This window comes from Culex quinquefasciatus, chromosome 1, assembly GCF_015732765.1.
Source record: "Culex quinquefasciatus strain JHB chromosome 1, VPISU_Cqui_1.0_pri_paternal, whole genome shotgun sequence".
NCBI classification, from domain to species: Eukaryota; Metazoa; Arthropoda; class Insecta; order Diptera; family Culicidae; genus Culex; species Culex quinquefasciatus.
Window position 1 is genome coordinate 123,100,283 of NC_051861.1, and position 129,859 is coordinate 123,230,141.

At 35.6% G+C, this 129,859-nt stretch overlaps 5 protein-coding genes across 10 annotated transcripts; 3 read left to right on the forward strand and 2 right to left on the reverse strand.

The window, feature by feature from the left end:
* The first annotated feature begins 5,943 nt into the window (after positions 1 to 5,943).
* LOC6054031 (angiopoietin-2) lies at positions 5,944 to 6,953 on the forward strand. Its single transcript, XM_001869977.2, has 3 exons — positions 5,944 to 6,178; positions 6,235 to 6,759; positions 6,824 to 6,953. The coding sequence occupies exons 1-3, from the start codon at positions 5,964 to 5,966 to the stop codon at positions 6,930 to 6,932; spliced, it is 849 nt and encodes a 282-aa protein (XP_001870012.1). The 5' UTR covers positions 5,944 to 5,963; the 3' UTR covers positions 6,933 to 6,953.
* A 4,271-nt stretch (positions 6,954 to 11,224) lies between these two features.
* LOC6038321 (plexin-A2) lies at positions 11,225 to 94,223 on the reverse strand. Of its 4 annotated transcripts, XM_038250924.1 has the most exons (12): positions 94,103 to 94,223; positions 93,782 to 93,928; positions 57,448 to 57,689; positions 30,855 to 32,529; positions 25,644 to 26,183; positions 21,046 to 21,646; positions 20,801 to 20,979; positions 16,659 to 18,622; positions 16,408 to 16,589; positions 16,202 to 16,332; positions 12,359 to 12,510; positions 11,225 to 12,105 (listed from the first exon to the last, which is right to left on the reverse strand). In XM_038250924.1, the coding sequence occupies exons 3-12, from the start codon at positions 57,676 to 57,678 to the stop codon at positions 11,938 to 11,940; spliced, it is 5,823 nt and encodes a 1,940-aa protein (XP_038106852.1). In that variant the 5' UTR covers positions 57,679 to 57,689; positions 93,782 to 93,928; positions 94,103 to 94,223; the 3' UTR covers positions 11,225 to 11,937. The 4 variants fall into 4 exon arrangements, with proteins under 4 accessions (XP_038106852.1, XP_038106949.1, XP_038106795.1 ...); XM_038251021.1 differs by having other exon boundaries at positions 12,365 to 12,510; positions 93,782 to 94,222; XM_038250867.1 differs by having other exon boundaries at positions 93,782 to 94,222.
* A 1,451-nt stretch (positions 94,224 to 95,674) lies between these two features.
* LOC6038320 (paired box protein Pax-6) lies at positions 95,675 to 114,496 on the forward strand. Of its 2 annotated transcripts, XM_038267013.1 has the most exons (7): positions 95,675 to 95,757; positions 103,564 to 103,583; positions 103,715 to 103,880; positions 103,969 to 104,149; positions 104,218 to 104,392; positions 112,698 to 113,050; positions 113,106 to 114,496. In XM_038267013.1, exons 1-7 carry the CDS (start codon positions 95,738 to 95,740, stop codon positions 113,835 to 113,837), a joined length of 1,647 nt encoding a protein of 548 aa, XP_038122941.1. In that variant the 5' UTR covers positions 95,675 to 95,737; the 3' UTR covers positions 113,838 to 114,496. The 2 variants fall into 2 exon arrangements, with proteins under 2 accessions (XP_038122941.1, XP_038122940.1); XM_038267012.1 differs by lacking the exon at positions 95,675 to 95,757 and having other exon boundaries at positions 102,820 to 103,583.
* Positions 114,497 to 119,543: 5,047 nt separating this feature from the next.
* Positions 119,544 to 120,949, forward strand: LOC119771128. The gene is made up of 3 exons (XM_038266536.1): positions 119,544 to 119,679; positions 119,728 to 120,808; positions 120,945 to 120,949. The coding sequence occupies exons 1-3, from the start codon at positions 119,557 to 119,559 to the stop codon at positions 120,947 to 120,949; spliced, it is 1,209 nt and encodes a 402-aa protein (XP_038122464.1). The 5' UTR covers positions 119,544 to 119,556.
* A 1,886-nt stretch (positions 120,950 to 122,835) lies between these two features.
* On the reverse strand, positions 122,836 to 126,501 carry LOC6038319 (abl interactor 2). Of its 2 annotated transcripts, none has more exons than XM_038248678.1 (5): positions 126,164 to 126,501; positions 124,376 to 125,157; positions 123,386 to 123,863; positions 123,284 to 123,327; positions 122,836 to 123,088 (listed from the first exon to the last, which is right to left on the reverse strand). In XM_038248678.1, the coding sequence occupies exons 1-3, from the start codon at positions 126,277 to 126,279 to the stop codon at positions 123,391 to 123,393; spliced, it is 1,371 nt and encodes a 456-aa protein (XP_038104606.1). In that variant the 5' UTR covers positions 126,280 to 126,501; the 3' UTR covers positions 122,836 to 123,088; positions 123,284 to 123,327; positions 123,386 to 123,390. The 2 variants fall into 2 exon arrangements, with proteins under 2 accessions (XP_038104606.1, XP_038104607.1); XM_038248679.1 differs by having other exon boundaries at positions 123,386 to 123,800; positions 126,164 to 126,500.
* Positions 126,502 to 129,859: the final 3,358 nt, after the last annotated feature.

The following is a 129,859-nucleotide window of genomic DNA, read 5'->3' on the forward strand; positions in this document are numbered from 1 at the left end:
AAAATATTAAAGCAGTTCAAAAAACTATCAAAATTTCTATGAAAATAGACACACAAACACTAGCGTGCCCAGCTCTTAATATATGGACGCAATAATATGGACGCTTTGAAAAATACGTCATTTGTGGACACCCCCTGACCAAATTAAGAACAAATTTCTGTGGATGGTGGGGCAGTTGCCCCATGTTGCCCCACCCTGTGCAGTGTGCACGCTAGTGATTGCAAAACAACTGTACCGGTGTACAGTGCATTTAACACTGCTTTTTTTTTGTTTTATCTTGTTAATAATTTTTTTTTTTTTTGCCCCATCACCTCAACTTTCGCCGGAGTTAAAGGGAAATAAAATTTCGAAATATTTGCGCCTTAAAAAATAAAAATGAAAAATGTAATATTTCTTAAAATTTTAAACTGACAGTGTCTAAAACTTTCTTTTGAATCATTTTGGATGTTAGTTTTCAGTGATATTTAAAATAAACGAAAGAAGTTGATAAAAATGAGCAGCAAAAATAATTTAAAATATTTTTTTAATTCTGCTCAGTGTTAAAAAATACAAAAATAGAAGACAGAAAATAGGGAAAAAAACTATTATTTCCTGTTGTAAAGTTTTACCACTATTTGAGTTTAAAAGGTAGTATACGTTTGTGTGGTGATTTTTTTTTCAATGTATGTGTAAAAAAATACCGCTAAAGATGGGATCATTGAACACATCTGAAATGAACTGAACTCATTAAATGTTCTAAATTTATCACATGGAACGTCTAACTCAACTACTGAGTAGGTTGATTTTTATTTCTGAAATTCTGATTTTTTGTTTGGTACAAATTTTGTTTAAAGTCGGCCTGAAAAATCAGGGGGCGAAAAAAATATTTTTTTCAAAAAACATCAAAATGTCAATGAAAATTTAAGTGCAATCAGCTGAAATAAATTTAAAATGCATTCCCCTGCGTTCAGAATAATTTTAGCATGTTTGGGTTCATCAAAAAATCTTTAGAATTTTTGAAAATTTTCGATGTTTTAGTATCGCAAAAAGTTTTTTTTCGCTTAAATGTTTGGCTACGTCAAATATTTCATTTTTTGTAAAACAAATAACTTTAAATTTTTCTATTTAGATCTGTAAGATTTGATCACAAAAAACAGAGAATAGAAAATAGAGTGAAAAAAATAATCTAGATGTGCACCTTAGACGTATGTTTTAGGTCGTTACAAATATTTTTTCAAGACTATGTCCCTAGACTCTGGTCAAAGTCGAGGGGGGGGGAGGAAATCAATAAAAAAAATGATACAAACTGAAATCACGAGCCATTGCTTCAACATTTTAAGGAAAAACATGTTTTAAAATTCATAATACAACCATCCAGATGTTTTACAATTATTAGTTCTAAAAATTTCAAAGTACTGACGATTTTTTTTGTAAAAACAAAAGTTTTTGCGGTGCTGTACACCGAAATTTTATAAAAATCAAAATATTATTAAACGAGCCCTAACATGCTAGATATAATTATCTATGCAGGAAAATGCATCTTAGTTTGTTTTCAGTTGATTGGACTTCTATTTTCATACACATTTTAGTTTTTTGAAAAAAAAGTGCCCCCTCATTTTTTGGAAAAATATTGAAGAGGGAGTGACACAAACTTTGAAAAATATTTGCAACGGCTTTAGCAAAATTGTACAAAAATACAAGCTATTTCATAGATATTTGTGTTCACAACACATCGCAAAGCAATTAATTAATAAATATTTCATAAGTTTTTCTCGAATTAAAAATGCATCCTAGTAAACCATAACTCTCCCCCTCACTCCACCCCTGTCTCACTCGTGCGAAATTTTCCCTCCAGAGGAAGCTTTCACTCTTTCGCTCTCTCCTTCCCTCTCACACTCACTACGCCAGAGCACAAACCAAGCTAAAATTAGACCCCGTTTGTGGTGTGTTATTTCTTTCACACTCCTTCTGCTGCTGCTGCAATTTCCATGTCAATGGACTGACCCTTGGCATTCGTTCAAAACCACTGCTGACCACGCTGACGGTGCATCCTGCTTTTTTTCTGTTCTGCACGGAGGGAAAACTCTCAACACAGGGGGCGGTGGAAATTTTGCGCTCTCAGAACTGTCAAAACAGACACACACTTTTTGTTGTTGTTGTTGTTGGCTCTCGGTTGGTCACCATCGCAGTTGGCCACGGGGGGAAAATTTCCACCATGCGAGAGGGTGGCCTGATGACCCACTAAAGCTGGATTTTTCTTTTCCCGGTTTTTCCGGATCGACTAGGATCGGTTGTTTTTCACTGTTTTTTTTTCTCAGGTGTCGACGGAGGGGTAGGGTTGTGTTGTGAGGTGTAAGGCAGGGGTGTGTATTTTGCTGGCAAAAACACAATATCGATTATTTGCAATCTTTGTCTGATCTGCCGTGGTGTGCGATCCGGAACCGTGCAAGATGTTGGCCACAGCTTAGCTCTACAACCAAAGAGTTTTCCACCAAAGCAAGCGTTGCGAACATTTAACATTCAGAACAACACACAGAAGAGCGAAAAAACACCGAAAAAAAAACAGATATTTCCTCCGGAAAGCTTCCTCCCAAAAAAGCTGTGCGAGGAAGGGGGTCTGAGTTGGAGGTGGGAGGAGAAGCCACTCCAGAGGAACCCCCGAGAAGACACGGGTTGTTTGGTAGAGCTTACGCAGCAAACTACGGCAATTACTTGGGGGAACACTTCTTCCCGGACGCACCCGGACCTAAAACACCCGCGGAAAACTGCCCGCACCACCTCGGAAAACTCCCGCAAAACGCAAAAAGAAAGACAAACACTACTCCCGCTTATCAAATCGCGGCAGGCCATGCGAACGACGGTCCGACGTCACTTGCGAGTTCCGGTGATCGACGCACTGCTGCTGCCAGACGCGGCATGACCGGACGCACGATTGTTCGCGATACTCGCGGAAGAAAAGGGTTTTTCCAGGCTTTTTTTTTTCCTGTGTGTGTGGGGGGCGAAAAAACCCAAAAGAAAAAGGTACGCAAAAAAATACCTCCGCAAAACTTCTACTCCTACGCGCGTCGCCTACTAGACTGACAGGAAAAGCGATCGAAGCAGGCCTCAATGAAATATGGGCTCTAGTTGGAAAGTGACAGTTTGGTCAGAAAGGGGGGAAATTTGGGGGAAAATTGTGACGTTCGGAACAGATGGTTGGGAAATTGGGCGTGCGCAGGTGCGAACTTCGGTAGGCTTTGAAAAAGCTGTTACGAGAAGGGAACTTTGACGGACGTTGAAAGACGGGGAGCTTTTTGAAAGTTTGGTGGAGACGCGTGGTGGTTGAACTTGTTGACATGTATTTTGACATGGGGTTTACCTCATTCTCCAAAATTCGTGCTTCCCATTTCATTACGGCACAAAACTTTTGTAAACAAGAGTGTATCCCTCTCACACCTTATGCAAACTGACGACCGCATCGAACTGTGCTAAGTCCTTGTAAACAGTGCACTCCTTTCTAACCTCCAAATCGAGTCGGCGTAAAACCTAATTACTCAGTTTGCTCAGCACTACCTTAACCGATTTAGGTCAAACCGATCGCATTAAACTCGGTTTAGGGTCCCATACGTCGCTATCGAATTGTTTGAAGTTTCGATTCGTAGTTCAAATGTTATGTATAAAAATGTGTTTTCACAAATATCCGGATCTCACTTAAATGTATGTAAACTATGTCCGGATCTATCAACCGAACCATCGTTGATTAGGTAATCGAAAGACCTTTCCAATGAGTACAAAACATTGATGATCTGGCCACCCTGTCTCGAGTTATGACCACTTAAGTGATATTTATGTAGTTGTTTGAAGCCGGATTTCACTTAAATGTATATAAACTATGTCGGATCTATCAACCGACCCATAGTTGGTTAGGTAATTGAAAGACCTTTTTAATTTGTCCAAAACATTGATGATCTGGCAACTCTGTCTCAATTTATGGCCACTTCAATGATATTTGTGTACTTTTTTATTCCAGATCTAAAAAAAATAGATGAAATTTGTGTTCAAATGTTTGTGTCCCATCATGTCACACATTGTTTGTGAGGAATGCACCAACCACATAGGTGGATTAAGTTAGTTTTATACAAGGGTAGGATGAGGTACCAAAAGGAAGGATAAATCTTTGTTTACTTTATTATTCCCTACTTTGGTAAAACAGCAACAATAAACATTTCCAAAGAATTATTAGCAAACATTCAATATTATGCCCTTTTAAAATGTTAGTCCTCGTTTAAAAATTTTAAAAATATTTTTTTCGAAAAGATCGAAAAATTTTACGACTGTTTCATATTTTAACATTGAAAATCGGACTATTAGTTGCTGAGATATCGACATTAGAAAATGGTGGGTTGTTTGGGTGAGACTTAAAAAACATCAATTTTCCTGTTTTTAAACCTTTGCATGGCAATATCTTAGCAACTAAGGGTCGTTTCAACAATGTCCGAAGAAGCCAAATATAGAGATTTTTCTCAGCTTTTCAAAAATATTTTTTCCAAAAGTGGCCAAACATATGCACTAATTTAAAAAAATAAAAAACTGCGACTATTTTCAAAAAAGTCACATAAAAATGGATTTAACTTGAAAACGGTACACTTTATCAAAATTTCAGTAAAGTACTTTTTGATTGCAAATTTGATTTTACATCGAAAAATGAAGTTGAAAATTTTTTTGTGACCAATTTTTTGATTTTTTGAAAAAATCAGTATTGATTCAAAAATTCCTAACTCGGTCAATGATTTTTTGCACAACCTGGAAATTTCTGAAAAGTTGGCATTTTATGTCCTCTAAAACATATCAAAAAATTAAAAAAAAAATAAAAATAGTGTTTTTTTTTGCAAATCAAGTTTTAGTGATAAAAAGTTAAATAAAAAATCACCAAAAAAAAATTTACCGTGTATCATTTTTTTCCAGTGTAGTCCATATCCATACCTACAATTTTGCCGAAGACACCAAATCGATCAAAAATTCCTTCAAAAGATACAGATTTTTGAATTTTCATACATCATTTTTATATGGCCAGCTGCCAAATTTGTATGGAAAATTATATAGACAAACTAATGATGCAAAATGGCTTCTTTGGGCATACCGAAGGCACCAAAAAAGTTTCAGTCGGATTAAAAAATACAAAAATTAAAATTGAAGAAAAAAGACCGATTCCGTAGAGAGCTGCTCATTGTTTTAACATCAGCTGATCTGTCAATAACGGAGTAGCAGCTCATTGGCAGTCAACCATGCTCATGCTCAATTCCTTCTACAAGTTGTTAAGAAAAGTGCCCTGCACATGCTGATTCCTTTTGGTAACGATTATCCCATTCCTTGCGAAGTTATGGAAATCGTCATTCATCAATGATTGCCAACTAGGACATCAATGGCTGTACCACAAAATTATGTAAATTTTGAAGCATAATTGATTTAAATCTTGCTTACTTTTTCAAAAGGTCCTATGTACATAGGAAACCCATGGCGCATTGGTGGTTTTGAAAAAGTAATCTAGAAATCAAAAATTCCTTCAGTGGCTTCAAGAAGGCAACAACCGGCGCATGCTGAATCATTTTGATGCAGAAATTCGTTCAATTGAATTCAATACAGAGCATTTTAGAGTGATGATCAATTAGCTTCGGAAATGGTCAACGGCTTGAAGGAGCCAAATAGTGCGAGTTTGTTTGTTTGTTTGTTTGCCGTAGTGTAATAGCTCCTTCATCTTAATTGGTAAAATAAATTTCAAATGACTCAAAAAAGCCCGAAGTCTATAATCGAATTGCGTGTTGTTCTTATACCTACTTCATGTTCTACACAGTGATCGTTACGCTTGGCAAAAACCCTTATCAAAGCGGAGAGAACACCCAAAATTTGAAATAAAAAAATAATGATAACAATTCCGGACTTTGAAGCTGCCTCTAACGGTGATTCTATTTTAGTTCGATTCTAAATTGCTTCGAGAGATCATCGCCATGTTGACGATATTAGGTTTGAGCTTCCTTTCGTTGGTCACTGCCACTGTGGACCCTGCTTCTTCACATCCCTATCAGGACCAAAGTTCGGTTGATTCCGTTGGCTTTAAGCTTTTCGAAACTCGGTTGGATCAACTGGAGCTGAAACTAAATAAGACGAATACTCTACTGGAGAAAATTGTAACCAGTTTGGATGTTATTCTGCAGCAAACCAGGTCAGTAAGTTTGAATTTAGTTTGTAGAGTGTAAGCAACAGAATCTGATTTTTCAGCCAACTGGCCGTCATCAAGACCTGCAATGAAGCTACCACCACAAAAGTCTACCAGCTGCGGCTGCCACTTCGCGCGTCTCCGATAGACGTGTTCTGCGACATGGAGCTGCTCGGCGGCGATTGCCTGGTGATTCAGCACCGCTTCGATGGCTCCGTCGACTTCAACCGGAGCTGGGCCGAGTATCGCGATGGGTTTGGCGTGGTTGGACCGGCCAGCGAGTTCTGGCTCGGACTGGAAGCGGTTTTCCAGCTCACGCGTGGTGGAGACTACGAGCTGCTGGTGCAGCTCAGGAACGAATCCGGTCACGACGGGCAGATTCGTTACGAACGGTTTCTGGTATCGGGAGAGGACCAAGAGTACAGCCTGTCTTTTGTGGGAGGATTCCCGGGGACAATGGGAGCGATGTTGCATGGGAACTTGGGTGAAGAATTTTCAACCTACGACAGCGACAACGACAAATGGAGCGACGGGAATTGTGCGCAGAAATTTGGCGGTGGGTGGTGGTTTTACGAGTGTAACCACACGTAAGTTTATAAGCTAAGAATGGAAGAGTTTGATAGCAATATTCTGAAAACATTTATTTTTAAGGAATCTCAACGGACCTTTTGAGAAAGATATCAACACTGGACGAGGAATGTACTGGAAAGGATGGACCAACGCTGCCACGTACAGCCGGATGTTGATTCGACGCAGATAAGCACAGGGACCATCCATAAACCACGTGGACACTTTTTTGTGCATCTGTCACCCCCCCCCCCCCCTTCGTGGACAATTGTCCATACAAAAAAAAACTTTTTTGTATGGATCGTGGACAATCGCCATACCCCCCCCCTAAAGTGTCCACGTGGTTTATGGATGGTCCCACACCTAAATTAAACGCTTATGTTTTGAGTCAATAAAATCAAGGTTTAAGCAAAAAAAATGATGAAAAACGAAACTATTGGCACTACGCCCCCCGGGGCATGGCCTTCCTCTAACGTGGGATTTCTGCTCCAGCGCCTCTGACGAGACAGGAGAAACCGGGACCGACGTTTTACTTCACCATCCGATAGAAGCTCAGTGGATAAGGCGGGAATCGAACCCGCGTCTCATAGCATCTTCGGGATCGGCAGCCGAAGCCGCTACCCCTGCGCCACGAGACCCACAATAAATACACAATACGATACAGTTGCGGACAGTTGCCAAATTTGTTTGGAAAATTATATGGACAAACTAATGATGCAAAATGGCTTCTTTGAGCATACCGAAGGCACCACACGGAAAGAAGGTTTATCGTGAATCTTACTAAATTTTAGTCAAAAATCCTCAAAAAAATGGTTGTTTTTTCTACCACCATTTTTTTTGTTAGAAATCCTAAAAAAAAAATCCTGGATTTGACAGCTGGAGCCAGGTCCCACAAATGGTAAATCCAGCTAAATTATTAGTAAATTTTAATAATTTGCAGGCTGGAAAATGCTGTCAGTCTGAAAAGCTGTATGTTTTCAGAGAGTCTGTTAGCTATTTTAGCTAGATTTTATGGTATTCTAGGAAGTTTCGTGGTTAGCCCAGCGAGTTTTTATACTATTTCAACTAGTTTTTTTGGAATCTTTTTCAAATTTTACCATTGATGGCTGCAAAGCCAGATGTTTTCACAAATCTTTTTAGATGGTTTAGCTAAAATTTCCACTATCCTTGATAGGTGCTTTGGTTAGAATAGCTACTTTTTCTACTATTTTTACATTTTTTTCAAAAGCCTCCATTGCTGCCTGCAAAGCTTGCTCTATTCACCCAGCCTTTCGGCTGATTTAGCTCATTTCTATTTTGTTCTTGCTACGTTTTTGGTAAGTCCAGATAATTAACGACTGTTTTAACTTGTAATTTTGAAATCATTTCCAAAAAAAATCGTTGCTTCCTGCAAAGCTGGTTTATTTCAACAAGACTTTTTGCTGGTGTAGCATGCTTTTCCTCTATTCTTGGTACGTTTTTGGGCAGTCCAGCAAGTTTTTTTAATGTTTCATCCTAATTGTACGGCTGTTGAGATATTCTATTGACAAATTTAAAAAATACAAAAATACTAAGTTACATTTTTAATTTAACTTTATTAAACTTAATTTAACTAAATTTAACTGAATTTAACATAATTTAACTTAATTTAACGGCACTTAACTTGAGATAACTTAATTCAACTTAATTTAACTTAATTTAACTTAATTTACTTAATTTAACTGAATTTAAATTAATTCAACTTATAACATAATTTATTTTAATTCAACTTAATTCAACTTAATTTAACTTAATTTAACCTAATTTAACTTAATTTTACCTAATTTTACTTAATTTTACCTAATTTAACTTAATTCAACTTAATTCAACTTAATTTAACTTAATTCAACTTAATTTAACTTAATTTAACTTAATTTAATTTAATCTAACTTAATTTAACTTAATTCAAGTTAATTGGTTTTAATTCAACTAATTTACTTAATTTTACCTATTTTAACTTTATTTTACCTAATTCAACTTAATTCAAGTAAATTTAACTTAATTTAAATTTATTTAACTTAATTTTCACCTTATTCAACTAAATTTTACTTGATTCAACATAATTTATCTAAATTCTATCAAAGAATATTAAATTGAACTAAATTCTACCGAATATAACAAAATAAAAAAATGTTTCTAAACTTAATTAACTTTAACAAAATATTTCTAGATATAATCACATTTGACTAAATTTATTTCAATTTAACTATATTCAGTTTAGGCTGGTACAAATATTTTTAAAAGTTTTTGTCACCCCCCCCCCCCCCCTTCAAAATTGGCCCGAAAAATCAGGGGGCAAAAAAAACATTTTTACAATAAACTTCAAAATTTCAATGAAAATTCAGTTGCAACCAGCTGAAATCAAATTAAAATACATTCTTCTGCGTTTAAAATTATTTTTAGCATGTTTGGGTTTATTAAGATTTTTTGAAAATTTTCGATGCCAAATCTTTTTTTTCGATACAATTTTTGTTTTTGTCAGATCTTAGATTTTTTTTATTTCATTTAATAAAACTTGATTGAACTGAATTTCACTTAATTTCAATTAAATTAACATTATTTAACCCTATTTTTTATGTGCTACAAAGGCAGAAAGTGCCCTGCTCGTTCGGATCTGTCAAACATTATCTATATATCTAGACATTCTATACCCGCAGCCTCCCCCCCCCCCCCATGTAGACAGATGTCCATACAGAAAAAAGTGGAGTGTGGACAATCGCCAGCCTCCATCTCCCCCGTCAAATGGTTCTCGACAAAGGGATGCCCCCAATTTTTACCTATACGAATCGTCCAAACAAAACTTAGAGGCTCAACTTCTAACCTCTTTCCCTCAACACAAAAAACTTCCCACCAACTGAAGATCTCGGCCCGCAGAAAGTCTTCCTGGCTTTCAATCCATTCACTCACGCACCATCTCCACCTTTTGCACTTGCACTTTCGACTTGCAAACGCAGAATCGTCACAAAACTCCGCGAACTGAGCGGCTAGAACAGGATTAAACACGATACGAGACGTTCTCTTGCTTTGTGTTGGTCTCGAACTGATGATCTGTCAAAAAATCCGTGCTGCCGGTTCCAGCTAGTTTTTCGGTAAAAAGTAGGCAAAAATGTGCTGAAAAACCATTATTTTTGGTAAAATCTCTCCTGTCATTTTGATTTGGGCTGTCAGTTTTGGATAGCAAATCAGCAATCAGGGTTAGCTGTTTCACCAATCCCAAGTTGGTAAATTTACCTGTAATTTTAGCTAATTTAACCAAAAAAATCACTGTTTCACCAATTTTAAGCCAGCTAATTTGAATTGTTAAATTTAAGATGGAAAATTAAAATTAAGAAAAATTAAACCGATTTCGTAAAGAATTGCTCACTAGTTTTAATTGAACACCAAAAAGGTGATATTCCAACTTTAGGTGCTCGATGGAATTAAATGCTGTTCCCCAAGTTTATTTCCCTGATTTAAGGGTAAAAAAAATAACTAAAACATTTTATTTTTTGTAAATTATGACCGTTGCGCATACGACCTTTTCAAACGCTACGCGCCAAAAACTTGGTTCGATCTTGGTTCGATTTTGACTTCACTCGCCTTGAATGTGGATGACAGTAATATTTAAGTAAAAACTTTTAAAAATCGTGACGATTTTTGTCCACCTTGATCGAATTCTAACGACGCTCACCGGGCGGCTCAGTTGCACTAACCAAAACGTCAATTTTCTTACCAGGTTTGCCTCGGTCTCCTGTGCTCAACTGACCACTAAATTAAAGTCGGCTTCCAGCAAAATCTTCATTAAAGTGTCCGTTGACTATTCACTACAGCAAAAAGGTTCCACAGTTGCTTCAGTTTAGCAAGGGCAGCATCTAAACTTAAAAAAAAAAAATGAATTTGACACTTTGAACGTAATCGCAGTCTGCCAAACAAAAGAATGTTGGAGAGTGAAAGAGCGGGCACCAGGGTTGCTAGGTGAATCGCGTACATTTTGCATGAAAACATAAAGAAAAGAGGACAGAATGGGAACACTGATGGCAACAAAATTGCAGCCGTGTGAGAGTTTAAACAATTGTGAGAGATTGGCGATTTGTCAAAATTAGGATTTTTTTTTGAATGTTTTTTTTTTTCAAAGTTAGGACAAGAATAAGAGGCAAAATAAAATATTTTGAAGTGCTTTTTAGACAAATTAAACACAACTTTATTATACAAATCAAAATGCACATTAATTCTAAAAGAGTTGCCGCTTACACCGATGCTGTTCGTTTTGGGCTAAAACGTAAAGTTTTTTTGCAGGACAACCCTAATCACCAACCAAGAAAATAAAGGTTCTAATTATTTGGCCAAACAACTCTCAAGGTCCCAAGCCAGATTTGTGCCAAATCGAAGTACTTTTGATCTACATCTTGCCGGCTTGACGTGGAGTCACTAATTAATAAATTTTTCTCATTACTTTCAATGCACAAAAAAATAAATAAACGACACGCATTGTTTTACTAATAAAATCATCAGCTTATATTTTAGTAATAACTTATAACACATCAATTACACAATTTTCATTTTTTATTACATTTAGACTTTTCTTGTTGTTTGTTTGAGCTATATGAGATATTTTTAATTATTATAAGAATTTTCCATGCTTTCGAGTTTGCTCTTGTGTTGTTGTTGTTGTTTTTTTGCTGTTGCTTTGTGTACGGATCTGTTGATGTTGCTGAGTTGATGTTTTTGTTTTTTTTTTCTTTTGCTGCTCATCTGCGCTGTAATCCACACAAAGTCTCTCACTCGCTCGCTCGTTTCGTTTTTCTTATTTTTTTTTTTGCTCACTTGTTGCATCCAATTGTATCGAATAGTTTTGTTTTGTTTTGCTGCTTTCTTTTTAATCCATCATTCAATAAAGCGACTGTGTTAAAAATAGATACGACAGGGTTGTATTCTTACTTGTTTTTTTTTTGTTTGTTTGTTTGCTTTGCTTTCGACAATAAATTTCACACTCTCCACTGAATAATGTTTGCTTGGTTGTTTTGTTTTTTTTTTGGTTTTGCACTTTTTATTTTGCAATTTTTTTACTTTGTTTTTTTTTCTGTATAGTGTATATTCTGTTTACACTGCGTTACACAATTTGCTTACTTGTCTTATTCTTGTTTTTCGTGTTGCTTTTCCCTCCCTCACTAAAATGTCCCCCCCCCCTCCCCACCCCCTTTCTACTCGGCCGACATAATACTGTGCACCTGCTCCAGCTTGTAGGCAAGTCGCTGCTTTTGCGAGAATTCGTCCTCCTCCAGGGTGACCGTCAGTTGCTCGTTGTATTTGACCGCGTACGAGTACAGCTCGTGCAGGGCGCAGTTCGTGTTGAACTCGGTCGTGTGGAGCTGTTGAAGTTGGCAAAAATGAATATTTTTCCGTATTTTTTAAACAAACATTTGCTTTTGAGATGAGTTGATGAGTAAAGTTAACCAAAAAATACAGTAAATTCTATTGTTAGAGATTTTAATCTGTTATGAGTCACAACTGCTACATTAAAATCCCAAAAACCCAACGACTAAGCAAACCAACGAACTACAAAAACACCACCACCACCAAACTTAACTTAATAAAAATGAAAGAAATGGCGACGAAACTTACACTTACCCTCGATTCTTCCGCGAGCATCGCGTTCATATCCTGGTCCGATATGGCCGCCATCTCCCGGATGTCGCTGTAGTACCGCTCCACCCACTCCCGGTACGACGGAATATCCTTAGCGTATAAAAGCTTAGAACTAGGTGAGTCTTTGCCTGTGGAGGTGGAGAAAAGAAAAATGTTTTTTTTTTTTGTGATTAATAAAACTTTTAGTTCTGTTCAGAATTGAATAACGTATGAGATCAAAACAAATCTTAAGTGAATTTCATTTAAAATAAAAACCCATAAATATATGAGTTTAAAAACCCATAAATATATAAGTTTAAAAAAACATAAAATTAAAAAAAAATACTCCAAATGTGCAAATGTCCCAATGTACCCTAAAAAAAATCTACCTTCCCAAAAATCTTCCAACTCTAGGCAAAACTTTTTTGGGAACACCATGGAGATTTTTCCTTATCCCCTTAAAAAAAACTGGGGCATCAACACTTCCCGTCTTCAAAACGCCTTCGAGAGAAACGGACAATAGTGAGTTTAGGATCCGATTCAGGTGGAATTAGTTTTATTCTCAATTATTAATGCCTAGGAAATCATCATTTATACATGGCGAAATCCAGTCTGCAATCCGCTAAAATCACAGTTTCCAACCAAAGATATGTGAAAATATATAAGTAGTTGACACCAATAACTGATAATGCGAATTCGACTATTTTAATAATAAAAAAAACTTCATACATTTCGAATGCAATAACATTTTTTTTTTTTTTTTGAAAATACTCAATATTTTCACAAACTACGCATTTTTGCAAAAATACTCAAAATGTCAGTTTTTCACAATATGGGTATTGAATGATCGGGATTTTTTTCATACATTTCGAATGTTGCAACAATTTTTTGGAAAAGACTCAAAATTTTCACAAAACTAGGTATTTTCGAAAAATACTTTAAATTAAAGTTTTTATAATATGGGTATCGAACGATCGGGATTTTTTCATACATTTCGAATGAAATAACATTTTTTTGAAAATATTCAAAATTTTCACAAAACTACGTTGTTTTGAAAAAATATTCAAATTTAAAATTATTTTTTTTAATTTGTTTCTAGAATGCGTAGTTTTGGGAAAATTTTAAGTATTTTCAAAAAATGTTGTCATTTCGAATGTAATGTATGAAAAAATCCCAATCATTTGATACCCATATTGTAAAAAACTAAAATTTTGAGTATTGTTTCAAAAATACGTAAATCTAAGAAAACATTAAGTATTTTCAAAAAAAAAATGTTATTGCATTCGAAAAGTATGAAAAAATCCTATCATTTGATACCCATATCATGAAAAACTAAAATTTTGATTTCTTTTTCAAAAATACGTGAAAATTTTAAGTATTTAAAAAAAATGTTGTCTTTACATTCGAAATGTATGTGAAATTTTGATCATTTGATACCCATATTGTGAAAAACTGAAATTTGGATTTTTTTTTCGAAAATCCGTAGTTTTGTGAAAATTTTGAGTATTTGAAAAAATGGTATTACATTCGAAATGTATGAAAAAATTGCGATCATTTGATAACCATATAGTAAAAAAACTGAAATTTTGAGTATTTTTTCGAAAATACGAAGATTCATGAAAAAATTTAGTATTTTCAAAAAAAAAGTTGTTATTACATTCAAAAAGTATGAAAAAATTCTTATCATTTGACACCCATATCCTGAAAAACTAAAATTTTGAGTATTTTTCGAAAATACGTTGCCTTGTGAAAATTTTGAGTATTTACAAAAAAATCCAAGAAAATAAGTATTTTCAAAAAAAAGTTATTACATTCGAAAAGTATGAAAAAATTCTTATCATTTGACACCTATATCATGAAAAACTGAAATTTTATTTTTTTCAAAAATACGTTGCCTTGTGAAAATTTTGAGTATTTAAAAAAAATGTTGTCTTTACATTCGAAATAAATGTAAAATTTTGATCATTTGATACATATATTGGGAAAAACTGAAATTAGGAGTATTTTTTCGGAAATACGTCGTTTTGTGAAAAAATGAGCATTTAAAAAAATGTTATTAGACCGTTGCAAATATTTTTCAAAGTTAATGTCACCCCCTTCCCTTCCCCCTTCAAAATTGGCCTGAATAATCAGGGGGCAAAAAAATATTTTTTCGAAAAATTTCAAAATTTTATTAAAAATTTAAGTTTAATCAACTGAAAACCAGTTAAAATGCATTTTCCCGCGTTTATAATCATATGTAGCATGTTTGAACTCCTTTGAAAACATTTGAAATTTTCATGAAATACCAATGTATAGTCCCACGAAAAGTTATTTTTTTGCGAAAAAAAAATTCCGTCAATACCTCGATATATAAACTTCAAAAAATATTTGCAACGGCCTTACATTCGAAATGTATGAAAAAATCTCGATCATTTGACACTCATATTGTGAAAAACTGAAATTTTGAGTATTTTGAAAAAAATTAGTATTTTCAACAAAAAAAAAAAGTTGTTATATCGAAAAACCTAAAATTTTGAATATTTTCCAAAAATCGTTGCTTTGTGAAAATTTTGAGTATTTTCAAAAAATGTTGTCTTTACATGCGAAATCCCGAATCAAAAAAAAATGAGTATTCTTCAAAAAATTGTTACTACATTCGAAATGTTTAAAAAAAAATCCGATCATTTGGTATCCATATCGTAAAAAAAATCAAATTTTGAGTATTTTTTTTCTAAAATACGTAGCTTTGTGAAAAAATTAAGTATTTTCAAAAAACGTTGTCTTTACATTCGAAATGTATGAACAAATCCCGATCAGTTGATACCCATAATGTGAAAGACTGAAATTTTGAGTATTTAAAAAAAACGTAGTTCTATGAAAAAATAGTCCGCTAATTGTAGATTAAGTTTATTCCGCTAATTGTTTTTAGCTCAATTTTAGGGAGAAAAAGCTTGAAATGTTGAAAAAAAAACCTCAAGAAAAATGAGATAGAGTAAGTCTCTTCTAAAAAAATCTAAAATAATTTATTTAAACTGTTTTTTTTTCTTGAAAATGTAGAAATTTTCAAAAACCGATTGCGGAAATCGATTCTCCAGCAGAAATTTACACAAAAATCTCCATATTGACCGCGTTTTCAAGACAGACTGTAGTGTGATATGCTACAGATGTGACCAGAAAGACAACAGACATTGTTTGATAAAGAAGATACAAAAAGTCCGTTTAAGCGGGTATCAGACTATGACAAACATACTTGCACTTTTGACAGTTTGGCAGTTTGGCCTGATTTTTTTGAGTTGTTTGCGATTTTGCCGCAAACAAGCTGGCGAGAGTTTGGCAAGCTGTCAAACACGAAAAGGTGCGAGTTTGTTTGGTTGTTTGGCATAGTCCAATGCCTGCTTTAAGGTAAAGCTGAATTGTGTCTGTAAAAATGTATACAATCCTGGTCGGTGTCGAAAATCATGAATTTCGATATCCATATTGCAATACAGTCCAGCTGTGATTTCAAAGGGACTAAAATTAAAGATTTAGTTCGAATTTGGATTGAAAATTCCCTTGGATGAAATGAATCGAAACATTGAAAATTGAGATGTGAGCCGGTAAACTGGAGTGCAACTTTCGCAACTCTCACTGTAACAAAAAAAAAGTTTTTTATTTAAGAAATAAATAAAAAATAATGAAAAGGTCGTACATATGAAGAGTAAACATGCTGTTTTTAAGGTCTCAAAAAATAATTTCATTGACTTAAAAAAATATTAATCTTGAAAAAAAATTGTTAAACGACGCAAAAAATCACGCTTTCTTTTCAGAAAAATTACGATAACCTCCAAATTAAAGGACAGACAGAATCGTTCGACTTACCTAGCCTATGATCGGATGTCGAGCACGAGTCCATGAAGGTTTGCGCCACAACCGATAGGCAAGAATCCACAATGTTTGACTTGTGAATGTCAAACACAAAGTTGGGATTTTTGATGAGATTCACCCAGAATCTGCAAAAATACAGCAAAAAAGAATTCAAGTTAGTTTTGAGGTTATGTCTTTCATTTAGACCGTCGAACACTTACCGCAACGGTAAGCTGTTGCTCTTCCAGGTGTGCACCACCTCCGGGTCGGTGATGCCGTGCAAGAGAGCCTGATCGTCCAGGAAGTCGAACATGTACTTGATCGCTAGTGGCAGTGCGGAGCCGCGGTGCGCGGTACTGAAGATCGTCTCGAACAGGTCGTCGACGAACTTTTGCAGCGTGCCCTAAATAAAAAAGAAATTTGAGGTTAGTTTGAGATTTTTAGAGAGAAGAGTGAGAGAAAGAGATCGCACCTTGGTGGCCAGTAACCGGGTCAGGTAGATCTCGGAGACCATCTTGTTGACCCGCTCGCCCTCCTTCGAGCCGTCGCTGTCGTGGTGTTTGACCAGGTGCCAGTACTTGATACTGTTCTCCTGCATGTCCACGTTCATGGGGCTGCCGGCCCGGCTGAACGGCGGCGACGGGGACACGTACTTCGATATGTTTAGTGTTTCGTACTTGTGGATCTTCTCCGAGTATTTCTCCCCTATCAGTGTGATGTTGTAGATGGAGCTCTCCTTGGGCACGAGGCTGAGACAGGCGCCGTCGTTGACCCGGTAGTGGTGCAGCGTGTTGAGCTTCTTCCACTCGCCGTCAGTCTTGGAGGTGGAGTCCTCGTCGTACAGGATGACCCGCCCGGAACTGCCGGTGCGCCACTCCAGGTCGAGGTCCTCCTTGCGAGGTCGCTGACCCCACGGGATCGCCTTGTAGATCGTGTCCAGACACTTCTCCTTGACCTGGCCGATGCTGTCGCAGTCCAGCACCTTGACCGGAATGTTCTCCGTGTTGGTCGGGATCATCTCGATGTTATTGCACAGAATCGGTGGCTGCGTAATGCTCGCGTACACCGTCAAAACCTTGAACTCGATCATCTGCCGGATCAGCTTCTCCTCGCTCAGAGAATAGCGCGCCTCGTGCGTGATCGCGTCCACCGGTCCCTTATCGATCTGACCCTTAACCGCCCGGAACAGCATGTACAGCGGCTCCCCAGCGCACTCCTTCAAGAACTTGTACAGCAGGAAGGTGAACCACGCCGACAGCATCTTCTCCGCCACCGACTCCGTCCTCCGCAGCAGCAACTTCGGATGGCTCTTGCCGTCGATGCACTTCTCTATCAACTCCGCCAGCAGCGTCTTCAAAATGTCCGTACAGTACTCCAGCTTGCTCTGCAGGGTCACCATGATCAGTGAAGCCACGTTGACCCGCTCGCGCATCGAAAAGTACCGATTGCTCTCCAACGTCCGGATAAACAGCAGCAAGAACGTCTTGTTCATCACCAACTGTCCAAAAAGCCTCAAACCCTTCTCCTTCCGCAGCAACTCCGGCTTCTCCCACTGCAGCACCACGTGATCGTCGTGGTTCGGGAACAGGATCTTCATCGCGTACGTCCTATAGTCCAAATACGGAATACCTCCACTCGTAATGTCCCCACCCAGATCCGTCATCTCCGTCTGCAGTTCCGCAAACGCTTCCTTGCACTCCGCCGCGACCCGCAACTCCAGAATGTCCATCTGCTCCTGCATGTTCTTCAACACCCTATTATTCTCGCTCGTCTTCTTCCTGTACGCGATCACCAACGCCACAAAGATCAAAAAGAAGATCACCGGACCTATGATCGCGATCATCGTCACCGCCTTATTATTGATACTCGGCAAAATACTCGCCGATGTATAGCTCATGTACCCAATATCATACGTCAACGAGTTCCCGATGATCACCTTCACATTCACCTTCTTGATCTCCTGATCAACCGGCGGCCTACACGTCAACTGCTGCCTCGACAAACTAGTAATATTACAAACCGCATTGTCCCCGATCTTCACCACCACATCACTCTCCTTACAAGCCCGGTCCAAATTCTTCCCATTGATCGTCAAGTACTCGCTGTTAAAGTGCTTCAACTTCTCCTCAAACGGATAGTAGACCGGATTCGGGTACAACTCAAACCGACTCCCCAGCTTCGCCGACAGATTCTTCACCGACTTAACGTCATCCATTATAAACCCGTACTCCAGCTGCAGCGGCTCGTCCGACTGCCCGAACGTGTCCTCCTCCGGGATGTCAATCTCCGGCGACACGCACGTCATGTCCTTGTTCGAGATCGACTGGCACTCGTTCAGGAAGATCCGGTCGTGGTAGTACACGTAGATCTTCGGCTTCTGGATCGAGAAAAAGTTTTGGCCCACCACGAAGATTTTGATGCCGCCGGCCGGGATGCCTGGAACGAGTATTGAAATAGCATATTTAGTCATGTTAAGTCATGTTTCGTCATGTTTCATCATGTTTTGTCATAGTTTGTCATGTTTTGACATGATTTGTCATGTTTTATCATGTTTCGTCATGTTTTGTAATGTTTTTTCATGTTTTGTCATGTATTGTCATGTTTTGTCAAGTTTGGTCATGTTTCGTCATAGTTTGTCATGTTTTGTCATGTTTTGACATGTTTTGCATGTTTTAACATGTTTTGTAATGTTTCGTCGTTTTTGTCATTTTTGTCATTTTTGACACTTTTGACAATTTTGATAATATTGACAATTTTAAAAATGTTGACAAATTATGACTATTTTGATAATTTTGACAATTTAGACAATTTAGACAATTTAGACAAGTTAGACAATTTAGACAATTTAGACAATTTAGACAATTTAGACAATTTAGACAATTTAGACAATTTTGACAATTTTGACAATTTTGACAATTTTGACAATTTAGACAATTTTGACAATTTTTAAAATTTTTGACAATTTTGACAATTTTGACAATTTTGACAATTTTGACAATTTTGACAATTTTGACAATTTTGACAATTTTGACAATTTTGACAATTTTGACAATTTTGACAATTTTGACAATTTTGACAATTTTGACAATTTTGACAATTTTGACAATTTTGACAATTTTGACAATTTTGACAATTTTGACAATTTTGACAATTTTGACAATTTTGACAATTTTGACAATTTTGACAATTTTGACAATTGAGCAGTTTTCTACGGAATCGGTCTTTTTTCTTTAATTTTAATTTTTGTATTTTTTAATCCGGCTGAAACTTTTTTGGTGCCTTCGGTATGCCCAAAGAAGCCATTTTGCATCATTAGTTTGTCCATATAATTTTCCATACAAATTTGGCAGCTGTTCATACAAAAATGATATGTGAAAATTCAAAAATCTGTATCTTTTGAAGCAATTTTCTGATCGAGTTGGTGTCTTGGGCAAAGTTGTAGGTATGGATATGGCCTACACAAATTTGCTACACGGTAAAAAAAAATTTGGTGATTTTTTATTTAACTTTTTGTCACTAAAACTTGATTGGAAAAAAACACTATTTTTATTTTTTTTTATTTTTTGATATGTTTTTGAGGACATAAAATGCCAACTTTTCAGAAATTTCCAGAATGGGCAAAAAATCTTTGACCGAGTTATGATTTTTTGAATCAATACTGATTTTTTTCAAAAAATCGAAATATCGGTCGCAAAAATTTTTCAACTTCAATTTTGACAATTTTGAATTTTGACAATTCTGACAAATTTGAAAATTTGGACAATTTTGACAATTTCGAAAATTTCGACAGTTTTGACAATTTCGAAAATTTCGACAGTTTTGACAATTTTGACAATTTTGACAATTTTGATAATTTTGACAATTTTGACAATTTTGTCAATTTTGACAATTTTGACAATTTTGTCAATTTTGACAATTTTGACAATTTTGACAATTTTGACAATTTTGACAATTTTGACAATTTTGACAATTTTGACAATTTTGACAATTTTGACAATTTTGACAATTTTGACAATTTTGACAATTTTGACAATTTTGACAATTTTGACAATTTTGACAAGTTGACAATTTGGACAATTTTGACAATTTTGATAATTTTGACAATTTTGACAATTTTGACAATTTTGACAATTTTGACAATTTTGACAATTTTGACAACTTTGACAATTTTGTCAATTTTGACAATTTTGACAATTTTGACAATTTTGACAATTTTGACAATTTTGACAATTTTGACAATTTTGACAATTTTGACAATTTTGACAATTTTGACAATTTTGACAATTTTGACAATTTTGACAATTTTGACAATTTTGACAATTTTGACAATTTTGACAATTTTGACAATTTTGACAATTTTGACAATTTTGACAAGTTGACAATTTTGACAATTTTGATAATTTTGATAATTTTGACAATTTTGACAATTTTGACAATTTTGACAATTTTGACAATTTTGACAAGTTGACAATTTTGACAATTTTGACAATTTTGATAATTTTGACAATTTTGACAATTTTGAAAATTTTGTCAATTTTGACAATTTTGACAATTTCAGCTTTTTAAGTCATTTTGGTAACTTTATCAAAAGCTGTAAATTTCGGTCAAACTCACCTTTGGCGGTCCGCGTGCCCGCATCCCCCGACGTCACGTAATCGATCGACGGGTTCGCCACGTACTCAAAGTTGTCCCCGCTGAACTCGCGCACCCCGTTGTCAAACTCCATCCGCAGCTTGCCCTGAATCTGGTTCGACACGGCCGTCGTCCGGCAGGTAGCCTCGTTTTCGTCCGTACTAAAAGTAGAGATATGTTTTGAGGTTAGGTCAAACTTCAAAATCTCATTATTGCGTGATTCTAACCTCAAAATCGCACACGTGTGCTGATCCAGGTACGCCTTCACCCTGCTGCCGGTGTTGAGATCCTTGCCGACGATCTTGATGATCGTCCCGCCCGCGATCGGTCCGAACTTCGGCCCAAAGTCCGTAATTTCCGGATCGACGAACACGAAATCATACGTTGACTCGCCTCTAAAGTCTGAAATCTGTACCACGACCCGCCCCGAACGGTGACTCTTCACCCCTGGTCCATCCACCTTACACACAATCTCCTTCGTCTGGACGTACAATTCCCGGTACGGCATGCAATCGATTCCGGCAATCTTAATCCCTCCATAAACGTCCTCGAACTTCTTGCCTAAATTGATGCCCCGGATCGTAATGTTAGTTCCGCCCTCCCACGGGCCCGTCTTCGGGTCGAACGAATGAATCTCCGGGTTGGGGCACGTCTGCTGGTTGTTCAGCCAGTCCTTCTTCTCCATGCCCTCGACCTTCCCGCTAATTCCGCACTGATCCTCCACCTCACACGTATTGGACGACGAACACCAACCACACTTATACTTTTCATCTAACGCCAAGCAAACACCACAGCTATCGGACATATCTTTACAGCGATAAATTACGACTGTGGAAGAGAAAGGGAGAAAGAAGAAAAGGGTTTAGAAATTGATTAGAAAAACTTTTTTTTTATTATCAATAAATTCACTCAAAAATATTTATTTAACAACTTGATGTCTTTTTCCGATCATTGGTCACAACATTCGAAATTTGGTAAAATCCTAAGTGTGCAAACATCGAATAAGTGTAATTAGTAATTACATTAATTGGATGTTTGTAATTACTAATTACAAATGCAAAAATAATTGTTATGTAATCTGTTCTGAAAAATTCAGCATACACTTTGTTCTGTAAGTTCGTGCCTTTACAGTCTCGGCTGCTTTGATGACTCAATTTCCAATGATTCACTTTTTAAATTATTTGAAATTTTCAATCAATCAATCTGAAATCTACAAGAAAATTGTAAAATAAATCATAGAATCATATAAAATTACAAGTTTTTCAGAGTAATTATTAGAACACTTCCTATTTCGAATCCACTGATTTTTGAGAAAATTTGTAAAGAAAACAAATTTAATCAACAAATTTAATTAATTTAAATTTAATTAAATTTAATGTTCATTGGCATTTTGATGATATCTTTCAAGTTTTTTTTTTAATTATTTTTTGTCATTTTGAATAAGATTGCACATTCTTTCTTTAAGATACATTTCGAATGTTCCAGTGGAAATAAAATTGCAATCAATGAAAAAAAAAAAAAATCATAAATAATATACATTTTCCTAATTTTAAAGGTTTTTTTGCATAAAAAAAATTTAGAAATAGGTATTAATCATTCCTTTTGCCCTTTACTTTTTGAGAAATTTAGAAAGGAATGAGTCCTTATTTTCTATAATTATTTTTCCATTTCATTAAATTTTAGTTTGTTTAGATGCAACTTTATGTTTCGAATTCTTATTTTCGAACAAGGGGTCATCCAAAAAGCACTTGGCAACCTTTTCAAAAAATCTCAATCCATTGTTTTGTTTCCAAAAATATTTTTTTAACAAGATTTTGAAAACACTCAAAGTAAGTCAAAGTTTGATTTAAAAAAAAACTAAAAAAACTACGTATTTTAAAGAAAAAACTATTATTTTGTATTTATGAAAAATCTCAAATAAAAATAAATCAACTATATTTTGAATAGTAGGCTTCACGAAATGTTTTATAGTTTTAGTTACTTAGTTATAAACGCTGGGTCGCTCTGGAGTTTTAAAGTTTTGATAATAAACTTTTTATAAATTAATAATAAATTGATTAAAATATTTGTTTAACAAAGATTTATGTTTTTTCCGATCTTTGGTAAAATTCGAAATTTGTCAAAATCCAAAGAGTGCCAATAAGTGTAATTAGTTATTACACTTCTTGGATTTTTTGTAATTACTAATTACAAATCGATGCCGGCATGCTAAGCATATATTTTTTTAATCTGGCATGTTTGAGAGCTGATAGTCAAAAAATTCCGAAAAATATAGATTTTTATAGATTTATAGATTTTCAGATTTTTGTAGTTAAGTTCAAGTTAAACAACATATATTTTCTAAAATAGTTTTTCGCTGTTTTCGAGTTAAAAGCGTAAAATTTCAGAAAATTAAATTTCAGACACTTAAATTGTCAATTTAAGAAATACCCTGTTTTTGATATTTTTTTTCTTTTAGGAGTTGTTGGGCGAGAGATGATTCAATGAGTTTCCATAATGAGTTTTTCAGTGCTATATTTTTATTATTATTTTTTTAAGGAAATTTTGAAAAAAAAAAAAACAGTTTTAATTTTTGGTTATATGGGTTTGTGTTGTTGAATTTTTACTGCATTCGGTATTTTGGAGTATTTTCTCAAAAACTCGTTTTTTATAAATATAATTGTAAATAGTCCGTACAAAATTTCACGTTGATTCTCTATTGGAAAATTAGAGGTATTTTGGGAAAATATCATTATTTTACACTAAAATAAAACATAAATTTCTTAGTTTGGGTCGTTTGCCACTTAATATTCAATATTTTATTTAAAATTTCATAAATTTTTTCTTGATGCAGAGTTTTGAAAACAACGATAATTTGCGAAAATTTTGATTATTGTTGTAGTGAAATAGCATGAAAACCTTCACAATTGAAAAAGGCGTATGAAACATTAAAATGTCTTTTTGATTGCTTCTGGACAAAAGATTCTATATGTGAAAATTATTTTCATGACGAACATTTTTGTAGACAGTTTTTCCGTAAAATTGATTTTTTCCCTAAATAATTGATTTTGAATTCGAGAGGTTAATTGTTAAATAAAAAAACAACCTTTTCAGAATAAAAAATAAATAATATTAGTTTATGCAACAAGTTGCAAAAAGAGGATTGTTTCAGCACGAGTCGTACATTTATCCAACGAGGTTCACCGAGTTAGATAAATACGAAGAGTGCTGAAAAAATCAAGTTTTGCAACGAGTTCCATACAACATTTTTTGTAATTCCAAAAAACACAAACTGAGTGAATTTTTATGTCAAATTTTGATGTATTTGTCAATAAATCGTTTAAATCAAAAAAATGTTGAAAAGTGTTACTTTTCGAAACAAGTGCTGAAAAGTTAAACTTTTCAGCACCCATTTGAGTGCTGAAAAGTAGAACTTTTCAGCATTTATTTTGAAAAGTGTTGCTATTCGATTCTGTTATTTTTGGTACAGAAAAGTAGGCTGTTTCGTCGTTCAAGAATGACAGGAAAAGTAAGTAGTTTCACGACGGAATTGCAAAAAAAAAATTATTTGATGGTCAATCCACGAATTAAAATTTTTCGAAAATTTTTTTTTCCGTGTTTTTGAGGTCATTTCGAGCATTTTTTGTTCTACTAAAAATATTATTTCTATTGTTTTATGCGTTTTTCCAGTTTAATGTTTAGTCTTTTACTTTTCGTTTATCTTGTTCCGTTATTCTTCTTCTGCCTAAGAGCAATTATTTTTTTTATTTTTTTATTTGGCTCTAACTCTTTGGGGGCCTTCCCTATCATCAAAGAAGCCATATTGTGTCATTGGTTCATCCATAAAAATCTCCATACAATGTTGGCAGCTGTTCATACAAAAATGGTACGTAAATATGCGAAAATCTGTAACTTTTCAAGGATCTTTTTGATTGATTTGGTGTCTTCAGCAAAGTTTAAGGTATTGTTGAGGACTTTTCGGGAAAAATAGGTACACGGAAAAAAAATCTGGTGATTTTTTAATTAACTTTTTTCCACAAAAAAACCTCAAAATTTTCTCAAATTAAGTATTCATAAATTTTTGATTTTTTTAAAATATTTTTTAGGGGACAAAACTCCGCATGTTTCAAGTCATGCAAATGTAAGGACCAAAATTTTGCCGACGATTTTTTTTTGAAAATAGTAATTTTTGTATAAATTGAAATCTAGTATTTAAAATTTGTTGTTCTCATTATTTATGTAAAATCGAATTTGCAATCGAAAAATACTTTTCATTTTTTTCGATTAAGTGTACCGTTTTCAAAATAAAGTCATTGAAAGTTATATTTTGTTCGATGAATTCCGTTTTTTAGCTTTTTAAAAAAGTGTCCATGCTTATCCATTCCTCAAAATATTTTTTTTTAAGTACCGAAAATTTCCTACTATTTCTAAGTCTAAGAAACATTGAAGATTAGACCACTGGTTGCTGAGAACAAATTATAAGCAAATTCATAATACACACAGAAAAAAAATTATGGTAATATTCATCAGGAAAAGGCGACAGATTTTGTGTAAAAAAAAATGTAATATTACATCAGAAAATTATAAATTTTCATCAGTTTCTGGTGAACATTCATCAGGTTCACATTTTTACACATTTTTTAGGTAATATTACAAGTCAATCATCCAAACGTAAAATTTTCATAAATTTCAAGAGATCTTTTTTTTTCAATACTTTTTGAAGATGGAAAATTGGTTGAAACATTGATTTATGGTATATTTTTAGATCGAAGCCCGCCATGAGGCGGTGTTGGTCTGTAGAGGGTTAAAATACTCAAGGGCAATTTAAAGAGAACGAACAACTCACCATGAATGTTATTAGGATTGTCGAGCGGCTTTGAGCCGCCCCATATGACGGCGAACGTGGCCGTCAGCTTCGGCGTCTTGGCCGAGTACGCAAACTCCATCGCATCACAGTAGATCGTATCGCCCAGGAGCTGCGCGTTGACGCTCGTAACGCGGCCCTCGACGTTGAATTGACACACGAACCGGGTCTGGACGATGAATTGACCGATGATATGCACCTTCACTTTGACGGATTTTTTCGACCCGGCGGGGACGAGTATTTCCGGCCCGTCGCCGGTCGCGTTGATCGTCGGACAGAAGCCCGGCCCGGACCGGTAGCTGGGGCCGATCCGGCTGATGCCCGTCACCAGGATGTCGTTGCGGCAGTTCTCCGCCGTATCGTGCGTACACCGGTGCGCTTCGACGCACCAGTCACAGGGGAACTGGGACGAAACGCACTGCGTACAGGACAGGTGCGTGCTGCAGTCGAAGAAGGTGAACTTGGTCGAGACAATGTCCGGACCCTGGCTCGTCTTGATCGAGAGCTGCGCGTTGAAGTGGTCTGAAAAGAAGGAGGAAGAGAACGTGGTCATAATCCGGCACTCAACAGTCTAATATCGGAAACGGTTTTTCCTCACCCAAAAAAAAAACATTTACTCAAACCATCGTGGTACAGGAGATTACCACCCCGATAACAACAACCCAGCCACCCACCCACCAAAATCCTAATCGAACTAATCGCCACCCCTTTTTTTCTATATTTTGCGCTTGGCTCGTTCTCACCCCCTAAAAGGATGGCCGAAACTTTTACGCCAAAGCCAAATCAGCACTAATGGACATCGATTTCCATTCTCGCACCCACAACCACCAACCAACACCCACGACTTTCAAAACTTCGTCCCTGTTACTGTAACTAGGAGTGGCGAGAGTGACCGCGGAACCGATAATGGGGTGCGGGAGAAGGAAAAAAAAAATATGTTGGACAGGTCTTTTTTTCCCCTCCACATTTATTGGGAAATATTAACGCGAGCGCGATAGCTTGCGATTAGGAGGGCTGAGAGCGTGTGTGGTGAAAAGTTTGTACTCAAATGTAATCTTGATTGGTTTGAAATTTAAAGATATGGGAAAAGAAAAGGGACATTTAGATTTGTCGATGCTTTTAAGATGAACTTTGATACACCCAATAAAAACTATTTTCATTTTTCGATTGACTTACTAACCTTGACCTTGACAATTTAAAAGTCCTTTATTTTAATAAATAATCAGCAAATCCTTTATTTTCAAACTCGATTATTTACTAGCTTTAAATGTTATTGCGTAGTAAACTGAAGAGTTAAACATTTTTACTAAATAATAAAAAAATGTGAAAATGAAATATTACCGTCATCAGGGGTCAAATTTACAAATTTTCGTATGACCCAATCTGACCCCTGATGACGGTACGGTGATGTATAAAATAAAAAAGATGTAATATTACTTCAATAAAGGATGAAAAGTCGATTTACAATGAAATCATGGTAAATTTACATGTTTTAAAAGGTAAGGTTACACACTTTTCTGACATAAAAAATACCATGTTTTAACTGTGTTGAGCAAAACGTTTAAAAACAAAATTATTCAAATCTTGGCAGGGAAGAGTTTAAATTAATATTAAATCCTTCACTAGCCAACTTTTCTCTCCGACCCAAAAAAAAGCAATAAGTAATTTTTTTTATGTTTAATAATTTGAATATTTTAAAATCTCTCTGATATTTATCAAAGTATAATCAGATCTAATTGCTCTCCAAAATTGGTCTTTCGCCTGCAGAGTGCGAGGTTGAGCTGTCTTAAAAAAATCGTAACATCATCTTTTTCGATTTTTTCTGAAGATTCATCGAGCGATGCTTTCTTGTTGCTCAGTAAAGGAGAAAATACTTCAAAGGTTCGTTCTGTGGTAAAATTAAAAATGTCATTAATTTTTCTTTTTTTTCTTCCTGTAAAGTTTCAAATCATGTACCAATTAAGTTGAAATTTTAGACAATAAGTTTTTTGCACCTAATTTTTTGAGAATTAACTGTAAAGAAAATTCCCATCGCCCTCATTATTTACTCAATGTCATGAATAATATAACTAAAAAAAACTATTTTTTCGATGATTCCCTCGTCCTTTTCTCACTTTATACCTTTTCTCTCTCTCTCTCTTGAATCTCTCACCCTCTCTTGTATCTCATTCCCTCTCTTCTCTCGTTTTCTCTTCTATCTATTTCTCTCTCTCTCTCTTCCATCTATTTCTCTCTCTCTCTCTCTCTCTCTCTCTTCCATCTATTTCTCTCTCTCTCTCTCTCTCTCTCTCTCTCTCTCTCTCTCTCTCTCTCTCTCTCTCTCTCTCTCTCTCTCTCTCTCTATCTCTATCTCTCTCTCTCTCTATCTCTATCTCTCTCTCTCTCTCGCTCACTATCTCTCTCTCTCGCTCACTATCTCTCTCTCTCGCTCACTATCTCTCTCTCTCTCTCTCTCTCTCTCTCTCTCGCTCTCGCTCACTATCTCGCTCTCTCTCTCTCTCTCTCTCTCTCTCTCTCTCTCTCTCTCTCTCTCTCTCTCTCTCTCTCTCTCTCTCTCTCTCTCTCTCTCTCTCTCTCTCTCTCTCTCTCGCTCTCGCTCACTATCTCTCTCTCTCTCTCTCTCTCTCTCTCTCTCTCTCTCTCTCTCTCTCTCTCTCTCTCTCTCTCTCTCTCTCTCTCTCTCTCTCTCTCTCGCTCACTCTCTCTCTCTCGCTCACTATCTCTCTCTCTCGCTCACTATCTCTCTCTCTCGCTCACTATCTCTCTCTCTCGCTCACTATCTCTCTCTCTCGCTCACTATCTCTCTCTCGCTCACTATCTCTCTCTCGCTCTATCTCTCTCTCGCTCACTATCTCTCTCTCTCGCTCACTATCTCTCTCTCTCGCTCACTATCTCTCTCTCTCGCTCACTATCTCTCTCTCTCGCTCACTATCTCTCTCTCTCGCTCACTATCTCTCTCTCTCGCTCACTATCTCTCTCTCTCTCTCTCTCACACACACACACTTTATCTCTCTCACACTTTATCTCTCTCTCTCACACATACACTTTATCTCTCTCTCACTTTATCTCTCTCTCTTTCACTTTATCTCTCTCTCTCCCTCTCTCACTTTATCTCTCTCTCTCTCTCTCTCTCTCACTTTATCTCTCTCTCTCTCTCTCCCTCTCTCACTTTATCTCTCTCTCTCTCTCTCTTTATCTCTCTCTCTCTCTCCCTCTCTCACTTTATCTCTCTCTCTCTCCCTCTCTCACTTTATCTCTCTCTCTCTCTCCCTCTCTCACTTTATCTCTCTCTCACACTTTCTCTCTCTCTCTCTCCCTTTCTCTCTCTCTTTCCCTTTCTCTCTCTCTCCCTTTCTCTCTCTCTCTCTCTCTCTCTCTCTCTCTCTCTCTCTCTCTCTCTCTCTCTCTCTCTCTCTCTCTCTCTCTCTCTCTCTCTCTCTCTCTCTCTCTCTCTCTCTCTCTCTCTCTCTCTCTCTCTCTCTCTCTCTCTCTCTCTCTCTCTCTCTCTCCCTTTCTCTCTCTCTCTCTCTCTCTCTCTCCTTTCTCTCTCTCTCTCTCTCTCTCTCTCTCTCTCTCTCCCTTTCTCTCTCTCTCTCTCTCTCTCCCTTTCTCTCTCTCTCTCCCATTCTCTCTCTCTCTCTCTCTAATTCTCTCTGAGACTTAAGAAATCCGACAATTCATTTCTGAGATACAGCCTCACAAAGAATTTGAATCCATTTAAACAAGTTTCGCCTAATTAGGCTGACATTTTCTACTGTCGATATCTCGAAAACTATTGTTTCGGTCTTAATGTTAAGAAAAAACTTTTGTGAAATTTTCCGATCCTTTTGAAAAAAAAAATTAAATTTATAATTTTCCTCATCCTCTTTTACTTCTCATTTTGAAGGAATTTAAAAATTTACACACACACATATTTTTAAAATTATTGAAAAATATTAGAAAAAAATCACAAAGTTCTAATTTTTATCATTGAAAGTCACATTAATAGTTTCCAAGAAAAACTCATTTTCATCGATTCGAATTTTTGTGACGCTGTCTCTCAGAAACTACCTTATTGTCCAAATTTCAAAGTCTCAGAGAGAAAATTGGAGGATTTTTTTCAGCTTTTCAAAATATTTATCTTATTTACGCATATCTTCCTTAAAAAATTAAAACAATCAAAATCGTTTGAAAAAAAAAAATTTGGCTTTAGAAACACAAGCGAAAATGACAAAACTTAAGGAAAGAGAGTTGCTCTCTTGCTCACTGTCTTGTCTCGAAGAATGCTTCATAAATGGTTTGAGTTGAAGCATTGCATTGAAACTAACAAATTTGTGTTACATTTTTGAGGGAAATCATTGATAATTTATTATAAATTTTCTAAAACTAAGAAGAATGTTGGATTTTGGTAACTTAAAAAATAAGTAATTTTAACACAAAATTTCAGAATTCGAATAAATATGTATGATTTTCTAAGGTTGACCGTTGCAAATATTTTTTGAAGTTGATGTCCCTCGACTCTGACTTAAGTCGACGGGGGGCAAAAAATTAAAAAGTTTAAAAATTGTATTTTCGAGCCATGGTGTTACCATTTGAATGAAAAAAGTGTTTAAAATGCATTATACACCTGTCCAGCTGTTTGCCATCATTAGTTTCCAAAATATCTGAGTATTGACGAAAAATGTTGGAAGTTCATAAAAATTCAAAACATGTTTAATCCGGCCCAAGCATGCTAAATATGATTATCAGTGCATAAAAATCGTTTTAGATTGTTTTCAGTTAATTGGACTTAAATTTTCTTTGAAATTTAGAAGCTTTTTGAAAAAATAAAAAAAATTTGCCCCCTGATTTTTCTGATCAATTTTGAACAAGGGGGGGGGGGGGGCACAAACTTTGAAAAATATTTGCAACGGCCTTAATATCTCTTCGGAGAACAGAAGCGCAGAGAAAGGTGATAATTAAAACGAGAGTTGCTCTCTTGCTCACTGTCTTGCCCAGATTATTTTTTTGTAAGTGGTTTGAGTTAAAGTATTCCATTGAAAAAAAAAATTATTTGTGTTAATATTTTGAGGGAATTTTAATTATTGAGAATTTATTATAAATTTACTAAAACTTACAATGATGGATTTTGGTAACTAAAAAGTAAGTTAATTGGGAAAATAGATAAATCATAAAAAAGGAAAGTGTAAATTTAACACCAATAATTCTACTCACTCTTCCCGTATCCAATCTGCGGCAGCAGATCCGTCCTCGGCGTCGTACAGTTCACCCCGTTCCGCTTCTTGGTCGCGTTCGTGATGATCGGCTTCTCCATGTTGGCGAAGGTAAACGCACACACGAGCGGCTCCTTCAAATTTGGCAAATTCTCAATCATCAGCTCGAGCGTCCGCGCCGTCGTCCGCTGCAGCTGACTCGGGCTAACGCTGGTGATGGTGGTGCACTTGCCGGACTTGTAGCTCAACCAGGAGAGGGGATCGCGGATGTTGTCCGTGCACTCGGACTTGGGGCTGCACTTGTTCTCCAGGGAGCACCACCCGCAGAAGGGATCGCGGGCTGAGAGGCAGGCCGTGCAGGTCGTGTAGACCGAGCAGTCGTACACTTTGATCTTGAAGAGTTTGTGGCGCGACATTAGGTACAGGTCGAACTTGGACGTGTCGAGGAACATGTCCGGCTGGATGCGCGAACCGACGTCGACGTTCATGAGGGCGTACTGCTGGGCGGAGGAGGATGATTCTACGACGACCTTTTTGAGCTGGCCGGTGAGGGTGCCGATGAAGACGACGGTGAAGTTTGAGGTTGTCGTGACGGCTATCGAGGTCATGCGCAGTTCCGAGAGGAGTACGGGGATTGAGGCGATGGCTTGTTCGCCGCCGAGCGGGGAGTTGACGTCGAGGCCGCAGAAATCTTCGCTGATGGTCTGGAGTTTGGTGGGCACGCACGGCATGTTGATCGAGATGTAGTCCAGCCCTCGTTGACCGACGCCGTTGAAGCAGGACTTGATGTTCTGCATGAACTTGCGCCGGATGGCCTTCAACGAGTACACGCACATCGCCGACTTGTTGGCATTCTTGGAGTCGTGACTCTCGGAGAACACCGCAAACAGGACGTCGTCCTCGGTGGTGATGCCGAGGTTCTCCGCCAGATCCGGACCGGGTTTCCCCACGTGGGCCGCGTTCACGATGTTGAACTTGGTGCTCTCGCTGATGCAGTCCACCGGAATCTCCGTGTACGAGTAGTAGTTGGAGTCGTCCTGGCAGATCCTCACCAGCTTCGTGATGAGTTCCTTCGGCGTGTTGTGCGCCGAGCTCTTGTACTGCGTCGTCAGGAAGTACGAGAACCGTTCCGAGCTGAACCCGTACACGTAATTGATCAAGAACGACTCCCGCGCGTACGAATTGACAAAGATCCTCGTCCCCGTCGTGACGGCCGCCGACGCGATCTGGAACATCTTGTCCCGCGCTAAACTTCGCGACGCCACCGCCGGAATTTCGCTCCGATACGGAGAATTCCCCGTGAACGTGACCCCGACGTACATCACGTTGTTCTCCGACGGCACCGGCGGCCCCGGCGCAATGAACGCCACCGTACTGGCGTTGGCCACGTTCGCCACGACCGCCTCCTGGACGCGGTGCTCGACGACGCTGATGTTCTGGAGCGACCGGATTTGGCACACGCCCTGGAAGAGCGACCCGCACACGATCAGGTTCGGCGCGGACGAGTCGATCAGCAGCACCTTGTTCCAGTTGTCCGTCGGCCGGCGGACCACGTCGGAGGGGCACTCCAGGATCGAGCACTCGTTCGAGTCGTTGTGCGGGCCCGTCGTGACGGCGGCCAGGATGTTCAGATCGGGCGAGATCTGGTACAGCTTGTTGACCGCGCCGACGTAGACCTGCAAGGTGAAAAAGATTGATTAGAAATGAGTCAAATTGAGGCCAAATCAGTAATAGTAAGGAATGTCAGAATGTCGAGTCATTATTTGTACCACAATAATTGTCGTTCACAAGTTTTCTGTGCTAAGTGTAAGTATAAATAATTTTGTCAATTTTGAAAATTTCGACAATTTGACAATTTTGACAATTTTGACAATTTTGTCAATTATGAAAATTTTGACAATTTTGACAATTATTTATATTTTGTAAATTTTGTAAATTTTGTAAATTTTGTAAATTTTGTAAATTTTGTAAATTTTGAAAATTTTGACAATTTTGACAATTTTGACAACTTCGACAATTTTGACAATTTTGACAATTTTGTCAATTTTGACAATTTTGACAATTTGGCAATTTTGACAATTTTGACAATGCTGTCAAATTTTGACAATTTTGACAATTTTCACAATTTTCACAATTTTGACAATTTTGACATTTTTTACAATTTTGACAATTTTGACAATATTGACAATTTTGACAATTTTGACAATTTTGACAATTTTGACAATTTTGTCAGTGTTGATATATTTGTCAATTTTTGCAAATTTTGCCAATTTTGCCAATTTTGACAATTTGGAATATTTTGAAAATTTTGACAATTTTGTCAATTTTGTCAATTTTGACAATTTTGACAATTTTGACAATTTTGACAATTTTGAGAATTTTGAGAATTTTGAGAATTTTGAGAATTTTGAGAATTTTGAAAATTTTGACAATTTGACAATTTTGTCAATTTTGACAATTTTGACAATTTTGACAATTTTGACAATTTTGACAATTTTGACAATTTTGACAATTTTGACAATTTTGACAATTTTGACAATTTTGACAATTTTGACAATTTTGACAATTTTGACAATTTTGACAATTTTGACAATTTTGACAATTTTGACAATTTTGACAATTCTGTCAATTTTGAAAATTTTGCCAATTTTGAGAATTTTGACAATTTTGCCAATTTTGAGAATTTTGACAATTTTGACAATTTTGACAACTTTGACATCTTTGACAATTTTGACAATTTTGACTATTTTGACAATTTTGACAATTTTGACAATTTGACAATTTTGACAATTTTGACAATTTTGACAATTTTGACAATTTTGATAATTTTGACAATTTTGACAATTTTGACAATTTTGACAATTTTGACAATTTTGACAATTTTGACAATTTTGACTATTTTGACAATTTTGACAATTTTGACAATTTTGACTATTTTGACTATTTTGACTATTTTGACAATTTTGACAATTTTGACCATTTTGACAATTTTGTCAATTTTGTCAATTTGGCAATTTTTACCATTTTGACAATTTTGACAATTTTGACAATTTTGACAATTTTGACAATTTTGACAATTTTGACAATTTTGACAATTTTGACAATTTCGACAATTTTGACAATTTTGACAATTTTGACAATTTCGACAATTTTGACAATTTTGACAATTTTGACAATTTTGACAATTTTGACAATTTTGACAATTTTGACAATGTTGTCAATTTTGACAATGTTGTCAATTTTGTCAATTTTGTCAATTTTGTCAATTTTGTCATTTTTATCATTTTTGTCTTTTTTGTAATTTTTGTAGTTTTTGTATTTTTTGTATTTTTTGTCATTTTTGTCATTTTTGTCATTTTTGCCATTTTTGTCATTTTTGTCATTTTTGTCATTTTTGTCATTTTTGTCATTTTTGTCATTGTTGTCATTTTTGTCATTTTTGTCATTTTTGTCATTTTTGTCATTTTTGTCATTTTTGTCATTTTTGTCATTTTTGTCATTTTTATCATTTTTGTCATTTTTTCATTTTTGTCTTTTTTGTCATTTTTGTCATTTTTAACAATTTTGACTGTTTACACACAAGATTAAGATTCTAGTCAGAAACTTCTGTACTGTACTGTTTTCGTGTAGTTTTTGCCACAGTTTATGTTGTATAGTTTTCCCACTCTACGTTACTTGTAAACACACACATATTTGTACTCACAGAACACAAACAGATGGAAAAGGGTCAGTGAACTTGTCCTGACCGCTCAGTTTCTTGATGGAAAACATCCCAAGATCAGTCCCATTCCCTGACAGACCTCAGAACAGGTCAGAACAGTTCGGTTCTGTTCAGTTACCGCGAAATACAATCTAGTTTAAACGCGAATAAAGAGTTTCTGTTAAATATAGTTTCGTTTTGTATCGTAACAAAAGTTGTTTGTAATTACCGGGAAAGAAAGTGCGACAGGATCATACAGACGCTCTTATGTGCGCAATCATTGACAATTCCGACAATTTTGACATTTTTGAAAATTTAGACAATATTGAAAATTTAGACAATATTGAAAATTTAGACGATTTTGAAAATTTAGACAATTTGGACAATTTTGAATATTTTGACAAAGTTTAGACAATTTCAGCCAGGTTTTGTAATTTTGTGTACATTTTTGTTATTATTTGCAAAATTTTGAAAATTTTTGTTAATTTTTGTAATGCATTTCCTCAATATTTCATATCCACCATCTTGGATTAAAATTTTCAAATAACTTTGAATCATTTCTGGGGTAATATTTGAGCACAACGACCCAAATTAAGACAACGTTTTGACGTATTTCGATTTCCCAAGATTTGATTTCACAAAGTGCCATTTATACAAAAACAAATATAAATATTCAAAATAAAACATTTCATATTGTCATTGGGGTTATGTCATTTTTTACGGAATTCCTTTGGCTTCCTCATGGAAGAGTTCTAATTTTATTTCAAATAATATCAGTCTTTTCCAAGTGTTAGTTTCTTGTTTATACTACTTAATAAAAAAAAACTTCTTATCGCTCGCGTTCAATGTTTGCAAAATCATCTTATGAGTAAGCAGTGTTGATCAAACTAACTTGCGTAATTCCTCAAACGATAAGCCCAATTCTTTGAAAGCTGATAACCCCTTACATTTTGCAGAAACAATTCATCACACTTGTCCTAAACCACAATTGAGTGTCGCGCCAGAGTTGATTGCGAAGATGTGATGCACCCCTCGGTCGCAGCCTGCTGCGATTTCACCGAAATTCATCAAGCGAGTGTGACATTCCCAGAAGGAAACTTCGATTTGACAAGTGTTTTCACCGCGCACGGAGAGAAAATGCAACATATTTTCGTGTAATATGATCCTGTGGGAATAGCTCTTTAAAGAGTCATTGAAATTTTGGCCCTGGAGGGGGAAAGAGAAGGAAGCGAAAAATCATTCGATTCCGTCAATGAACGAGGGGTGCGACGGGGGTTGATTTTTTCTGTCAACCGCCCATCATCAGTACGCCCAGCACGCATTTCCTCACCGACCTTCCACCCCCTTGGGTTTTCCCGATGTTACATCCACCCTCGCGCCTATACTCTCTTTCTCTTTCTCACTCTGTTGTCTCTTTTAGGTTATGTTTGTTTGCACAGCCAACTCGATGAGGTTAGGTTCCTGAAGAAGAGGAAGAGGAGGACGAGAACGGAATCGAAAAGAGCCCTTTTTCGAGAGATTTATCACGGAATGGAATTAGAGACTAAAGTGCAATTTATACGCACACAAACTCGCACAAACATAGATATAGACGAGTCATAGTAATATTGATGTAAAAGTGTGCGTCTGTGTAAGTGAATTACACACCCACACTAGCAAACTTCAGCATCCTTGCAGCGTTGAGAGAGGGAAAACGAGGAAGGAAGAAGTTTGGCAGATCGGAAAAGTCGTGAGGTGGAGGGGGGGTGGAAAACTCCTTACAACGCCCCTGCTGTGAGGGGTTTCTTCTTCCAGATCCCGGTAAGGGGACGAAGGAAAGGAAGTTTGAGGACAAAAAACAGGTGCCACTCTATTTACGGCCAAAGTTGATCGGATCTCTCGGGTTCCAGCACAGCAGCGCAGCAGCAGGCCGGGCAAACGAAGAAGAATAGCAGGCCATGGCAGTGGGGTCCTGACGGTTCTCATAAATTTGCAGAATTTAAGGGGTTACTGCGATGTGTTTCGTGCGCGACAAGGGGTGTCACACAAACACGCAAACACAAGGTTTGCGATGGGTTTCGCTTTAAAAGGTTATATTTGGGGGTGTTTGTTGTGAGGGCCCTTGTAAAATGACGTGCGTTTGTTTTTGTTTACATTTTTAATCTTTTTTAAATGATCTGTTTTGGGGAATTGAATTATCTTGGACCTATCTTAATCCTGAAACGAAATTAAAGAAGGAAAAAATGAACAGGAGGTAAAATCCATAAAAAGTATTTTTTTCACATTAAATTTTCTTGCTAGACATCTTTAAAAATGTTTGCTGGATTTGACAGATCAATCCAGCTTGGAGTACAAAAATATATATAATGACTGCAAAAATTACCACAAAAAAATGTCACAATTGTCGAAAATTGTCAAAATTGATAAAATTGTCGAACTTGTCAAAATTGTCAAACTTGTCAAAATTGTCAAAATTGTCAAAATTGTCAAAATTGACAACATTTCAAAAAAATGACAATAATGTTAAAATTGTCCAAATTGACAAATTTGACAAATTTGACAAAATTGACAAAATTGTCAAAATTGTCAAAATTGTCAAAATTGTCAAAATTGTCGAAATTGTCAAAATTGACAAAATTGACAAAATTGACAAAATTGACAAAATTGACAAAATTGACAAAATTGACAAAATTGACAAAATTGACAAAATTGACAAAATTGACAAAATTGACAAAATTGACAAAATTGACAAAATTGACAAAATTGACAAAATTGACAAAATTGACAAAATTGACAAAATTGACAAAATTGACAAAATTGACAAAATTGACAAAATTGACAAAATTGACAAAATTGACAAAATTGACAAAATTGACAAAATTTACAAAATTGACAAAATTGACAAAATTGACAAAATTGACAAAATTGACAAAATTGACAAAATTGACAAAATTGACAAAATTGACAAAATTGACAAAATTGACAAAATTGACAAAATTGACAACATTGACAACATTGACAAAATTGACAAAATTGACAAAATTGACAAAATTGACAAAATTGACAAAATTGACAAAATTGACAAAATTGACAAAATTGACAAAATTGACAAAATTGACAAAATTGACAAAATTGACAAATTGACAAAATTGTAAAAATTGTAAAAATTGTAAAAATTGTAAAAATTTTCCAAATTGTTAAAATTGTCAAAATTGTCAAAATTGTCAAAATTGTCAAAATTGTCGAAATTGTCAAAATTGTCAAAATTGTCAAAATTGTCAAAATTGTCAAAATTGTCAAAATTGTCAAAATTGTCAAAATTGTCAAAATTGTCAAAATTGTCAAAATTGTCAAAATTGTCAAAATTGTCAAAATTGTCAATATTGTCAAAATTGTCAAAATTGTTAAAATTGTCAAAAATTGTCACAATTGTCAAAATTGTCAAAAATTGTCAAAATTGTCAAAATTGTCAAAATTGACAAAATTGACAAAATTGACAAAATTGACAAAATTGACAAAATTGACAAAATTGACAAAATTCTCAAAATTGACAAAATTGACAAAATTGACAAAATTGACAAAATTGACAAAATTGACAAAATTGACAAAATTGACAAAATTGACAAAATTGACAAAATTGACAAAATTGACAAAATTGACAAAATTGACAAAATTGACAAAATTGACAAAATTGTCAAAATTGTCAAAATTGTCAAAATTGTCAAAATTGTCAAAATTGTCAAAATTGACAAAATTGTCAAAATTGTCAAAATTGTCAAAATTGTCAAAATTGTCAAAATTGTCAAAATTGTCAAAATTGTCAAAATTGTCAAAATTGTCAAAGATGTCAAAATAAACAAAATTTTCAAAATTGTCAAAGATGTCAAAATTGACAAAATTGTTAAAATTGTCAAAATTGTCAAAATTGTCAAAATTGTCAAAATTGTCAAAATTGTCAAAATTGTCAAAATTGTCAAAATTGTCAAAATTGTCAAAATTGTCAAAATTGTCAAAATTGTCAAAATTGTCAAAATTGTCAAAATTGTCAAAATTGTCAAAATTGTCAAAATTGTCAAAATTGTCAAAATTGTCAAAATTGTCAAAATTGTCAAAATTGTCGAAATTGTCAAAATTGTCAAAATTGTCAAAATTGTCAAAATTGTCAAAATTGTCAAAATTGTCAAAATTGTCAAAATTGACAAAATTGACAAAATTGACAAAATTGACAAAATTGACAAAATTGACAAAATTGACAAAATTGACAAAATTGACAAAATTGACAAAATTGACAAAATTGACAAAATTGACAAAATTGACAAAATTGACAAAATTGACAAAATTGACAAAATTGTCAAAATTGTCAAAATTGTCGAAATTGTCAAAATTGACAAAATTGACAAAATTGACAAAATTGACAAAATTGACAAAATTGACAAAATTGACAAAATTGACAAAATTGACAAAATTGACAAAATTGACAAAATTGACAAAATTGACAAAATTGACAAAATTGACAAAATTGACAAAATTGACAAAATTGACAAAATTGACAAAATTGACAAAATTGACAAAATTGACAAAATTGTCAAAACTGTCAAATTGTCAAAATTGTCAAAATTGTCAAAATTGTCAAAATTGTCAAAATTGTCAAAATTGTCAAAATTGTCAAAATTGTAACAATTGTCAAAATTGTCAAAATTGTCAAAATTGTCAAAATGGTAAAAATTGTCAAAATTGTCAAAATTGTCAAAATTGTCAAAATTGTCAAAATTGTCAAAATTGTCAAAATTGTCAAAATTGTCAAAATTGTCAAAATGGTAAAAATTGTCAAAATTGTCAAAATTGTCAAAATTGTCAAAATTGTCAAAATTGTCAAAATGGTAAAAATGGTAAAAATTGTCAAAATTGTCAAAATTGTCAAAATTGTCAAAGGTGTCAATCAAAGGTATTGTCAAAATTGTCAAAATTGTCAAAATTGTCAAAATTTTCAAAATTGTCAAAATTGTCAAAATTGTCAAAATTGTCAAAACTGTCAAAATTGTCAAAATTGTCAAAGGTGTCAATCAAAGGTGTCGAAATTGTCATAATTATCAAAATTGACAAAATTGACAAAATTGCCAAATTGACAAAATTGACAAAATTGACAAAATTAAAAAAATTGACAAATGTGACAAAAGTGACCAAATCGACAAAATTGACAAAATTAACAAAATTGACATATTGACAAAATTTACAAAATTGACAAAATTGACAAAATTGTCAATATTGACAAAACTGTCGAAATTGAAAAAAATGACAAAATTTTCAAAATTTACAAAAATACAAAAATTGAAAAAAATAACAAAAATTTACAAAAATTGATAAAAATTTACAAAAATTGACAAAAAATTACCAAAATTTACAAAAATTAACAAAAATTTACAAGAATTTACAAAAATTTACAAAAATTGTCAAAATTGTCAAAATTGTCAAAATTGTCAAAATTGTCAAAATTGTCAAAATTGTCAAAATTGTCAAAATTGTCAAAATGGTAAAAATTGTCAAAATTGTCAAAATTGTCAAAATTGTTAAAATTGTCAAAATTGTCAAAATTGTCAAAATTGTCAAAATTGTCAAAATTGTCAAAATGGTAAAAATTGTCAAAATTGTCAAAATTGTCAAAATTGTCAAAATTGTCAAAATTGTCAAAATGGTAAAAATGGTAAAAATTGTCAAAATTGTCAAAATTGTCAAAATTGTCAAAATTGTCAAAATTGTCAAAATTGTCAAAATTGTCAAAGTTGTCAAAATTGTCAAAACTGTCAAAATTGTCAAAATTGTCAAAATTGTCAAAATTGTCAAAATTGTCAAAATTGTCAAAGTTGTCAAAATTGTCAAAACTGTCAAAATTGTCAAAATTGTCAAAATTGTCAAAATTGTCAAAATTGTCAAAATTGTCAAAATTGTCAAAATTGTCAAAATTGTCAAAATTGTCAAAATTGTCAAAATTGTCAAAATTGTCAAAATTGTCAAAATTGTAACAATTGTCAAAATTGTCAAAATTGTCAAAATGGTAAAAATTGTCAAAATTGTCAAAATTGTCAAAATTGTCAAAATTGTCAAAATTGTCAAAATTGTCAAAATGGTAAAAATTGTCAAAATTGTCAAAATTGTCAAAATTGTCAAAATTGTCAAAATTGTCAAAATTGTCAAAATTGTCAAAATTGTCAAAATTGTCAAAATTATCAAAATTGTCAAAATTGTCAAAATTGTCAAAATTGTCAAAATTGTCAAAATTGTCAAAATTGTCAAAATTGTCAAAATTGTCAAAATTGTCAAAATTGTCAAAATTGTCAAAATTGTCAAAATTGTCAAAACTGTCAAAATTGTCAAAATTGTCATATTATCAAAATTGTCAAAATTGTCAAAATTGTCAAAATTGTCAAAATTGTCAAAATTGTCAAAATTGTCAAAATTGTCAAAATTGTCAAAATTGTCAAAATTGTCAAAATTGTCAAAATTGTCAAAATTGTCAAAATTGTCAAAATTGACAAAATTGACAAAATTGACAAAATTGACAAAATTGACAAAATTGACAAAATTGACAAAATTGACAAAATTGACAAAATTGACAAAATTGACAAAATTGACAAAATTGACAAAATTGACAAAATTGACAAAATTGACAAAATTGACAAAATTGACAAAAGTGACCAAATCGACAAAATTGACAAAATTGACAAAATTAACAAAATTGACATATTGACAAAATTTACAAAATTGACAAAATTGTCAATATTGACAAAACTGTCGAAATTGAAAAAAATGACAAAATTGTCAAAATTTACAAAAATACAAAAATTGAAAAAAATAACAAAAATTTACAAAAATTGATAAAAATTTACAAAAATTGACAAAAAATTACCAAAATTTACAAAAATTAACAAAAATTTACAAGAATTTACAAAAATTAACAAAAATTGTCAAAATTGTCAAAATTGTCAAAATTGACAAAATTGACAAAATTGACAAAATTGACAAAATTGACAAAATTGACAAAATTGACAAAATTAACAAAATTGTCAAAATTGACAAAATTGTCAATATTGACAAAATTGTCGAAATTGACAAAATTGACAAAATTGTCAAAATTGACAAAATTGACAAAATTGTCAAAATTGACAAAATTGAAAATGGACAAAAATTGAAAAAAAATGACAAAAATTTATAAAAATTGACAAAAAATTGACAAAAATTGTCAAAAATTGACAAAAATTGACAAAATTTGAGAAAAATTGACAAAAATTTAGAAAAATTTACAAAAATTAAGAAAAATTGACAAAAATTTAGAAAAAATGACAAAAATTAAGAAAAATTGACAAAAATTAAGAAAAATTGACAAAAATTTTAATTGACAAAATTGACAAATTGGCAAAATTGACAAAATTAATAAGTTGACAAATTGGCAAAGTTGACAAAAAATTGTAGATTTAAAAAAAATGTCAAAAATTGACAAAAATTGTCAAAAAATAACAAAAAATAACAAAAATTGACAAAAATCAATAAAAATTTACAAGAATTGTCAAAAATTGACAAAAATTGTCAAAATTTAAAAGAATTGACAAAATTAAACAAAACAATCAAGAATTTACTTAAATTGACTAAAATTTATAAAAATTTTTGAAATCAACAAAAAATGACAAAAAATTACAAAAATGACAAAAAATTATAAAATTGATAAAAATTCATCAAATTTGACAAAAATTAACGAAAAAAATTAACTAAAATTATAAAAACACACAAAAATGACAAAAAAATACAAATTGACAAAAATTAAAAATTAATCAAAAGACCAGAATGACGAAAATAACTAAAATCTAAATCTAATTTTGTTCATGTTGGTGTTGTAAGCGAAAATCACGTAGATTTCATACGGGGTATTGCATTGTAATCTCTTCAACTCTCTCGAAACTGAATCAAAGTCAAAATTGTTTGCCCTGGAAACCAAAACTACAAGCTTTCAATTACGAGATTGCATTTCAGGATTTCTCATCGAAGCGTGTAACCACCACCCCTTCAAAGTTCCCTCAATGACTGCGTCGTCGCTCACTTCAGGGCTTCCTTAGTTCCGTGCAAACGCAACTTCTTTGTTCTGATTGGTCTCAAAAGCAAATTAACCTTTTCACGCCATAATCACGGTCGAACGGTTTACTTCAGCCATTAAAGATCCTTTTGAAGGTATCCCGTTGCCTACCTTCAGGGGACTTCCACCCCCCTTGGAGAAGAAGTGGCTACCCCCTCGGGGCAACTCTCTCTCTCTTTTGAAGCTCTAATTCTGTGTCCCGTTTCACCCGACCTCCCTTCCGCTTGTCGCCAAACAACAATTTTCCAACTGCATTCCGTCCCGAGGACGACCCTCGTCGTAAAATGTTGTAACTTTTCATCTCTTGAGCTGAAACAACAACAACAACCAACAAGAGAGCTCGAAATCAGCGCCGTCAATTCAAACAACATTGCTTGCAAACCCTCGATGGCCCACTCGAGTCGGGTGGGAGGGGGGTCTAACCCTTAAATTATTGCCTGCGTTGGCGTCTGGTTTTGATCTCTCATTCTCCCCCAGCAGGGAAGTGAAATTTGAAATTTAAAGGATTCTCGTAAAGAGGTAGGGTGGTGTGGGGTTTCAAGGACCAAAAGCCAACCACTCAATTTGCCAAGGGAATCGTCGTCGCCACCACCATTCATCGGGTTTGGGCGAAATTTTGCAATGACTCTTCTAAATTTTACTAGAATCCCTCTCAACACAGCGGAGTAGTCAGTCCGGTAGTGGCGACCACCCTCCCCCTTGAGTTTGCTGATTTTTGCGATGCTGAGCGATGGTACAGAAATAAGAAGTAGCATGAAATTAATTTCGATTGATACTTTGTTAAAGGTGGAGGTTTCGCCCTCCGGGTAACCTTTTTTTGCTTCCTTTTATTTTGGGGTTTTGGTTATGTTGTTTTGGGGGGAAGAATTTGCGTCATGGTCATGGTATTTTAAAATATTTGAGTAGTTCTGTAAGAATTCGATTTTTTTTGTCATGGTCATGCAAAATGAATATGTAAATTTATGAAATTCTGTATCTTGAGAAGCGATTTTAGATCGATTTGGTGTCTTCGGCAAATTTGTAGGCTATGATTAGGACTTTTCGAAAAAAAAATAATCACGCGGAGAAAAATCAATTTTTTTAATTGAACCCAAAAAACGATTTTTGAAAAATATCGAAAGCCTGGACAGAAAAAAATAGTAATCTTTTTTTTAGGCTGATTTTGAATATGTAATCGAAAATTATTTTACAATTTTCTTCATAAAATGAACCATTTGAAAAAATAAATATTAGATTGCTTTTCATTTTGAAATTACTTCTTGAAAAAAAGCACTCCTGAAAAAAATATGTTTGGAAATTTGAGAAAATTTCCAGCAATTTTCTCTCTGAAACTTCGAAAATTGGGCAATTATTTCCTGAAATACATCCTCACAAAGAATTCGAATCGATTAAAATGAATTTCTCTAAGTGTCATCTAATAAGCCTACAATTTTCCACATACGATATCTCGGAACCCGACTTTTAATTTTAAAATTGTGAAATTTTCTGATCTCTTCAATAAGAATAATTTAAAAAAAATTAAAAATCAAGTTTAACTTTTGAAAAGGTCTCAACATTAATATTTCTCCATATTTCATATTTTAGACCAAATTATAAAGCTTTTGAAATAGAATTGATTGAAAAGATCAGAAAATTTCGCAAAAGCTTAAAGATATCGTCAGTGGAATATTTCAGGCTGATTAGATGACACTTAATAAAATTAATTTTCATCGATTCGAATTCTGTGTTAGGCTGTATCTCAGAAACTAATCTCTCTATTTTTAAAGTTCCAACAAGAAAATTGTGAATAGTTTCTCTTCTTTAAAAATCAAGAGTGGGGGCAAAAATGAGATAACAAGTCATAGTCTCAACATTTGAATGTAAATAGTAGTTTATGCAACAAGTTGCAAAAAGAGGATTTTTTCAGCACGAGTCGTACATTTATCCAACGAGGTTCACCGAGTTGGATAAATACGAAGAGTGCTGAAAAAATCAAGTTTTGCAACGAGTTCCATACAACATTTTTTGCAATTCCGAAAAACACCCATTGAGTGAAATTTTAAGTCAAATTTTCATGTATTTTGTCAATAAATCGTTTAAATCAAAAAATGTTGAAAAGTGTTACTTTTCGAAACAAGTGCTGAAAAGTTCAACTTTTCAGCACCCATTTCAGTGCTGAAAAGTAGAACTTTTCAGCATTTATTTTGAAAAGTGTTGCTATTCGATTCTGTTATTTTTGGTACAGAAAAGTAGGCTATTTCGTCGTTCAAGAATGACAGGAAAAGTAAGTAGTTTCACGACGGAATTGCAAAAAATACATTTTACACTAGTTCAGTTGTTTTGCAATCATTCGTTTCAAATTTTATCAAACAGTTTGTAATGTACTTTTCGTTCGCAAATTCCATTTTGCTTTGAAAAATGATATAAAATTATGTAAATGTAAAAAAATGATTTAAAAAAATATTGTCTCCTATTTAAGATTATGCACCGTCACGAATTATGACTCAAAAGATGTATTTTTAGTCCCCTGAAACATATTAAAAAAATTCGAAGATACAAAAAATACGTATTTTGGGAATTAAACTTTTAGTGAAAACGTTTAAGTGAAAACCGCTCATATTTTATGACAGGAGTATCGAACAACTAGATTTTGTTTTAGAAAAAAAACGGGTTTTTTAAGGTACAAAAATTATCATATTTCGAAATATGGGAACTAAATGACCCACAATTATTAAGAATGTTGATCCTATTCAAATTATTTGGTAAAAAAATAAATTTTCACAAAATATAGTATTTTTACAAATTCTAAAAATTTTATGACTTGAAATATGTGAGTATCAATCGACGCAAAATTTTGTATAGGTTTTCTTTACATTACTATTTCTAGTGTAGTTTACTGAAATTTTCGAAAATGCCGTATATTTTTTAAATAATTTGAATATAAGTATCACCCGTCGCAAAATTTTGATTAATAGCTTTGAAGAATTTGTAGTTCAGGGTGGCCACTCAAATCTAATTTTAAAATTCCAGACTTTAATGAAATCTAAAAAAATAGGCATTTAATCATACCAACTCAACATTTTTTTATAAATAAATTAACATCATTTAAAATTAAAATTAAATTTAAAGAAATACAAAAGCAATTGATTAAGTAATACTTATGATTCAGAGAAAAAACTTAAACAATCAGCCTCTCAAAAAAAAATTAAAAGCATGAAAATACTTAAAATGTTACGGTGCATTTTTAAAGGGCATTTTTCCCTCGGTTTAAATTTAACAAAGAATAGGGTTGTGCAAAATGTTTAAAATTACACAACTTAAATTTTATTCCTAATTTAATTTTTAATGAAAGTGCGCTCGAAATATCTCGGAATTCAGGTCACAATAAGTTTCAATAAAGTTTTCTTTTTAACATTGTGGATTTTCACACTCAATTTAAAAAATCAATGTTAGTGTATTTTGTATTTTTTTCAATGACAAAATCCAGTTCAAAATAATGTGTGCTTTAACTCCTTGTTAATTCAAATAAATTGGAATAACAAACATTTTTATAACAGACTAAATGAAAATTTCTAGAACAAATTTTGTCAATTTTGTCAATTTTACCATTTTTTTTTCGTACTTTCAAAAAGTTAAGATTATATTTATTAGCATTTTAAAACGAATAACATTTTGATTTTATTAAAAGTTGAGTTTTCCAATTGATGAAAAACAAGCTTTATTCACATTATTTACATTTTTTATATAAAATTTTACGGAATTCTTGCAACATTGAATATTCCAGTTAAAGAAGTTTTCAAGCACAGAAAGCCATTTTTATTGGATTTTTCCAGTTTCAGTTTTAGTTCAATAATATATAACTAATTGAAGTTTCATCTAAAAAAACACTTCTTTGCCGTAAAACACAAAGTAAAAAATCTTGTCAATATTACATAAAGGAGTTTTTTCCAGATTTTGTGTCAGGAAAAAATGCAGTATTTCCTCTAAAAATGTGTAAATTTTCTGAATTTTATGACTAACTCTAGATTGCAGTAAAATTACATGAAAAAGAAGTAATATTTCAACCTCAAAATTGACAATCTTAAAAATTAAAATATTTTTTTACGATGAACTGTTCAAATTTAAATGTTTAATCAAAGAAAGGTATATTTGCAACGCCGTTCATTTTTAATATATTTATTTTTTTATAATATTGATAAAATTGGTGTTACAGCAACATGAAAATCGAATCATGTTGAATATAAAATAACTTTATTTTCAATATTTGAATATCAATACAAGGGAGTTTGATGAAAAGTTTAATCTGCAATGATTAATTTCAATTGCAACGAGCACCAATTAAAACCCAGGAAAAACTACTCCCTCGCAACAAACCCCATTCCGACCCCCTTTCAATGAAAACTTTTCCCAGCGAAACCAAACAGGTTGCCAATTAGAGGAAAGAAGTAAGAAAAAAAAACAACAAGAAGCAAAATCACCAGCAGCTCATCTCCGATTTCGCAAAGTTTTTCCACCCGTCGCCCGTTTAATTGCCCGATTAAAGTAATCCAAGTAATCCAGCCCGGCCAGTTTTCCATCTGGCTGCTGCGCAAGGTAACGATGGTAACCATTACGGAGGGACGACTCCTTCGCAACGCTGATGGTCATCGCCTCCTCGTTCAATCTCGATTAGAAATAAAAGCTTGAAAAAAAAAACACATCACTCCAGGAATCCCAACCAATAACAAACAATTAAAAACTCTCATCAGGAGTGCCGCCGCCGCTCGTCGTCTCCGAGCGCAATTCCGGAACCGGATCCGTACCCGAAGGGCAGAAATCTGATCCACCTAGTTGATGATTCCGGTGAAGCGATTTTCCTTCATTGAAAATCTCGGAGTAGCAACAGCAAAAAAAAATTAAAAGCTGAAGCATTCCAACCATTTCTCGTGAACGCAGCATGCCATGAAACGTCAGGCGGAACGTGTCGTCGTCGGGGTCTTGACGACGACGAGAGCTCCCTTCTCGGGATGTTGTCGATGATGTCGACGGTCACAGTCTACTTTGTTGTATCCTGCGATGGTGTGGGAGTGGGACGACACAGGATGAGTTGGTAGTTGTGATTGGAGTAGGCGAGCGGAACCCGAGGAAAACAGTTGTTCGATTTTTTTCTTAGAGGGACTTCCCGATCACGGACGTCAAAGTCAAGGTACCCCCAGCTAGTCATCATCAAAGTTGATGTGTTTAGTGAACAAAGTGATGCTGAATAGGGGTCTACAAAGGTAAGTACAGAGAACTTGAAAGCTTCTCAATCACGGACTTCAAAGTCAAGGTACCCCCAACGAGTCATCAAAGAAGTTGAAGTGTTTAGTGAAAAGTGTTCAGTGAAGTGTTCAGTGAAGTGTTCCGGGATGCTGCAAGGTGATCCAAAAATCGGTAAGTACATTCTGTCAACCTGTCAAACCAACTGTCAAATCTGTCAAACTACCCCAGCACGCCTGTCAACTACATGTTGCTCGCAGCAGAACCAGTCCTACCCGGCAGGACATTTCTGCTCGGGTTCCGCTAGTAACAAGCGTCCTGGTGCACTGGTAGTTGTAACCGGCACGAACGCCACCCACCCTGTAAGTGGGTGTTTGTGGGTGGTTTCCTACCTGTCACAAACACTACTTTAAAGCGCTCGCTCTCCCTCTCACTCTCTTGGGGAACGCTTCGCGCTGTAAACTTATTTACACACAGTTGCTCCTTGGCGGAGGGACGTGGAATCCACCCCCCTCGTCGTCGACGTCGTCGAAACCAGACTAGACTGTATGGTGACTGATTTTGCTCAACTCCCTTGGTGGCAGGCAGGGAGTTTTCACTTTCTCCAAACATCTCCCACCGCCGCCGGCCGCCACCTACCGGTTACTAGAGATACTTCCTGGGGCCGGCTCGATTCCTAGAGCCTAGAGAGCTCATGGAAAAGTTGGTCCTGTTTGCCATTTCCCAAACCTCATGCATGGTGGTGGTGGCGATGGTGATTCTGCGCATTTCTGGACGGGTTTTTTTTTTGCTCGGAGTTTCGAGGCTTATTACACAAACCGGCGAAGCGAGCGGATTTTCCAGCTTTTCGTGCGTTCTCGAGCAAAACTAAAATGGTCGAGGACGAGGACGACGTCTGGTGGTGGCCAAGCCTTGGAGAAGGCCGCAGATGCCCTTTCGGCCACATCAATTGGACATGAATTATTCAATGTTTCAAATTGTTGATAGGATTAATGTTTATCTGGCTGGGGCGTGCTGGCGGGGCCGGCGAAATTTTCCCAGAATAGCAGAACTGGTGGGTGGGAGGTTGAGATAGAGGGAGAAGGGTGGAAAAGTCGATTTTTCTTGCCCTGAAGAAGACATCAGCCGGCTGGAAAATAGAGTAATTTTGAGTCATAATTGAGCTGTGAGGCTTTGAGCGTGAACGATGGTTGTAATTTTATGATTTTTTGAAAGAGCACAAAAATATTATAGTTGGCACAAATTGTGTAAAACCAATGGAAGTAAAAGTAACATCAACTGGTTTAAAAAATGTAGTGATATTGATAAAAAGTGCAAATTCACAAATTACTTGGATAGGGCACAAATCTTTCAAAGGGTAAATATAACACAGAGCAGGAACTAGAACTTTTATCTTAAGAAGAGCACAAATGAATAGAATTGGGCACATATTCCCAAAAGTACTTAAATTGAACTATGGGCTCAAATTGTTCAAAATTCATAGTTCAAACAGTGGGCACAAATTATTATTCATATTCATCTGGAACAAAAATCGCTTGTATTGGGCAAAAATCATGCAAAGGGCAAATTTGTAATACTTCAGGTAGAATTTGTTTTCGTCACAAATTAATAAAATTGGGCAAAAATTCCCAAAAGTATTCAAAATTTACGAAGTATAAATGGTTTTCATTTTCATTGAGAGCACAAATTCTTTGGAGTGGGCAAATTTATCATACTTCAGGCACAAGCTTTTTTCATCTTCAGAAAAGCACAAATCAAAAATATCACATCGCTTTGGAGTGCAGACTGGATTTCGCCATGTAATAGAGGAGCGCTAGTTAATCCAATTGGACACAAATTCCTAAAAGTATTCAAATTGACACAAATTGTGTTTTTTAAATATTTATTGGGAACACAATTATTTGGATTGGGCACAAATCATTCCGATGACACATCTATCATACAGCTGTTTTCATCTTAAGCAGAGCACAAATTAATTCGAATTGGGCACAAATTCCCAAAAAATACTCCAATTGAAAATTCTACAAAATACGTTAATTAACAAGTGGGCACAAATTTTCATATTCTCCTAGAGCACTAATTACTTAGATTGGGCACAAATCGTCCAGTGGGCAAATTTTTCATGCTTCAGGTTAATAAGGTTACAAATTATTTTGCATACTCATTGAGAGCACAAATTATTAGGAGTGGGCACAAATCATTCAGACGCCATGTATAAGAAGAGCACAAATTAATCCAATTGGGCACAACATCCCAAAAGTGCCTAAATTGAGCTGTGGGCTCAAATGCAACACAAATCTTCAATCAAACAGTGGGCACAAATTACTTGGAACGGGCACAAATCTTTCAGAGGGCTCATTTATCAAAAAAAAAAAACAATTATAAAATTAGGGCACTGATTCTACAAATTCACAAAAAATCATAAATCATGCAGTGCACACATTGTTCTATTCGTATTGAATGTCAAAATTTTTAGGTTTTGGTACAAAATGTAAAGAGGGCACTCCTTTTTACTCATAGAAAGAGCAAAAATTGGCATTTTTTGTTAAATCGTCAAATTAATTAAGTTTGTAAAAAAACTTCAAATTACCCATACTGAGAAATGGGTACAAATTTCATATAAAGTTTAATTTAAGTTACAAGTTTAAAAGGGCACAAATTCCTTTAAGTGGGGCAAACATTTTTGAAAGCTTACTCATTGATCAACATACAATTCTTGTTTAAATTTTATGAGTCTAACAAAGATCACAAATTCTCTAAGCCAAGGCACAAATTATCTATGTGATCCACTGAAAAGGCAAATCCACTAAGAGCACAAAATTGTAATTTGTCAAATCAAATCCAATAAACGAGCAAATTTATCCGACTCGCTCAAATTCCCCAGAAAATTAGGTTAATCACGGCGATAGCTTCATTCCCCGAATTAGCAAATAAACACAAATAAACAAGTCTCACTTTCCCCGCATGGTTCCCAAAAATTAACAACATCCTTATCATGACCCACGCCCTATAGCAAAAGCTCTCCCTCCAGCCCCTCTCAAAAAGTCATCATGCTGCCACCACCCACCGGTTGCCCAACCCAGCTCTAAAAAGTCCAACTTTTATGCTCACATCGTGTCCTGTGTTCACCTCTCTCTCTCTGTGTGTAGGTGTGTTTGTGTTGTGTATCGTACACCTTTGCAAAAGGCAATAAATTATGAGTCAGAAAGAACTTCCTCTTCCCGGCTGTGTTTTTTTTCCATTCTTCTTTTTCCCTCTTTTTTCATTCAACGGCACTAAGGCAGAGCATAAACAAAAACATAAAAACCTTACGCTACCAAACCGACTCAGAGAGACCGACGACTCTTATCAGCAAATCATATTCTCGCACACCCAGTCCAAAGTCAGTGTGAGGATAAAAATGGCACAGATGGCACCACTGCCAGTTTAGAAGAAGGCGCTGCTGGCCACACCGGTTCGGGCGGGGGCGAGAGTTGCCTCTCTTTTTTATGGTCGTCTATTACAATTTTATTACTGGGAAAATGCTGGGTAGCCCCTTGGCGCGACACCGGTTGGTGGCGAGAACGGTTTGTTTGTTTGATGGATTAAATTTGTTAGAAGTTGCGAGCAAAAGCATTTTTGTTTTGAGAGCTAAACAGGGAAGTGATTTGAAACTGCCTTACCAAAACCTCACACAACCACAAAGAACCTCTATTAACCTCATGCAACCTCAAATAACCTTCCACAACCTCAAAAAACCTTCCGCAACCTCACAAGTAACCTCACACAACCTCAAATTATCTTTCAAACTACCTTACACAACCCAAATAGAACTTCTAATAACCTCACACAACCTCAAATAACCTTCCACAACCTCACAAGTAACCTCAACTTACCTTTCAAACTACCTTACACAACCTCGCACAACCACATAGATCCTCACACAACCTCAAACAACCTTATACTACTTAACACAACCACATATAACCTCACACAACCTCAAATAACCTTACACAACCTCACGGGTAACCTTACTCAACCTCAAATTACCTTTCAAATTACCTTACACAACCTCACACAACCACATAGATCCTCACACAACCTCAAACAACCTTATACTACTTAACACAACCACATATAACCTCACACAACCTCAAATAACCTTACACAACCTCACGGGTAACCTCACTCAACCTCAAATTACCTTTCAAATTACCTCACACAACCTCAATTAACCTTCCACAACCTCACAAGTAACCTTACACAATATCACAACCTTTCATACTACCTTACAGAACCTCACACAACTCAAATACAACCTCAAATAACCTTCCACAACCTCACAAGTAACCTCAAATTACCTTTCAAACTATCTTACACAACCAAATAGATCCTCACACAACCTCAAATAACCTTCCAGAACCTCAAACTACCTTACACTACCTCACACAACCACATAGAACCTCACACAACCTCAAATAACCTACCACAACCTCAAATTACCTTTCAAATTACCTTACACAACCTCACACAACCACATGGAAACCTCAAATAACCTCACACAACCACATATAACCTCACACAACTTCAAATATCCTTCCACAACCTCACGGGTAACTTCACACAACCTCAAATTACCTTACACAACCGCATAGAAACTCACACAACCTCAAATAACCTTCCACAACCTCAAAAGTAACCTCACAAAACCTCAAATTACCTTTCAAACTACCTTACATAACCTCACACAACTCAAATAGAACCTCTAATAACCTCACACAACCTCAAATAACATTCCACAACCTCAAATTACCTTTCAAACAACCTTACACAACCTCACACAACCACATAGATCCTCACACAACCTCAAATACCCTTCCACAACCTCAAACTACCTTATACTACCTCACACAACCACATAGAACCTTAACACAACTTCAAATATCCTTCCACAACCTCACGGGTAACTTCACACAACCTCAAATTACCTTACACAACCGCATAGAAACTCACACAACCTCAAATAACCTTCCACAACCTCAAAAGTAACCTCACAAAACCTCAAATTACCTTTCAAACTACCTTACATAACCTCACACAACTCAAATAGAACCTCTAATAACCTCACACAACCTCAAATAACATTCCACAACCTCAAATTACCTTTCAAACAACCTTACACAACCTCACACAACCACATAGATCCTCACACAACCTCAAATACCCTTCCACAACCTCAAACTACCTTACACTACCTCACACAACCACATAGAACCTTAACAACCACATATAACCTCACACAACCTCAAATAACCTTCCACAACCTCACAAGTAACCTAACACAACCTCAAATTACCTCATACAACCTAATATAACATTTTAAACGACCTTACCCAACCTCAAGTAACCTTCCACAACCTCACAAGTGACCTCACCAGTGACCTCACCAGTGACCTCACACAACCTCACAAAACCACACAAATAACCTCACACAACCTCAACTTCACACAAATTTAAATTTCCTCAATTTTAGTAAACTTTTATCTCACACAAAGCTAAGGGATAGCCTCCCTAAGCTGTAAAGCTGGCCAACGTGCAATATGTGGGCTTGACAAATACCAATATAGACCATTAACGGCGCGTGCCTGGTGGCCCACCTTGGCTAGCAAAAAAACATGAAAAAAAAACACGAAGAAAAAGCCAATAAGAGGTGCGAATGAACCCAGCGACCATTACATCGTCCTGCACGCACGCATTAAATGCATCGGTCACCAATACTAGGAGAATCATTTTGTGCGTAACTTCCCTTTTGCTTCTATTGCTTCCCTCGCCCCAAAAGCACGCAAGTGCGTGTCGAGCGAATAAAGTTTCTTCCCGCGCCAGGAGTTATTGCGATTTTCCCCCAAGTCAAAAACAAAAAGTAATATTTGAAAAAGAAGCATGAAATAAAATAAACCAAGAAAAGTTGGCATCAAAGTTCTTTCCCCTCTCCCTGCTTAAACGGATGATGGTGCGAAGCTCCCCAGAGATTTTGTAGAAAAAAAAAATAAATTATCGGGGCCACAACAGCCCGAAACTTTCCCCTTACGGTCTAGCCGCGTCATGTGAGTGTGTGTTCGTTCGCGTTGACTGTCATTTTACGACAAGTTTTCCCTTAAGAGCAAACAGGGAGTAGCAGCAGGCTATGACCAAAGAAGGACTCTGTTGATAGGCTGGCTGGTATACATTCAGGCGCAAACCCCCGGAAGAGTGTAGTGCAAACACACACACACACAGTCAATGTCTCGTCAAGCTGGCTTTCGATAAAAGGTTTTTCCTCCCGAAGTATCTCTTGAGAGCGAACAAACGGACGGTGCGAGTGAGTGTGTGCGAGGGCAATGATGGATGTGTTCGATTATAAAGTGTAGTGTAGCGCGAGTATTACAATATGGGGAGTGTGTTGTTAAAAGGTAAGTGCGGTGTCGTCAACTGACATGTGTCAAAAGTTGCGGGAAAGTTTGCCGCGTTCGAGTCCAGAAAGTTTCATTTCTGTGAAAGATTACTTGGGAAAGTTAGCGAAATTGTTTTGGAGTGATTTATTGAATGAAGTGATTATTTATGAAGAGGGTTTCCCTAACACGGACGTCAACATCGAGGTACCTCCTAACGAGAAAGTTACTTTTGATATGCTCCAGATAACGGATTCGCAAACGGTAAGTACTGGTGAAAAGTGTAGAAAAGTGTTCAAAAACGTTTCCCAATCACGGACGTCAACATTGAGGTACCTCAAATGGAGCAATTCTTAAGTTGATTTCCAGGGGTAAGTACTAGTGTAAAGTGGTGAAAATCGAAGCTGTATCTGTTTGGGGTAAGTACTTTCTGTCAACCTTCCAAGAATCTGTCAATCCATCATCTGAAAAATGCTTCAGAATGATTGATTGTAGTTTGAGTAGGGGTTTCCCAAACACGGACGTCAACATTGAAGTACCCAAAACCCCCATTGAAGGTAAGTAAATTCTGTCAAACTGTCAACAATCTGTCAAAAGTCTGTCAATGCAAAATCTAAAAATTGATTTGGAATAATTTATTGAAGTTAGAGGAGCGTTTCCCTAACACGGACGCCAACATCGAGGTACCCCCTAAAGAAAATTTACTTCTAATATGCTCCAGATAACTGATTCAAAACGGTAAGTACTAGCCAAAGAGTGTTCAAAAACGTTTCCCTAACACGGACGTCAACATTGAGGTACTAACAACAAGATCGATATAAGAATCGATTCTCAGAGGTAAGTACTAGTGTAAAGTGGTTAAAACTGAAGCTGTATCTGTCCAAGGTAAGTACGTTCTGTCAACAGTTTATCAATTATTAATCAGGGTGACCACTCAAATCCCATTTCAAATTTCCAACTTTTTTAAGAGTTTTCCAGAAAGCTCAAATAATATAATTTCTCATCTTAAAAAATAATTAAATAAAACTCTCTATAAGAAAAGTCAATATCAACCACCCAATAAAAAAAAGTGTAAATTAATTTAAAAAAATCCAACTTTTGGCAATTTTTATAAACACAAAAACAAAAAAAACAAAATATAAAATGCTTCAAAAATGGAAAGTCATTATCTATAAATCAGAATGGAAACATAAACAATTAGTCCTCGAAAGTAAATCGAAAGTTCAAGAATACTTACAACTTTCATGTTATTTTTTAAATTGGCAAACGTATAGTTTTTGATAGTTCGTTTCAATTGGAAACGGCAAAAAGTTAAAGATAACTTAATTTAAAATTTCATTCCAATTTTATTTTCTCCACAATGTCTGAAAAGACATTAAAAAAAATTGCATCAACTTAGAATTTTTTGCAATTTCAATATTTTCTTCATGTTTTCAAAACGTAAACTTTGTTTCAATTTTGGATGTTATTCGATATTTAAGTTTTCCGAAAACTGAAAATCAAGCTTTATCTATAAAAGGTAATTTACTCACACTCACCCCTAAAACACCCACAAAGTTCAAGGGCAACATTTGGAAAAAAGTTTATTTGAAATTACTAATGAATTTAGTTAAACCATTAAAAATATTTACGGAAAAAACATTGCCGAACTCAAGTTGGAATCTGTTTACAAATATTCAGTCTATGTGACAAAATGAAATAGAATCATAACTCTAGCTGAACACATAGGATCTATTTTTATTTTAGTTTTTCATGGAATTTACCTCTTGTTGATAAGCAAAATTAAAAGAAATCATTTGATTCTTTAAAAAAAATGAAAATCTGAGTCAACTACATCCAATATTTGAATGCCTTACATAGCTTTTCCATACTCAAATATATTGCGCCAAACTTTTTTCAGTAAAATCGCTGTATCTCGCTAATAGTTCATTTTAGTTTGAGGTCTACATTGATTATTGTGTAAAATTGTCCGGGGAACACGATGGTGATAAAATAAAACAAATAAAAATATGAGGAATTGGTCAAAACTGAATTTTAATACTTAAAACATTAAAATATAATATTAGAGGGCAAACTTGGGATTTCTGTTAACTATCGCTAGATGAACGTTCCCTCCAAGTTTGGTCCAAATCGGTGAAGATCGAGTCCAAAAGTGTACTCAGTTGACCTGGAATGACCCATATATTGAAATAGTGAAAAGAACCTTAAATTTAAAGTAAAGCAGAATTGAGTGAATTTAATTTGAAAATTTTACAAAATATTATAAAATTATTCAAGTTTCAACATTAATTTTCAAACAAGAATGCTTGGAGTTCCCGAGTTTTTGACAAAAAAAAAATGATTTACAGAAGTTTGAGGTGGGTTTCCCTAACACGGACGTCAACTTCGAGGTTCGAGATTACTCATATCTGAAACGTTCCAGATAACTGATTCGCGACGGTAAGTACTAGTGAAATGTGGGAAAAAGTGATCAAAAATTATTCCCAAATACGGACGTCAAAATTGAGGTACCTTAAATTTAAATTTTCAAAAGTTGACAGGCAGGGGTAAGTACTAGTGAAACGTAGTGAAAAATTAGGCTGCATTTGATCAAGGTAAGTACTTGTGAAAAATGTAAAAAAATGTTTAAAAACGGTTCCCCAACACGGACGACAACATTGAGGTAACTCAAAGTGATCAATTGTTTAGTTGACTCTCAGGGTAAGTAAATTCTGTCAACAATCTGTCAAAAGTCTGTCAATCCAAAATCTAAAAATGGTTTTGGAATGATTTATTGATGATTTAAGAAAGCTTCCCTAACACGGACGTCAACATCAAGATACCCCCAATAGAATTTTTTCCTGAAACATTTCAGATTATAGGTTTGCAATGGTAAGTACAAAAGAATAGTGTAGAACAGTGTTTAAAATGTCTCCCAAACACGGACGTCAACATTGAAGTACCTCTAGTGGACCAATTGTTAAGTTGACTATCACAGGTAAGTATAAGTGTAAAGTGGTGAATAAGAAGCTGCGTTTGTTCCTGGTAAGTACAATCTGTCAACATGTTGCTTGTGAGAAGAGTAATTTCCCTTAAGAACTGTTCATTTTTTAAGTAAAGAGAAGTGCATACTCAGGCATTCTGTCAAAAGTCCGTCAATCTGTCAATGTATAAAATAGCTCAAACTTACCATGCCCGTCGTCCGGTCCACCGCCAGGTGGTTCAGGGTTGAATTAAAAACTATTTGACTAACTAGTCGACTGCTAAGGTTCTCTGTGCCATTTGCAGCTCCCCCGCTCCCACTCGTCCCCGCTGTTCCCCCTCCTTTCAGCGAGGGAAAGCTGCTGCTCGCCAGTGGCTGCGCGCACAGAATCTTGATGAGAATGATAAGGATGATACCGCACCACTGGATTCGCTCCATTGCTATGAGTTCTGAAAAAGGTGGAAAAGAGAACTTGGGTTAGAATCGAACTTTTCTGCGTGTAACTGTGACGACGACGACGCGTGGGGGGTGGCACATTCCGGAACGACGGTTGTAATAGTAGGTTTCGCAACCGGCTGTGACGTTTGACGTAGTTACGGTTCTTGGATGGCTTCCCGGTTACAACCTCGTGGAAGGGGTAATAAGCCAACTCAGGACTCATTCATACGCTCAACGCGCACGGTTTCCCACACACGCACGCACAGTATTTCCATAGATCAAACGCGAGGCAGACTTGGCGTAGTCATCCATCAGAGAGGGGAGTTGATGTATCGAGTTCACACGTTCGGCCGAGGAGGTTTCGAGCAGCCGCGCTCCGCGACGGAGGCAGTCAATTATGAGTAATAATTCCCGAACAAAAGAAATTCGACTCGCTCTGTGGGCCTCACCGAATCGGCGAATCAGTCATGGACCAGAGTAAGACCTGGGGAACCCGAGGGGAAGGTAACCTGAAAAGCTCCTTAAAATGCAATAATACAACGTAGTTGGCGTTGGCTGGTCGTGTGCCACATAAGCCGCAGACGCGCGAGACATATCGTAGTGTGCCATGAGTCTGCACGACACACTCGCTAGTTTGTTGTACACACGAAATCGTAGGAGGCCACGCCGTGGATGATACCTTTTCTGCGCTCTTCGCTGTAGCGCACAACACAACATATCTGGGTTGCCGGGACGGACGGATGGAGAAGGTCGTCTTTGACGACGACGATGCTGACTGGCTTGCCCGGCTATTGTGTGCGGTTCTGCGGGCCAGCCCGGCTGAGCAGCGTATGGCTTTAGATCTCCAATTAGGAGGATTATAATGGGTCGGGGTTGTTGGCTTTCAGGCTTGGAAATTGATAACTTTGAAGAGGTGCCCCCGGAAGTGGTCGTTCAATAACGTTGTTATCTGGATCGCTGGAGGGGATTTATGGCACTAACAAAGAGGGGGGATTTCCCTTACACAGACGTAAGAGTTGAGGTACCCCCTCCTTGTTATTGTTAGAACGCTCTAAATTAAGCTAAGTTTTTCAAGCTTCTCTATCACGGACGTAAGAGTTGAGGTACCCCCTCTAAAAATTGTAGTTTCAAGAACGTTCCAGATTGAGGATCCGCAACCGGTAAGTACTAGTGAAAACGGTGAAAATGTGCAGCAAAACAAAGGGTAAGTACCATCTGTCAAACTGTCAACTGTCAAAAACCTACCAGTTTCGATAGAATCGCAAACGTTCCTGTTCGAACACTCGCAATTCTATCAAAACCAGCTTACAGAGCTAATCCGTTGCACAAAGGTGGGCTAACCTCACGCCAGTTATGCAACCAAGCACGGATTAGCGCCTGTCGGATTACCAGGAAGCTTCTTGGAAACCGTGTTCCGTTTCTTTTCAAAACAACCCCCCTCCCCCTGCTTAACGCCAGCCAATTGCGTCACACCGTCGCTTTTATTAGAATAAATGAAGGCATTCGTGCAAATTAAGGCGCGCGAGCAAATGATTTGTCATCTGTCAGAAATCGCTGTCATTTGGGTGCGAGACAAGCGAAGGGTCTTCTCCCTTTGCCGCAACATCCCACAATTTAAAAAGAAGAGTGAGGTGAGAGCGAGGGGGTACACAAAAGCAATAAATTTGATTGCTCCTCACCCCGGAAGGAGGAGGAGGATGAGCAGAACCGGGTGCGGTAAAAAACACCCAAAACAAGTGATCATTTTAACATAATCAACCAACGTGAGCGCGCACAAAACGTAAACTCAATAATGGCGGGGCGTTAGGGTGATAAGAATTGTGTTTTTAGCATTTAAGGTTGAACTTCCCAATTACGGATGTCAAAGTCGAGGTACCTCCTGGTAATCACGGAAAAAATGACGAGTAAACTATTTATAACTGTCAAATTTGAGTTGTTCGGAGCTGGAAGTAATCAAAATCGGTAAGTACTCTTTAAGGTTAGCTGTCAATCTGTCAACTGTCAATATTCTGTCAAACACTAGAATGGCGTAGTTTTGATGCCACAAAACCTGGTCATCCTACCGTTTCTACTAGTGAAAAACTCCAGCGTCGGAGTAAAATGCAAAAAAGCCCCCGCCGCCGTCAACGTCACCGTGGTCGTCGTCATTATTCACTTCGTCCTACGAAACCCTGCTGCCAGCCGACGAACAAGTTTCCAACCGAGAAGCAAAAAGGTAAAATTCAATCTAAATCAGTTTCGTTGTCTCATTTCACTCCTTATCTCTCTCTCGCCCTGCCTCGATTTTCCCTTTCTTCCGGCCCTGGCAACCGATCCGTCACCGGATAGGGCAGGGCTGCCAGCGCAGCGCGGTGAGGAAGGAAAGTAAAATCTGATGAAAATTGCATTCACTTGTGTGTGATCCCACTCCACCGACGACGACGACGACGTACGGGGTTTCAGCGACCTGTGATAGGGTTGGCAGCGTAAAAGAAAGAAGTTAAAAATAGTGACGCAATCTTGAATTTAGAATCGAGGGACGTCAATTTTCATCATTTCTTGGGTTGGACCTTTCTCAGAAGAAAGGAGAAACCCTATCTGGGCTGGACACATCGGAACCCTGATACAGTGAGCTATTCAGCGCGCAGCGTGTGTGTGTGTGTTCCTGATGAACGGACCCTCCCGCAAGGGTCGTCATAGTCCGGGGCCTTGTAAGCTGATAACAACGTGGCGACGGGAATAAGGCAGAGTTAAGGGAAAGGGAAAAAATAGTTGACATGGTAAATGTGCTGTACTGGGCGAGCTGGGGTTCTTAAGCGGGTTAGAATCGATTCGAGGGTTGGCTGTTGTCGAGGACTTCTCTATTACGGACGTCAGAATCGAGGTACCTGTGGTATGTTGAGAGAAACTCCAAAGTAAAGTTGGAGGAATCGAAACAAGGGTAAGTACAAGTGAAAGTGGTAAGCAGCGAAAGCAACAGTGGAAGTCTAGTAAGTAGTTCTGTCAAACTGTCAAAATAAAAAAGAGTAGAACTCAAGTATCTAAGGGTTATACAGCAGGTTAGAACCATTTTAGGCTTAATTCTATCGAAGACTTTTTTTTGGGTAAGTCGTTTTGTCAATCAATAAGCTAGTAACAGGACTTAAGAACCATAGTGTTCTACAGCAGGTCAGAATCATTTTAAGCTAAAGCTTTTCTTTATTACGGACGTCAGGATGCAAGTGCGAGTTAGAAACAAAAAAGTTGTCTTCTCTATTACGGACGTCAGAATCCAGGTACCTATGTTAAGTTGAGAGTATCTCCAAAGTGAGATTGCAGGAATCGCAAAGGGGTAAGTACAAGTGAAAGTGGTAAGCAGCGAAAGTGGTGTAAACAGCGGAAATCTAGTGAGTCGTTCTGTCAAATTGTCAATCTGTCAAAATAAACAAGAAATAGGAATCAGGTTTATTAGGGTTGTACAGCAGGTTAGAATCATTTTAGGCTAGATTCTATCGAAGACTTGTCTATTGAGGACGTCAGAATCTAGGTATGAGTTAAACTCAAAAAAATGACTTCTCTATTACGGACGTCAGAATCGAGGTACCTATGTTAAGTTTAGGATATCTCGAAGGTGAAATTTTAGGTTGCGAAGGGTGAAAAGCAGCGAATGCGGTGTAAACAGTGTGAATCTGGTAAGAAGTTCTGTCAAACTGTCAAAATAAGCTGAGCAGTTCTCTAGGATTTCGGTCATTCATTTTTTTTGTATTTTTTAATCCGACTGAAACTTTTTTGGTGCCTTCGGTATGCCCAAAGAAGCCATTTTGCATCATTAGTTCGTTCATATAATTTTCCATACAAATTTGGCAGCTGTCCATACAAAAATGATGTATGAAAATTCAAAAATCTATATCTTTTGAAGGAATTTTTGATCGATTTGGTGTCTTCGGCAAAGTTGTAGGTATGGATATGGACTAAACTGGAAAAAATAATACACAGTCAAAAAAATTTGGTGATTTTTTTTATTTAACTTTTTATCACTAAAATTTGATTTACAAAAAAAAATAAGTGCACATGTTTGCCCAGCTTTGAAAAAAATATTTTTGAAAAGCTGAGAAAACTTTCTATATTTTGCTTCTTCGGACTTTGTTGATACGACCTTTTGTTGCTGAGATATTGCCATGGAAACGTTTAAAAACAGGAAAATTGATGTTTTCTAAGTCTCATCCAAACAACCCACCATTTTCTATCGACAATATCTCAGCAACTAATGGTCCGATTTTCAATGTCAAAATATGAAACATTTGTGTAATTTTCCGATCTTTTCGAAAAAAAATTTCAAATCAAGACTAACATTTTAAAAGGGCGTAATATTGAATTTTTGGCCTTTTTGAAATGTTAGTCTTGATTAGAAAATTTTTAACATATTTTTTTCGGAAAGATCAGAAAATTTCACAAATGTTTTATATATTAACATTGAAAATCGGACCATTAGTTGCTGAGATATTGACGATAGAAAATGGTGGGTTGTTTGGGTGAGACTTAGAAAACATCAATTTTCCTGTTTTTCAACCTTTGCATTGCAATATCTCAGCAACTAAAGGTCGTATCAACAAAGTCCGAAAAAGCAAAATATAGAGAATTTTTTCAGCATTTCAAAAATATTTTTTTCAAAACTGGGCAAACATGTGCACTAATTTAAAAAAATGAAAAACTGCGACTATTTTCAAAAAAGTCACTTAAATATGGCTATAACTTGAAAACGGTGCACTTTATCAAAATTTCACTAAAGTACTTTTTGATTGCAAATTTGATTTTACATCGAAAAATGAAGTTGAAAAATTTTGGGATTGCCACAAAAGGCGATAACTCAATAGGCGAGATCTCGAAAGGCGAAAATTCAAAAGGCGAAAAAGTAGACCCACCACGCTGGGCGAAATAGCACAAAAGGCGAAATGGCTCAAATGGCGAAAAAGTATTATTTGATTAGGATTCCTCCTTTCTTTCAGACAATGAAGTACGAAGTGTAAACAAACAATTCATCCTGCTCGTTCGAGGATGGATTGTTTGTTTACACATCTACACTGAAATAAAAAAAGTACGACATTGCTATTAGGGCCTTTGGTCCCATTTTAACGCGTGTAATGAAATGCCGTAAGAGCAATGTCGTACCGCCCCTTTCTAATGTGTTCCAGTTATTAAGTAATAAAAAAAACCCAATTACTAAATGAGGAAAGGAGCCAAAATTCCTAGAATTTAGGAATTTGGTACTTTTTTTTTTATTTCAGTGTAGAGTATTTTTAAAAGGTTCTATAAGCTATTGGCTTTCATAGGTTTATTATGTTTATAATCGGATTGATAATTGGATGTAGACATTTAAAAATGCTCTAGACTTCGTATTTGAACTTTTACTTGGTTTGGTTGATCTATAGTTTTATTGTGTAAAGTTTATGCATTTTTAATTCTGAATCTTTATCATTCGGGTATGGGCAACGAACACACGACCTCTGGAAGTCCAGTACGCTGCTAGTTGAAACCCCTACGGTCAGGATTTCGAGTGAGCACTTTGCTCTTTAAGGGAATCTGACTTTGGCGTGTCAAATAGTAATCTAGAGGCTTTGTTTTGATCTAAAAAATTGTTGACAAATCTGTAATAGCTAATTTGAAAAAAGAACGGGAATATTTGAGGAAATGCTTTATAAAAAATACATGTGGTTTTCGCCTTTTGAAACATTTCGCCTAATGAATTTTCGCCTTTTGTGATTTCGCCTTTCGAGTCTTCGCCAAACGTAGGAGACTAAAAATTTTTACGACCAAAATTTCGATTTTTTGAAAAAAATCAGTATTGATTAAAAAATTCATAACTCGGTCAATGACTTTTTGCACAACCTGGAAATTTCTTAAAAGTTGGCATTTTATGTCCTCTAAAACATATCAAAAAATAAAAAAAAATAAAAATAGTGTTTGTTTGTAAATCAAGTTTTAGTGATAAAAAGTTGAATAAAAAAATCACCATATTTTTTTACCGTGTGTTAGTTTATTCCAGTGTAGTCCATATCCATACCTACAACTTTGCCCAAGACACCAAATCGATCAAAAATTCCTTCAAAAGATACAGATTTTTGAATTTTCATACATCATTTTTTATGGACAGCTGCCAAATTTGTATGGAAAATGATATGGACAAACTAATGATGCAAAATGGCTTCTTTGGGCATACCGAAGGCACCAAAAAAGTTTCAGTCGGATTAAAAAATACAAAAATTAAAATTGAAGAAAAAAGACCGATTTCGTAGAGAATTGCTCAGCTAGTAACAGGACTTAAGAACCACAGGGTTCTACAACAGGTTAGAATCAGTGTAGGCTAAATTCTAAAGAGGACTCCTCTATTACGGACTTCAGTATGAAGGTGCGAGTTTGAAACAAAAAAGTTGACTTCTCTATTACGGACGTCAGAATCAAGGTACCTGTGGTATGTTGAGATGTCTTCAAAGAGAAATTGTAGGAATCGCAAAAGGGGTAAGTACAAGTGGTGCGCAGCAATCCAGTTAGAGGAATCGCATAAGGGTAAGTACAGGTGATAGTGGTAAGCAGCTTTCCTGGTATCAACAAGGTAATTCGAGTAAGTAATTCTGTCAACCTGTCAAAACAACCTAGCAACCCAGGGGGCTTCCGAACCCCTGGCCTAGTTAGACAAACAAAGTTACTGACGCCTACTAGGACCTGCACGCCGTTCGAGCTCTTCCAAAACGGCTAGATTGAATGATAGCTCCGTACTCGCAGCAAGAAAAAAAGCAGTACGAGTACTTGGACGACGACGACGGCGCTGCGTCCGCGCTTATCTGGAAGTTTTAATCAAATGAAGTCATGAAGGTTGTGTGTCAGCGCGCGCTGCACACATTATCCAGTGTCACCACGTGAATGCTTTGCTCAATCAGCGGAATTAGGTCTGATTCTTAGTATAAATACACACTGACACAACGCGTGCATTCGCGAAAGCAGGTTGGACCTTTTTTTCTCTTGCTGACTGTCTCTGTTTTGTGTTGTTTGAGTCAGCATTCCTGAAGAGATAACGCGCAAAGCCAAATATTTTGCTTTCCGGTTAATTTTGTTTGCAGCCTGATGCAATGCTAGGCTAAACCAATCGCCCCGAAAGTGCAGTTCAATTAAAATTCCCAAGCGCTTCGAGAGCTCCGCTTTGTTCGACTCTTTCGTCAAATACAAAAGAGCAACGTGGTGTGCGGACATCGCCATCATTCGGCGCTGAGAAATTGGCTTTTCCGCCATTTTTCCCACTCAACCGAGGGATGACAGCGAGTTGTCGTATATCGATGAGGTGAACGGTGGGTTTTGACAGGTACTTTTTTCTCTCTAAGCACTTGTAAGTTGGGTTCTTAAAGCTAAGGATTAAAAAATCAAAGGATACCGAAGGCAAATCCAATTATCCTTAAGTTGTACCTATTATCACCTCAAAAGGCCCACCGTGCAACCAATTCTCGTCATTCTCTCCAGTAAAGTCCTTTCCCCGTTCACACAATCACACACGCCACAGACCACAGAGTGCAAAAGACCCGATCCTCTCTCCCCTTTCCTTCTCTTTCCTTTTCTCCCAAAACCTCCTCGTGTTGTTGAACACATTTCGGTATATCGGTCTTTTGTTGCCCTATTATGCTTCTCCGGTCGTCGTCACTCATTGTCGTCGTCGTCGCCGCTAACTTTGTTTGGCCTTTTTTCCGTCTCGTCATCCTCGCTCTCGTCTCTCTTTTGCTTCTCTCTCCTCGTTGCGCCACCACTCTCTCTCTCTCTTCTCACCGCTTGCTGTGCTAATAATGTATGCATGCATTCATTCAATCATTTCACTTGACTGCTGCGCTTGCTGCCTTCCTCTCTTTTCTTTCTTTCCCTTTATGTGTTGCACTTTTTGCACAGCTTTCTTCTTCTTCCCACTTCTCTCTCTTTTGTCAAGCCATTGTTGCAGCAGGCCATGCCACAGGGTGTGCGCGATGAATGGGTAAGCGCGATTGTGATAAATTTCTTTCTGCTCGGGGTTGTGTGTGTGTGTGCGACTCTGGAGTGCACACGACAACAACAAAAACAAAGTCGAAAAAAGCTCTCTGATCGGGCTGTACACCGAGTTATCTGATACAGTTACTTTACATATATTGAAAGTGAATAAATTTAGCCGCTTGTTTCGCCTACTCGAGGAATTTGCCGGGCCTGATAGCATGTCGTCGTCGTCGTGTTGTTCTTGTTTATGTCTGTGTCTTAAAGCTTTTTTTGTTAGCTCCGAAAGGTAGGCTCTTAACGCTGGTGGGGGCACATTATGCAAACGGAACCCACCTCCATTCACTTTTTACTGTTGGGGTGCGCGAGAAAACGGGCAAAGGTTATCGGTGCGCGATTAACCTTTGTGGAAAAGGTGTTAAGAATAATGATGTTAGTTTGATGCAGCCCCCCTGAAGAAGAACGTGGAACAATGGGCGAAACGTCAGTTGAAAAAAATCTGAAGTAAACCATGCTAGCGAAGAAAAAATCGCTGAACATGGTTGAAGTCAGCTTCAACCGACTTTCAATTGACAAATTTATATTTTGACAGATTGACAGATAAACACTTTGACAGTTTGAAATTTACTTACCGATTACGATATCTCTGCACAATGCACTACACAAACTGTGTACTTACCGATTTTTAAGTTCTCACTTCACATTGCTCCACGCTTGACACTGAGTAGGTACCTTGATTCCGACGTCCGTGATTGGGGAACCTTAAGCAACGGTTGTGAAAATCATCAAAATTGTTGCTAAAGGTTTCCCAAACACGGACGTCGGAATCAAGGTCCCTGCTCCCAGTCGAATTCATGTAATGAAAATTGTGAATCCTAAAATACCTTGATATCGACGTCTGTGATTGGGAAACCCTAAGCAACGGTTGAAAAATCAACATGTTTCACACATAAAAATCAAGAATACATGTTTAAGAATTTTAGATTTAAGTATTTTTAAATATCCAATTTTTTATATTTTAGAATCTAAAATTTTTGAATAATTACAATTTTCAAATTTTATTTTTTTTTAATTTTCAACTTTTTGAATTTTTAAGTTTTTTTTTCGATTTTTTGAATTTTAAAATTATCAAATTTTTGAACTTCCAAATTTTCGAATTTAAAAATTTTCAAATCTTTAAATTTTTGAATTTTTGAATTGTTGAATGTTCGAATTTTTGAATTTTCGAATTTTTGAAATATCGAATTTTCGAAATATCGAATAATCGAATTTTCGAAATTAGGAACTTTAGAATATTAGAATTTTAGAATTTTACAATTTTAGAGTTTTAAAATTTTAAAGTTTTAGAATATTAGAATTTTAGAATTTTAGAATTTTAGAATTTTAGAATTTTAGAATTTTAGAATTTTAGAATTTTAGAATTTTAGAATTTTAGAATTTTAGAATTTTAGAATTTTAGAATTTTAGAATTTTAGAATTTTAGAATTTTAGAATTTTAGAATTTTAGAATTTTAGAATTTTAGAATTTTAGAATTTTAGAATTTTAGAATTTTAGAATTTTAGAATTTTAGAATTTTAGAATTTTAGAATTTTAGAATTTTGGAATTTTGGAATTTTGGAATTTTGGAATTTTGAATTTTGAATTTTGAATTTTTGAATTTTTGAATTTTTGAATTTTGAATTTTTGAATTTTGAATTTTTTGAATTTTGAATTTTGAATTGAATTTTTGAATTTTGAATTTTGAATTTTTGAATTTTGAATTTTGAATTTTGAATTTTGAATTTTTGAATTTTGAATTTTTGAATTTTGAATTTTGAATTTTTGAATTTTGAATTTTGAATTTTTGAATTTTGAATTTTGAATTTTGAATTTTTGAATTTTTGAATTTTGAATTTTTGAATTTTTGAATTTTAATTTTGAATTTTGAATTTTGAATTTTGAATTTTTTGAATTTTGAAATTTTGAATTTTTGAATTTTTTTTTGAATTTTGAATTTTGAATTTTTGAATTTTTGAATTTTTGAATTTTGAATTTTGAATTTAGAATTTTAGAATTTTAGAATTTTAGAATTTTAGAATTTTAGAATTTTAGAATTTTAGAATTTTAGAATTTTAGAATTTTAAATTTTAGAATTTTAGAATTTTAAATTTTAGAATTTTAGAATTTTAGAATTTTAGAATTTTATTTTAGAATTTTAGAATTTTAGAGTTTTAGAATTTTAGAATTTTAGAATTTTAGAATTTTAGAATTTTAGAATTTTAGAATTTTAGAATTTTAGAATTTTAGAATTTTAGAATTTTAGAATTTTAGAATTTTAGAATTTTAGAATTTTAGAATTTTAGAATTTTAGAATTTTAGAATTTTAGAATTTAGAATTTTAGAATTTTAGAATTTTAGAATTTTAGAATTTTAGAATTTTAGAATTTTAGAATTTTAGAATTTTAGAATTTTAATTTTAGAATTTTAGAATTTTAGAATTTTAGAATTTTAAATTTTAGAATTTTAGAATTTTAAATTTTAGAATTTTAGAATTTTAGAATTTTAGAATTTTAGAATTTTAGAATTTTAGAATTTTAGAATTTTTTAAATTTTAGAATTTTGAATTTTAGAATTTTAGAATTTTAGAATTTTAGAATTTTAAATTTTAGAATTTTAAATTTTAGAATTTTAGAATTTTAAATTTTAGAATTTTAGAATTTTAGAATTTTAAATTTTAGAATTTTAAATTTTAGAATTTTAGAATTTTAGAATTTTAGAATTTTAGAATTTTAGAATTTTAGAATTTTAGAATTTTAGAATTTTAGAATTTTAGAATTTTAGAATTTTAGAATTTTAGAATTTTAGAATTTTAGAATTTTAGAATTTTAGAATTTTAGAATTTTAGAATTTTAGAATTTTAGAATTTTAGAATTTTAGAATTTTAGAATTTTAGAATTTTAGAATTTTAGAAATTTAGAATTTTAAATTTTAGAATTTTAGAATTTTAGAATTTTAGAATTTTAGAATTTTAGAATTTTTTTTAAATTTTAGAATTTTAGAATTTTAGAATTTTAGAATTTTAGAATTTTAAATTTTAGAATTTTAGAATTTTAGAATTTTAGAATTTTAGAATTTTAGAATTTTAGAATTTTAGAATTTTAGAATTTTAGAATTTTAGAATTTTAAATTTTAGAATTTTAGAATTTTAAATTTTAGAATTTTAGAATTTTAGAATTTTAGAATTTTAGAATTTTAGAATTTTAGAATTTTAGAATTTTAGAATTTTAGAATTTTAGAATTTTAGAATTTTAGAATTTTAGAATTTTAGAATTTTAGAATTTTAGAATTTTAGAATTTTTTAATTTTTGAATTTTAGAATTTTAGAATTTTAAATTAGAATTTTAGAATTTTAAATTTTAGAATTTTAGAATTTTAGAATTTTAGAATTTTAGAATTTTAGAATTTTAAATTTTAGAATTTTAGAATTTTAGAATTTTAGAATTTTAGAATTTTAAATTTTAAATTTTAGAATTTTAAATTTTAGAATTTTAGAATTTTAGAATTTTAGAATTTTAGAATTTTAGAATTTTAGAATTTTAGAATTTTAGAATTTTAGAATTTTAGAATTTTAGAATTTTAAATTTTTTTTAGAATTTTAGAATTTTATTTTAGAATTTTAGAATTTTAGAATTTTAGAATTTTAAATTTTAAATTTTAGAATTTTAATTTTAGAATTTTAAATTAGAATTTTAGAATTTTAGAATTTTAGAATTTTAGAATTTTAAATTTTAGAATTTTAGAATTTTAGAATTTTAGAATTTTAGAATTTTAAATTTTAGAATTTTAGAATTTTAGAATTTTAGAATTTTAAATTTTAAATTTTAGAATTTTAGAATTTTAGAATTTTAGAATTTTAGAATTTTAGAATTTTAGAATTTTAGAATTTTAGAATTTTAAATTTTAGAATTTTAAATTTTAGAATTTTAAATTTTAAATTTTAGAATTTTAGAATTTTAGAATTTTAGAATTTTAGAATTTTAAATTTTAGAATTTTAGAATTTTAAATTTTAGAATTTTAGAATTTTAAATTTTAGAATTTTAAATTTTAGAATTTTAGAATTTTAGAATTTTAAATTTTAGAATTTTAGAATTTTAGAATTTTAAATTTTAGAATTTTAGAATTTTAGAATTTTAGAATTTTAGAATTTTAGAATTTTAGAATTTTAAATTTTAGAATTTTAGAATTTTAGAATTTTAGAATTTTAGAATTTTAGAATTTTTTTAATTTTAAATTTTAAATTTTAGAATTTTAGAATTTTAGAATTTTAGAATTTTAAATTTTAGAATTTTAGAATTTTAGAATTTTAGAATTTTAGAATTTTAAATTTTAAATTTTAGAATTTTAGAATTTTAGAATTTTAGAATTTTAGAATTTTAGAATTTTAGAATTTTAAATTTTAGAATTTTAGAATTTTAGAATTTTAGAATTTTAGAATTTTAGAATTTTAGAATTTTAAATTTTAGAATTTTAGAATTTTAGAATTTTAGAATTTAGAATTTTAGAATTTTAGAATTTTAAATTTAGAATTTTAGAATTTTAGAATTTTAAATTTTAGAATTTTAGAATTTTAGAATTTTAGAATTTTAGAATTTTAGAATTTTAAAGAATTTTAGAATTTTAGAATTTTAAATTTTAGAATTTTAGAATTTTAAATTTTTTTTAGAATTTTAGAATTTTAGAATTTTAGAATTTTAGAATTTTAAATTTTAGAATTTTAAATTTTAGAATTTTAGAATTTTAGAATTTTAGAATTTTAGAATTTTAAATTTTAGAATTTTAAATTTTAGAATTTTAGAATTTTAGAATTTTAGAATTTTAGAATTTTAAATTTTAAATTTTAAATTTTAGAATTTTAGAATTTTAGAATTTTAGAATTTTAGAATTTTAGAATTTTAGAATTTTAGAATTTTAGAATTTTAGAATTTTAAATTTTAGAATTTTAGAATTTTAGAATTTTAGAATTTCAGAATTTTAGAATTTGAGAATTTTAGAATTTTAGAATTTTAGAATTTTAGAATTTTAGAATTTTAGAATTTTAGAATTTTAGAATTTTAGAATTTTAGAATTTTTAAATTTTTAAATTTTTAAATTATTTAATTTTTTATTTTTTTAATTTTTTAATTTTTTAATTTTAGAGTTATAGAATTTTAGAGTTTTTGAGTTGAAGAGTTTTAGAATTAGAAATTTCCAGAATTTTGAAAATTCAGAATTTTTGAAATTAGTTTTTTTTTTTATGTTCTTATTTGTGATTTTTTGAATCTTTTAAATATGAGATTTTAATACTTTAAGAATTAAAAAAAAACTTGAGAATTTAATATTTTTTTGAAATTTTGTATACTTTGAAAAATGAAATTCTGATTATAATTTTTTTAAATTTTTGGACCTCCGAACTTTCATTTTTTTTATTTTTGAATTTGTAAATTCTTGATTTTTTATTTTTTGAAAGTTAGGGTTTTTTAAGTTATAAATTTTTAAATTTTCGATATTCTGTATTTTTGAATCGAAGTTTTGAAGCTTTGAAATTTTTGATATATTTTTATTTTTATAAATCATTATCGTGCTTAGTTTAAGTAGTGAAAACCAACCACCAATACCGTTGCAGAGGGTTTCCCAATCACGGACGTCGGAATCAAGGTAACTATTCAAAGTTTAGAATATTCAATGTGATGTGTGAACGATAACGGGGTAAGTACTAAGTATGTGTGGTGTAGTCGGTGAAGTTGGCAACAACAGGTAAGTAGAAGCTATCAATCTGTCGAACTGTCTTCTGTCAAAAGATCGCTTAGAATTTAAATTGCATTAGGGAGCATTTCGAGGCAAATTTAATCAATTCCTTCAAATCTTCCCCTCTTCCAAAGCAAACCTCTTCGTTAAACGACTCCACCAACCTCTAAATAGGGTCATCTACCTCATCATCCCCCTCTATCTCGCTGCAAAACTCCATGATGACACGCATCATCTGAAACCGAGAACGAACCCAAAAAATGCTAAAATCTGCTCTCGAAATGCGTTCCCTTCCCCGGACCCCTTCTCGGAAAAAGAAGGTAAAAACACTACCGAGAGAGCTAATAAAACCGAATCCCTCAATCGATCTCAATCTGGAAAGAAAATGTGGAAGCACCCTCTCGAGAGAACGTCATCCGTGTGACGCCGGGAGTTCTGCAATCGAGCGCGACTTTTCTGAGAAGAAGAAGCCCACGAAGAATTCTTCTCGAAAGGGGGCACAGCACCTTAAAAAGATTTACCTACTCGATTTACATTTTTCGCACGGGTCGATGAACCTTTGCGCCTCTCGAGAGTTGAGGGCGTCCTTTGACGACGTAACGGGAAATTCCCCAACCCCCCACCGGGACTTTTTGTTCTTCTTCTTTTCGAGGAAAAAGGAATTCTTAAGGCGAAAGCCCTTCCGTCTCGAACGGAACGGCAAAGTTTTATTGCTTCCGGAAGGAAGAAGGTGCGAAAGAATGTGTTTTTCCTTGAAGAATCTTTAACGAAGCACGAGCACACTTTGGAGGAAGAGGAGGAAGTTTGAGAAGATCAGAAGAGGGTGGAGCAGCGGCCTCCTTTGATTGTTTTCTCCAGAGCGGGGTTCAAGGTTGGTAGATTGCGGGAAGGCTGGGAGATGAATTAAGGTGGATTGTTGTAATTTGTTTTTCTTAAGCATTAAAAGTGAGGCGCCTTGATTGACGTTGAGCAATGGTGGCTACTTGAAGGTGGAACGTTCTCACGGTAATTGAAATGGCATGATTTTTTGAAGAGAAATTTGAGAGATATTGACTGGTGGCTTGAACTTTGGTTAAAAACGATAAGTTTTACTTAACCTTCAAAAACAATCAGATTTTGAGCTTTAGGTAACACCCTGTTCTCCAGAACGTAAGGACGCACTCGACAGGTTCTTGAGTTGTTTACAAAATTCTTTCCCAAACTATTCTCTCAGCGTTACAGCAAAAAAACGCGAAACGATAAAAACGATAACACCTCAAACAATCTCATCCGATCCACGTTGAGCCCGGCTTTTCAAAAAATCCAATCTCTTCCCATCAAAAGCACTAACACACACACAATCGCTAAACAAATTTACACGAACGCGAACATTTCACAAATCAGCGAACGCAAAAGAAAAAAAAAAGTTCAAACAGCTCAAAACAGCAAACGTGAAGCATTTTTTCCGTAAAGCTGCCAAACACCCGCCCACGAAAGCCACCTTAAGCCCTGCTGCCGCTGGAACTCCGTGCATAAATAATGATGAGTAAATGGTGTTTCGTGATTTGCGTGGAGCCTCCACACAAAAAAAATCACTCTCACTTTAAGAATACATAAATTTAGGCGAACCAGCACCATGGGAAGCAAAAAATTGCAGCAAAAGCTAGGCCTCGTGAAGACGCGATTTGAAAAATGGGATGATTGATTAGCACGGCGTGCGATTGGGAAGGTTGAAGAGCACTGCACTGAAAAAAACTCACGAAAAGCTGTCGAAGGTTGGAATAATTTTAGAGTCGATTTCGGGAAGGTCGACCATCGGAAGCTACGCTTCGTAATTGAAGTCGATTTGATTATATCGAGGGAAACAATTTATAAGGGATTGTGTGAGTCTTTTGCGTGAGCCTTTTCAAAATTTAACTTAAATAACAAGTTGACAGGTTGACAATTGACAGTTACTTACCAGCTGTTGACGACGACTCCGGAAAACTGCTTCACACTTGTTGGTACAAACCCTTTTAATTCACACTACACCTCAAATTTCACTGAAATTAGCATGGGTACCTCGATGTCGACGTCCGCAATCGGGAAGCTCTGTTCCAAAACTTCACAAGCTATCAGAAGCTGTTCTAGGTACATAACCAAGTACCTTGAACTGAAATAGATCACATTGAATGTGACAACTGTCAATATCGAGCAGGAAGCTTCCCAATCACGGACGTCGACATCGAGGTACCCATGCAAAATTTCAGTGAAATTTGAGGTGAAGTGTAAACAAAAGGGGTAAGTACCGAAAAATGTGATGCAGTTTTTGGATTCATCAGCAGCTGGTAAGTACGCAGCTGTCAATCTGTCAATAAGCTAGTCTGTCATACTTGTAACTGAGCAATTTTCTACGAAATCTGTCTTTTTTCTTCAATTTTAATTTTTGTATTTTATAATCCGGCCGAAACTAAGGACTACACTGAAAAAAATGATACACGGTACAAAAAAAATTGGTGATTTTTAAGTTCCCTATTTTTATTCATTTTCATTTTCTGATATGTTTTAGGGGACATCAAATGCCAACTTTTCAGAAATTTCGAGAACGGGCAAAAAATCTTTGACTGAGTCATGAATTTTTGCATCAATACCGTTTTTTTTTTTTGCAAAAATCGAAATACCGGTCGCAAAAATTTTTGAACATCATTTTTCGATGTAAAATTAAATTTGCAATCAAAAAGTACTCTAGCGAAATTTTGATAAAGTGTACCGTTTTCAAGTTAAAGCCATTTTTAGGGAACTTTTAAGAAAATAGTCGCAGTTTTTCATTTTTTTTTAAATTAGTGCACATGTTTGACCACAACTGAAAAAATATTTTTGAAAAGCTGAGAAACTTCTCTATAGTTTGCGTTTTGAACTTTGTTGATACGACCCTTAGTTGCTGAAATATTGCCATGCAATGATTTAAAAACAGAAAAAATGTGTTTTTTCTAAGTCTCGCCCAAACAACCCACCATTTTATAATGTCGATATCTCAGTAATTAATGGTCCGATTTTCAAGGTTAAAATATGAAAGCGTCGTGAAATTTCCTTTTCGAAAAAAATATTTTCATTATTTTTATTTCAAGACTTACATTCCAAAAGGGCGTAATATTGAATATTTGGCCCTTTTAAAATGTTAGTCTGATTAAAAAAAAAATATTTTTTGAAAGAATGTCACATCTTTATGTGATTTGTTATTTTTTCTACCATTCTAATTAATCAGACATTGTGACAACTCGCAGTTAGTAAATTTTAAAGTAGAAGTACTTCGATGTTGACGTCCGGAGTTGGGAAGCACCTTGTCAAAACATTGCAATTATTTAAAAAAAAGCTTAACTATGTTACATAATGCTTTTCACTGAATCATGAGCTCAAAAAATTATATTGGCTTGTAATTTATTTATTTTTTCAGTGGAGAGCTTCCCAATCACGGACGTCGACTTCAAGGTACCCAAGCGGATTTCAGTGAAATTCGACCGTGAAGTGTGAACAAAAGGGGTAAGTACCGATCAGTGTGATGCAGTTTTTTGGATTCATAAGCAGCTGGTAAGTACGCAACTGTCAATCTGTCAATTAGTTAATCTGTCAAACTAGTGTCAAGCTGTCAATTTTTCTCTAACCTGTCAAATTTTTCCCGACTGTTCAGTGCAACAACGTCAAGTTACATTCTCAGCAGTGGGAAAAAATCTCACTTTTTTTTAAATCCGCTACGTCAATTTTCATTAAAACCACTGCAGCGCGGCAACCTTTTCATCCAGCATAAATTAACAAACCGCCAAATGAAGGTCACCAGCGGTGATTTTCCGACCGAAGGTCGGCGAAATTCTAATTGGAATTTAACAACCGCAAGCTCACATTGACGACAGTACCCGCAGAGACAGTGAGAATGACTGACAGGCAGACAGAACTAGAGAGAGAGGGCGAAAATTTACAAACAATCGCAAAACGTTAAATGACATGACCAAGCGAGAGAGAGAGACTAGGTTGGTGGCGGAAGGGTGTTTATTTGTTGTCGTTTGTTGGTAATAAATATAACCGACGACGACGACGGAGTCGTCCCCCAGAAGTTGAAAACAAAAGACAGAGCGAGGTAGAAAGACACAACTTGCACGTTTTGCAGGCAGAATTCCAGGTACGTACTAGCGAGGCGAGTGTAGAGGTTAAGTCGGAGGGGGCGAGAACGATGACGGCGAAGAAAAATAAAAGTAAAAGTAACTAATTAATGAAACAAACAGAACCTCCATTAATATGAATGAGTCAAATTTGGATGGATGGGTTTGGCGGGCGTGCGGTGAAGGGAAGAAGGAAAGTGGAACCAACTAACGTAATTAGTTTCAGCTCCCAGAGCAAAACGACACAAAACAAAAACACATGCACCCTCTCTCTGAGGAGCAGTCGAGGCCGGGGGAAAGAACCGTAAACGGGTGTCTTTTGGCCGGATCGACGCTTGAGGGCGCACATGTGGGACGGACGACGACACACGCAAAGATCTGCCAACTTCCGGCGAAGAAGGTTTTGCGGATTGCGTGTCGAACAGACGTTTAATCATTGGAGTTTTTTGGAGGAAAAAACAGGTTTCTTGGAAAACGACTGTGTCAACTAAAACTAATTGTTTTTTTTTTGTTTTCTTGAAGTGCTGATTCTTGGATGCTTCTCAACTACGAACTTCAGAAACAAGGTTTCAAGCCATTTTTAGTGAAATTAAAGGTGAAGTGTGAACAAAAAGGGTAAGTACCGAGTAGTTTGATGAAGTTTTCGGAGACTTCAGCAGCTGGTAAGTACGCAACTGTCACACCAGAGAGAAGGTCAGTCTGTCCTTCTTGTATACCGTCGTCAAGTTCATTCCATAGGCAAGCCTGATAATTGTTTAACTTTAAGTAGTGGTATCCAATATTGACATCCGGAGTTGGGAAACCCGTTGTCAAAACTTCAAACATCAACACAAAAGGCATTTTAATGTTAAAAATAGCGTGGCTTGAAATATCGTCGTTTCAGTGGAGAGCTTCCCTATTACGGACGTCGACATCAAGGTACCCACTCTAATATCAGCGAAATTTAAGATGAAGTTTAGTGGGATCAGTTGGGGTAAGTACCAAGAAGTGTGATGCAGTTTTCGGAGTTGTAAGCAGCTGGTAAGTACGTAACCATGAATCTGTCAAACTTCATGTTTTTTTTTTGTTTTTTGAAGTGTTGATTTTGGGAAGCATTCCAATTACGGTCTTCAAAATCAAAAAACCGTATATCCAGACCAATTTTTTATTGAATTAACTGATCCAATAAGTCTAACTAGTTGATTGGTGGAGCAGGTAAGTAAAAAATCTATCCACTGTCACAATTGTTACTGTTATATATTTTTTGGGCATCGTTACGAAGCAAGTTCAGTGCGATTTTTTTGTATTTTGCTGTATTTATTTTATAATTTCCAGCCAAACTGGTCGTGCATCATTCTTGAGCGATTTTATGTAATATTTGTTAAATTTTGAATTTCAACCATCGTTCATACGTGATTTAAAGATTTTGTTATTTTTGTTTTTTTTTTTGCTTTTTTAAATCACAGCCAAATCTCTCGTGCATCATTCCCGAGCGATTTTGATAAATTTTTAAAATTTTTGAATTTCTGTTGAATTGATCTATAGATTTTTTATTTCGGTTAAATCTTTTAACACTTTTAACAAAAAAATACATAATTTGTTATGACGTAAAACATGACGTAAAACAATATTTTAACACTTGTTTCATACACAGACAGAGTAAAATTTGTTTAATTTTTTCAACAATGTCATTTCAGTAGGGTTCATAAAATCAATCGCTATTATAAACCGGATTTCAAATAAAAACACGTGAGCTTCTCTATAACGGACATCAAATCATTGTACCTCTTGACTGATTTATTCATAAAAAAATATTGATTGCAAAAATGTGAAACATACAAATATTTAAATATGAAGGTGAAGCCGTTGATCATTTTCGAAGAAAATTGATCATCACTATAAAATATTCTGTGTTAAATTCAATTTAACGAATTCCAGCACCAAAAGGAAACAGCATGTGTCCATTGTTGCCTTCTTGAAGCCACTGAAAGAATTTTTGATCTAAATCAATTGTGCTTCAAAATTTATATACGATTTCCATAACTTTACAAGGAATGGGATAATCGTTACCAAAAGGAATCAGCATGTGTAGGCCACTATTCTAAACAACTTGTTTAAGGAATTTTGTCGAAATATTGAAAGCGACGCAAAACTTATATCTTTGAACGAAAAATCATGACAATGATGGAAGTCTTCACGTTAAATGAAGAAGTAATTGTTAAATGAATTAATGAAATTTTTCTAAAAATAGCAGCTCGCTATAAAAAAAATAAAAAATATTGTTTATTTCTAAACGATGAGAATTTTATTGTTTTTTGAAAAAAAGCAATTCTCAACCCTTTTAAATTATTTGTTTAATACATTTCATTCATTTTCAAATAAAAAAATCCTCGAGTTTCAGCACTTTGACAATAATTTGCTGTTAATTGTTTTGATTTTTAATTTATTCTGTATTTATTCGAATATAAACATCTCTTTTAAAAATTACATTTAAAAAATAAAGAGTTTTTGAAAACGTTAAAACTTAAACAATAAGATAAAAATAAAAATGATTTTTGAAAATATTTGTTGCTAGTTTTTGCATTTTTCCAACAACAGTTCTTTGCACGGTGCTCAAAATACCGTTATTATGAAAAAAAAAAAAATGCAATCCGAGTTTTTGAGGTCTATCGATTCCTTACACCATAGCGCACCTCTGTGCAATAAATGAAAACATTCGCTGATGTAGTTTTCGAGATACAGCCCTTTTAAGATGTTACATCCGATTTTCAATAAGAAAACCAAAACAAACTATTCAATTTTAGCATTTCAAAGAATATGCAATTCAAGATAATGATGAATTTTGCTTCATTATACTGCCAAGTATTTCTTGACCAAGTTTCAGAAGGTTTGCTGATGTAGTTCTCGAGATACAGCTATTTTAAAATGTTATTTCCGACTTTTTCTAAGAAAATCTATAAAAACTATAAAATTTCAGCATTATAAAGAATATGCAATTCGAAATAAGTTTCAGAAGGTTTGCTGATGTAGTTCTCGAGATACAGCCATTTTAAAATGTGATTTCCGACTTTTTCTAAGAATCTATAAAAACTATAAAATTTCAGCATTTTATAGAATATGTAATTCGAGATAATGATGAATTTTGCTTCATAAGACTGCCAAGTATCTCTGGGCCAAGAAACTCTTAGAAAAAGTCGGAAATAACATTTTAAAATGGTTGTATCTCGAGAACTACATCAGCAAACCTTCTGAAATTTGGCAGTCTTATGAATCATTAAAATGCTGAAATTTTATAGTTTTTATAGATTTTCTTAGAAAAAGTCGGAAACCTTCTGAAACTTGGGCAAGAAATACTTGGCAGCCTTATAAAATGAAATTCATCATTATCTCGAATTGAATATTTTTTAAAATGCTGAAATTGTATTGATTTTTTAGATTTTCTTAGAAAAAGTCGGAAATCACATTTTAAAATGGCTGTATGCTGTATCTCGAGAACTACATCAGCAAACCTTCTGAAACTTGGCCCAGAGATACTTGGCAGTCTTACGAAACGAAATTCATCATTATCTCGAATTGCATATTCTTCAAAATGCTGAAATTGAACTGATTTCATAGATTTTCTTAGAAAAGTCTCAAATAACATTTTAAAATGGCTGTATCTCGAGAACTACATTAGCATACCTTCTGAAACTTGTCATTTGAAGCAAAAAACATCATTATCTCGAATCGCATATTCTTTGAAATGCTAAAATTGAATAGATTGTTTTGGTTTTCTTATTGAAAATCGGATGTAACATCTTAAAAGGGCTGTATCTCGAAAACTACATCAGCGAATGTTTTCATTTTTTGCACAGAAGTGCGCTATGGTGTAAGGAATCGATAGACCTCAAAATCTCGGATTGCATATTTTTTTCATAATAACGGTATTTTAAGCACCGTGCTTTGATTTATTGATAGAATCGATCAATAAAAATGATTGACCGTGAACGAATTTCTGATTTATTTTACTTCAAAAACTTATATTTTATGATGAAAACTAATTTTGTAGTGCACGTATTTTTTTTAAAGAACTGTATTTTTTCACTCAATGATTTCATTCTGGATGATAATTTCAAGATTTTTTTTAACATCAAAAGTTTGTAATTTATGTGAATGTTGAAATGAAAAACTATGCGAAAAAGAAACTCCAAAAAAAAAAACTGCTCACATTTACTTAAATAAAAAATACATTTTTTAAGCATTTTCAGCAACAAGTTCAACTTTCAAGATTACTAAAAACTTCATAAAATGTTTAAAAGAAGAAAAACTGTGTGTATTTGCATTCTTATGATTAGTAGAAGTGATTCGATTTCCTTTTTTTTTTTTCTTATTATTAGTATAATTCTCAAAGTATATTTTGTTTATGTTTTAAACCAAAGAGTAACTTGGTTACATAATACACTCCAGACAAGATTATCCGAAGGCATATAATCATAATCTAATCAAGAAAAAAATGTGTCTTATTTTTAATTGTTGAGCTTTAATACCCCAAACATGCTCTGAAGTGATTCAGAATTTTTAAATTGAAGATGGCGGAGTTGAAATACTGATAAAATGTATTGGTATGCTAAAAGGCAAAAAAATACTGCAATTTTACTAAAATGGGGTAGGAAAACGCAAAATTGATGCAAAAATAAGAAAATTAAAAATCGAAACTACGAATAATCGAGTCTAGACTGTAATTGTGTAATTGTTCAATCATGTTATCAATATCTTGCATTGCATGTTTATTGAGCAGTATTAGTTTTCTCAAAACAAACTTCTGTTAGTATTTTCTGTATTTTTTAATTGGTAAAGTTTTTCATTTAAATATGTTTACAAAATTTAATCTTCTGCAGTTTAAGATAATATCTTCAATTTAACAGAATTCCACCACACTACACTACAAAATATGTTTGTTCCGCCATAAAATAGTACTTTTTTAAGGGTGGAAACTCCCAAATTTTATTTTAAAATTAATAGTCATTGATAAGTTAATTTAACAAACTGCATTGTTTAAATATTTTGTCGGCCAGCCCTACGTCGTTACGTTTACCGCAGAGAGGATTCTGTGAACGGATCACATGTCACAGAATCTACAGGGGAGGAAGGATGCGTGGACATACCGTGGATGTACGCAAACTTAAAATTTAACCAATTAATAACAAAATCGTAAAATATTATATTTTTGTATTGATACCAACTTGTAAGGGGAAGGGGTTGGTGAAATCTGACCAATAAAATCCCAACAATTGGGTGAGTAAACATTTGTCACACTCTGTCAATTCTGTCAATGTTTACTTTAAACCCCGTGCTTAAACAAGGAATTTAGATCGCAGAAATCGCTACAATTCCTGCAATTTAACCCTTCTGCACACACACAAGCACCGCGTTTAACTTGCCTTGTTTGCCAACACGGCTATTCCATGTTGGTTAAACAGCGTTTCGATTGCTTTATTTTTCTTTGGTAACCCTTCACAAGGGCGTGTGACCTTTGATATTAATTATTCAATGAGCTTCCCAATTGTGGACTTCAAAATCAAGATACCTGTTGATCAATAGGCGAAATCTGTAAAAAATGTATCGTGCAGCAGGTACGTGAATCCAAACTCTTTTTTTTTCTTGGTAAGTAAACAAAAACCCTTTTGAGGTAAGTAAACATTTGTCAAGCCGTCACCCTGTCAAATCTGTCAATATTTACCTTTAAAAACCCGTGTTAACACACAGAGGAGTTTCAAATTGCAGAGATCGCCACAATTCCCGTAATTCAACCCTTCACGGCGTTTTAAGCTTGCTTTATTTGCCAACACGGGGGTCATCATTCCGAGCTGGTTGAACAAGCAATTGTTATCATAACCCGAGTATCAGTTGTCAGTTCCGGAAGTTGTAAACATTGACAACGCCACTGCTGTTCACAGCCTGCTTCGACTATATCGACTGTTCGGAAACAGCGCGAGCAAGTGACAGTCGCTCGGGGGATCCGGTATCAATTGAACACATGCGGCTGCTCTGCAGTCCTGCCTGCCAGGGGAGGTTTATCGATAATCAAATTCGATTTAGAGCGGGGTAGTTTGTGACAGTTGGAATAGTCGCTGTGCGCTGCTGCGGTGATTGATGGGCAAATTGTGTGTGAGTTCCCGATGGGAGTTAAGCTGCATTGGCCTAATTATTTTGATTGGTGCAGTTGACAGATCGATTAGGGGGGGACGCTTGTGTGGGGTTACAAATGTTGTAATTATTAGGTTTGAAGCGTATGTTTAAGTGATAATGGAGTAATTTGTAGCAGGAAATGAGGACATCTGGCGATATCGTGGAGATGGGTTGAGGTTGTCAACAACTCCAAGGCCAACGCCTTCCGAAAAAGCACGCACCACTTCTTCAATTGATCCGAATTGAGCTTTCCAGTTGAAATAGCGGAATTTTCGCCTCTCCTCCGGTATCGGTTCCCACCTTTATGCTCTTTTTTTATTTCCCTCTTCAATACCTTCCTCCTTTCCTCCGAGTTCCACACGACTTTCGTGAGATCGAAATCGACCCGAAACGCGCAAATCGCCTCTTTCGGGAAATATAAGAAAGACACATCAGACCAGAGTCAAGAAAGAGAAAGGAAGAAGAAAGCACATCAACTCTCGAACGTCGACGGCGGACGCAGGCAGAAATCGACTAAACAACAACTTCAACTCCGCGCGCTGGACCCCGCCAGTTGGAGCGAGAGGGCGATACCGGTTCGTCCAAAGTTGAAACAACAAAGAGCGAGACGCAAGAAGAAAAAAACTGGATTACCTTCACACAGTCAGCGAACGAACGAGCCTTTGGCGAGCACCGGAATAGAGTAAAACCGCGCGCGAATTGCGCCAAACTTGAACGGCACATAAAAATTGAGGTGTATATCACTCTATTGCAACTTGAGACAAGTATTGCACTCACTTTCCTTCAATTTCAAAGTGTTTAACCCATGCAGCAAAAGTTAAGCAATCCCACCTTAACCGTGCACGATGTAAACAAACCCACTTTTTGACAGCGCTTCGCGCTGCACTCTTAGGTGAACTCACGTTCGCAACAATGTGCGCGGAGAGAAAGGATTTTTTCGGAATACCGTTTCTTTTAATCCGGGGGGTCAAGTCAACCCCCTTTAAGGTAGGGAGATCTATTTGGCTCCGCGGAGAAATGTTCTAAATTGGACGATCAAAACGCGAGGGAGTGCTTTTCCAGTGCGATTTGAACGGCAATTAACGGGCATAGGTTAATGCAATGAAAACGAGTTTGTTCCTGTTTGCGTGGCGTGTAAGTTCAAGTGGATGAGTCAGTTTTTTTTCTGTTTTCATTATTTTGCGTTGTTTTTATTCAAGCGAGAGCGTCGATCTCGGCTCGATCGTCGTGTGCGGAGCACAGAAGAGTGTTGTCATTTTCTATGATTTGAAACTTGATCGGATTGTTGTTTTCCAACTCACACGCACACGCACACCCATACATTGACGAACTGTGTCAATTACTTTAGGGGATACAGTATAAGATAGAGGTGTTGGATGTCTCCATGAAGCACTATAAGCTCGGATTACGGAGGACGATAGATTTTCTTTGGACAACAACAACAACACAAATAGATGGTAAGACGATGTGATGCAACAAATTGAAATAAAAGCTTGTCATTTAAAAGTTGCTGGAATTCAATGTGCAGAAGAAGCTTGAAAGTGGCGTTTACAATTTTGGATGAGACGATGAATTATTTTTTTTAGATTCTGTCCTCTTTTATTGGGAGATCTATAGATTTTTTATGCCATTTTGCATCATTGGTTTCTTGATACAAGTCTCTATGCAAATATGGGGAGTATCCATAGAAAAGTGCTATGAAATCATTCGAAAATCTTTATCAGGAAAAGGAATTTTCTGATCGATTTGGTGTCTTGGGCAAAATTGTAAATGTGGTTATGACTAGGACTATTCAGTTATTAAATAGTTCAAAATAGTTACACTCTAAAAAAATCCATTTTTCAAATAATTTTTCATCACAAAAACAGAATTGTGACAAACTTTACCCTCTTCTATTTATTTTGGATTTTTTGGTATTTTTATTAGTACAGTCCAGACTCGATTATCCGAAGCCTCGATTATCTGAAGTTCGATTTTCCGAAGATTCGCATGCAACTTTGGATAGTCGAATCACGAACAAACATCAAATCGTCGAGTTCTGCGACCCCATTTTAGTCCAATTTGAATGGTTAGTCTTGATTAAAAATTGCAAAAAATTAGTGCATTTTTGCAAATCAAGTTTCAAGTTTTAGTGACAAAAAGTTAAATTTAAAAAAAATTCCAGTGTAGTCCTTATCCTTACCTACAACTTTGCCGAAGACACCAAATTGAATTCCTTCAAAAGATACGGATTTTTGAATTTTCATACATCATTTTTGTATGGACAGCTGCCAAATTTGTATGAAAAATCATATGGACAAACTACTGCACTGCAAAATGGCTTCTTTGGGAATGCCGAAGGCACCAAAAAAGTTTCAGCCGGATTAAAAAATACAAAAATCAAAATTCAAAAATACCGATTTCGTAGCAAATTGCTCCTATTAAGGGGTTACATACATGTATATTGGCAAAAAGTCAGAGGTTAGTATGAGCACACACTTGAACTTTTTTGAAATTCTTTTTTCATGGCATTAAAATATACATTTTCACCTACTTTCAAAACAAATTTGAAGATATTTGGTTGCATCGTTGCCGAGATATAGCAATTTTAAGCAAGCAGTTCCAAAAAACGGGTGCCACGATATCTCAATACAGCCTTGACCAAATCGGCTCAAAATTTTCGTGAATACTCGTTAAACCGATTCCGTGTGCATGACGAAGCCCGATTTTCAAAAAGTTTATTATAAAAAAAGATAAAAATATTTTTGTGTTTTTCATATTAAAAAACCGTTTGTTTTTGATTTTTGTATTTTTTTAAAAAGCTAATTTTAAAAATTGGGCTTCGTCATGCACACGGGATATGCATCTTGAGAGTCTTCACCTAAAAGTTCAGCCAATTTGGTCCATCCCATCTCGAGATATCGTGGCACCCGTAAATCAACTTGGTGTTTCGAGAAAAACGCTCAAAAAGTTTGACAGTTCGCTTTGCGCACGCAAAATTTTGAGCCTCAAATCGTCTCTAACTCAGTTTAATCACTAAATATCTTCATGAAACTTTCAGGAGTGATTAAAATTCATGTTTTGAGTGGATTTATGAAATAATCTGTAATATAAAATTTTGTGATTTTCTACATGTATGTAACCTCTTAAATAACAAAATGCACTTTTTAATATTCCATCACCGCCATCTTAGATTTAAAAATTCTGAATCGCTTTAGAGTAGTTCTGGGGTCATGCCTATACTCAACAATAAAAAAAGACAGCGAAATTTTTTTGTGTAATTCGATTATCCGTGGTGAAATTTTATCAAGGCCTTCGAATAATCGAGTCTAGACTGTAGACCAAAAGTCGCAACTTTTGAGCTATAGGGTATTTTTCAAAGTTTATGTCGCCCTGTATAGTCTGAAAAACAAGGGGACAAAAAATGCATTTTTCTACATTGAAAATCATATTTAGCATGATCGTTGAAAAATGTTTTGAATTTTTAAGAAATTTCGAAAAAATCCGTCAATACTTAGATGATTTGGTAAAAAATTATTGCAAAACAAATGGACAGATGTAAAATGCATTTTTAAACGCTTTTTTCATTCATATGTTGAAATCATGGCAAAAGCTTCAACAGGTTGGTGAAATTTTATGAGTTCAGAAATGTCGAAATTTTTAGAAATACACAGAAAAACTTTTGTGTTCAAAAAGCTTCTTTTAATGAAGTACCTATTTCAAAAGTTATGCAATAGATCTTATTTTGCGAAAGGTTGGATTAAAAAAAAACTATTTATGTTATGTTTTTTTTTATTACTTAGAAATTTAAGCAAAATTTACCATTTTCTGGTGTGTAATTTTACAAACTTTAACCATTAAGACATAAATTAAGATAAAACAACATTAAAAAGAGGTAATATTCAACCACCAAGTTTTCAACTTTCAAAAAATGTTTTATGCTGCGAATGACACATTTTTCTGATCAGTCGATGGTCTGGAAACCACACCATCTGGTGCACACAGTAAAAAAAAATCATGGTAATATTTTATGTGGGAATGAGTACATCTTTTATGTCAGAAAAAATCTGTAATTTTCCCTCTAAAAATTTGTAAATTTACCACTCCGTTGTAATGCCACTTTTAAGTCTAATATTTCATCATCAGTTTTTGACTGTGTAGATAAATTGATATAGATATGTGATTAGAATAGGTACGTTTCCCTAACACAGTTGCACCATAATCCACGTAACATTTTTTTTTCATATTTTTCTATAAAACAAAAAAATGTCATTGTTTTTAGTATCGAGCACTTGAAGAAAGGAAATTAACGATCTCAAGCTTTTTTCTTATTAATTATCCGTAAACATAACCAAACGCGTTCAAAAGGGTTTGTTTACGTATTCCTTTTAAAATTTAGAAGTAAAAAGTATGAGTTCATTACAAAATTACGTACATGTATAGGGCGTTACACAAAGTATTCTGAATAGAATATAAGATTATATTTCGATTTCGATTTCGATTTTAAAAGTGTTTCATTCAAAAAAATAATTTTAGTCAATGATTGTTTTTTTTTTGCTCCCTGATTTCTTGCGCAAATTTTGAAAAGGATAGGGACAAAAACTTAAAATTAAAATTTCAATAACTTTAACCTAGATTTGATTATTGGTCGTTGTTAATTTTGTTTTCTAAAAATTTTGTTTCATTTCCTCAAATGTTTGCTACTACAAAGGTTCTGTACTGCACACATTAAAAAAAATCATGGTAATATTACATCTGGGATGCGTAGATCTTTAATGTCAGAAAAAATGTCTAATTTTACCACTTTTCTAGTGTAATGCCACTTTTTCAGTCTAAATTGAGGTAAAATTACATCATAAAAGAAGTAATATTCAACCTTCCAAATTTACACAATTTTTTACTGTGTACAGAGCAACACCTTCAAAGTAAAAAAAAATGTGTAAATTTGGAAGGTGTAAATTGAATGGTTTAATATTACCTATTTTATGATGTAATATTCACTTTATTTAGATTTGAAAAGTGGTAGAGTAACACATTTTTAGAGGGAAAATTACACATTTTATCTGATATAAAAGATATTCTTATTCTCAGATGTTATATTAGGGAGCATCCATAAACCACACGTATTTTTTTTAAATCTTAGAACCCCCTACTTTTTGCATAAAACGTAGACAATCGCAACATTTGCTTAAAAAAAATACAGTAAAAAAAATCATGGTAAAATTACATCTGGGAATGGGTACATTTTTATCTGGGTGCTGAATAGTGGTTCGTGAAATGGCCTCAATTTTGAGCTGTCAAAGTGGAACCAATTTACTGTTCGCCAAAAGTAGAGAGTGTTGATGTCGATTAATAAAAAATGTTTTTTTTGGCAAGAATAAAAAATGTGTGGCTTTTTGAACCTGGGGTTGAACTCAAGAAATCTTAAGAAAGTTGAAGGCGAGATGGAATGGAAGTTGCGGTTGTATTCATCCAGAAGCTGTCTTTTTTGTTTGATTCCGTTTGAAAATCTACTCACTGCAAATTTTCTCTGTTTGTTGGTTCAGCTTCGCTTGGATTAGCGATATTTTTTTGCTGGATCAGGAAGAGCTGCAGGATTCTAAAATCAGCCAGGGAATTTATCTGCGGCATCGCAGAATGACAATATCGCCGCAGTTCTTCGTCACCCGTAAAAAAGAAAAACCTCTTCTAACCGATCGAAATTTTAAAACACACACAATTTTCCAGCAAAAAATGTCAAAAACTAGACAAAATAAAACACATACAACTGATTATTTATAAAACAGCTCATTTATCAGTAAGAATAAAGTCATGCTTGTGCTTAAACAGCCTGCTACTTTGTGATGTAAACAAAGTAGGATCATTCGAAAATCACGTTACGCATTCTCTCTATTCATCACCCAGATTTTTATGTCAAACAAATGAGAAGTTTGATGTGTGTGAGTTTACCCCTTTCTGATGTAATGCCACTATATCAGTCTAAACTGATGAAGAATACATCATAAAAGACCTTCGAAATTAACACATTTTTTTTACTGTGTTTGACGTTTGATGGGCTGGCTATCTACAATCACTTAGCCTAGAAAATTTCACTTAGATTAGGAATTTGAATCAAAAATGGAAATGAATCTGAGCTTCTACAATGGAAAAGTAATCAAATCAGAAACATGTTTGGAAAATTTCAAAATCTACGGTAAGTTGACGTTTTACTTTACTAAGCTAGCGTTTCATAATTAATTTTCAAGTACGGTATTGTAGTACCACTTCAAGCTAGTTGGTCTTCAGTTGAGTAAATATCTAGTCATTGTATGTGCCTTGGAAATGTCTCCAAAAATACTGAACTGACATTGATTATGTTATCCAACGCCATTTTCGCATGACATTTTCACGGGCTCTTTTTCAAATTTTACTATAAAGTCGAGCAATGGAAAGTAAAAAAAAAATACAAATTTGAATCCATTTACCAAATCAATGATTCAATTATCAACACCACGTCAAAAAGCACGTTAATTTACGATCCCCCAAGAATTAATCCCCATTCTCAAGTACCCGAAACGAACTCGATCTCGAACGTTCCCCGGAACCATTACAAATCCATCCCATCGCAAAGATGATTAGAAAAGAATGTTCGCTCGATTCATTGCCCCTTCTCAAGATCCAAGCTGAATCGAATTCGATCTGCGCGAAAAAAAAACAGAATTCCATCTGCAAAAACGGATGAAACCCAACCGAAGATCGCGCAGCCTCCTCGATCTCTCTCGACGAAGAAGTAACATTTATTCATAGAGTTATCTACGTGCGAATGTATTGCGTGTACGTACACGAAAAAGATTGAGGTTAAATTTTGTACCCGCCAGCAAAACAAATGGGGTGCTAGTGTGCGTGAGCTCGGGCTTAGATAACTCTATGGGCGGCTCACAGCTTGGCTCGGTCCAGCTCCAGATGTTCACTGGTATTTGTGCACCGAAAGCCTCGCGCGAGCCAATTACCTTATCGAGTCTAGTGTGCGCGAATTGCAGCCAACAACAACCACAACAACTTCAGCAACAGCAACAGCCTCAATGTTTCCGGCACTACAACTCCACGATTCGCAGCCTCCTCGCATTATCCGAATGGATCAATCAATTCTTCTTACTCTTTTTTGCTTTTGCTTTGTTTTCGGGGGGCTTATTTTCACTGATTACTTTTACATTAACGCGAAAGCTTCCCCAGCAGGCCGCGAGGGGCGCCTCTGGCGCTGACTTCCAAATCAATCGCTACACCAACATGTTCAATCACACACATATCTCTAAGCATGCTGTGTGCACTTTTTTTTCTTCTTCTCTTTGTCGTTCAATTGCTTCTGTTTTCTGTCACTATCGCGCACTGCGTGCGTCGTCTTCCCCGAGTGGGGGGTCAGAACCTTACGGGTTCTGGTCTCTGGTCTGGCCACGGAACACTGCATGCAACCACTAACTTTTACTCTGCGTGGTGGAGACACTCACTCGAGTTTGCATGTTACATTCTGGGAGTCGTGTGGGTCGTGTGTCCCGACAGATTCACACCAATACCACTGCAAAACTGTGGTGCTTGCTGTAACTATCCAGGTCTGGGTCTTCAACAGCTTCCACCGATTATAGAGTCCACAAAGTTTTCACTAAACACAATCTCACGTCACTTTACAATCGCTCTAAACATTGTCTTTCACTGAGAAATGTCATTTTTATACAGTTTCAAACCCGCAAAACCCCGAGACATTTGGGGCGACCAAACTTGCACTACAACAAACCCAACCAATCCATCCATCCAAGCAAGCAGTGACGACAAAGTCGATGGACAGCAACCTTCGGGGTGAAGCCCAAAACGAACGCAAAACGCCCTGCTGCGAGATTCTTTCTTCCAACTCCAGCCCCCGAGTTGGTCCAAGCAATCGAAGGGAGAGCAGCGGAGAGCGAAAAGAAGGGCTCTCGCGAGCGAACATTCTCACAGACGACGACGACTGCCAGACTTGTCCATTCAAGTTCGAATCGTCGACGCGAGCGAATGACAATACAATGACAGGGGTGCCAGATAATGGAAAAAGGGATTGATAGGGAGCGCTAATTGGAACTTTTGGGTGACTAATTGGAGTGGATTGTGTTGTTATGAGTTTTTTTTTATACCAGCATCAAACGTTTGTCTAATTAAAACTTTAAAAAATACATTTAAAAAAGTCAAACGTAAATTTTTATGTACAGGGATAAAAAAAACACGATTAAAAACTATTTCTGATCACTTTTTTTTCATTTTAATTCAAATAAAATAAATGGACAAGGCAACAATCTATCGATGGATCAACTATGGTTCCCTCAGAACGAACTGTCAACTATTAAGTCAACTATTAAGAAGGGCCGCGAAGTTATTTTTTAAAAAAATATCAGAAATGTAGCTTAACTTTAGGACCCAATTAAGTATCGAATCTTACCTTTGGTCGTAACACTTGCACAGAGCGTATCCTAAAACTATTTCCTTTACAAAATCAATACAATTCAAAGCGAAGTTCTTTTAGCCTTTATAGCACCATTTGGAAAGTTTCTCTGTTACGATTAAAAATTGAAGCTTTTTAGTCGTAAACACAAGTTCGATAAGGAAAACTTTTAAAAATCCAAATTTTAACAAAAACTAGCCATTCCTACAGCCTTTACGCAAAGAAATCTTTTAAACAGATCCGTAAAATCTTTTCTGCTGTGTTTATGGCTGAGATCGTCAACATTTGCATCGGAAAAAATCTTAACGATTTTGGAAACATTCGATTCGGAATGGAGAACTTGAATTCGAAAATAAATGATTCTAAAATCTTTTTCAAGACCAATAACTTTTCAATTTTGAGCAAAGGTGTTATCGATTACAAAAACAACACATCCAGATTTTTTTATGTTTATAGGACTATTTCAAATAAAAAACTTATCATTTTTTCTGAATCGATGACATTGAAAAGTGAACGTTCTTTTATGACGTAACGCCCCCCCCCCTCCATCGTAACAAAATTTTCATACAAATTATCAAAATTGTGTACGCGACCACTGTCTCCCCCTCCCTTCCAACTGCGTTACGTGATAAAAGAACGCTCCCTTAATGGATAATTCTCCACCAACTCACACACAGCAGCTGCCCGGAAACCTCTTCGATTACCGTGAAACTTTGCTCTAAAGGGGTAATTTTGGTCCCTGGTACGACCCCTTTAATTTTTTAGTGCTTTGTAGCTCGAAACCGTGATAAGATAGAAATTAAGAGTCACACGGAGAAAAAAGAATTTTCGAAATCGTGAAAAACGTACGATGAAATTTGAACACTTTGTTCGTGGTTCCGAATTTCATGAACGCTTGTTCACGATTTTGAGAACTCTTTTTTCTCCGTGCAAAGACGCTTAAGTGTAAAATTTGATACTAGACTTCATGACTTATTCAAAATTAAAAAAAAGTATTCATAACTAAATTAAATAGATTATAGAATTAAAAAATGGATTCAAAATCGCCCGTAACTCACCTGTCAAAAATCGTGAGACGTGTTATTTTTGGGAAATTTAATGTTAAATGTATTTAATGTTTAAAAATAATTTGATATAAAAAAAGAGATTTTTTTAGTAAAGGTAAATAAAAGCGATTACACAGCAAAACAAGTTTTGTTTTCAAAAGTTGAAAAATTTTATTGCAGAATATGAACTTTTTTTTCGATGTAATTTTTTGAAAATTTACCCATTTTTCTGACCAAAAAATTGTCAACGTCACGATTTAATATGGTGTTGGTTTATGGATGGTCCCTAAGCATCATAAAACAATTATACTTAACAAATAAAGTGGATTTAAAAAAATAAAATAAAATAGCACAACACAAAACAAGAAAAGTACTTTTTCGTAAACAAAAATGGCTCAAATCAAATCAACTGAATACAGTACAGACTCGCTTATCCGAAGTCTCGATTATTCGAAAAAAATATATAAGTATATTTAAAATTTCTTGCTTTTAACATCAATTTTGAGTTCTGCGACCCCATTTTAGTCAATTTTGAATGGTTGATCGCCTTTTAAATCAAAAAATGCATTTTTTTAATATTTTATGACCACCATTTTAGATTTAAAAATTCCAAATCACTTTTGAGTAGTTTAGGGATCATGCATAAGCTAGACAATCAAAAATCAGACAGCGAAAAAAAAATGTTTTTGTGATTCGATTATCCCAAGTGAAAATTTGTCAATAATCGAGATAATCGAGTCTGGACTGTACCATGATTGGGAAAATTGAGATGTTTCAATTTTACAAAACTTAAACAATTTTTGGAAGATACAAATCTAGCCTCCCGTCAAGTGGGATGAATCGGGACTACAGTCTGAAAAGGGACAGCAGTTTCTAGAGCACATTTTATGCTTTAATTTGAAAAACTTAAACTAAGAAAAAATATCCAAATATTGTACCGCAACAAGGCTAAAACCAGCTGTCCCGATTCGCCCTAGATGAAAAAATAGTTTATGCGACGAGTTGCAAAACAAAGATTTTTTCAGTGCGAGTCATACATTTATCCAACGAGGTTCACAGAGTTTCATTCGAATTAAGATATCTAAAAATAGACACCGATAGACACGGAGATATTTTCAGGAAATGTAGTTGAAAGTGTGTTTTTTTAGATGTTTTGTTCGGTTTTGCGCCAAAATGCGCCATATTCAAAACAGCAACTTGAAAATAGGCTCAAAATTTGATATTTTTTTTTAAAACTTCTTAATAAAAGCTCGAAACATTTAGCTGTCTTCGGCAAAAATGTGTGGTTTTATGCCATAAACAACTGTTCAGAACATAGAACTTTTTTCGATCATTTTTGCAAAAAATGTGTATATTTAGTGTAGATCAAGAGATAGAAATTAGGCAAGTTAGACAAACTTTCCTGAGATTTTCTCCTATACAACTTTGTCGAAGACACCAAAGCCACACAACGACATCCAACAAAGTTAGAATTTGGTTGACACATTGTAAGATCGTCACCCTGTATGTAAATAACTTCAAAAGATCGCCCTTATCAAGTACAACAACTCTTCTGAAGGAAACCATTTGGCTAGGACGTCAAAAAAAGGAGTTAACAATTTTGTCCACTTAATTTTGCCTTGTACTAAAAAAAAGCTTTATCGTTGTGAATAATAATATCACAAATTTAAGCTTAATTTTAGAACCCAAATTGAGTAGTATATCCTCTAAAAAAACAACTTTATTATATCCTATTTTGGCCATTGCAAATTTGTCTTCAAAATTTGCCCAAAAAAACCCCGAGAGCAAAAAATTTTCATAAATCTTCATTGAAATTTTACAAAATAAACAAATCTTCAAAAATGAGGGTGGTTTGAAATAAAGTATAGTCCAAACTTGGTATTTCTATTTCTTATTATCGAAAGATGAAAGTTCTCTCCAAATTTGGTTCAAATCGGTAAAGGTTAAGCCAAAAGTGTTCTCAGTTGACATGGAATGACTCATAGGTTTAAGCATGTGAAAATAATTACAATACTGATAAAGAAAATTGAACTAATCTAATTAAAAAAAAATATTTATGGGACGACAATATCGATGCTTTGTTTGGTTATTTCACCAAAATGAGTAATAATGCGGCTTTTAAATCAATCCAATTAGAATTCCTCATAACAACAAAAACCACTTCAGAAAACCCTCAAAAAACCGCTTCGCCCGTCAAAATTCCAAAAGCCGAGCTCCTTTTTCAAGAACTTATCATCCTTCCAATCTGACATCCCTGCATTCCGTCCGTAGGTGTCTCGCCTCATTCTCTCTTTCCCACACTCTCTCGCTCTCTCACAGCCACAAGAAGTCCGTCCGCCGCTGGACCACCACTCGCTCTCTCGTGCCTTCCCATAGAGCGCACCACACCCTGCCTGCTCCGTCTCTCCCTTCATCCGCAAATTCGCTCTCGCTCTCCAAACTCCTCATTCACTCCAGCAGACTGACTGAACAGAAATCAAAGACTAAACTGCGAGAGCGAGAAGGCGCACACAAGTCCCTTGTGTCTACCTCCCCCCTCTCCAGGCGTAATCTGTTGCTTTCGGGGGCGCTTTTTTCACCGTTTCGTCCCGAATGTGCCCTTCGCCGTGGCCAACGCGAGCCCCCCGCACGAAAATTCCCGATTTTTACCTGTGATTTCACTACTAAATTACACGATTGCATACGCGTGCTCTCTTCTCACGATGCACGTTCTGCCTCTGCTTCTCCTTCTCCCTCTCTTGCACTACGATTTGGGCCCTAGCCTACGGGTGTGAAAACATGGTCGTCGTCGAAGCACTGCGAAAAGAGGGTGCATCTCATCATTTTGCCGAGGCCCGTCGTCGTTCCGTCACCATCACACTAACGGCGCTTCTAATCACACACTCTTGCTCTCTCTCTCTCTTTCCCACACTACACACACCCGCTTGTCTTCGAACGCCACTGCCTTTTCCGACAGCAAAAAACACTCACACTCCTTCCGAGCCACTTCTCTTTCTTCACACTGCACTCTGTGGTTAAAAATCCCGACGACGGCGGCGGCGACGATGCGTTCTGTTCGCGGTTCAACTCTCGACTGATCCAAGCAAGCCGCGAGCGGACGCCACAGAGCTCTGAAGAGAACGGCAAAATAGACAAAGAGAGAGCGAGCGGGCGAAAAGAAGTATACGCAGGCGAAAACGGGCGAAGCCATTTTGAATGGATGGCAAGCCTCTGGAGAGGGAAAGAGAGAGAGGGAGAGCGTGACTCCCATTGGAATGTGCGGCGGCGACGATGCTGTGGGAGCGTTCTTTTATTACGTAACGCAGTAGGGGGGGAGGGGGGGTTGGAGGCCGTGTTACGCTCCATACAAAATTTTTAAAATTTGTATGGAAATTTTGTTACGAGGGGGGGGAGGGGGTCTAAAAGTCCGATTTTTCGCGTTACGTAATAAAAGAACGCTCCCTGTGAACGAAGGAGGCGTTGAATGGAACTGTCAAATCGGGTGGCAGTGTCGTGAATTCAACGAATTCAAGCAAAATTGTCAGATGCTGGAGCATTTTCGGTGTGTTTTGGCAGTGATTTCGCCGAAGCGTTCGTGGATGGTGCGCGCGATTCCCGAACAAGGACGTCGGGATTGAGATAGGTGAGTTGAGTGTTTGGGTGATTTGTCCTGGAATGATCATAATTTGGAACATTTGGTGGAGATTTGGTTAAACAAACAAAAGCAATTCAGCGTGTCAAGAAAAGGTCCGAAAACGAACCCTTAAAAAGTGAACTTTTCTCGAACAAGGACGTCGAGATTTAAGTAGGTAAGTCGAAAGTGTGGTTGATTCGTTCTAGAATTATCACATTCTTGAACATTTTGTGAAGATTTGGTTAAACAAACAAAAGCAATTTAGAGCCAAGAAAGGTCCGAAAACGAACCCTCAAAAAGTGAGCGTTTCCCGAACAAGGATGTCGAGATTGAGGTAGGTAAATTGAGAGTTTGAATGATTATTTCAGGAATGATCACATTCTGGAACATTTTTATGAAGATTTGGTTAAACAAACAAAAGCAATTCAGCGTCGAGGAAAGGAACTAATAAGTATTCGGAAATTAAATGTTACGCGCTACAAACTGAATCAGATCACGTTGTAAGTGAATTTGGTTAGAAAACTATAATTTTACGTCCGTAATAGAAGAAGCGTATTGTTTTGCTGATTTCGAATAATGAAATTTTTTATATTGGATCTTCGTAAGATTTTTTTAGGCATTTTTTAAGAGTTTTTTTTTGAGAGTTAGAAATGCTTCGAATATCAAGATTAAATCAAATTCAAAGTTGCTCGATTCTCACCACCTGGTTTGTGTCTCCGCTAATGTTGCCAATCTTTTCGCCATTCTCCACGCTGTTTTGATTCTGATCTCGTCATGCGCTCTCCGAATCTCTCGCTCACTCCTCAGCCTCCTGCAGTAAACAAACTCAGCCTTCATCGACTCCACCACCCCGTCTAGCCAAGACCCAAACCACCCGCTCTGACCCGGCGCATTTCAGCTCGCAATCCCACCCTCGGCTGGAAATGTTCGCCGTCGCTGGTGTTCACTCGACAGTGTACAAATTGGTGGTGGAACCTACACATCTCCTACGGATGGCGCTGATACACGCAAGGTAAACACACAACAACGGACTTACGGTGGGCCGTTTTGGCGGTCCGCGAACCGCCGGCCACCCGGGGGACACGGTCCACTGTCGTCCGGAACGACCCGCTGGACGCGTCCGGGCCGTTTTGCGGGCTTAAAACGGCCCGAAACGCTCCTCTTTCCGCATGACTGATTTTCACGTCCGATTTGCATCCAATAATTCGGACTGGCAGGCGTTTTACCTCCCTTGTTGTCTCGTGTCCTCTGCTCTTACGAGACGAGATGAAGCGGATTCTGTGTTGTTTTGAGTGAGTTAAGTGTAGTGTAAAAATACTGTGAGTACTTCAGAGATTCAACCAACTTCAAATAGAAGTTCCCTTCAATTCATCGAAGAAAATCATTTTAAATCATGCGAAACGAAAAGTCGACCAAACTGCTTGGAAAGGACGGAGCCCACCACTCCGACCAAACGGCCAACCTTTTATAACCTCAACATTAGCATATCAAAGGGGCCAACCCGACTTAAGTCGAAGGATATCGAATTACAGCTTGAGACGGCGACGACCACGGTCAAGCTGCGAAGAATTCCTTTCCAAAGTGGCGGTTTAGGAGCAGCGTACACCCTGAAAAGGAGCAACATTGTCGTACACACAGCACAACAAAAAACGAACAATTCGTAATAGAATTTCAAAACGGTGCAGCACATGCGCGGTGAAGTGGAAAACGGGCGCGGAATTTAGCGACAGGAAGGTTGATTCCAGGCTAGACCAAATCAAAAAGGGACTTCTTCCAGCACTTACGCTAATTGATATGGGAAAAGAAGAGACACTCACGGAGGTGCTGCTGCGAGCCTATCGAATTGTAAATGAATTCCTGTACACGCAGTCCCTACTGTTTTACGCCTATGTCGGGATTTATATGCAGTGTGATAATGGTGATTTCAGTGAAAAGGATGTGATTTGTAAAACAGCAGTTATGGTAAATGAAAGGAAGAGGTCACGAATAAAAATGTGACATTGGTGAAGAAAGTGGAGACAGTTGGTGTTTAGGATGGCAGTCAATAAATTTATTTAAGTAACTGTATTATAACGTTCTACACTGCATTACTAAATTTGTTTTTGTTCCCACAAATTTCATATGAAGATCGAGTTTAAAAAAAGAACGCTGGATCAATTTACTACAACTCGAGCATTACAATTTATATGGCTAATGGGGGTTTGTAAACAAAAAGCTTTTCCTATACACTTCTAATGTAAACAACCACTGATTCGAGAAGGATAAACTCTTTGTTTACCAACTAACATTGGACCAATTACATTGTTTTGCTTGAGCTATACTATTTTCTGTCAAAATTTATATTTATGAAAAGAACAATAATCTACTAAACTCCTAAGATTTTGTAATGAAACATGATGCAAATGCAAATATCGTATTTTTTTCAGCACGTTCCTTATTTATCCAACTTGCTAAACCTTGTTGGATGAATCTATGAGACGTGCTGACGAAATATTTTTTATTATCAAACACAAACTTCAAAAAAAATGATAAAAATAAAAAAGAGTTGTCTGGTCTAAAACACAATAAAAGCATATTAAAGGTTTCAGATGAAGGTAAAAAGAAACCATATTTCTGATGATAAAATTGTGTGTTATGGAAAACATATATTTTAAGAGGCTATTTAACATTATTAGTTCATCAAAAGTGATTTGATTTTTTTTTTTGAAAATCTGTATCTCAATTAAGTAGGAATTTTTAAATCGATTTGATGTTTTCATTTCAGTTGTAGATTATGATCAATAAGATTTAAAAGGAGATGATTTTTATTGCTTTTTCACACACTCACACTTTCGAATACAAATACTTATATTTGAGGTACAGTTTTGCCCAGAGTTTACTCGATGAAAATTTATCCTACACGGAAAAAAATCAGTTCCCGTAATCGTGGATTGTGTTCATGAATTCGAGAACCACGAAGGAATTTATTCATGAGTATAGTGCATTTGCACTATAAACGTGAATATATTCCTTCGTGGTTCTCAAATTCATGAACATAATTCACGATTTTGAGAATTGACTTTTTTCCGTGTATCTTTTAAATCTGTTAATTTCCACAAAATTATTTTTTCCTGTTTTTTTCGTTAGGAGTTAATTCCATGTAGTTTTGGATTTAAATAAGAGCTTAAAACTTTAAACGCTGCTTGAAATTTGTTTCGTATGGAAATTGTCTACGAGGGAGGGGATGGGTGTGACTGAGATTTCAAAAAAGGTCCTCGTGGTTTATTTATGGTCCATATGAAAATTAAATCACTTAAAAAATTTCTACAAAATTTGCAATCATATTATAACAATATTGCAAAAACATAAAATAGGAGTAGTTTCTCGGTAATCCGATGCTTCGTTAAACTATCGATTATTTTTTTAACAATTCATTCAATATAAAAATTGTTGCAAAATTTGTATAAGTTAACCCTCTACTGCCCAAATTTTTTTTTCAATTTTTTTTATTTTTCCCGTGTTCAGGAGGTCATTTTGAGCAACTTTTGTTGTACGAAAAACTTTACTTCTCTTGTTTTATTTTTTTTTTGTTTCATGTTTAGTATTTTAATTTGCATTTATCTTGTTTAGTTTATGTTTGTTTTTGGTAGTATTTGGCCTATTCTACCACCTCCTATTATTACATTTTGCCTATCAATTTTTTTCATGTTTTTACAGTCACTTTTTCAATTTTTTGCTCGTTTTTCAAATTTTCGGATATAAAATGGCACCATTATCATTTAAGTCGTAAAAAAATGCGTAGAGGCCTAGTCTGCGACACTAAAATAGTAGTTTATGCAACAAGTTGCAAAAGTAGAACTTTTCAGCATTTATTTCGAAAAGTGTTGCTATTCGATTCTGTTATTTTTGGTACAGAAAAGTAAGCTATTTCGTCGTTCGAGAATGACAGGAAAAGTGAGTAGTTTCACGACGGAATTGCAAAAAAATTACTGCATACTTCTTTTTACTTAAAACATAGGAAATGTTAATTAAAAACACAGCCAAAGTAGACCCCTAAAAAAATTACATTTTTAAAAACATTTGCCATGTCACATAACACAAGTAAAACTTCCAACCCATAAATTTTCTAAAATTTTAAGAGTTCTTCTTTCCAATGCTTTTTAAAGATAAAATTGGTTGAAAATGGATTTTTGGCGATTTTTTAAATCGAAGCCCGTCTAAAGGCGGGGTTGCGTTGTAGAGGGGTAATGTATATTTTTTTATTTCAAAAATACTTTTTATTCACTAAACTACAGATTAAAAAAACATACACAAATTTTCTGTTCTACGAGATGGGTGTCAAACGATAAAAAAATTATAGATATTTCGAGTAGAATGGAGAAATTTAAAAAAAAATTGATAATTGTTTATTTGATAACAATTTGAAAATTATTGTATTTTTTCAGACATACTTTTTTTCACAAAACAACGCATTTTATTTGAAGTTTTTTTTTCGATCTTTTTCCTTTTTTTACTCTATGAATTTTGAAGATCTTTTAAAAGTGATTGTAGTTTTTCAACAATATTTTTTACATAAGTACGGATTTAAAAACAAAGCACGAATTTTTAGGTCTTTTTTTCAGGTGTTCAGTTACAATACATTTACATACATTTTGAAAATAGCTGCGCTTGATTTTTTTAAATACCTTTATTTTTACAAATCATCGCCTTTAAAAAAATCTCTAATTTAAAATTGCAATTCGAATGTTTAATTGTAGTAAAATTAGAAGACATTTTCAAAGCAATTGAATTTTGTCAAAAATACATTTTATTCACAAAAAAAAGTGGGTTAAAGGATCAACAATATGCAGTTCTTGAGAAAGGGATCGTATTTTTCTAAACTATTCTTATTTTTCATAAAACTAAAGTTCTCTTTTAAATTTGCGATACATTGAATTCCAAAGTTTATTTTCTGTAAGTTGACTTAGAAATTCTGAATATATTTTTCTTTGTAAAGTTCAGACAAAGGAACATTATTTTTCTATTCCACCACATGTTCCTACCGATACCACCGATAAAAAAAGAGGTTCAAACCAATAATATTTCGATTTTTTAATATTTTGTCCGTATCCAGGATTCCAGGTTATGTTGAGCATTTTTTGTTTGGCAAAAATCTTCTCGTCTCTTGTTTTGTGTTTCTTCTTCTTAATTTTTGTATTTTTATTTGTAATTATATGCATTCAAACCGTCAATTTGCCAATTTGTCTAGGCTGTACCTGTCTAGAGTCGTTTCTCTGCACCAAATAGTCACATTTAAAAGGGTAAAATAGAAATAAACACTTTTTTCAAGTCATAAGAAAACAATTTTAAAACAAATATAAATCTTGAGATGAACTATTGCTCAACTAAACAGTACTTTTACATAAAAAACATGGTAAAAAATATAAAACGTGCAATCAAGTATCGTAAACTTGTTGAAACTTTGGTTAATTATGTTTAAAAAAAATATTTTGCACTTTTTAACTTTATTTTTTGTTAAACTAGTGATTTGACGAAAATCGATTTTCTGTTTATTCCCTGAAAGTTCGACATTCCAGCATTTTTATTTCATTATAACTACACATCCTTATTTTAGCGTGATTTTTAAACAATTTCATTTCTTGATTCAATTTTATTTTTCTTAATTTGTGGTAAAACGATGGATACTAGATTTTGACTACAGATTCTTTTGGGATTTTTTCTAGAAAATGTAGAACCATTAAGAATCAGTTGGCCTAAATTTATATGTTATTTCTTCTTTGATAACATCCAGTGAGACAAATGTAAACATTTAATGTTATTCGCTCATTCCAATGGAAGTTAATGTTGTTCAACAATATTTAAATTTTTACATAAGAACGGATTTGAAAACAAAGCACGAATTTTTAGGTCTTTTTTCAGATATTTAGTTACAATATATTTACATACATTTTGAAAATAACTGCGCTTGATTTTTTTTAAATACTTTATTTTTACAAATTTTACAATTTTTTTAAATGATATTGAAAAAATCATCGATTTTTTCTAAAAATTATTCAGTTTTATTCTTGAAAAAAGTATTTAAAATGCATGTTTAACAGCCAGGAACCCATGTCTGAAATTCCGGTTACAGTTTGTATGGAATTCCAAATAGACTGTAACGGACAATTCAGGCATGGACTCAGATTGTTAATAACATCAAAAAATCAAATCAAATTATTCGCTCTACAGCATTGCCTTGGCGTTCTCGAAACTAAGTGTCCGAAGGCTTGATTGTTGAGGCAATTGCAAACCTCTTTTTACACCAAAGCTTCCATCCCCCGAGCAGGGGTAAATAACACGGGAATACCAAATTTTGGTATTACTTGAGCAAATAACAGCGACCAAAATGTGCCCTTGGTTGCCCAGTAATAGATGGTAAAATACCATGAAATCATACCAAAATCTTGTATGTGTAAGGGCACAACAATACCAAACCATGTTATTCCAAGGGTAAAATAATACCTCAAAATAAAACCATTTCAATACCAAGTTGAGGTCTTCTGGATTTTTGAACATTGCTTGAATACCAAAACTTGGTATTGCCATGGTTTAATTTTTAGGTATTCCCGCGCCCTTGGAAAATCATATTTTGGTATTCCTGTGGTCTTTCACATACATGATTTTGGTATGATTTGATGGTATTTTACCATCTATTACTGGGCAACCAAGATCACATTTTGGTCGCTGTTATTTGCTCAAGTAATACCAAAATTTGGTATTTTCATACAATTTTTAGTGCAGCAGTTGCAGTTAGTGAAAAAACGGAAATGATCCATATGCAACAGCCAAATCTACTCACCTGATGATTCCATGTTGTTCTTAGTGATATTCTTCACCACACCGAATGCATTTGTCATTGATGAACGGCCTGTGCATGAAGTTCTTGAAGATTCTGAAAAATAACAAGATTGAAAAATAAGTGTTATTAAAATAAAACTGGATTGAAATTAACCAAAATTCAATAATCTTTCGATTGGCTCGTTTTTCAAAGTATTTTTTTTTTTTCAAGTCATTTTAGCGCAAAATTTATTATCTTGTCCAAATTGGTAAAAAAAACCCATAGTTTCAGAGAAAATTGATAAAACACTTTAATACCAAAAGAATACCAAAATGTGCCATCCTGACTTAGAAAATTTTCCACAATTTCAAGTCATTTATGTAGGGGGTATATCAAAAATGTTTAATATCAAGTTTGAAATTTCCGGTTTTCAATGAAAGTATTCGCTTTGAGACATCATTTTAGTGCAAAATTAATTATTTTGTCAAAATTGGTCAAAATTTTCCCATAGTTTCAGAGGAATTTGATAAAACACTTTAATACCAAAAAAAATACCAAAATGTGCCATCCTGACTTAGAAAATTTTCAACAATTTCATGTCATTTCTTTAGGGGGTATATCAAAAATGTTTAATATCAAGTTTGAAATTTCCGGTTTTCAATTAAAGCATTCGCTTTGAGACATTATTTTAGCGCAAAATTAATTATTTTGTCAAAATTGGTCAAAATTTTCCCATAGTTTCAGAGGAATTTGATATAACACTGTAATACCAAAAGAATACCAATATGTGGTGTTCGACCATTGACAAATTCTGCCATTTTGCAATATCAAAACAATACCTTTAATTGGTATGATAGCACATTTTGCTCTTGCATAATCCTTAAGACAAATTTTAAAGGGTCCAGGAATACCAAAATTTGGTATTGATACCAGAGAAAGGTATTATTACGCATTTCCCTTGTTATTTACCCATGCTCGGGCCACCCCGGGATTCGAACTGACGACCTTTGGATTGTTATTCCAACTGCCTACCAGCGACTCCACCGAGGCAGGATCCAGGGAGACGACTATTACACCTGGACTGAGCTAACGACCTAACCGTTTTTTAGGTTAGTCCGGGGCCAACATTTACTTCCCGTCCGACGGAAGGCGTGATCAGACAAATCTCGTCTCAAAATTTGCCACCGGGACCTTCTGGGATCGAACCCAGGCCGACTGGGTGAGAGGTAATCACGCTTACCCCTACACCACGGTCCCGGCCAACATATCTTTCAACAAAAACAAAACAACTTTTGTTTAGACAAATGTTTCAAATCAAAAACCAATGTTAGCCGATAAGGTTCTAACTCTAACAAATTTCACAAACAGATAAATTTCCCTCCCTTCAAAATCAACTCAATGAAAGATGTTTGCAGGTACCTGTTCCAAATATCCCACCCACCCTGCACAGCAACCCTCGACCACAGACGCGTACTCACACGCACTCACACAGTATGCCATGATGAGGATTATCAGCTCGACGCGATCGTCCCGAAGGGAGCGAAAATCATCTGTCCACAGCAGATTTCATCATGGCACACTTCGACTCTGACTCTGACTTTGTACAATTTTCTTTCTCCCTCTCCCCCTTTTTCTCCAATCTGTACGGAACAGACCCCCGAATGTATGCTTTCCCCCTGTTGCCACCACGTGGTGGTGGTGGTGCTGGTGGTTCATCAAAATTCAACAAAATGATAATAACAATAACGATGGTTCCTCCCCCTGTAAGTATGCAACACGTCGTCGAAGACGACAAGAACCCCTCTTCGTGCAGCAGAAATGGCAAATAAATGCATTGAACAACTCTATTATTCGGTGAATTGCCGGAACCCGGGAGCACGTGGCTTCTCATTCTTTAGTTGGTTTGGTTTGACAAAAGTAGGAAAAAAAAAATCGAAAAGTGGATAATCTGCTTACAATGTTCTTCTTTTATCTCCCCCTTTTCTCGCACTCTATTAAAATCGCATTTTCACGGATTTGTAGCATGGATTACAAAAACGAAGGTAAAAGCCGGAAGGAACTTCTTTCTCAGTGGATTTTGGATGAGTTTATCGTATTATTTAACACTGATTTTATTTTGTTGAACATCCTTATGAAATACCGATTTGACAATAACCTAACCCCCAAAATTTAGGCCACAGCGGCGTCAACCAGCTGGGTGGCATCTTCGTGGGTGGCCGCCCGCTGCCCGACTCCACCCGACAACGGATCGTGGAGCTGGCCCACGCCGGGGCCCGGCCCTGTGACATTTCCCGGATCCTGCAGGTTTCCAACGGATGCGTCAGCAAGATACTGGGCAGGTAAGTACATTTGACAGTTTGTGAGCAAGGCGTCACCTTCAAGTTGAGTCACATTGAACTGCACGTCAACACTGTCAAAATCTTTCAGATACTACGAAACGGGCAGCATCCGGCCGCGCGCCATCGGCGGCTCCAAGCCCCGCGTGGCCACCCCCGAGGTCGTGCACCGCATCTCCCAGTTCAAGCAGAACTGTCCGAACATTTTTGCGTGGGAAATCCGCGACAAGCTGCTGAACGAGCGCATCTGCACGCCCGAGAACATCCCGAGCGTGAGTGGCTGTCATTTTTTTGTCTCAAAATGGCGGATTGACGTTTGTTTGATGTTTTTGTTTTCAAGGTATCGTCCATAAACCGCGTCCTGCGCAACCTGGCCGCCCAGAAGGAGTTTAGCAAGAAACCGCACGCACAAGAATCGTCGAGTGACGTCGAGTCCAGCTATCTGGCTGCGTCCGGAAAGTCGCTGAATGACAGTTCGCCCTTTTTGCACTACAAATATGGTGGCGCCGAAAATGGTAGGCGTCAAGGTTATTAACGATAAAATTATCAATTTTAAATTCTTTCTAAAATCGACTTGATTCAACCAAATTATGCTAAATTTTCAATGATTTCACTGAGAATATATTTTTTGAAAATGTAGTAAGTTTCACGGTATAAATACTCGAAATTGTTCACAAAGTACCGTATTATTAAAAAGAACTCAAATTTTCATGATTTACAATATGCGATGCAAAATTTTGTTTGCTTTTTCACTTCACTAGAGTTTTTTTTAAAAACACTAAAGTTTTCACAAATTACCTTATTTTTTCAAAAGTACTCAAATTATCAAAATTTACAATATGGGTATCAAGCGAAGCAATTTTTTTTTGCTTTTTCGCTTCACTAGAGTTTTTTTAAATACTAAAATTTTCACAAAATACCCTTTTTTTGAAAATACTCAAATTTTAAAAATTTGCAATATGTGTACCAAACGAAGCGAAATTTGCAAAAAAAAAAAATTTCACAAATACCCCAGTTACCAAATAATGTAAAATAAAAATTTTCACCTGATTCTTCATTGTTTGCCATGTATTTTCAATGAATAAACTAAGTTGACTTTTTTTTTCAAATATATCGGTAAACTTTCATTTTACAGGATTTTTAGCTTAGAGGGGTATTCTGGAGGGGTATTTTTAAAAAAGCATTTTTTAAAGTTTTCAGTTGATTGCACGTCTAATTTCATTGAAATGTTTAAGGTTTGCAATTGTACTTTGCAAAAGATTTGCACCGCCCTGTTTTTTTTGCAAATTTTTGCGTTGCATTTTTTTGGGTAAATTTCTTTTGTTGTTTTGCGTATTAAAAAAAAAACCTATTGTTAGAAATCTTTACATTTTATGAATTTTTGGAAGGCAAACAAACGTTGAACTACCTTAAATTTGTTTCAAGAGTTAGTTTGACGTGCCAAGGGTAGCCATGTGGAAGCCTAAGAACGACTCGTTGAATAATGAGGGAAGATGTAACAATCTTAAACCTTACCACTACAGCAGCCAAATTACTTTACAATTCATTCTTGATTTTCTTTTCATTATAGAAAATTCATATCCCTTCTGTTTAACTCTCCTTAACCTTTTTTGTATTTTTTACTGATTTTTTTTCCATTTTTTTGCTTTATTTTGTATTTTATATATTTTTTATACTATCATTTAAAAAAAATGTATGGTTCTGATATGTTTTTTTTATACCTTTCTTTTGTTATTTACTTTTGTCATTCTCTTTTCAAAGTATTTTTGTAATTTCTTTGGCTGCCTTAGATGATCCTTTTTTTTCTTTTATGATTTTTTAGTTATTTCCTATTTCATTTGTTAAAGAAATTTTAATTTGTGGTTTATTTTTCAGTTTGCTTTTGAAATTTTATTTTATATTTTTACAATTTTCTTTCGCAGTTTTCTTTTGTGATTTTCTTATGTACTTAAATTTTGTATTTTTCTCTGTAATTTCTTGTGTAATATGCTATCATTTTTATGGTTTTATTGTAATTTTCTTCATTTATAACTGTTTTTTGTATTGTTTTTTTTTCCTTTTTTAAGCCTGCTTTGTAAAAAATTTGTTTTATTGTTTTGTGTTTGCAATTTATTTTGTTTTCTTTTATAATTCTCTTTTTCAATTAGTTTTGGTTTTTTTTTGTAATTTCCTTGTGTATTCTAAAAGGACTGACTAGTGTTATTTTTGTTTATTTTTATTTACTTTTGTTTTTTTCTTGTTCTTTTGATATTTTCGTTTGTAAGTAACCTTTTTTATTTTCTTTTGTAATTATTTTGTTTTGTAGTTTTCTTTTTTATTTTGCTATTATATTTTCTTTTGTAATTGGATTTTATATTTTCCTTTTGAAGGTTTGATTTGTAATTTCATTTGGTGATTTGTTCTTTTGTTTTTTTTTGTGTTTTCAACTTTCTGTTGTGATTTTGTGATGATATTTGCTTTTGAAATTTTCTTACGTTTTTTAAATTTTCTTTTTAAATTTTCTTTTGCACATGACTCTGGTAAATTTCTTTTGTAATTTTCTTGTGTAATTTTTTTGTGATTTTCTTATGATATTTACTGTTGTAATTTTTTTCAAATGTTTTTTTTTTCAATTTTCTTATGTTATTATCTTTTGTAATTTCTAAGTTTTGTTTCGTTGTTTTCTTTTGTATTTTTTAAATGTCTTTTTCATTTTATTTTATTTTTCATTTTGTTTGATTTTTTATTACGTATTGTATATCATTGTGATATTTTTTATAGAATTTTCTTACTTAATTTTTTATATTCGTAATTTTCTTTAGTCATCTTTTTTTTGCTAATTTTGCTTTGTAATTTTCTATTGGGATCTTCTGATGATATTTGCTTTCTTCGTTTTTTTCAATTTTTATTGTTGTTTCTTTTTAGGTTAGGTTTTGGCTTTCGGTCTGTTTGGGGAATCAAAACACTTTTATGTTCTCTTCATCCGACGTTTCGACCCGTTTTGGGCCTTTTTCAAGGAATCTAGGGGTAGATTTATTGGGTAAGGCACAAAAACATAAAAATGTACACTTATGCTAGGCTTACCGAAATGGGAGTGTTTGTCGTTAGGGATGCTCCGTCAAGCACAGAACTGTCTGGTAGCGGGGTAATCTGTAGTTTCAGAAAACAAATAAATATTTCTAAATCTACAAATATTTTTCTCTCCGTGCACTCACGTTTCAGCGAAACTGGCCGCTATCCGGTATTCGCTCGTCATACGGGTTCGTTTCAACACGAAACGCGAGAATTTTTGGGGCACGGATAAATTCGACACACTTTCTACCATTGGCGCGCAAACTATGGCAATAAAACTCATTCTAGTGTGTGAGTGTGTTAAGGTGTTGGCATTATGTGTTAGTGTGTGTGTTGTCCCTACTGTTATTGTTTTTATTTATTTTGTTTTGGTTTTCTTCCTTGTGTATATGTTCTTAATCTCGTTCAAAATCCCGGCATATGCAGCATGCAGATTATCCGTGTCTGTCCGCTTGTTGACAGTATGTTGTGTGTTTTTAATGTGGCAACTCTCCAGGATCGGTAGATTGGCCCCCTTCATTGACCGATCTACAATTCGTACGGAGTCGATCCCGAACGAGTGGTCCATAGCTGCTACGTGACTCGTCAACGCCGACTTCTCTTTTGCCCAGCTGATCTCTGCGTCTGTGTTTGTGTATCCCTTCGCTTTCAGTTCTTGTAGTTGTTTTACATTTGATTTGTGTCCAGACATTCTTGTTTTCAGTTTTGTTGTTGTAATCCCAATATAGCAGGCATCACAATCGTTGCATGGTATAGCGTACACAACGTTGGATTGTTCTTGTATTGGTGTTTTGTCTTTCACCAGTGGTAGGAGGAAGCTACTGTTTTTGTGTTTTTGATGGCTATTTGTATGTTTGGGTATTCCTTGTGAAGTGTTTTTGTTATTTTCTGGGTGAGACCATAAATATTGGTGAGCGAGTAGAATATTGGTGTGTTATTCGTACTTGCGTCCATAGCTGTATCGTTCTCACTATTGTCTATCACTGTGTTGTTGTTTACCTCCTCAAACAGCTGATTTTGTGGTGTTCTGGAAATGACGCGGTTTATTAACGACTTTGGGTAGTCGTTGATCAGCAGGTGCTTGCGGATGATGTTTGCAGCGGTGTTGTGATCCAAGTTTGTTGACAACATCTTTACCCGCTTTGCGAAATTGAACGCGACGTTCAACTTGTGGTGTGGGGGGTGGTGCGAGTGGTAGTTGAGGAACCTTCCCGACGCGATCGGCTTCATGTACCATTCTGTGCGGACAGTTTGGTCTTCTTGCCTAACCAGAGTCATGTCTAAGAATGGGAGCCGTCGGTTTTGCTCAACTTCGACCGTGAACTGAATGTTGTTGTCCTGACTGTTGAAAACTTTTTTCACGTAGTCGATTTTATCAGCTGGGAGTGACAGAAACATGTCGTCAACATACTTTTTGATGTGAGGGATTGGAAAATTAACAGCTTCGAGGGCATGATCAATCAACTCCTCGGTTACGAGGTCAGCAATCGGCGATGATAGCGGGTTGCCCATAGCCGTTCCAAACTTTTGGATGTAGTATTCTCCGTTGAAAGAAAAATAGCTACGGTTGACGCAAAATTCTACGATCTCACAGAACATGTCCAAACAAATTGGTGTGTGCTCTTTGATCTTGTTCCATCGCTTGATAACGCTCTTCGTGACGAGTTCTAGTGGTATAGACGTGAACAGCGCTACGACGTCGAACGATACCAGTATGTGGCTGTTTGGTAGTGTGAGTGTGTTTACGTACCTACAAAACTCGAACGAGTTACGAATGTTGTACTTGCTGTCTATCGATTGCCGGATTACGTTGCCAATAGGGGGATGGCGTCGCTATTTTTAGACCACGTTTTCCACTTTTTCTCATCGAAACCGACTACTTTATCGACTTCATTTTGCTGGGCGAGATAGGACGCCGTCTATTTTTAGACGATGACTCAGCACTTTTCCACTCTTGCGCTTAAAAAAACCAGGTGGCAGCACGATGTAACGCCACGTCCCTATGTATTTCGAGAGCTCATAGGTTGGTGACGTCATACATGGTACAACAGGCCTCAATGGGAGTCCCTCCTTGTGGGCCTTCGGCTGGCCGTAGATCTTTGGGCACACTGCAGTATATGTTCGTAGTCGTTCTGGTTGTTTCGGTTTTAGGAGGTTGAGATCGTTGAGTCGTTTTACGATGTTGTTGTTTTCTTTCTCAAACCTTGATGTTGGATCTCTTTTCACCTTCTCGTAGGTACGGTCGTCGTTTAACAGCTGTTTCATTTTTTCGTTGTACACCTCCCTTGATAATACGACGGTTCTGTTTCCCTTGTCAGCTTTAAGGGCGAGCAGTTCGGGGTGTTGTTTGAAAAACGATCTTGTTTGGAGTTCGGCTTCCGTGTAGAACTTATTTGGTTGCAAGTCGGGGTTGTTGTTTTGCTAGCATTCAGGTAGTTTTGGATGTTGTTTGCTATCGCGCATCGAGCACGTTCTTGTAGGTCCGAGTCCTTGTTAGCTCGTACCACTGCTTCGGCGTCGGCGATCAGGTGGTAGAGAGGAGCTTCGAAAACGTTTTTGTGTGCTAGCGCAAATTTTGGTCCCAAGCTCAACAGCTCGAAGCTGTTAATTTTCCAATCCCTCACATCAAAAAGTATGTTGACGACATGTTTCTGTCACTCCCAGCTGATAAAATCGACTACGTGAAAAAAGTTTTCAACAGTCAGGACAACAACATTCAGTTCACGGTCGAAGTTGAGCAAAACCGACGGCTCCCATTCTTAGACATGACTCTGGTTAGGCAAGAAGACCAAACTGTCCGCACAGAATGGTACATGAAGCCGATCGCGTCGGGAAGGTTCCTCAACTACCACTCGCACCACCCCCCACACCACAAGTTGAACGTCGCGTTCAATTTCGCAAAGCGGGTAAAGATGTTGTCAACAAACTTGGATCACAACACCGCTGCAAACATCATCCGCAAGCACCTGCTGATCAACGACTACCCAAAGTCGTTAATAAACCGCGTCATTTCCAGAACACCACAAAATCAGCTGTTTGAGGAGGTAAACAACAACACAGTGATAGACAATAGTGAGAACGATACAGCTATGGACGCAAGTACGAATAACACACCAATATTCTACTCGCTCACCAATATTTATGGTCTCACCCAGAAAATAACAAAAACACTTCACAAGGAATACCCAAACATACAAATAGCCATCAAAAACACAAAAACAGTAGCTTCCTCCTACCACTGGTGAAAGACAAAACACCAATACAAGAACAATCCAACGTTGTGTACGCTATACCATGCAACGATTGTGATGCCTGCTATATTGGGATTACAACAACAAAACTGAAAACAAGAATGTCTGGACACAAATCAAATGTAAAACAACTACAAGAACTGAAAGCGAAGGGATACACAAACACAGACGCAGAGATCAGCTGGGCAAAGAGAAGTCGGCGTTGACGAGTCACGTAGCAGCTATGGACCACTCGTTCGGGATCGACTCCGTACGAATTGTAGATCGGTCAATGAAGGGGCCAATCTACCGATCCTGGAGAGTTGCCACATTAAAAACACACAACATACTGTCAACAAGCGGACAGACACGGATAATCTGCATGCTGCATATGCCGGGATTTTGAACGAGATTAAGAACATATACACAAGGAAGAAAAACCAAAACAAAATAAATAAAAACAATAACAGTAGGGACAACACACACACTAACACATAATGCCAACACCTTAACACACTCACACACTAGAATGAGTTTTATTGCCATAGTTTGCGCGCCAATGGTAGAAAGTGTGTCGAATTTATCCGTGCCCCAAAAATTCTCGCGTTTCGTGTTGAAACGAACCCGTATGACGAGCGAATACCGGATAGCGGCCAGTTTCGCTGAAACGTGAGTGCACGGAGAGAAAAATATTTGTAGATTTAGAAATATTTATTTGTTTTCTGAAACTACAGATTACCCCGCTACCAGACAGTTCTGTGCTTGACGGAGCATCCCTAACGACAAACACTCCCATTTCGGTAAGCCTAGCATAAGTGTACATTTTTTATGTTTTTGTGCCTTACCCAATAAATCTACCCCTAGATTCCTTGAAAAAGGCCCAAAACGGGTCGAAACGTCGGATGAAGAGAACATAAAAGTGTTTTGATTCCCCAAACAGACCGAAAGCCAAAACCTAACCTAAAAATTTATTGATACGGTCGAATAAACAGCAAGTTGTTTCTTTTGTTATTTCTTTTTGTGATATCTTCAAGATATTTTCTGTTGTATTGTTTTTTATTTTTTTTTTCAATTCTCTTTTGTTATTATGTAATATCCTTTTGTTAATTTTTGTTTCGTTGTTATCCTTTGTTATTTTCTTAGGTTGTCTTATAATGATGTTTTTATTTATTATTTTCTTTTTATGTTTTTTTCAACTTTTTTTTAAACGTATTGTAATGTATTTTTTTTTTGTTATTTCTTAACTTAATTTTCTTTATGTGTCAAATTCTTTCGTTATGTTCTTTTGTAACTTTTTAAGGATTTTTTTAATTTAATTTTCTATCAGTCCTTTTAGAATTTTGTTTTGTTGTTTTCGATGGTTGTTTTCAAAGTAATCATCGCTTGACTTTTTGTGCTACCTTTTTGTATTTTTTTTTTTGCTGAAATTACGAAATTTCTTTTGTTTTTTTTCTGTTTTTTTTTGCTTTTGTTGTTATCTTACCTAATTTTCTTGCAAAATTTTTGCTTTCATTTTGTTTTTAAAATATCTTTTGTAATTTGTTTTTTTTTTATATTATGAAGGGACCATCCACAAACCACGTGGAAACTTTTTTGGAATTTTCAACCCCCCCCCCCTCCTCATGTACAATTTTCCATACAAAAAAAATCTTTTTTCTATCGAGCGTGGACAATCGCAAACAACCGCCCCCCCCTCAAAGTGCCCACGTGGTTTATGAATTGTCCCAAATTTTCTCTAAGGGTCGTTAAAGTGGATTGTTTGTTTTTTGGGTAATTATCTTTTATAATTTCCATTTGTGAATTTCATATTAATTTTCATAAGTTTCTTTTTTAGATTCTTTGTAGAATTTTGTTGTTCTTCGAAGATTTTTCTTGTAATCTTCTTTTATTTTTGAACTCATAATATTTTTGTAATTTTTGTAAGTTTTGTTGTTGTTATTTCCTTATTTAATTTTATCTATGTCTATTTTTCAGCATTTTGGATTCGTCTGTACAAATAAAATAGACAGTTAACTTGCATTTATTTGGTCAAATAATTTTATATCTTAAATAATTTTGGTTTAGGCACTGTACATAAAAGCATTGTGGTTTGTTAACTTTTAATGTCTAGTTCCTAGCAAATGAGACAGAGCTTTGAATTTTGTAGAAATATTTCAGCATAGAATCGAAAAAAGTGTTAAAGTGTTATACAAGATTGCTTTTTTAGATTGTATTTTATAAAAATTATAGTTTTTAACAAAAAAAATAAATCTAAAGATCATAAAAATTTCACTTCGTTTGATACCCATATTGCAAAAATATGACAATTTGAATACTTTCGAAAAATATGGTATTTTGAGAACAGTAATGACTATTTATACTTTGAAAAATTAAATACGATTGAGTTCGTTATCGGCGATAAGATCTAGACGATAACGATAACCATTATCGTTAACGTTAGACGATAATATTTTCGACGATAATTTATCGGTCTACAACCTTTCTAGGCTGCGTGCAGAAATCTGTTGAACATCCAGCTAATTTCGCTTTTTTTCGCCAGATATCAAACCGTCGTCGGCCGGTCCGTCGGACGAAAACAAGGGCTCTTTCGGCAAGCACTGCTTCACCAACTTGGACTCGCCGGTGGGGCTGGGAACCGCCGGCGGAGGTCTCAAACCGTCCCCTCAACAGCAGCAGCAGCAGCAACAGCAACAACAACAATCAGCGCAGGTCAACTTTGACTCGGACTCGGAACGGCTCAGCCTGAAGCGGAAGTTGCAGCGCAATCGGACCTCGTTCACCGTCGACCAAATCGAGTACCTGGAGAAGGAGTTTGAGCGGACGCACTACCCGGACGTGTTCTCCCGGGAACGACTGTCTTCCAAAACCAATCTACCTGAGGCGCGGATCCAGGTGAGTCTCTGGTTTGATTTCCGGAACAAACTGATCCGTCTCTCCACGCTTTCAGGTCTGGTTCTCCAACCGGCGCGCCAAGTGGCGCCGCGAGGAGAAACAACGCTCCCAGGCGGCATCCGAGGGCACTTCCGTGGCGGTGTCGGCAACTCCCGCACCCCCCTCCGGAGTGTCCTCATGCATGAACCTGACTTCGCCGCTCGTCTCGCAGCACGTGTACGACTCCAACATGTGCGTCGAGGACTCCAACAGCAATTATCTGAGCAAGAGCTACCCGCTGGAACCGGGCGCGTTCGCCGGCCTCGATCCGATGAAGTCTCCCCAAGGGCACCAGCAACAGCAACATCAACAGCAGCAGCAACAGCAACAACAACATCCTCAAACCCATTCACCAATGTCCTTCAAGCTGTTTCCCTCGAATCTTACCGGATCGGGTGGTGGTGGCGGAGGCAGCGGCTCCGTAACACCCGGAACCGGCGTGCTGCACGAGCCCAACCTGATGGACGCGGTGGCCCTGTCCAACAACGCCGGTTTCGCGCCCCCTACCTCGGACGACAAGTCCCTGTACAACCACTTTGCCTACGCGGCGGCCGCAGCCAACATGCACCACACGGCTGCGTACTCGGCCGCCGCAGCCGACCATCACCACCACCACCATCATCACCAGTCGGCGGCGGCTGCGTCCTACAACGGGATGTACCTCAAGAACCAGCTGTACAACCTGCCGACGAACGCCGTGTCCGGCGTGCTCAGCTTCCAGTCGACCCTCGACTGGAACAAAAGTTAATGGTAAGCGTCCCGAGGCCAGGACGCAGCCAAAGGTCTCTTCCCCTGCTTCACGAGATGACAATTGCCATAACATGATTTGCCATAAATGGAAAAGAAAAAAAAAACCGACCGACATTATGGTGCACTCTTTGATCTATTCTCTCACCAACACAAACAAACATATGAAAAGGTAAACAAACAAACATGGTGAATGTTGACGAGACACAAAATATTATATATTATTATTATTATTAACTATGAAATGAAACACAAACGTGATCAGTTTTTACTACAAGTGATGGTTGTCCGTACTTATTATACATATTATAGCCAGGAGGAAACACAGAGGTGGGTACGAAAAAGTATTATTTTTTGCGTCTAAACTACGTCATTATAACACACACACTCACATTATATATGAAACGCTGTGACACAACATAATGTAAACAAAAAAAAATCGTAATGACAAGTAAACAATGTGTTAGGAAAATTGAATATTTTAAAACGATGAACGGGTGAGAAAACCCAATTTGAAGAAGTATGCATACAAAAAGAAAAACACTCTTATTGAAAATGTAGAACAATATATTCGCATCAGCTCTCTCGTGCGAGTGCGCGGAGAGCAGTAAATGAAACTGGAATGTACAATAAAGTGACAAGAAGAAAGTAAAAAAAAAACATTATTATTGAAAAAAAAGGACGACTGCGTCCATTTTAAACAAATCGGGGATGTTGTTTTTGTTTGGAAAGAAAATGACCATTGACATAATGGCGATTTGAAATCGAAAAATAACAATATTTCAAAAATAGAAAAAAAAACAAACAAATATTATATTGCCAAAAAGATCGAATTTGTAAAAAAGACCCAAATCACCAAAATGAAAAAAATAACCAAAATGATCAAAATAACCAAAATAACAAAAAATGTCAAGGCAACTAAAATGACCAAATTAAGCCAAATGACCAAAATGACCAAAATGATAAAAATGATCAAAATGAACAAAACCATCAAAAACACCAAAATCAACAAATTCACCAAAGTGTCCCAATTCACCAAAATCACCAAAAGCACCAAAATAACCAAAACGACCAAAATCACCAAAATCACAAAAATCATGAAAATGATCATAATCACCAAAAATTACCAAAGTCACCAAAATCACCCAAATCACCAAACTAACCAAAATGACCAAATTGACCAAAATCACAAAAAGACCAAAATCACAAAAATACCAAAATCACCAAAATGACCAAAAACATCAAAATTACCAAAATCACCAAAATCACCAAAATGACTAAAATGACAAAAATCACCAAAATCACCAAAATGACCAAAATCACCAAAATGACCAAAATCACAAAAAGACCAAAATCACCAAAATCACCAAAATGACCAAAATACCCAAATGACCAAAATCACCAAAATCACCAAAATGACCAAAATCACAGCAATCACCTAAAAGCACCAAAATGACCAAAACCACCAAAATAATCAAAATGACCAAAATCACAAAAATTACCATAATCACCAAAATGACCAAAATGACTAAAATCACCAAATTGACCAAAGTGTCCAAAATCACCAAAATAACCAAAATGACCAAAATCACAGCAATCACCAAAAAGCACCAAAATCACCAAAATGACCAAAACCACCAAAATCACAAAAAGACCAAAATCACCAAAATGACTTAAATGACAAAAATCACCAAAAAGCACCAAAATCACCAAAATGACCAAAACCACCAAAATAATCAAAATGACCAAAATCACCAAAATTACCATAATCATCAAAATGACCAAAATGACTAAAATCACCAAATTGACCAAAGTGTCCAAAATCACCCAAATCACAAAAATGACCAAAATGACCAAAATCATCAAATTGACCAAATTCACCAAAATCATCAAAAAGATCAAAATCATAAAAATCACCAAAATGTCCAAAATCATCAAAATCACCAAATTCACCAAAACGACTAGAATGACCAAAATCACCAAAATGGCCGTTGTCACCAAAATGACCTGAATGACCAAAATGACCATTATCACCAAAATCATCCAAATCACAAAAATTACCAAAATTACCAAAATCATCAAAATTACCAAAATCACCATAATAACAAAAATCACCAAAATAACCAAAACCACCAAAATCACCCAAATGACCAAAATCACCAAAACGACCAAAATCATCAAAATCACCAAATTCACCAAAACGACCAATATCACTAAATTCACCAAAATCACTATAATCACCAAAATCACCAAAAACACCAAAATCACCAAAATAACCAAAATGATCATAATCACCAAAATGACCAAAATCACCAAAACCACCAAAATGACCAAAATCACCAAAATCACCAAATCGGCCAAAATGACCAAAATCACTATAAAAACTAAAATCACCAAATTGACCAAAATGACCAATATCACCAAATTCACCAAAATCACTATAATCACCAAAAGCTCCAAAATCACCAAATACACCAATATCACCAAAATAACGAATATCACCAAAATCACCAAAATCACAAAAATGTCCAAATTCATCAAAATGACCAAAATCACCAAAATGGCCAAAATCACCAAATTGACCAAAATGACCAACATCACCAAATTCACCAAAATTACCAAAATCACCAAAATTACCAAAATAACCAAAATGATCATAATCACCAAAATGACCAAATTCACCCAAATTACCAAAATGATTAAAATGACCAATATCACCAAATTCACCAAAATCACTATAATCACCAAAAGTACCAAAATCACCAAATACACCAAAATCCGCTTCGTAAGCGGATTCGTCCGCTTTGTAAGCGGATGATTCTGGGTTCGATTCCCATCTGCTGCAACCATCCATCGGATGAGGAAGTAAAATGTCGGCCCCGGCCTTGGTTGTTAGGCCGTTAAGTCATTCCAGGTGTAGGAGTCGTCTCCATGCCATAAGTACTAACAACACACCAAACCAAGCCTGCTCCGGTGGAATCGCTGGCGGCGGTTGGACTCGCAATCCGAAGGTCGTCAGTTCAAACATGTTGAGTACCCCTCGTTTGAGTACTAGTCAAATGACAGCACAAATACATGTAACGCGCGTTCTCTAAATTACCTTAAATAAACGAGCTTGTGCTCTATTCGGCCTCTTTCAACGCTGAAACTCCAACTGATAACAGCTCGTCTTTTCCTGCTCCGCAAATCACAACTTCAACGCTTTCCCCGGTTATATTAAGTGGCGACGAGGATGGGATAAAGGTGTAATTTTTTTTTTACTAAGCGACCATTTTGTGGCTCGTTCTGTGGGGAGCGTTCGTTGAAGTTAGCGGAAATATCCGGCGGATTTGTGGTTCTGAGAGTGAGGTGAAGAATCAGCAGCACGCGGCAAGCATTCGGCATCGACGGAACAAATCGGGCGGCCATCGAGCGGTGAATTGCCGTGGGGATTTTTTTTCTCTGGTTTCGGTGGCGTTTGGTGCTGAAATTGGTGCGCTATTTTATGGTGAATCGGACGGCTATTGTGAGCAGCAAGCAACTCCGTGGTTTGGCGGCATTCCAGAGCGCAACGCTGACGGTGGATTCGGTGTGCTAATCGGGCGGAACCGGCAGGAGGAGAACAAAAGAGGGCGGAAAGGCGGTCGCTGGCGAAAATTTCTGGATCAAGTTCAAGGTCGGGACGCCATTTTGGACGCCGGCTGGTCGACGACGCGGCGCGCGTTGGTCTTTTTGTTCGTTGAGAGCTGCATCACAAGGTAAGGGCGATTGGGGCCAAATAAGCTCTTTTGCCATTTATATTTAAAAAAGTGAAATTCTAGGCAGTATCACTAAGGAATTTTTGTATCGACATTTGGTGTACTAATATTTGAACATTTTGCCGTGTGATCGTAAGTGTGTGTGATTCTTTTGTTCGTGAAGAACAAAAGGTCTAAATTTTATTCAAATTTTAAGAGAGTTTTCTTCTTTATTTCATTAGTGGGCCGAATAACCAAGGTGGAGTTTCTGCTAATTCATTAGTGCAAACTTCAGTTCCGCGGGCCGGAGAACTCCTGTGCTGGTGCGCGAGTCGCTGGACGAGTTTTGCAGCGAAGGTTGAGTTATTTTCGCTGGCAAAGGCCGGGAAGGGATCGGTGAGTGAAAAGCTATTTTATATTGATCCCTGGACTTGCAGTAATTGAGATATTTGTATTTTTCTTTTATTTTGTTTTCTTTGGGAAATTTGAAGTTTGAACTTTTTTTTACCTGATTTTTGATACCAAGACATGGGTTCAAACGGGTTAGCTACCTCTATTGAGATGTTTAGAAAGGGTACGTCATTTACGGACTGGTCCGATCGATTGGCCTATAACTTTCACGCAAATCAAGTTGCGGCTGATCGCCAAAAGTCGCATTTCATGACGATTTGCGGACCGTTTCTTTTTTCTCAATTAAAGCTGCACTACAGCAAAGATGAGCTGGATAAAGCCACTTATGCTGATATTGTGTTAAAATTGAAACAAAAATTGGACAAAACGGAGCCGGACTTAGTCCAACGCTTTCGTTTTAGTCAGCGAAACCAGCAACCTGATGAATCCAATGAGGATTTCGTGCAGGCGGTCAAGATGCAGGCGGAATTCTGTGGTTTTGGGGCGTTTAAGGACGTGGCCATTATGGACAGGGTCCTGGCGGGTCTTCTTGACGGGAATCTCAAAGAAAATTTGCTGAAGGAGGAAGGTTTGACTTTGGACAAGATGGACAAGTTCATCACAACATGGAACATAGCAAAACAAAACGTTAAAGCGTTAAACAATCAACCTGGAGGATCTCAATTGGGACAGTACAGTTACTTTACACCAGAACAAATTCATTACATTCAAAAGACAACAACACAAAGACAAGGGTCTTCACGGTATGGAAATTACAGACAAAATGATGGGTTGCAAGGGCAAAATTTTCCAGAAAGGCGAAACAATTCCAGATTTCAGCCTTATAAAAACTACAATTCTGATTCTCAAGTTTACACTAACCAAACACAACAACAAAGGTATTTTGACAAAAGCTATGATAGGAGATATCCTCAGACTAGAATTTCGTGTGATTTTTGTGGGAAAATGGGTCATTCTAAGCAAAATTGCTTCAAACTTGATTACTTTAACAGACAATTTGTGAATTTCATGGGTGAGAGTACTGCAGATGATTATTCCTGCAATGAAGGTGGTGAAATTGAGTACGCAAATGCGGAAATGTTCAACCAAATAGAAAACTTTCAAGATAATAACGACCAATGCATGAAAATTTTTACTGTTTTGAACACAACATATGTTAAGCTGGATGAAACACAAATAGAGGACCAAATGGTTGATTTTGAAGTTGATGATAGTTGGTTGTTGAATGACAGCAAATTTTCTATACCAATTGATGATGATAGTTATGCTGACATTGAATTGAAAAGTTTGTTTACCCCGAACTGGGAGGATGATTCGATTTTTGATTTGAACGATTTGTTTGATAAAACTTGTTATAATATTGATGAAAATTGTGTTGATGCCCTGAATTGGGATGAAAATTTGTTTTGTGGTTTTGGATTTTTACATGATGAGAACATGGAAGGTGGTGAATGTGAGAATGTAGGTTTTAATGAACTTTTAGCAGATGTCAGCGTGAGTTTTGAAGGTGCCCCAAATTGGGAAGAAAATGTTGTGAGTGGTTTGAATAATTCATTTTTGTATGACGATGTTTTGGATGTGAAACAAGATGTGATGTTGGAAAATAACGTGGGTTCGATTGAACATAATTTTGATACCAAAAGGAATATTTCAAGCAATGCAATAGCAGCAAATTTATATTATACCTCAAATTGGGAAGACAGTGACAATTTTGATTTGGAATGTTTATTTACTAATGTTAACTCGAATCAAGCAAATCTTGATAACTGTGAGAGTTCGGACAAAAAGCTGTTGATTGGCAATGATGGTTGTGGAATTGAGTGTTGTATTGATGATGTTCAGAATTTGATTTTAACCCCAATTTGGGGAATGTTTCAAGAAAGTTCGGAAAGTGTTTGTTTTGAAAAAGTATTATTTGACGAAGTTTCTGAGATGTCAGGGCGAAAAGGTAGTAGTTTGAGTTTAAAGCTATGTAAATCTAATTTGAAAAACGAGTATGATATGCAAAACATTGAATTGATGATAATATTTTTGATTATGATTGCTATAATTGTTTGCCAAAATGGGTTTAAAGCTATACAAAATTCGTTGTTTCTGTACGAACTGATGACTGAAATTTTGACGAGCATTGCAAATTTGCAATTTATTTTGATTTTGAGTAAAGGATGTGCTAAAAAGTTAGACAATCGCTTTGTTGACGATTTTTGTGGTCGGCATGATCAAAAATTTGTGGACGATTGCTGGTTGTTAAATGACAAAGTTGGCAAACCGCTATATTTGCAAAGCGGGAAATTGAAATGTTTACAAGTCATCTATGCCAAATCATTAAATCTGTTTTTGGAAAGTCATATTTGGTACACAATTGAGAAACAACAAGTGTTGGACAGGAATCTTATTAAAAGCATCAAACCAAAGCTGTTGGTTTGTTTGCTTGAATGTAATTGTTTGCTGGACAGTTTGGCAATAGTCATTGTGTTATTCATATTTTTGAGATTAGTTTTCTCAATTTGTTTGCTAAGAAACCTTATTCGCGGGCTGACGAAAGTGACGAATGGAGAATTCCATAATTTTAGTTTGTTGGTCATTTGTTCAATTCAGTTCATTAATTTTATTCAAGACGATGATTGTCTGTCATGGAAATTTAGTTTAATTTCAAATAGTTGTGTGTGCAATGGTACATTGAATGAAAAGCAAATTATAAACAAGTTAAACTATAGCATACCTAAAACTAAAACTTTTCAAGAGAAGTGTTTGACAGATGATCAGATAGTAGATGTGGAAACTCAATGGTTTCAATGGAAACTTTTTGAAAGGGTGGTGAATGAGGTAGTCTCTTTAACTTGGGGCATACCTAGCATATATTTTCATAAAATAAATCAAAATATCTTGATTCCATGCATTGTTTGCATTAATTCTCAATCAAAAATCCACAATAGTGATGAATTACTTGTTGTTTCAAGGTCCATTGGCTTTGTTCACAGGCTGATATGCTGGATTTCTGTCCTGAGTTTTAGAGTTGTTATTACAGTTTTCATTATAAATTTCCTAAAACAATTTTATTTGTATTTTAAACAGATACTCATTCAACACGGTTCCCAGTGTAGCGAAGACAAGAAAGCGCGATGGCGGCTAGTAGCACGAACCGTCGTGTTGTGGACTCGAAGGAGATGTGCTGTTCGTGGTGACTGGCAATCAAAGAGGTTGCTGGTGGAGTGCAGCAAACGAAATGACCTTCTACTGAAGACGAAATGCGAAACGACATGGAGATTTCGAACGAGGACACTTGTGGTGCTGGATGCGGCAGATACCGTCCGTTTAGGGGTGTCTCTGAACGGAAAGGAACAAAACGTAAAAAACGCAAAAAGTGACTATTTTAAATTCCTGAACAATATTTTCATTCGAATAGTACAAAAAGTTGTATTAGATTTTGGTTGATTCATAACCTTGCTTTATATACATTACTTTGTTATCATTTCATTAATGAGTTCGATTAACTTTAGTTTTAAGCAAAGGGGGAAGGACTGTTGAGTACCCCTCGTTTGAGTACTAGTCAAATGACAGCACAAATACATGTAACGCGCGTTCTCTAAATTACCTTAAATAAACGAGCTTGTGCTCTATTCGGCCTCTTTCAACGCTGAAACTCCAACTGATAACAGCTCGTCTTTTCCTGCTCCGCAAATCACAACTTCAACGCTTTCCCCGGTTATATTAAAACACTGGGGTGGAAGGTTCCTTGGAGTAGAAAGAGGTTTGTGTGCTCTCCCCATTCAAGCCTTCGGACTCCTAGGTTCGAGCAGAAACTTGCACTAGAGACCACAAAAGACCCGGGGGTCGTTAATGTGGATGGTTTTTTTTATTTTGACCAAAATCACCAAAATAACGAATATCACCAAATTCACCAAAATCACCAAAATGACCAAAATCACAAAAATGTCCAAATTCATCAAAATGACCAAAATCACCAAAATGACCAAAATCACCAAATTGGCCAAAATGACCAAAATCACCAAAATCACCGAATTGGCCAAAAGACCAAAATCACCTAAATGACATTTTCACTTAAATCATCAAAACGACCAAAATGACCAAAACCACCATGGTTTCCATCACCAAAATCACCAAAAATGACAAAAATTACAAAAATTATAAAAAATTACAAAAATATTAAAACTGTCAAAAAATGACAAACAAAAAACAAACCATCCACATTAACGACCCCCGGGTCTTTTGTGGTCTCTATTGCAAGTTTCTGCTCGAACCTAGGAGTCCGAAGGCTTGAATGGGGAGAGCACCCAAACCTCTTTCTACTCCATGGAACCTTCCACCCCAGTGTTTGAACTGACGACCTTTGGATTGCGAGTCCAACCGCCGCCAGCTGTTCCACAGGAGTAGGCTTGGCGACTCCTACACCTGGAATGACTTAACGGCCTAACAACCAAGGCCGGGACCGACATTTTACTTCCTCATCCGATGGAAGGTTGCAGCAGATGGGAATCGAACCCAGAATCATCCGCTTACAAAGCGAACAGCGTAACCATTTGGCCACGCACTGCGCACTGCTCAAAAATGACAAAAAAATACAAAAATGACAAAAATCACCGAGATGCGAAAATGACAAAAATTGAAAAACAACTAAAATGACCAAAATGGCCAAAATGACAAAAATGACCAAAAATGACAAAAATGACGTAATTGAAGAAAATATCAAAAATAGGTTCGATGGACAACATATGTCTCAAATGCGAATATATGCAAAAATTGAAATCGTGAATATAAAAATTGCAAAAACAAAACAAAATACTACGCGAAAGAGATTGAATGAAACTCTTGTTGGGAATTTTCATTTCGGAATTTAAATCAAACAAACAATTTTTGTTATAAATAAGCATTATTACTCTTTATTGTGAACTAAACGAATTGTAATTCTATAAACTTGCCTTTTTGAAGCATACGCAGCTCTACCATGTCCTTTATCGTAGGGGGTCGTATAATATGAAGAAAATGCAGAATTTTAAAAGAGCGAACTGATCTCTTTCAGTTCCGGATCAAGTTGTAGGAATAAAGTAAACGCGTTTTATTCGAAGCTTACGGGCTAGGTTTCCTTGGAATATCTCATTGCTATCCAGGTTTTTAAGCGAAGATGGCGTTCGAATGTTGAACGTCCGAAATGTCAAAATCGCGCAGTAGCACCAACATTAGAAAAAAAATGCGGCTGTCATGCCATGGCACACTTTTTTCGTAATGTTGGTACCACTGCGTGATTTTGACATTTCGGGCGTTCACCATTCGAACGCCATTTTCGCTTAAAAAGCTGGATACGGCGCTGTTCTACGATTAATAGTTGATCATGTGATTTCTCTCCTAAAACGAAACATAACTCATGAGTATTACTGTGGAGGCTTCCACTCTCAATTCTCACCTCACTTAAACGCACGGTTCCACATAATTCCCGGGGAACAACCCCGTAACGCCGTCCATCACGCCCTCCCACCACCCGTCGTCATTCTTCTTCAGCACGTACAGCACCGAACTCTCCTGGAAGCTCAACTCGTCATCCTTGTCCGCGTAATAATCGTAAATAGCCACCACCTTCTCGATGTAGTTCTTCGGCACCCAGCCGGGCAGGTTCTGGTCGTCGGGCACGATCGGCGCCACCAGGCTCTGGGTGTTCCGGGGGCGGCCAAAGTCCGCGTGGTCCGACTCCTCCGGCGGCGGTGGCGGCGGCAGCGGCGGCGACTGCGACCCCGGACGGGGCATGTTCCGGCTGAGCGTGTGCATTCCGATGTGGCCGTGGTCGGGCATTTCGTGGGTCACCGTGAGCGGAGACGGCGGCGCTGGAAATTTGGAGGGGAACTTCTGAAATGATTCCAACTCTCGGGAATGGCCCTTTGCGGGGACTGCCGATTTTGCGTCGGTCCGGAGATTTTTGTTTATTTACAGGTTAGAGGGTTAGCTAAAGGTGTGATTGTGTGTGTGGAGGCGTGTTAAGGGTGTGTCATTGTTGGTAAGGTACGAGTTTTGGATTGTACAAGTGCTTTTTCGGAGAGTTTGAATTTTGCGTCACTTCCCGATCACGGACGTCAAAGTCAAGGTACCCTGTGAGCTATTTTAGTGGTTTCAATGTGAAGTGTGAGAAGTGAACCAGGTAAGTGGGGTAAGTGATACTAACATTTTCAGGTAAGTAAACATCTGTCAAGCTGTCAATCTGTCAATATTTACACTGTTGCACAGTGTCAATTTTACTGTTACTTAAAATTGACTCTTGCAACTCTGGAGTACTTTTTCATTACAATCGCAGGATTTTCCTAAGGAACTGTTTCCTAGAGGGAACTTCCGGGCAATCGTAAATCCCAAACAACACACTCACTACACCACAAACACCAAAACAACAACGCAACGCAGTACTTACGCGGCATGCTGTTCCGCTCGTCGAACGTCGACTGGTGCTGGGTCGTGGCCGGTGGCATCGGGTGCACCATTCCGACCTGCGGTGGATGGTGCATCGCCACCTGGCTCGGCGGCATCGGCAGCGCGCTGTACCCGGGGCCACGCTCCCCGCCCGAAGTCCGTCTCGGGTGTCCCATGGGGAAGTTTGGCGCGTAGTGCGACGGAACCTGTGGCGGAATGACCACCGGTGGCGTCCGGTACTCGCGGGACGCCTTACCGAGCGTGCCCGTGTTGCTGGCGTTCTTGCCGAGCGTTCCGGTGTGGCCGGCGCTGCGGGACATTTGCGGCGGCGTCGGTGGCTTCGTGGTCGGCGGAGGACCGACCGAGATGTTGGCCGCCAGCGACTGGATCGAGCCCTGGCTCGAAACCCGGTGCTTCTTGTGGTTGTTGTTGGTCAGCGCGATTCCGTGGCCGATCTCGTCCAACAGTGCGTAGTCGATCGGCTTCCGGACGTACTTGATCGGCTTCTCCGGGTTGAGCGGCGCCACGATCTTGTACTGCCGGGTGCTGACCTTGTTCGCGGTCAGCACGCCGATCTCGCGCCGCGCCACCTTCTCCTTGTGGATCATCACCGTCTGGCAGATGTGGTTCATCTGGGACTCCATCTCGGCCATCTGGGTGGCCTGCAGGTCCATCAGCTGCAGGAAGTTGTACGCCAGCGTGTTGATCTGGTACGCGACGCTCGCCAGCGACTGAGTCGTGTAGTTCTTCGTTTCCTCTAGCGAGGCCTTCTTGTTGTCGGAACTGTGACGGAGGAAGAAAGGGAGAAAGACACCGGTTAGAGACGACACTCTCGCTGAATTCCCACCAAGTTGCGCTGAAACAAAAGCCGGCACAAATTTGGAGCGTGGGAGATTTGTGGTTATCAAGCGAAAGTGAAAATGACTCTTAAAATTGAAGATGTGCCGACAACAATTGCCCGCCCACCGGTTAATGACTTGTTTTAGTGGTAGACTGAAACGATAATTGCTCCAATCAGCTGGATCTTTACTGCACGCTTAAGGTGGCAATTTTCTTCGGAAAGCTTTTTTTTTTGTCCTTTGGCGGCAAGTTCATGGGATTTGCATGTTGGTATGAAGCGTGTATGGTAACATTGTAACGTAATTATCAGCGTTTCATGTATGAGAGTCGTCAAGTCACGAAGTCGTCAAGTCTTCAAGTCTTCAAGTCGTCAAGCCGTCAAGCCGTCAAGTCTTCAAGTCTTCAAGTCTTCAAGTCTTCAAGTCGCCAAGTCACCAAGTCTTCAAGTTGTCAAGTCTTCAAGTCGGCAAGTCTTCAAGTCGTTAAGTCTTCAAGTTTTCAAGTCCTCAAACTTGTATTGTTTTCCTTGATATCAAACAATCAAATTTGACAATGTGACGTCATTTTACTACTCATTTGCGTTGTTTACATGTGAAAAAACAAAAAAAAAAGATGTCAGCACAGTGTTTCATGCTGCATTTTCTTAAGCAGTTCCACATCAGGAAACACGATTGCAAAACCCACCAGACCGTTAAATTTCGGTCAGTTGTTTTCACTCACGCAGAATAAATTTCTTCGATAAAAAGCTTTTCAAATGTTAAATTCAATAAACAAATCAAACAAAACCCAAAACAAACGCCTACTTTGATGACAAATCATCGTGGGTGTGACCCCCTCCAAGTACTCCACTTCCCCTCTTTTCCCCTCCAACGCCACTGGAATCCCACCAAAGGTGTCAAAATATCGATTCAGATCCACCCTCCGAAACGTCCACAAATCCCAATCTTACCGATGGTACGTGTCCTCGCAGTACTCGGCCACCCGCTCCAGGTTGGTGTAGCTCTCCTGCAGGTTCTGCCGGCCCTCCGGAATCTCCGTCCGGATGAGGGTAATCAGGTCGTCCATTTTTCCAAAAAAAAAATGTCACTTTTTCGCGGAAGATTTTACCGAAAATCGCCGGATCAACGCGCACGACCGACGGCTACGACGGTTCCGGGCAGAATCGGTGACCAGAACCGGGTTTACGGCGAGGAATTTGGCGAAATTGTCCCCGAGTTCCCGATCGCTAGTTTCAAGTGGAGAAAATAATTGACTTTTTCCTGGGAAGAGCAAGGTGGGCGCGATGGAAGGTGAGGAGTTTCTGACGTTTGTATGGGTGAGTGTAGGAAGAAGGTGTGAGAATGTGACATTTTACAGTAATAATCTTTTAATTTGTTTGCTAATTGAAAAAATCCAGATTAAAGAAAATTTTATTAAATGTTTTCAAAGAAAAATTAACAATATTCAAGCAAAAACGTCAGAAAAAAACATGTGTTGTCCCCAAAACACTGAACGTTTTGAAATCACACCTTCTTTCAGTGATGCTTTGAAACCGTACTGTCAGTTTGCTCAGGCATGCCATAAAATCAGTGACTGCTTGCAGAGGGCAGAGGTAGTTAGCTATAATTTATGGCTTGTAGCTGTGTCCAATGGGACACGTGCGTTGCATTTTGGATTTTTTCTTATTAGAATTGGAATTAGGTTTCAACTGTTTGGGAAAAAAAACCTATTTATGTGTGTGACAATTTTATCACATATTTGCCGATTTTTACACAATTCCTAGTCAATTTTGGCCGAATTTGTGAAATTTTTAAGTTAACATGTATAAGACAACAAGAAGGATGATGATATTTGAAACAAAAAGAAGTTTTAAAATATAATTTAAAAACATAGTCCGAATGGACCTTACATATTTAAAAAAAAAATCAATCAAAAAACAACCTTTGGATTGTTTTTTCAAATGCGTCAGTCATTGTCACTGAAAGCAATATTTTAAAAATAATGAATAAAGTTTTCTCGTAAAATTTATTTTGCTCTTTACTTTATATGAAAGGTATTTTTAAAAATGACCAGGATTTTTTTATAACTGAGCAGTTCTCTACTAAATCGGGCGATTTCGACCATTTTTATTTTTTGTACTTTTTTATTTGGCATTACCTATGACCTTCAATTTTGGCAGCTGTCCGTACAAATATTATACGTAAATATTCGAATATCTTTAACTTTTAAAGCAATTTTCTGATCAATTCGGTAATTAAACTCAATTCCCCAAAATCCGTATTTTTTATTTTCGAGATTTTTATATTTGTTTTAGGGGACCAAAACCGGCCATTTTTTATGATTTTTAGAAAAAACTGTGTTTTTTTTTTGAAAAAAAAAAACGAAATTTCATGCATAAAAATTGTTTGACCTCATTTTTCATGTAAAAATAAATCGAAAAATATTTTACAGATTTTTTGATAAAGTGTCTCGTTTTTAAGATATAGTCAACGAAAATTTTATTCCGGTGAAATATTTGCAGCTTTTCGATTTTCAAAAAAACAGTGACCTTGAGAGACCATTTCTGAAAATATGTTTTTCTAAAGTTCAGAAATAGAGAGATACAGCGGCTTTAGGAAAAAGAAATAGGAAAATTGAAGTTTTTAAAGTCTAAACCAAGCAACCCTTTATAATCTAATGCCGATGTCTCAGCAACTAATGGTCCAAAACTTTCGTGGAATTTTCCGATCTTTACGATAAAATATTTTATTTTTTTTGAATCAAAACTAACTTTATAAAAGGGTGTAATATTGTATGTTTGGCCCTTTTGAAATGTTAGTCTTGCTTAAAAAAAGCTCGAGTGTCGTGTGTTTTTATAAAAGGTCAACAAAATTGTTTTTTTTGTTGAGTGAGACAGGAGAATTGTAAAACACCTAAAAAGCAAAAAAATAGTTTGTTGGACCTTTTCAATAAAACGGCACATATTGGTCTCAACATATTTGAATCCTCAGGAAATTTCACACCACACACCAAAAGTTTTTAGCTTAAATTCAGTAAAGTTTCACTGGATTTTCTTCTACCGAAATTTCAGTAAACGATTCAGTAATTTAGATTTTACTGAATTCTCAGTTAACTGACATTTGTCACCTTGATAGATAGTTTATTGAAATTTCAGTTAATATGTAATCAAAACAACTGAATTTTAAGCAAAAGAAACGTCAAATTATTTTGCTGAAAATTCAGTAATTTTCTTGTGTCAGTTTGACAGATCATTAGCTGAAGATTCAGTATTTCAATTATGAAAATTTAATTTTGTTTGCCATTAAAAATGTTTACAGTACTGTTATTTATGCATTTATTTCATCAATCTTCGAAACCTAAAAAACGTGGTGAGCATTGAGGCATTTCTTTTTCACATTTTTCTTACTTTTGTTTCTTAAGATCATAATACAAAATTTAAAAACACAACCTAGTTGAAAAGGGATTTTCTCTCGGCAGCATCCAAACAATAAGTCATAAGTGACATTTCAGTTTGACAGATATGCAGTTACTGATTTTTCAGCAATGTTTTTGTTCATTGCCGAATTTCAGCAATATTGATGATTACTGAATCGCATTCAGATATTTATTTTACTGAAATAGCAATTCAAAATTTGCTGTGCATGATTTGTTAATTTGTTTTGTAATTATAAGAAAATCTAAATTTTGTTTAACCTATGATCAATGCATGAAATGCTGTATTTAATAAAAAAATACAGAGAGGATTCGTTAAAAAAATCAATCAAAAAACAACCTTTGGATTGTTTTTTCAAATGCGTCAGTCATTGTCACTGAAAGCAATATTTTAAAAATAATGAATAAAGTTTTCTCGTAAAATTTATTTTGCTCTTTACTTTATATGAAAGGTATTTTTAAAAATGACCAGGATTTTTTTATAACTGAGCAGTTCTCTACTAAATCGGGCGATTTCGACCATTTTTATTTTTTGTACTTTTTTATTTGGCATTACCTATGACCTTCAATTTTGGCAGCTGTCCGTACAAATATTATACGTAAATATTCGAATATCTTTAACTTTTAAAGCAATTTTCTGATCAATTCGGTAATTAAACTCAATTCCCCAAAATCCGTATTTTTTATTTTCGAGATTTTTATATTTGTTTTAGGGGACCAAAACCGGCCATTTTTTATGATTTTTAGAAAAACTGTGTTTTTTTGAAAAAAACGAAATTTCATGCATAAAAATTGTTTGACCTCATTTTTCATGTAAAAATAAATCGAAAAATATTTTACAGATTTTTTGATAAAGTGTCTCGTTTTTAAGATATAGTCAACGAAAATTTTATTCCGGTGAAATATTTGCAGCTTTTCGATTTTCAAAAAACAGTGACCTTGAGAGACCATTTCTGAAAATATGTTTTTCTAAAGTTCAGAAATAGAGAGATACAGCGGCTTTAGGAAAAAGAAATAGGAAAATTGAAGTTTTTAAAGTCTAAACCAAGCAACCCTTTATAATCTAATGCCGATGTCTCAGCAACTAATGGTCCAAAACTTTCGTGGAATTTTCCGATCTTTACGATAAAATATTTTATTTTTTTTGAATCAAAACTAACTTTATAAAAGGGTGTAATATTGTATGTTTGGCCCTTTTGAAATGTTAGTCTTGCTTAAAAAAAGCTCGAGTGTC

What these genes read in the sequence shown, in the direction of transcription:
- LOC6054031 (XM_001869977.2), top strand. Translation starts at nt 5,964, where the DNA reads ATGTTGACGATATTAGGTTTGAGCTTCCTTTCGTTGGTCACTGCCACT. An exon ending in GTTATTCTGCAGCAAACCAG is followed by an intron (nt 6,179 to 6,234) that starts GTCAGTAAGTTT and finishes CTGATTTTTCAG; the next exon opens with CCAACTGGCCGTCATCAAGA. An exon ending in TTTTACGAGTGTAACCACAC is followed by an intron (nt 6,760 to 6,823) that starts GTAAGTTTATAA and finishes TTTATTTTTAAG; the next exon opens with GAATCTCAACGGACCTTTTG.
- LOC6038321 (XM_038250924.1), bottom strand. Translation starts at nt 57,678, where the DNA reads ATGGAGCGAATCCAGTGGTGCGGTATCATCCTTATCATTCTCATCAAG. An exon ending in TGGACCGGACGACGGGCATG is followed by an intron (nt 32,530 to 57,447) that starts GTAAGTTTGAGC and finishes TTCACCTTGCAG; the next exon opens with GTCTACGTCGGCGCGGTCAA. An exon ending in GCAGATTGGATACGGGAAGA is followed by an intron (nt 26,184 to 30,854) that starts GTGAGTAGAATT and finishes CCTTCTTTTCAG; the next exon opens with ACCACTTCAACGCGCAGCTC.
- LOC6038320 (XM_038267012.1), top strand. Translation starts at nt 103,499, where the DNA reads ATGTTCTTCTTTTATCTCCCCCTTTTCTCGCACTCTATTAAAATCGCA. An exon ending in CATGGATTACAAAAACGAAG is followed by an intron (nt 103,584 to 103,714) that starts GTAAAAGCCGGA and finishes CCCAAAATTTAG; the next exon opens with GCCACAGCGGCGTCAACCAG. An exon ending in TACCTGAGGCGCGGATCCAG is followed by an intron (nt 113,051 to 113,105) that starts GTGAGTCTCTGG and finishes CCACGCTTTCAG; the next exon opens with GTCTGGTTCTCCAACCGGCG.
- LOC119771128 (XM_038266536.1), top strand. Translation starts at nt 119,557, where the DNA reads ATGTTGGAAAATAACGTGGGTTCGATTGAACATAATTTTGATACCAAA. An exon ending in AAGACAGTGACAATTTTGAT is followed by an intron (nt 119,680 to 119,727) that starts TTGGAATGTTTA and finishes GCAAATCTTGAT; the next exon opens with AACTGTGAGAGTTCGGACAA.
- LOC6038319 (XM_038248678.1), bottom strand. Translation starts at nt 126,279, where the DNA reads ATGGACGACCTGATTACCCTCATCCGGACGGAGATTCCGGAGGGCCGG. An exon ending in TGCGAGGACACGTACCATCG is followed by an intron (nt 125,158 to 126,163) that starts GTAAGATTGGGA and finishes CCTCCGTCACAG; the next exon opens with TTCCGACAACAAGAAGGCCT. An exon ending in CGAGCGGAACAGCATGCCGC is followed by an intron (nt 123,864 to 124,375) that starts GTAAGTACTGCG and finishes CAAAATCGGCAG; the next exon opens with TCCCCGCAAAGGGCCATTCC.